This window comes from Ovis aries, chromosome 3 (genome assembly GCF_016772045.2).
Source record: "Ovis aries strain OAR_USU_Benz2616 breed Rambouillet chromosome 3, ARS-UI_Ramb_v3.0, whole genome shotgun sequence".
In the NCBI taxonomy this organism is placed as follows: domain Eukaryota; kingdom Metazoa; phylum Chordata; class Mammalia; order Artiodactyla; family Bovidae; genus Ovis; species Ovis aries.
In genome coordinates, this window is record NC_056056.1 from 225,860,856 (window position 1) to 225,998,683 (window position 137,828).

The following is a 137,828-nucleotide window of genomic DNA, read 5'->3' on the forward strand; positions in this document are numbered from 1 at the left end:
AGCAGCTCCCTGCAGGCCCCCAGCCCCCGCCTGCCTCTGCAAGTCCACCAGCGCCTGCAAGGAGAGCAGTCTTGGCAGAAACCTGAGCAAGCCGCTCGCCCTCCTAATCCTGTGGCCGCAATTCTGGCGGCTCCCAGCTGACCCTCCACCTGCCCTGTTGCTGCCCTCCAGCCCCTCTTCCCTCCACCCCACTTCCGCCCTTGGAAGCAGCTTCCTGTGGGCATCTGCTGTCCTCTGCGTGTGCCTGGGCGATCTCCTACCATCCTGGATGCGGGAGCCCCGGCTCTGGGCCCTGTCCCTCCCCTGGCAGACGATGCCAACCGAGAGTCTAAGAGCATGTGTGTGTGCCAGGTCGCTTCAGGCGTGCCCGACTCTGCGACCCCATGGACTGTAGCCCGCCAGGCTCCTCTGTCCATGGGATTCTCCAGGCAAGAATACTGGAGTGGGTTGCCCTGACCTCCTCCAGGGGACCTTCCCGACCCAGGGATCAAACCCACGTCTCTTATGTCTCCTGCGTTGGCAGGCAGGTTCCTTACCACTAGCACCACCCGGGAAGCCAGAGAGCAGGACATGGCTAATGCTCCCTGTCCTCCCAGAGCCTGGTGCAGCGCCTGGCACACCTGCTGGGGGCCCTTCGGAGCCGGAGTGGGGAATGAGTCAGCCCCCTGTGCCGGGACTCTGCCTTCTGGAAGCCCAGCCAAGGGCAATGCCCTGCACTCTGCCTTCTGGAAGCCCAGCCAAGGGCAATGCCCTGCACGAAAAGCTTTACACACGTTCCTGTTTGAGATGTTGGAAGCAGGGACTTCCCTGGTGGCCCAGCGGTTAAGAATCCGCCTGCCGATGTAGGGGACACAGGTCTGATTCTTGGTCCAGGAAGACCCCATGTGCTGTGGAGCAGTTAAGCCCGTGCGCCACAGCTCCCGCAGCCACAGGCTCCAGGGTCCATGCTCACAGCAGGAGAGGCCAGCCTGAGATGACTGCGCAGCCAGGCGGGAGCCCTGCTCCCCACAGCTCAGAAAGCCGGCACGCAGCAACCAAGACCTTGTGAGGCCAGAAATAAGTGAGTAAAAAAAGTTGAAAGCATTAAAACAATCTAAATATTGACCAATAGGGTTAACTGATTTAGATTAGAAATAAATAATTGGAATATTGGGCTGATTTGAAAAAAAGTGTGCTTACAAATAACAATCATACAGAAAATGTTTGTTATGTTGTTAAGGAAAAATAAATATGCAGAGTCTATGCTCAAAACTACACTGGAAAGGACTGAAAGGAGACAAAGACTGCAGTCGCCACCGGAGCCGAGGAGGACGGCTCCTTCCTCTTTCCCTGCAGTGAACACGTCCTAACTGTTTATTAGGGACCCCCAAAGGCAAACAGAAACACTGACAGAAAAGCTAAAAATAAAAAAGATAAACTCTAACATGAAAAGCTATTTTGGCCACGATGAAAGTACCCATCTCAGAGGATTCGGTGTGCTCAGCCAGGAGGCTGAGAGCGGCAGTCGTATGTGAGTTTTATTTGAGGCTAGAAGGAGATTGAGAGAATCAAGGTATAATTTAAGGCAAAAAAAAATTAAGGCAGAGTAGCCAAGATCATTATAAAGTGAAGAATGGTGGTCTCAGCTCAGTCTAGTTATGAAATATTGACTAAGAAGTTCATGATTCAAAGTGTTAAGGAGAAAAACATAATCAGATCTAAAAATACAATCTATAAGGCAAAGAAAAAAATACATGTACAACTGGGACTTTATATTCTTCATGTCACTAGCAACATTCTTTTCGGATGTTAATGGGAATATTTCAACAGGGGGTTAGGTGCGATGCAAGTACTGAGCTCTAAGAGAAGACCCCAGGAAGACAGTCTAGTAAGCCACGGCACTCCTTGCGCCACAGGGGGTCTGGAGGCTGGCATGGAGGGCATCAGGCTCCTCTCGGTCCTGGTCCCTGTGTGTGCTCTCAGTCCTCATGGCTCCCCGAGGCTGCTGGGTCTCTGCGCACTGTGCTCGGTTCCAGGCAGGAGGACATGAAAGGGCAGAGGGCAGGCAGCTGGTTTGGTAAAGGCCCCACTGTGTGCTGTACTGAGGAGTGGGCAAGAGCGAGGCAGAGGGACCAAAAGCCGCATAAGGCCCATCCTTAGGCTGGGTGCCCTTCCCTGATGCACCTCCCAAAGGTGGGGAGCCAGAACATTTACCTGCTGGCTCCCAGCCCTAGCTGGTTGAGGGCCACCCCAGGAGGGCTCACCCCTTGCCCTTCAGAGCGTCTCACACGAGGGCTGAGAGTGGAGTGAAGAAGCAAGTCCCCTCGGGACCACCCAGCCGGCCACAGCCAAGCTCAGGACCCCTGCACTGGCTTCTGATCCTTCACAGCTGAGTAGCCATCGTGGCATTCTCAAAAGAAGCACTGAGGGCAAAACCCCCTGAGGGGCCTCCAGGCACCAGCCTGCCCCAGGCTGAGGGTGGCTGAGAGGCAAATGGCGCCCCTAAAGGCAGGCCATCGGGGCCATGGCCTTGGTGCTGAGCACAGCAGTGGTACCGGGACCCCGTTCCTGAGACAATGCCCTGAGCTGGCCTCACCTGGTATGCAGGTGTGAGGTGCGTGTGAACCGGGAGCTGCTGCCCAGCGTAGGTCTCCCCTCCGATGCGTCCCCGCTCCGGCCTGGGCCTCGTGTTCTGGAATTAGCACAGGACCTGGCACACAGGCCCGTCTCCGGCCCTGGCTCTGCCTTGTGGCAGCATCCGGAGTCCACAGTCAGCGGCACCGAGTCCCACGCCCTCTCGCCGCGAGTGAAGTGCAGCTTTGCAGGGAGGAGGACAGAACAGTTCAGCCCTAAAAGCTACCTCGGCAATCTCTGGGGTTGATGACAAGACAACTTTGATTTTGTTTATTTCCTTTGCGCAAATTTAGAGCAGACAAGAGGGGCCAGTTCCCAGCATCCGCCTGGCAGGAAGGGGCCTGGCTCCCACCCTGTGTAGACTCCCACCCTGTGTAGACAACCCCCTCGGCGGAAGCAGCTCACCACACTCACGCTCCACCGCCCGCAGAGAACCCAAACCCCGGGAGCAGGAGCCCCTGTGCTCCCCGTGCCTGCCCCGGGCTGGCTCTGCTGGTGGTGAGCTGACCCCTTCCCTTGCTCCCTAGGCCCCAACCACCTGGAGATCCACTTCTGGGCAAGACAGGAGGCTGGACTGAGGGTCCCTCCAGGCTGGAGGGGGCTGTGGTCCCCAGAGACCCAGGTGCCCCCTTGGGAAGGTGGGCTCTGGACACCCAGCTGATGAGGCTGCTCACGCCACAGTGTTGTAGGGTCTGCAAGACGGGGGGAGTTTGCACCCTTGCCGAGGGACCTGGGCCCAGGTAGAGACTGCCCCCCGGGGCCCTGCCATCTCGGACCCTCCCCAGCCCCGGGTCCCTCTGCCTCTGCTCCCCCTCCCTGGGTCTGCTCCTCTGGGCAGAGGGGCTCTGCTCGTCCTCCTGGCGGGGTGGGGGTGGGGTGGCGGGGCAGGCTTGCCTTGGCCCCCGGGGCTGTGACCACCTGAGGCGGGGCGTCTCCACGCAAAGGAGCCCAGGAGGCTGGGGGCACAAATGCGTGCCTCCCCGCTCTGCTACTGCCGCCCCTTTGGCAGGCCAGGGGTCGGGGGACTGGTGGGACTCTCCAGACGTCCCGGGTGGTGTGCAGGTATGACGAAGGTCAGGGTCAGATGCAGGAGTCACGGTGAGTACAGACCCCGGTGGGGGGCAGGCACACCCACCTGGTCGTCAGGCCCCCCTCAGAGTGAGCTGCAGGCCCTGCCTGGGTACCCTAACCAGGACGCATGACTTCTGGGACAACAGTCAGAGAAGAGGCGGAATTCATTCTATTCCATGGAGATGCCCCCTTTTGCCACCCCTTCTGGCCATTTGGGGGACAAGCAAGCACCTGAGCAAAGAGGGACAATGGGAAGGCGAGGGGAGGGTGGTCTCCCTGTGGTCGCGGTCAAGGTCACGGGGTGGGGGAGGGGGAGGTGGAATCGGGACCCCTCCTTTCCTTCCCACCGCCTGAGGGGAAACCGCGGCACCCACTGCCTGCTGTTCTGTTCATCCCAACACAAGCAGCTCCTGGCAGAGGGGCCTGGGCTCCCTGAGGAAGCCGCTTAGGGGCGTGGATGGTCTTAGGCTCACAGGGAAGGGCTGCTGCATTTTGCTTGCTCCTGACCGTGCGGAGGCTGCGTTGCTCTGCCGGCTTCTCTCTGGTCGTGGCGAGGCGGCTCCTCCGTTGCTGCGTCGCCCGGTTTCCCGCTGCTGCAGCTTCTCCTGCAGAGCGCACGCGGCAGGGCGCGGGCTCAGGAGCCGTGGCTCAGCTGCCCCGTGGCAAGTGGGATCTTTCCGGACCAGGGATCGAACCCACGTCTCCTGCATTGCCTGGTGAATTCTTTACCATTGAGCCACCAAGGAAGCCCAGAGCTGCTTTTCCAATCAACAGCAGCAGAGCGGGGGCATTTTGGACAGCATCTGGGGCCATTAAATGGGTGTATAGCGTGCGAGTGTGCGTCTGGGTCGGGTGTGCATACCGGTGCCTGAATGAAGAGGGGGCATCGCACTAACACAGCTACAATGATGAGAAACAAGCTTTGCTGCTCTCAAAGCATCACAGCAAGCCCTGCATGGAGGGGAGGGGAGGGGAGACCTCACGCACACGCGTGAGTGCCCTGCCTCAGGTCTCGGCAGACAGGGAGGCAGCCCTGACTGCTTCAGCTACTACCTCAGCCCACAGCTATGCTTCCGCGGGACCAAGGACTCTTCCTTTGTGGCATTTATAACGGGTAAATTTTTTAATGATATAACTGACACAGTCATGATTAAGTTTTCATTTCCATTGAACTATAAAATCTTTTGTTTTGTTCAGTTGCTCAGTTATGTCTGACTCTGCAGCCCCATGGACTGCAGCACACCAGGCTTCCCTGCCCATCACTGACTCCCAGAACTTGCTCAAACTCATGTCCATTGAGTTGGTGATGCCATCCAACCATCTCATCCTCTGTTGTCCCCTTCTCCTGCCTTCAATCTTTCCCAGCATCAGGGTCTTTTCTGATGGGTCAGTTCTTTGCATCAGGTGGCCAAAGTATCGGAGCTTTAGCCTCAGCGTCGGTCCTTCCAACGAACACCCAGGACTTCCTTTAGGATGGACTGATTTCCTTTAGGATGGACTGATTTCCTTTAGGATGGACTGGTTGGATCTCCTTGCAGTCCAAGGGACTCTCAAGAATCTTCTCCACCACCACAGTTTAAAAGCATCAGTTCTTTGGCCCTCAGCCTTCTTTATAGTCCAACTCTCATATCCATACACGACTACTGGAAAAACCACAGCTTTGACTAGATGGACCTTTGTCAGTAAAGTAATGTCTATAGTCTTTAATATGCTGTCTAGCTTGGATCATGGGATTCCCTGGTGGCTTAGATGGTAAAGTGTCTGCCTGAAATGCGGGAGACTCGGGTTTGATCCTTGGGTTGGGAAGATGCCCTGGAGAAGGAGATTGCAACCCACTCCAGTATTCTTGCCTAGAAAATCCCATGGATGGAGGAGCCTCATGGGCTACAGTCCATGGGGTCGCAAAGAGTTGGACACGACTGAGCGACTTCACTTTCACTTTCTCTAGGTTGGTCATAGCTGTTATTCCACGGAGAAAGCGTCGTTTAATTTCACGGCTGCAGTCACCATCTGCAGTGATTTTGGAACCCAAGAAAGTAAAGTCTGTCCGTTTCCATCGTTTCCCCATCTCTTTGCCATGAAGTGATGGGACTGGACTCCACGGTCTTCGTTTTTTTGAGTGTTTTAAGCTGGCTTTTCTGCCCTCCTCTTTCACTGTCACCAGGAGGCTCTCTAGTTCCTCTCCGCTTTCTGCTGTAAGGTGTGTCCTGAGCACACAAGTCTCAAGCGTGCAGCTTCAGCGCTTCATGCACGCGTGCACACACCTCAGCCCTTAGTCAAGGGGGGAGCTGCAGCAGCACCTGACGGTTCTCTCCTGTTGCACCCAGGCAGTTCCCACACCCCGAAACCTGGGCAGTCTAGGTGTCTTTGCACTGAACTCCACTCTGTCTGTGTGCTCAGGCCGGGTGCTCACCTCCTTTGCTAGTCACTAAACACCACAAGAGCAGGGCTTCCCTGGTGACCCAGCGGCCAAGCCTTCACTCTCCCAGCGCAAGGGTCCTGGGTTCAAGCCTTGGTGCAGGAACTAGATCTGCGTGGTAAAACTAAGAGTTCAAATGACATAAAGATCCCTCGCACAGTGAAGATCCTGTGTGCTGCGACTACGATCCAGTGCAACCAAATAAAAGTATGTTTAATAATAAGACACCCACAGGAGCAGGGCTGAGTCCCCTCTTTTGATCCGCACCCCAGCCCTATGCCAGTGAAGGTCTGTGGAACTAATGAGGTGATGCTCACAACCCAGCTGGGCAACAAGGTGCCCGCAGGTTGTGCCCGAGTGTTGGCATCCGTTCACTCTCGCTGGAGTTTGGATGTGATACAGAGATCGCGCACCTGCTCCCACTCCTCTCTGTCCTCGTCCTGAAACCAAGGCACCCTGAGGTGCCTGCAGGCCCCCTGGAGGAGAGGGTGCAGGCGGCACGGGGTGGGCACACCCAGAGCACGTGTGCACGTGGCTCCTCTCTAGGCAGCCTCAGAGGGACAGTTCCAGGATGCAGTGGGATTTGGACATGGCCAGTGCAGCGCCCAAGCCAGACAAGAAGTGACGGGTCACATGGAGAACACAGAAGGGGCCCCTGCACCTAGACACATGCCCTCCACACGTCCCGTCCACACGCCCAACCAGTGAGACTGCCTCTGGCTGCAAGTAACACACAAGCCAGTAGCCGTGGTTTCGGAGGCTGGTCTGTCTTCTCACACCATGAGCTCCGGAGGGACACAGCTGGGGACGCTGATTAGCATCCAGTGTCTGCTCAGGGCCAGCGTTGACACAGCATCGTCCTCACCATCTCCAAGGGTGATGCTGAACAAGACCCTGGGCTCCAGCACATGCCCTGAGCTTTCTCTGACAAGGATCCTTGGTTAGACACCCTTCTCAGGCCAATCACTGGATCGTGAGTGGCTAAGACTGGCTACTACTCTCCTGGGACTAGGAGAGGCTGCACCTGAGAGGTCAAGGAGTCTCAGCCCACCAAGGAAAGGGTGGATTCCATCGGCAGAAAGAGGATGGCTGTCTGGTCTACCATGAAGACAGCACACCCACTTCAGGGTCCTGAGCACAGCACTCTTCTCACTCAACCATGAGGGAGCAGGGGCCCTGACATCAGTACACACACAGGTGACCCCTGAGGGCTACACGCCGTTGTGCAGATGCATGCAGTGGGCAGTCAGGGGGCGCTTTCTTCAGAGAAGGTGCCAGACAGCGTCAAGGATGGGCATCTTGGCCAGCTGCCAGGGCTAAGGGACGAGGGCATGGGGGAGGCATGGCAGGCCACTCGAGGAGTCTGGGTTCTGAGCACAACAGGAAGCCTGCAGTTCTGAGCAGACAGAGCCAAACCGGCACGTCGCTTAAGAGATTGCTTTGGTGGAGAATGGCTCCTGTGCGGGCAGAGGTGAAGCCGGGAGACCGCAAAGGTGCGTGCAGGCAGGCAGCTCGGAGCTTTGCAGGAGGCACTGGGGGCCGAGGGCAGGTCTCTGGAGCTGCTGCTGTGCCCTCCGAGTGCGGGGCCCCCGGCCCACGTCACCACGCCAGCTGACCGCTCCACCACGTAAGATGTGCAGCTCCTCACCCAACTTCAGACAGGCTTCTCACAGCCAGGCAGGTCTGGTTCCTGTGCTTATCTACCGGGGAAAACCTGGCTCTCCCGGGCGCTGTGTTCTCAGGGTCTGCTCTCCGCCACCCTCTCGCCCCCTTCCCACCCTCCCTGGCACACAGAAGCCCCTAGTGCTGCTCTGGTGAACGCTGTGCCCACACTTGCCACCACGCTTGTCTGCACTGACGCAAGCAATCACCAGGGGGAGGAAGGCGGCTATCTCTCGGGCTGGGCGACCTCAGGGAAGTCACTGGACTCTCCATGCCTCAGGTTCCTCATGTGTCACAGGGAGAAAAACACCTAGCTCAGGGCTCTCACAAGGATCACATGAATTCTCACACAAGTGTCAGCTGGTGTTATTAGAGTTCTCGGGTACAAACCACCTCCACACCCCACAGCACAGCCAGGAACCCCCGACGGCCTCCGTCTGCGCCCTCAGGGCTGGGACTCGGGGCAGTAGCAGCAGGCCGGCCGGGGGGTGCAGCTGGGCTGGCAGCAGACCTGCAGGGAGGGGTCCTCGCCCCGCGCCATCTGGCTGGGCCCGAAGGTCATGGCAGCATCGAACTGGGCCTTGAGCAGCTCAAGTTGCTTCATTGCCTGCAGCGCCTCTGGGGCGACCGCATCCACACCCTCCAGAAGGTTGTAGTTCTCACCAGGGTCCTCAGACAGGTCAAAGAGCAGCGGGGGCTCATGGGCAGTCAGAGGACTAGAGGCGTGGCAGGCAGGGTCCGCAGTGGTGTCGCTGTGGACAGAGCCTGGGGAGGGGTGCACATCTGTGCACAGGGCAGGGGTGCTGGGCTCTGGGGCCGGGCGGGGCGGGCAGGGCTGGGGGAGAGGAGGTTACCCTGGGTAAAGAAGTGCGCCTTGTACTTCCCGCTCCGCACAGCAAAGACCCCTCGGACCTCGTCCGGGTAAGCCGAGTAGAAGAAGAGGGTGTGCCGGGGGCTCTGGGGGCAGAGTCGGGGGGTCTGCGCGCGCCCTGCACCGTCTGCGCGTGCCCTGCACCGTCTGCGCGTGCCCAGCACTGTCTGCTCCGTGCTGGGCCCTGGGCGTGCAGTCGCTCCCTGCCCACCCAGAAGCCCCCGGCCGGCACCACCAGGGTGCAGCTCGACAGAGGGTCCGCCTGGCCCCAGGGACTTCAGGGGCTGCCCACACTCACTTCTGGGGAGGGTGAGTGGCTGGTGGGGGCGGGGGAAGGGAGGTCAGGCTGGGGGTCGGGGGAGCTGTGGCTATGTGCTCATGGGCCCTACCTTGCCTGTGCCCAACAGCAGGGGGCTGAGGTCAACGCCATCCAAGGTGATATTGGGCACTTGGGCCCCCGCCAGGGCTGCCAGGGTGGGCAGCAGGTCCAGGGAGCTGGCTAGCTCATGGGTCACACCTGGGAATAGAGGGCTGTACAGTCACTCCATTTGTGATCAGGGCTGGGAAGATGGGACCAAGAGTCCAGGATCAGAAGGCCTGAAAACTGACCAGGAGCGATGTGACCGGGCCAGAAGGCCAAGGCGGGCTCTCGGACGCCCCCTTCGAAAGTGGTTCCCTTTCCGCATCGCAGGAGGCCAGAGCAGCCACCGTGGGACATCCGCATCGTCTCAGGTCTAGGACACACAGGGAGGACGTCAGCTATGAGGAGCCCAGGGTTTCCAGGTGGCCTCAGGGACCCCAGCCCCAGACCGATGTAAGTCACACATTTTGCGCAGGAATGGCCAGCACATGTCTGTCCACTCACTCCCTGTCCTCCCAAGCCCAGCACCTCCATGTGCTCACAGCTGCCAGCCTCCCACATGCATCTGGGTGTCACCATATATGGCCAACAACTCCCGAGACCCCCTTAGCCCACTAGGTTCTTGGCCAGCGTCAACATCGGAAGACCCAGGGCCCTGTGTGGGGTTGACCAGCAGCCCCCTGCCCCTGCCAAGTACCCGTTGTCCGCAGTGAAGAAGACGAGTGTCTCTCCGAGCAGCCCCAGATCCCCCACAGCTGTCATCAGGGCCCCCACAGCCGCATCCAGCTCCATCAGGGAGTCCCCAAACGGCCCTCGGCCCGAGTGCCCTGGAAAGCTCTGCCCACTGAACTGGGGGTAGTGGGTGTGCTGAGGATGGAGACTGGAGTTAGCACCAAGTGGGCATCACGGGGAGCCCGGGCGGAGGGGCCACGGTCACTCACATGGGAGGCATAGTACAGGAAGAACGGGCGGCCTTGGCGTTGGGCATCAGTCATGAGGTCACGGGCGAAAGCCACGTAGCGGGCCTCGAGTCCAGGCAGCCAAGGGGGCTGTGCCTCCACCGACAGGTTGGCCAGCAGGGGGATAGGGACCAGCCCCTGGTCACAGATGCCTTCGCAGGGGGTGGCCGGCGGAAAGCAGGTCAGATTCTGGCAAGGGCCCTGAGGGAGCAGCTCCTTCAGTGGTCTAGACTGTGGGGTGGGGCTCTGGGGTCAAGGGGGAGGACCCTGGTGGTTCCTACCTGGTCATGGGAGTACGGGATGCCCAGGAATCGATGGAAGCCATGGTGGGGGGGCAGAAAGGCCCCCTCAGGCCCCACCCCAAGGTGCCACTTGCCAGCTATCCCTGTGAGGTAGCCTTGGGCAGCCAGGACCTCAGCCAAGGTCACCTCCTCCAGGGGCAGGCCCCCTCGGGAGCTGGGCTCCAGAACTCCAGGGTACAAGCCCATCCGAACTGGGAGTCGGCCGGTCAGGAGGGCAGCCCTACAGGGCAAGTCAGAGTCCACGACAGAGCGAAGCCAAGATGCACACAAGGAGGGGAGAGAGGAGAGAAACAGAGAGGTGTGAATTTCTCCATAGAGACAGAGGCCCTGCTCCGCCCTCTGCACTCCAGAGTGAATCTGGGAGGAACCAAACCATCAGGGGTGAGGGCTCCCGGTTTCCTTCCTCACCGGGAGGGTGTGCACAGAGACACAGGCACATAGAAGTCTGTGAACCGAAGACCCCCTGCGGCCAACTGGTCCAGATTGGGGGTGGTGGAGCTGGGGTGCCCATAGGAGCCCAGGTCCCCGTAGCCCAGGTCATCGGCAAAGATCAGCAGGATGTTAGGTGGGCTGGCAGCAGCCAGGCCTGTGGCCAAGGTCAGGGTGAGGGTCCACGGAGCCGCCATGGCTCACCGCACAGACAGGCCTGTAACAGAGACCCTTGGGAGAGAAGGCAAGCTGGCTCCCGCAAGCTCTAACCCGGAGACCCCAAATTTGAGCGCTACCCACTCCCCAAACCGGGACATTAACCTCCCCCAAGAACCCAGGCTCAGGAACTACCCTCCGCTGAAACCCCAGACCCAAATACTCCCCCGACGGAGACAACTCCTTTCCAGCTGCCTCGGCACCCGGAGACCCTCGACCCCAACAAAACCCAGGAGCCTGTGGCCCGGGATCTAACTCCCTGGAGACCCTAAAGGGCCAGGACACCTTCAGACTCTCAGGCGGAGATCTGACCCTCTTCTGCTAAAGGTCCCGCCTAGGCTCGTGGTCAGGGGGCAGAAGTCCCAGAACACTGACCCGAGGGGGCCCACGAAGCGGGACAAAAGCAGTTCAGGGCCGAGGAGGGGGCAAGTGCGGGACACCGGGAAGCCGGGCCCTCCTCGGGCGCTTCCGCCTCGGCCCGGCCTGGCCCCGCCCCGGCCCCTGACCCGTGACTCCCGCGCGGCCCGCCCCGGGGCGGGGCACGGCGCTAAGAGGGCGGAGCACGGCGCTGAGGGGCGGGGCACGGCACTGGAAGGGCAGGGCACGGGGCTGAGGGGCGGGGCACGGCGCTAAGAGGGCGGGGCACGGCGCTGAGGGGCGGGGCACGGCACTGGAAGGGCAGGGCACGGTGCTGAGGGGCGGGGCACGGTGCTGAGGGGCGGGGCACGGCGCTAAGAGGGCGGGGCACGGCGCTGGGAGGGGCGGGGTCTCGGCAGGGTTGCGGGCGGCGGGTGCGCCCGGGTTTGCGCCCGGAGGCCTTCGGCGCTGGAGGCGGGCGGCGCATGAGGTGCGGGCAGGACGGTTCCTAGTGTTGGCGCTCGGCGCCCTAGTGTTCCTTTAAGGCCCTGAGCCTGGAGAGTGTGGAATGAGCAAATCGAACCGGAAACCGTGGAGTCCGCGGGCTGCTGGCTTTTCCTACAATGCCATGTTTGGTGTTTTCTTGAAACAGATCAAAAATTCTTTCCAGCCTTTCCCCCTCCGTTCGTGTGTGTGGGTGTGGTGGGCCGTGTGTGTGTCTGTGTGTGTGGTGTATTTGTGGGCTGTGTGTGTGTGGTGGGGGTGTGATGGGGCGTTTCTGTGTGTCGGGAAGGGGCTGGTGGGGCATCTGGAGGGCGGTGTCTTCTCTGCATCCGGGTCACACCAATGGGAAGGGCTCATCCAAAGAGATGACGGCCCTGGCTCCATCACTGGACAGCCTTGTTCGAATGACTTCACGGTTTTGCTCCCCAGATTGTTTAGCTGTTTCCAAGTAAGAGAGCGCCCCACGAGGCGGTTAGGCGGGTATCTTACTAAGTGCAACTAAACACCCCAAGGTCAGTGCCTCCCGGAGAGTGCCTCCCCACAGCAGCTCCCCTAGGACATCTCTTCCCTGGAACCAACCTTCCCCACCCCACCCCCCCGCCCCGGCCCCCGGGGGTAGCTCTCTGGCCTCAGGCTCCCCAACAGGGTCGGCCCTCAGGACCAGCAGCATGGGCTGCTGTTGAGGAGGGTTTCTCATAGTTCCTGCCCCTGGAGCCAGCGGGAGCATGGACAGGGTCCTTGAAAGGCCGCTGGTCCCTTGGGGTGGGGCCAAGACACAGCTTCCACTGAAGCCCAGCTGTGGAGCTGGCATTTTCCTGGTGAAAGATGAAAGCTAAGACTAGCGGCAGTACGGAGGAGCAAAATTTGAGGGGCAGGGATCTCCCTGAGACAGGGCTGGCCTCCAGGCTGCTGCTGGCCTCGTTGGCAATGGGAGGGGCTCCTGTGAACCTTCCCCTTGGTGTCACACTCCAGGATGGGTTCTGTGCCTGTGCGTGGGAGCAGGATGGGGTGGGTGGCCAGGACAGAAAGTTTTTCCATGGCCCAGAAATCTTTGAACCTGTAATTGGAACTATCACAGCTGGTTGGTGCTGTGAATTGGAGTTTAAAAGGAATCAGCCAAAGGCCCTTTCTTCCCTTTCTGCTGCAAGCTGGGAAGTACCCTTATTCTCCAGGAGAGCCGGCCTGCGGCTGTAATGTTATGCAAATGGCCGGCACTTTCCCCTGCAGACTCTGGAGGTTGCTCAGGCATGTGCCCACGGCAGGCAGCCCTGACCTCTGGGTGGGGAGAGGGCGCGTGTGCCTCCATCTGTGTCTGTTCAAAGCTGAGCTCTGTGGGCATCCGAGTCTTTCCGCGATTGTGGGCCTTCCTTGGCATTGCTGTGGGAGCCGGCAGGAGGGTCAGTTTGGGACAGAGCCCCAGTGGGAGGCAGCCTGCCAGGGTGCGGGAAGTGGCTCTGGACACTGTTAATTTGGAACTAACACCCACAGTTAAGAGAGGGGCCTTTTGAGCGGTGCCGGTCTGGTCTTTCTACACCTCGAACAAGGGAGGGGCCTCCATTTCCTGGGCCTGCTGGGGGCTGCTGCAGCGCTTGGCCCATTTGAAGGTATTCTGTGGTGATCCCTGGGAATGGCTGATGTCAGGGATCCAGGACACCAAGGGCCCTGTGTGCAGGCCTCCACTTACCCCCTTGGGTCCCTCCTCTTTGGCCTCAACAACCATTATTCCTAACCCCAGGATACTGGAGGCAAAAGACCCTAAATCAGTCAGGTCTAACAGGGAGCAGGTTCTGGATTCAGATCCAGGGGCTCGGATGATGCTGACTGTGCTCTGGTTTTTAAGCCAGGGTTCACGACAGCACATGTGAATGAAGCCAAGCTGCCGGAAACCTCTTTGGTTTAATAGAGAAAAAGGCGCCCAGAGACAGAGAGAGAAAGAAGTGTATTGTGTGTGACCTGGTCAGGTGTCCCCAGCTGTCCTGGGTGAGGGTCTGGAGGACTCCCTCTCTGAGACAGCGAGCTGCACTCCGGAGTCGAGAGGGGAGCAGCGGCGCGCTTTAGACTCCGGGGAGCTGCGTACTAGCAGAGGCCGCAGCGCCAGGCGGAATGGCTTGGCCTCAGAGATTTTTGGCTCCCTGGCCATGGAGTCATCCTCCAGGACAAAAACAGAGGGTAGTGGCAGCGGGGGTGGTGGTGGAAAGACCCTAGGTTTCGGGAATGTGGCCCAGACTTGACTCACAATGCAGCTCCTCTTCCAATTCCTGGACATGAGTCACTCACGGACCTGGAGCTGCCAGAGGGAAAGACCTGGCGGAAACACCCAAGGCTGTACTAAGTCTTCTCCCTGGCCTCCCTTGAGGGAGGCATGGCCTTCAGCCAGGACGGCCATGCTCTAGGGGATGGGACAGTCAGGTTCTCAGGGGCTGTTGGCCACTAATTCTGAGTGAATACCACTGCCCAGACATTCTGATGCCCCCAGAGTCCACGGATCAGAGAGGGCTTTGGAGGTCACACAAGACAAGCGTATGGGGCCACAGTCCATCTCACCATGGATGCAGTGATTCTGTGAATTTATTTTGTCTTAATTTCCCTGGTTCTTAAGCATATCATTCTAGTAGATGTATGGAGCAGCAGGCCAGTGCAACACTGCCTGCTGATCTAGACAGGGACTCAGGGTAGGAAGCCCAAAGCGAGGCCCCTGGGGTTCCCCTCCTATAACAGTTGAAGGAACACTAGCTACCTTAACGGATAAACCCCCAAATCTCAGTGACTTAACACAACAGATATTTACTTCTTGCTCATAGAAAATCCAGTTTGCAACATAAGCAGAAATAGGGGTGGGTGAGTCTCTGCTCCATGTAGGCATTTAGGGACCCATAGAAGAGGAAGTAGAGGCTTCCCTGGTAGCTGAGGAAGTGCTACCATTTTTGACTCATGGATTTAAGACCATCCTGGATGCAGCAGGCTGAATAGAGAGCAGGCAGGATAAAAAGGAGGTATTTACTGATTACCTCCTAGGCCTAGGAGTGGCCGCGATTCCAGAACTCTTGACTTGGCCCTACCTAGATGCAAAAGGGGCTGGAAAATACAGACTCAGAGGGGTGGTCTGTTGGAGTCAGCAGGTGGGATGTCAGCTTTCGGACATCTCAGTTTGCTGAATGTGGCAAAAAGCAAATCCCTGGGGACTAGTTCCGTGGCGCTGCTGAGGGAGAGTGTATCTCCAGGAGCTGAGGCTGGATGCTTCTTTCAGTGCTTCCGATGACTTTGCAGGCAACAGCTCCATGTGCCAAATCCCTTTCAGCTCAAAGCAGTCGTACATGGGTCCATACTCTATACCTAAACCCTGACTTTTACAGTTAGGGGGGTGAGAGGTCGAGGAACTGGGAGGCCAGAGAGTGAGGGATCCCTTGGAGAGACAGGGATGATGTCAGAACGCGGGTCGAGCAGACAGCCTGTCGCCACAGTTCCCAGTGAGGGGAGGACACGGTCGGCCAAGAGGGGCTGTTTGACCACTGCTCTACGCCTAGTGCCTCATCCTCATACTTTGCTGAGTATATTTGTGAGTAAAACACATTTTAAATGCAGGATGTCCTTTGGTTCATTTATTCGTTAATTAATATCTGTCCAACCATCATTAAGCATTTCTGTGTGCTGACTACTGTGACCGAATACGAAAAGCAGGTTTCCAAAGACACAGTCGGAAACGCCTCTGTTGTGAAACATTCGGAAATGCTGCTGCTGCTGTTCAGCCGCTCAGTGTGCCCCACTCTCTGCGACCCCCTGGACTGCAGCACGCCAGGCCTCCCTGTCGTTCACTGTCTCCCAGAGCTTGCTCAAACTCATGTCCATTGAGTTGGTGATGCATCCAACCATCTCATCCTCTGACTCCTCCTTCTCCTCCTGCCCGCAATCTTTCCCAGCATCAGGGTCTTCTCCAGTGAGTCAGCTCTATGCATTAGGTGGCCAAAATATTGGAGCTTCACCTTCAGCATCAGTCCTTCCAATGAGTACTCAGGGTTGATTTCCTTTCGGATTCACTGGTTTGATCTTGCTGTCCAAGGGACTCTCTTCTCCAGCACCACAGTTCGAAAACATCTATTCTTTGGTGCTCAGCCTTCATTATGGTCCAACTCTCACACCTGTACACTGGAAAAACCATAGCTCTGACTATATGGACCTTTGTCAGCAAAGGGATGTCTCTGGTTTTTTTTTTTAGGCTTCCCCCAGTGGTTCAGACAGTAAAGAATCTGCCTGCAACGCAGGAGACCCTGGTTTGATCCATGGGTGGGGAAGATCCCCTGGAGAAGGAAACGGCAGGTCACTTGAGTATTCTTGCTTGAAGAATTCCATGGACAGAGAAGCCTGGCAGGCTACAGTTCATGGTGTTGCAAAGAGTTGGACATGACTGAGTGACTAATACTCTCACTTTCACCACTTTTTAATACTCTGTCTGGGTTTGGCATAGCTTTTTTCCCAAAGAGCAAGCATCTTTAATTTCATGGCTGCAGTCACCATCTGACATGACTTTGGAGCCCAACAAAATAAAATCTGTCACTGTTTCCATTTTTTTCCCCATCTATTTGTCATGAAGTGATGGAAAGGGATGCCATGATCTTAGTGTTTTGAATGTTGAATATCAAGCCAGCTTTTTCACTCTTCTCTTTCACCTTCATCAAGAGGCTCTTTAGAGTCTCTGCTTTCTGCCATTAGGGTGGTATTATTTGCATATCTGAGGTTGTTGATATTTCTCCCGGCAATCTTGATGCCAGCTTGTGGCTCATCCAGCCGGGCATTTCGCATGATGTACTCTACATAGACGTTAAATAAGCAGGGTGACAATATACAGCCTTGACATACTCTTTTCCCAGTTTGGAACCAGACTGTTGTTCCATGTCTGGTTCTGTTGCTTCTTGACCGGCACACAGGTTTCTCAGAAGGTAGGTCAGGTGGTCTGGGATTCCCAGCTCTTTCAGAATTTTCCAGTTTGTCGCGATCTACACACTCAAAGGCTCTAGCATAGTCAATGAAGCAGAAGTAGATGTTTTTCTGGAATTCTCTTGGTTTTTGTATGATCCAATGGAGGTTGTCAATTTGATCTCTGGTTCCTCTGCCTTCTCTAAATCCAGCGTGTGCACTGGAAGTTCTTGATTCACATACTGTTGAAGCCTAGCTTGCAGGATTTTGAGTATTACCTTGCTAGCATGTGAAATTGCAACGAGGAGTTCGTGACCTGAGCCACAGTCAGCTCCAGGTCTTGTTTATGCTGACTGTATAGAGCTTCTCCATCTTTGGCCGCAAAGAATATAAACCATCTGATCTCGGTGTTGGCCACCTGGGGACGGCCATGTGTCCAGTCCTCTCTTGTGTCGCTGGAAGAGCAGCGTGCTATGTCCACTGCATTCTCTTGGCAAAACTGTTAGCCTTTGCCCCGTTTCGTTTTGTGCTCAAAGGCCACACTTGCCTGTTATTCCAGGTATCTCTTTTTTTAATTTTCAAAATTATCTTTTATTCAAGTATAATTAATTTGCAATGTTTTGGGTGTACAGCAGATTGATTCAGCTGTAACACACACAGACACATATAAACGCTTGTATGTTGTTATGTGGTCATTCAGTCATATCCAGCTCTTCTGTGATTCCGTGGACTGAAGCCCACCGGGCTCCTCTGTCCATTTCCCAGGCAAGAATACGGGAGTGCATTGCCGTGCCCTCCTCCACCAGGTATCTCTTGACACCCTACTTCTGCATTCCCATACCCTGTGATGATTTTTGGTGTTGGTTCTAGACGGTCTTGGAGGTCTTCACACAACTAGCTTTCTGGTTCTATTAGAATGTGTTCGCTAGGCACCAGGTACACGGTGAGCATGGCACACCCACGCGCTCTCCTAACCTCCACCAGGGCCCAGGGGGAGCTCGAGCCACCTCGCCAGCCCCAAAGCAGGAGCCTGGCATGTGGCCTGAATGAGGGAGGGGATGCAGCACGTCCTACCATTGTCCCTAACATACCAGAGCTCACAGGCAGGCAGAGGGAAGCCAGGAAGTTTTCTCAGCCACCAGGGTATCTGGTGGCTGAGCCGGGATGCCAGCTCAGGCCCTGCCCTGAGGCCGGCCCTTCCACCTCTCCTGCGGCCACGCTCCCTTTTAGAGAGGCCTTTCCCTCCTCCTTCGTGTGGACTTTCAGGTACCCTTGGCTCTTGAAGCCAAAAGAAAGAAAAGCAGATTTCAGGGACCAAGTCTGGAGACGCAAAGCCTCTTCAGAGCCCTCCTCGTCCCCACGTCTATTTTCCTCGCAGGGTTGCTTTTCCCAAGGCTGTGACCTTGGTCACTAGTGTCTGTCGAGCTTCATTTCCCCCATGTGTCCCAGGCGTGGAGAAAGGGTTTCTCCCCTCAGTTATGACCCTTAGCCTCCAGAATAGGCTTCTCATCGGCCTTGTTTGGGTCACACACCCACTATGGTGTTCCAGGCCCTGGCTTCTCCACTGACTCGCCACGTGCGACTTTGGACAAGGTGAGTTGCTTCTAATTTGCTCTGTCTCCTCATCCGTTACGTGAGGACAGTAATGGGCTGGCTCAGTGATGTAGTGATGACTGAATGAGTCTGTACATGTCATACACCTGGGATGCCATACAGCACTCAGAAGTCTGGGGCGTAATCTATCTTCATAATTATCACTATATATTTCTCTTTTATTTGAGCAATTTTCATAAAGCTCTGTGGGGGTCTCTCTGTGAAGAAGTCTCCATATTAAGTTGTAGCCGCTGTTGGTCCCCCAAGTTTGGAGTCTAAATTATATTACCCTTTGTCGTCCCCGGGACCACCAAGCCAAGAAATTAACATGACACAATTCCTGGGCTAGTTATACTCCTCTGAGGAACACATCTAGGCTTCCCAGGCCCAGTTGAGTTCATAACCCCAAGTCACAAAACTGTCACAGAAAGAACCTACGGTCCCCCTGCAGTGAGTGAGTTGGGAGATACTACAAACGGGATTAGACCACCAAAAATTCACATATGTTTTAAAAATAATTAAAGACAAAAGAAATCTAAAAATTGCATTAAATAAAAAGTAAATGTTTTAAAAATAATTAAAGACAAAAGAAATCTAAAAATTGCATTAAATTAAAAGAAAAAGTCAATATAAAGAAAGAAGAAGCAGATTTGATAATGTACCAAATACAGCTTGCAGAAATAAAATTTATGGCCACTGAAATTTAAAATTCTATGGAGGGGAAATTAAACCTATGGATAAGATCAATAACAGATTAAACTCAAACAAAATCAGTGAGGTGGAAACCAGAAGTAGAAAAATTACCCAGAATACAGCACACAGAGAGAAAAATCTTCCAAGTATTGAGAAAAAGATATTTTGTCAATTTAGCATCCTACACTGGCTAAATTATCACTCAAAATAAGGGTGAAATAAGACACTTCAAAGTCACTACTTTGTCACTGCTTTCAGGAAGAAGAGAATTCAAGTCAGAAGGAAAGTGAGTGAAGAGTAGGTTGACAGGTGACTCCAGGAGCAACCACAACAGCTTCGCTGGAGGCAGAACAATGTGGACAATGGCCCGAGGCTGAGGCTGAGCCCCCTCTAGTGCAGGGAAGGGGGAGGGGGACAGCCCTTACTTTGGGCTTTGTTAATCCCCCGTGTTACAAATCTCAGTGTCTCTATGCAAATGATAGAAAGAATGTATAACTCCAAAAACAAAGGGAGTTGAGGGAAAGAGGAATAAAGGTGATCAATCAAAGGAAGAGCCCAAAGGGAGGAGAGAGCAGCACAGACAGGAGAGCAAAAGATATTGGCTGACGACACGAAATGAAGGCAAGAGTCGGTGAGACATGCCCACAGGCGTCGCGAGACCCCATTAACCGTTAGGTTAGAAAAGGGCTGCACACACTATTTACCAGAAGCACGCCTAAGGATATGAAAGGTAGAGAGAACAGAAGGAGAATGAGGGGAAAAGATATATGAGGCCAATACTCACAAAATAGTGCTATGCCTAGACTAGATATTGAAAAAAACTAAGGCAAAAAGCATCATTAAGAATAAATAAGGCACCATGTAATGATAAAAGGAATAACTTATCAGAAAGCTATACTAATTCTGAATCTGTTAGCATTAAAAGAAAGCCTGAAAAGACATATAAATCCCAAATTGGCAAAATTTCATGGAGAGGCTGCTAAAGTGGGATTTTATCCCACTTCTTTTAGTAATTTATAAATCAAGCAAAGGGAACATTAGAAAAGACACAGCATATTTGAATAATACAATTAACAAACGATACAGTGGAGGTATGATTTTATGTGTGTGTATATTGTTGGAGATACACACACACACACACACACATCTTGCATCCAACAATTCCTATTGAACCACATACATGGCAACAAAAGAGTCTTTGTAAAATTAGTATTATTCAAATATACTCAAACATATTTATATTTGTATTTTTTATATTATTTTTTATTTTTTACAAATAAATCATATTTGTATCTGTACTCAAGTATACTCAAAGATCAGCATTCTGCAGGTCATCCTCTCTGACCGTAGTACAATAAAAAAGGAAATCAGTAGCTAAGGGCGAGTCCCTCCTCAAAAAGAAATGAATAAATAAAAAGAAAGAAACCTAGTATACATTTGGAAGCTTGAAGTAGCATACTTTCCAGTAATCCCTATGGCAAACAAATCAGCCCTGGGATTTCTTTGGAAGGAATGATGCCAAAGCTGAAGCTCCAGTACTTTGGCCACCTCATGAGAAGAGTGGACTCACTGGAAAAGACCCTGATGCTGGGAGGGATTGGGGGCAGGAGGAGAAGGGGACGACGGAGGATGAGATGGCTGGATGGCATCACGGACTCGATGGACGTGAGTCTGAGTGAACTCCAGGAGTTGGTGATGGACAGGGAGGCCTGGCGTGCTGCGATTCATGGGGTGGCAAAGAGTCGCACACGACTGAGCGACTGAACTGAACTGAACTGAACTGAAAGGCAAACAATACAATGGATATTAGAAAATCAACAAGGTGAAATTAAAAATACTACTTATTAAGACTTAATGGAGGACTTCCCTGGTGGTCCATTGGCCAAGACTCCGAGTTCCCAGTGCAGGGGCCTGGGTTCAACCCCTTCAGGGAACTAGATCCCACATGCCAGAACTAAGACCCGACCTAATGGACATAACTAAAGTGGAACTTGGAAATTTATAACCTTAAACACTGATTGTCAGAGAAAAGAAAGACTAAAAATTGAATTTGGTACCCAGCTGAAGAAATTAGAAGAAGGATCCTAACAACAATCAAAGCAGTAGAAAGAAACAGAAGACCAAATAGAAACAGATCAGCAGAATGGAAAGTTGGTTCTTCCGAAGAAGATCTGTCTTTCTAGAAGAATAAAACTTATCAGACTTAGGATGAACTCGAACCTAAATATACTGATAGATGCTAAATAACTTGAAGCAAACAAAACAAACACCTGTCCAGAAACAGTGCGCCAGGTCCAGACAGTCGGAATACTCAGGTGTTCTGCCCTACAAGCTGCTCTGAGTCTGGAGAGGGTCTGCCCTGAACAGACAAAGTTGGGTGTGAACAGTTTGAAGATAAATGTTCAGCAGTGTCCACTGAGCAGGGACTAAGCCCGGGGCCTCGGACACAGCAGTGAACCAGATCCGGAAAGCTCCCACCCCACGGGAGCCTGCATCTGGGGGAAAGACAGGTCCTAGACCATAAGCAACGAGTGATTTCAGGGCAGGCAGACACTAGGGTGCTGTGAGTTGTGGGAGAGGCAGAGGAGGAGCACAGGCGGGGAGAGGGCCCCGGGGGAGGGCCAGACAGCAGGACGCCCCCACCCCCGCCCCGCACAGAACGGTGTGAGGCAGCAGGAGACACAGCAGGCCTGTGGGGTTTGCAGCAAGAGGAGGCTGTGGGCCAGGCCTCTGTAGGCGACTGCGAGGGAGGGAAAGGCTGGGATTTGGGTGAGGAAGTGGCCCAGGAGTGTGGAAGGAGGGCATGGGGAGGGAGGGGACGCAGCCTCACCTGGAAGGGCCGACAGGACGCCGCAGGCGGGGGTGCTCTGCCCACGCAGCGGGACGAGGGGTGCTTAGGCCCTTGAGGGTGCGGGCACAGACGGCCTCTGCAGTGGCTGGGGGCCTGGGGGGCCACGGAGTGGTGGGCAGTGTTCCACAGGAGGGGTCTAACCCTGTGCCAGGCACGTTCCGGACGCTTTGCCCACATGCGCTTCCACAGGCCCTGGGCTTCCGAACCTGTGTTGGGAGGAAGCGGGGATGGGAGAACCATGGGTCTCTCTGGAATCAGCCCTGATGGAAGGGCCATGGGGTCTGGGGGCTCCTTGCCTTCAAGGACTAAGACAGGAGGGCGGAGAGGCAGGGCTGGGCTGGGAGGTACTGAGGAGCCTGGGGTCTCTTATTCTCAACCAAATAGCTTGTCCCTGGGCTTCCTGCTCCGTCAACCCACCAGGCTGCAGGGCCAGGAGGACATTCTGTGGGAAAGGTGCTTCTGGGGGTTGGGATTTTTGCCGTTTGCCAGGGTGGCAGTGGGCTGGGGAGTGGTTCCAGCTTGGAATTTGTTCATCATGTGCCCATTCTTTGGGCCAGGTGCTCTGTGGACCTGGCCCTGGCAGGGCAGGCCCAGTTGAGCCTGGAGACCAGGGATGTGTTGGTTGCTTCTGAGATGTGAGGCTTTCTCCTGAAAGTGCCGCATTCACGGTGCTGCGTGTATCAAGCACAGTGGTCCCCATGAGGGCGTCTCGGTGGACAGGTGGGTGTCTGGCCACCCAGGTCAAGGGCAGGGTTGCAGGGAGAGCCCGGAGGCCTGGGGCTGCTCTGAGACTGGTTGTGGGGAGATGCAGCCTCCTTCCTCAGTCCCATCACGACTCTGGTGGACGTGGCCGTGGCCAAACAGCTGCCACAGCGGGAGGGGGAGGGGCACGGGAAGGGGCAGCTCTGGGTGACTCAGGGAGGGGAGGCCAGGGGCAGGAAGACGGTGGAGACAGGGGGGCTGGGAAGCACTCGTTTCCTCTCCCAGGGCTGGGCCACATGCTTCCCAAGGTGCTTCCTGCAGATAAGTGGGCTTCTGGCAGCCCCTTCCTGCTCCCCCCTTTCCCCTACCCCTCCCATCCGCCCCAGCCTCTGGGGACCCTCAGCTCCCCCACTCAGGCTAGGCCAGTGGCCTTGGAAGAGCCTGAACATCCTGGGGTCATACTCCCAGGCAAGGAGGGTCCGCCCAGGCCTGGGAAGAAAGCCGCAGCAGGCTGCAGACAGCGCTGGACACACGCTCGGTGGGGTCAGTGGAGTCCTAGGAGGCAGAGATTTTTCCTGGACGGGTGGTGGCTGGGGAGGGAGAGAGCCAGGTTTCCCTCAGGGGTCAGGGCTGGTCCTGGGGAAGTGGGCCTTGCTCTGGGGTGACCCGAGGCTGTTCCAGGGGCAGAGCGGTGGGCACTGCGGGGCTCTTTGGGGTGGGGACTTCTCCCCCAACAGGGTCTCAAGAACTGGTCTGTGTGGGGGTAGGTGCTTCCAGGACGTCGCGGAAGGGTAGGGAGGTTTTCTCTCTCTGTGTGTGTGTGTGTGTGTGTGTGTGTGGAGGGGCGGGGGGGCGGTTCATTCAAGTTTATTCCTGGGAGGCTCAGGGGATCCAGGGCTGCTCTTGGAGAAGGTGAGTGAGACTGGGGTATTTTCTACCAGGACCAGAAGTTGTCCCCAGGCTGGGTTGTTCTGTGAAGGTTAGCAAGTGTGCCTTGTGAGAAGGGGAGCGGCCCTGCGGGTCAGAGCCTGTTCTCTGGGGAGGAGTCCAGCACGGTGGGGGAGCTTTGTGGGAGTCAGAAGCTGTTTCTCGGGAAATCAGGGCTATTTCAACGTGAAGGGGCGGCTGCTCTTTGCTTTTAAGAACCGTGAGGGCTCGGGTTTCCCAGCTCTGGGGTAGTTCTGTGAGGCTGACGAGTATTGGGGGGGGGGGAGCTGGCGCGCTCCAATGGGGCGGTGGTGCCTGAGCTAGGTTCTTTATTGCGCTCCCCTCTCCTCCGCCTACTCATCACCCCCTCCCGCGTTGCCACGACAACGCGTAAAACTAAAATTCACTTCCCGGGTGCAGGTGGAGACTAGTAGCGCCCCCTCCCCTAAGCCCTTCCTCTTAGGTCGCGGCCCCATCCTGTTGTCGCTAAGGTGACCGGGATGGGGTGACCCGCGTCGGAGCTAGGCGAACCAGGGGACCTGGGGAGGGGGCTGGAGGAGCGGCGGGCCTGAGTCCGGAGCGAACTCCCCAAACTCGGCTAGGGATGCGGGAGCCGCCAGCCGCGCTGAACACAGTTCGGCGAGGTCCTAAGGGTTAAGTTGGAGGGTTAAATGGTTCTGGCGGTGGGAGAGACCACAGGGCTCTGAGGTCCCTGCCGTCCCACCCCCAGGACTGGGACCGGGCTGGTCCCTGTCATCCCCGGGTCTTGAGCAGGGTGGGGAGAGGGGGTCGGTAGAGTGGGGAGAAGCCGCCACCCCCGGATATTAATTCTCCAGTTTTTCTCTCCCCTTCCTGCCCTCTCTCTGGTCCCAGTGCCCAAAGCGGCCCCCATCCCAGCTCCAAGACCCCCTCCTCGCCGCATCTTCCCCGGTGGTCCACGGATGCTCTTCCGCAGCCGAAGGGCGGCGCGGTCCTCGCTGCTCAGCCACTCCCCCCACACCGAGGCCTAGGAGTCCCCACACCCCCAGCACAGCCCCCAGGGTCCCCACCCTGCTGCACGGACTTCGCACGGACCCCCCCCCCTCCCCACCCCGGGACCCCAGACAGTCCCCTTCGCCCTCGCCGGCCCTGAGCGTCCCGGCCCCCGCCTCCGGCTCAGCCCCCTGCCACCCCCGCTTCCCTCCCGGCTCAGGCCCCCTCCCCCCGCCGCCCCCGCCCCCGGGGAAGGCAGGCGCCGAGCGGAGCCGGGGCCGATGCAGCTGAGCCGCGCCGCCGCCGCCGCCGCCGCCGCCGCTGCCGCCCCTGCGGAGCCCTCGGAGCCGCTGTCCCCGGCGCCGGCCCCGGCCCCGGCTCCCCCCGGCCCCCTCCCGCGCAGCGCGGCCGACGGGGCTCCGGTGGGGGGCCGGGGGGGGCCGGGGCGCGGCGAGGAGCCCCGGGGCGCCCAGCTCCCGGCCGCTAGCGGCCCCGGCCCGGGCGCGGGGATGGACGGCCCCGGGGCCAGCGCCGTGATCGTGCGCGTCGGCATCCCAGACCTGCAGCAAACGGTGAGCCTCGCCGCCCGGGTCCCGGCGGCACCCTCGCCCCGCTCTCGCGGCCCCCCACCCGCGCTCCGCGAGCCGTGCGCCGGAGACCCCGGCCCCGGCCACTCGCCCCTCCCCCGCCGCCTCCACCCGGACCCTCCCCGCGGCCGGGCGGGGGCGGGGCCCGGGGAAGCACCGCCCCCGGGGCGAGGCCTCGCGAGCGGGGCGCGGAGGCGGGGGTCCGCGGCCTCCGCTCCCGCGCCGGGACGCGGGCGGCGCCCCGGGCCTGCGTGCCCCGCGCTGGCCGGGCGGCCGGATCGGCTCACGACCGCGCTCCGCTGCAGAAGTGCCTGCGCCTGGACCCGGCCGCGCCCGTTTGGGCCGCCAAGCAGCGCGTGCTCTGCGCCCTCAACCACAGCCTCCAGGACGCGCTCAACTACGGGCTCTTCCAGCCGCCCTCCCGGGGCCGCGCCGGCAAGTTCCTGGACGAGGAGCGGCTTCTGCAGGAATACCCGCCCAACCTGGACACGCCCCTGCCCTACCTGGAGGTGAGCAGCGGCCGGGGACGGGCAGAGCCCCTGAGCTCCAGAGGGCGCGGCAGCGAGGGGCACGAACGCGGGGAGTTAGTGCGTACGGGGCGAGTGAGGAGTGAGCCGCGTGCAGGCGCGCGGTCAGCAGCACGTGCGGCGGGGTGTGAGCGGGCGTGACTGCCCAGAGCGCCGCGTGGAGTACGCCCGCCGCGGGCTGTGTGCACATGTGTGTCTCGCCTTCCTGCCGCCGCCCGTGCAGCTGTCCTAAGGACAGACTAAGCCTTCCTCGTTTGCTTACCTGTTCATGATGTAAAGGCTGTTGAGCACCCTGTGAGCAAGGGGACCACATCCAGTTTGGAGGTGGGGGTGGCAAGTGCAATGGGCTTTGGAACAAGCATCATGTCGCTGAGCTCAGCTGACTGGGCCTCCCTGGTGGCACAGGCAGGTAGGCACAGTTCTGTCCAGAGAGGGGCGTCTAGGAAAGTAGGCCTGGAACCTGGTCTTGGAAGAGGACTGAGGTTTCCAGGGAATCCTGGGAGTGGGGGTGAGACAGGAAGGGCACAGCAGGCAGGGGGACTGCTGGGCGTGCAGCACACCTGCCCTCGGTGCAGGTCGTGTCCATGGTGTGTGCATGGGCTGGTGAGGCCAGCGGCAGGAGCTTTGTTATGCGGCGATGAGCAGTGGGGCCCTGGCCACACAGCAGTGGGCAGTATGGGGGCGATGAGCAGTGGGGCCCTGGCCACACAGCAGTGGGCAGGACTCCATTCCGTGCCTGCTTGCACTTACTCAGTCCAGGTGGGTGCCTTTTTCTGCCTTGTCTTTACCTGAGCAGTTTCGATACAAGAGGCGAGTTTATGCCCAGAACCTCATTGATGATAAGCAGTTTGCAAAGCTTCACACAAAGGTAAGGAGGCAGCCACAGCGAGGGTGCTCGAAGGTGATCTTCTGCACTCCCTCCAGTCCCCTCCCTGCCATGGCCCATGCTCCCCTAGCTCAGCCTTAGCCGGATTTTGTGATGTCAGAAATGTCCTTAAAAAATTCCCTTCTTGAGGCCTTCCCCCTGTCCCCAGAACGGCCACCCCAGCCTGGTTGGGCTGGCCAGCTTTGGCTCAGTCTGCTTTCTCCTGTCATCAGGGACCCGGAGTGGGTGTTGGGGGCGACTAGAGGGCCGGATGCAGACTCCAGGCACCATGACTTTGGGGTGGTCGGTCTGGTGATGGGCTCCACTCAGGTCAGACTCTCGCTGACCCCTCTGGTGGGCCCCTGGCTACCGGGTGGAGTGCAGTAGGGTGCAGTGTCTTTGCGGGGGCGACGTGAGCAGATGTGGTTGTTGAGGGGAGCTGGGTTGGGGTGGGGAGAACAGGACATCTGGGACTTAGTGGTCATCCAGTGCGAGGCACTTGAAATTAGGCATCTCATTATTTTTTTTTCCTGGGAGGAACTATTATTATCCCATTTCATAGATGAAGATACTGAGTCCCAGAGAATTTAAGTGACTTGCTTACACCTCTGCATCCAGAGATGTTGGGGTTGAGCCCAGATCTTCCGACTCTGGGGCCCTATTCCTAGGCCTACCTGTGGGGTATTTACTCCTGGGTACTGTTGCTAGGAGGGTCTGACCCCACATGCTCTTTGGGGGTCACCTCCCTGCCTCCTCTGAATGTAGGAGGGGCAGGGTAGGTACCCTGGCCCTTTCCATAGGCAGACTCCCTGAGTTCCCACCCCCGGCTCCCGTGGGCATTTGCTTGCTGGACACTTCATTGACAGTCTCTGGGGCCTACGAGAGGGATCTGCACATTCACCCCTGTGCCCCAGTGACCCCCTTGTGACCCCGGAGTCTCCGGCCAGACCCCTCTGCTGCCTTGGTTCCGTCGCTGGGCAGAGACTCCCTCACTGGTCTTGGCATAACCCTTTACCCTGGACTCCTCCCAGAGTTACCTCTCCTCTAAAGCTGACCTCAGTGACCCGCAGGACACCAATGACTCTTGACCTTCAGTGAGTCTCACTTGAGTTTAGGATGAGTTTCAACTCCGTGCCGCAGCCCCGTGTTTCCTGCCTGGTCTCTGGCCGGCCCCCAGCTCCACACTAAGCCTCCCGCCCCTCATGCCGGTGGGGCCGAGGTCTTTCCGCTCTGAGCATCCTTCCTCCCATCCCGTCGTCCTAACCCCCCAGAGGGTGTGCCCTCTCGTGGAGCTGTCCCCACGGCACCTGTCCTCTTTCTGAGCGTTTTGTCTCTGGAGGGGCCTCAGGCTGGGGCACCTTGCCTGCTGCAGGCAGCACTGTAGCAGCAGTGGGAGCTTAGTGAGGCTTTGCTGAGTGCACTGGGGCGCGACTGGGTGAGTGAAGGAACAGCAGTCAGAATCACCCTGCAGGAGGGGCAGCTGGCAATAGAGGAGGGCCCTGGAGCTGGGCCCTGTTGCGGGGTGAGCTCGCGAGGAAGACGCACCGGAGAAGGAGCACGCTACCCTGGGAGCGGGGTGCGCGCTGCCCCTGGCCGGCTCCTGCCCACGTGGCTTCAGGCTTTTCCAGGCTGGACAGCTTGGGGCATCAGGGCCAGGGAGAGAGGCCAGGGCAGAGGCTGAGGCTGAGGGAGGGCCTCACTTAGCTGGGCTGGGAGGGCGGGGAAGGGCCCAGTGGAGCTGGGACTGGGGCCGCAGTGGAAGTGCATGGTCAGGGTACCGCGGGAAAGGGAGAAGGTTGTGGTGTAGGCTGGCGGGTCCGACTGAGGGGCGCGGCAGTTCCCTGGGTGACGTGGGTGATGGCCAGAGGATCGTCGTCAAGTGTGGGCTGATCAGGATGGCTGGCTGTTCCAGGCGAACCTGAAGAAGTTTATGGAATACGTCCAGCTGCACAGCACGGACAAGGTGGCCCGCCTGCTGGACAAGGGGCTGGACCCCAATTTCCACGATCCTGACTCAGGAGGTGAGAAGCAGAAGAGGGAGGGGCACGGTCTGGGAATGGCCAGGACTGTGACCTCCGCTTGTCCCTTGAACCCAGAGTGTCCGCTGAGCCTGGCCGCCCAGCTGGACGATGCCACCGACCTGCTGAAGGTGCTGAAGAACGGCGGCGCTCACCTGGACTTCCGCACGCGAGACGGGCTCACGGCTGTGCACTGCGCCACGCGCCAGCGGAACGCGGCCGCCTTGACGGTCAGTGCAGGCCCGGCCCTCGCCGGAGTGTCGTGTGACCCGGGAGCGGAGAGAGGCTGGCCTGGCATGAATACTGAGGTTCTTGCCCTCAGACCCTGCTGGACCTGGGCGCCTCACCGGACTACAAGGATAGCCGTGGTCTGACGCCCTTGTACCACAGCGCCCTGGGTGGGGGGGACGCCCTCTGCTGCGAGCTGCTCCTGCATGACCATGCTCAGCTGGGGACCACCGACGAGAACGGCTGGCAGGAAGTCCACCAGGTAGGCGGGGGCGCAGGGGCAGGGCCCCGGGGTCGGCCTGTGGGTCCGGGCTCCAGCAGCAACGCCCCTCCCCCAGGCCTGCCGCTTCGGGCACGTGCAGCACCTGGAGCACCTCCTGTTCTACGGAGCTGACATGGGGGCTCAGAACGCCTCTGGGAACACAGCCTTGCACATCTGTGCTCTCTACAACCAGGTCGGTCTGCATGTCTGCACACAGGTGAAGTTGCGAGTGACTACGTGTGTGCGCATGTCTGACCCTGTGGGTCCCACCACAGTTGCGTGCTCCGCCTCCTGCGGTGAGCCAGATGGCCTTGTGGTCTGCGTGTGCCGTCGTTCCCCTGAACACGTGTGTCACGCGTGTGCACTATGTGCCCCTGGGCCTGCTGAGCCAGGACCTGCACACTTACGCCTGACCTGCTCGTGTGCATGCTACACGTGTGTGTGGTGCACGCGTCGCCGTGGGCCCCGTGTGTGCATGTGTTGCCCCAGCCGTGACCCCTCCTCCAATCTTCCTGCAGGAGAGCTGCGCCCGTGTCCTGCTTTTCCGTGGAGCCAACAAGGATATCCGCAATTACAACAGCCAGACGGCCTTCCAGGTGCGTGACTGTCTGCAGGAGCTCGGGCTCCCTGGGGCGCGCCTCTCCGTCTCTGTGTGGCTCGGGCTTCCTGGGCCTTGCTCTGCTCCCTGTAAAGCAGTGAGGGGGCTCTGGGCCCAGGGCCGTCCCAGGGTAAGGTGGAGGAAGGGAGCGAGCCAGGTCAGTGCCCAGCTCCTGTGAGGGGTGCTCACTGAGGACAGTTCCCTCGGTCCCGCTTCCAGGGAGAGGAGAGGAGGGTCAGAAGGCTCTGGGGCCAGGGGAGAACAGCTGTGGGCTGTGACTGTCCTGTCAGGGGCCTTCACAGGTCACGTGGGGGAACAGGCCTGGCCCGTGACTGTCCATTCAGGGGCCTTCACAGGTCACGTGGGGGAACAGGCCTGGCCCGTGACTGTCCATTCAGGGGCCTTCACAGGTGATGTGGGGAGAGCAGGCATGTGGAGGGGCAATTCCGAGAATGGGCAGGGTGGCCAGTGTGTTCCAGCTTTAGCTCTGAAATTCTTGTGTCCCAGGAGACCCCTCAGTCCCACACAGACTGGGGTGGTGGGTCAGACAGGGGCCAAGGTCTGAGCCTGGGGCCCCCCGCCGAGGACGAGCCTGCTTGGGGTTCAGGGAGCCCCAAGGCTGAGGGGAGGCGAGTCTGTGCTGCTGAGCCTCCCTCCCCCCGCCCCCACGCCCCCAGGTGGCCATCATAGCCGGGAACTTTGAGCTCGCGGAGGTCATCAAGACCCACAAAGATTCGGACGTCGGTGAGTTCTGCCCACCAAGGGCCCTGCCAGTGTGGATCTGTGGGGGTTGTCGGGGCCCAACAGGGCAAGAGGGAGTGGGGTTGTTGCAAAGGAGCGCTGACCCCGAGCATCTCTTCCAGCTCTCCCAGTGGCCCCGCGAGTGGGCCCTGCAGGGGTAGGGGGTGTGCTGAGGGCAGGGCCTCTGCAGGGGACAGAGGAGCAGCTGAGGGTCACGGTTAGGTGAAGGCTGTGGATTGCGGTTAGTCAGGCCAGCGTTAAGGGTATGGTTGTAATTGTTCAGTTCAGCTCAGTTGCTCAATCGTGTCCGACCCCTTGTGACCCCGCGGACCGCAGCACGCCAGGCCTCCCTGTCCATCACCAACTCCCGGAGTTTACCCAAACTCGCGTCCATTGAGTTGGTGGTGCCATCCAGCCATCTCATCCTCTGCCGTCCCCCTCCCCTCCTGCCCTCAATCGTAATCATTACCCCTCAGGAGGTAGGGGTCAGCTTAGATTGGAAGCGGGGTTGGAGTTAGGTAAGGTGTTTTCCTGTGAGGTCATGTGGAGGGCCAGCGGGGGACACGTGGTAGAGGAGCGCCCCCGCAGACGCTCGGTGCTTCACGTCAGCCGGAAACATAAGGCACTTTGAGTGGCCCGCGGCAGCCTTCCTACACCACAGGACCACCTGTATGCCTGTGTGAAGGAGTCAGAGCGCAGTGGTCGGGATGCGTGTGGGGAAGGTGGCAGCCGTCTCGGGACAAGGGGCTCTGAGCGCTCAGCAGCCAGTGCTTGGGGGGGCCCAGCACGTGCCCCCAACGGGAACCCAGGAGCTGCTGTCTAGTCTGAACCTCAGGCCTCAGGGGCCACCCTCTCCCAGGGCAGCGTTGCCTGTGGGGCTGGCCGGGAAGCTGTCCTGCAAATCCTGAGGCTCCCCTCCCTATGTGGAGTGGCTGGGGGTGGGCCTCTCCTCCCGAAAAGAGTATTTTCTGGCCAGAGGCTGCCCCTTCCAGCCATGTGGCTGCAGAGCGATCCCTGTCTCTGCTCCCTCTGTCCTGGGTGGACAAGGCTTTCTGCCCACGGCTCTCCTGGGAGCATAGACTCTCAGGCTTCCCTCTCTGTTGGGACTGCAGAATCTGATGCCTCCATTTTCACAAAGTTTGCAGTGAGAGTGGACAGCAAAGGGCTAAGGCTGGTCCCAGGGTCTGAGTCCTTGTTGGTTCTCATGTAAGGTTATGGGAGGTTATGGTTAGGACAAGGTCAAGTTCATGTTTAAGGAGTCTTTGGATATAGGCTCCCCTGAACAGGCCTGCCGGCAGTGAGGCTTGGTTGTGAGCCCCTCGTTTCCAAGCAGGGTCAGCGGTCTGTGACAGTGGGCAGACCCTGTGCCCTCCAGCAGTGGCAGCCGACACATGTTGAGCATGTGACTGAACCGATGAAATGGTGCCGACTTGCAGTCCGGGTTCTGCTTGGGAGAGAACCGTGGTGAAGCCTGGGGTCTGAACTGGGCTGAGAGGCAGAGCAGGGGCTCCAGTGATGGTCTGGCTGGGGCTGCTGCTTGTTTCGGAGGAGGTCGCCAGCCTGGGACCAGCTCGGTTTCTGGATGTGTGGGGCTCTATCTGCTGCTTGTGATGCCACCTTGGGAAAGCGGCTTGGGACTTCTGTGCCTCAGTTTCCTTAGGTAAAATAAGTCTTTTACGGTTCTTTACTCCTTCCCTCCTGACCTTATGCAGTGTTCAATTCCATGGGTCTGGACTCTGGCAGGTAGCCTTGGTGCAGCTGCTTGGAGGGAGGGTGGGGGCTTGTCTGTGGTCCAGGCTGGGAGTCAGGAAGGCCTCCGCTGCCCCTCATCTTTGGACAGAGATGCTGGGGCCCCTGTGGTCGCCATTATCAGCTTCTGTCTTTCTGATCCAGGGTGCGCTCACCTGGCTGGGGTCAGGCATTTGTGGCTGAGCTGAGAGGCCACATCAGTTAGGCCCACTGTTGGCATCGGCTCTGCTCCCCACGCGCCCTTACCTGCTCAGATGTCACACATACACTCAGATGACAGCCAGCTGCGCCTGAGTTACAGGGGAGTACATTCTGAGCATTTATGAGAACCCTCTCAACGAGCCCCCAGTGAGTGAGTGCTGTTAGTCCACTTTTACAGAGGAGGAAGCCGCAGGCACAGAGGCAGAGCCTGTCTTCAGACCGGAGCGACCCAGAGAGCCACCCTCATTCCCTGCCCCTCCCCTCGGCACACGCTCCCTCTGGGAGTCAGAGGTTGTGTCTCACCTCAGCTTGGGGACCCAGGTGGGACCTGCACACACAGGAGGAGCAGCAGGGAGGCTCTGCCCAGCCAGCCCTCCTTTCCCTCCAGCACGAAGCCGCCTGGAGGGATCGTGTAGGCTGAGCCCTGTCGTCACTCTTCAGGGGACAGGCCACCTGGAAGCCTCTTGGCAGCCCCCCCTGCCCCCCTCAGACTGACCCGCAAGAAGCAGGGGCTCTGTCGCTCCCTGCTGCCTTGGGCTGCCTCTGGGTCCTCAGGCCCTCCCCCCAGCTCTGGTGTACACACTCTGAAGCACACTGCTCACTGACTTGTCCCAGACTGCTTTTGAAGAGTGCCCTAGGAAAGTGCGTCTCACTTTGCGGTGTACATTTGAGTCACTCAGGGATCTAGTTAAATGTAGATTCTGACTCAGAGGGTCTGGGTGGAGCCCGAGATTTCCTAAGGAGCTGGAGGTGAGGCTGCTGGTCTGCATAACCAGAGTCTAGAATAGGGCTTGGCAAACAATGTGCCCAGGCCAAATCCAGCCTTCTGTCTGTTATTTTAATCGAGGCTTTAAAATCAACATTTAAATTCCAGTTAAATTCATGTAACATAAAATTAACTATTTTAAATTGAATAATTTAGTGGTAGTGAAGACAATCACAACCAACTCTATTGAATTCCATAACATTTTCATCATCGCAGATGGAGACTCTGTGTATATTAAGCAATTATCCCACGCTACCCTCTCCCTCAGCCCCTGTCAACATTAACCTGCTTTCTGCCTATATAGATTTACCTACTCTGGATATTCCATGTAAGTGGAATGACGCTTGGTGTTTGGCTTCCTTCAACAAACTGAAGCATGCTTTCCAACTTAGTCCATATTGTAGGAGGGATCGCTACTTCAGTAGTTTTTATGGCTGAATAATATTCCACTGCTTGTGACATCTTGTGTATCCACTCACCCTTCGGTAAACACTTGAGTGGTTTCCACCCTTTGGCTATTGTGAGTATTGTATATGGACGTGTGTGACATGTATTTGTTTGAACACTACTTTCAGTTATGTGGGGTGCATACTTAGAGTAGAATTGCTGTCATGTGATGGTTCTATATTTAATGTTTTGAGGATCTGCTAAATTGCTTTTCACCGTTTTACATTCCACCAGAAATGCATGATGCTTCTAAATCCTTCAGATCCTCACCGATACTTGTTATTACCTTAAAAAAATATATATATATTTATATATATATATAGCCATTCTAGTCCAAGTGAAGAGGTATCTCATTGAGGTTTTGACTTGCATTTTCTTAACAGCTATTGGTGCATCTTTTCATATGCTTATTGGATGTTTGTATATCTTCTTTGGAGAAATGTCAAGTTCTTTGATCATTTTAAAAATTGCCCATAGACTACATTAGAAAGTGTTCCTTCCTCTTCTGTTTTTTTGGGAAGAATTTCAGAAGGATTTTGCTAATTCCTCTTTAAATGTTTGGTTTAGAATTCATCAGTGATGCCATCTGATGCTGGACTTTGCTTTGTTGGGAGATTTGTGATTACTGATCCCATCTCCTTGCTTTTTATAGGTCTGTTTAGATTTTCTGTTTCTTCTTGAGACAGTTTTGGTGATTTGCGTTTTCCTAAAAATTTGTCCATCTTATCCAGTTCATCTAATTTATTGGCATGCAATTATTCGTAGTATCCGCTTGTATTCCTTTTTACTTGTATAACGTCAGGTAGCGACATTCCCATCTTCACTTCTGCTTTCTGTTGTCTGTGTCTCCCTTCTCTAGTTTTCCCCTTAGTCTAGGTACACGTCTGTCAGCTTCATTGGTGTTTTTGAAGAAACAGATTTTGGTGCCATCGACCCCTCTGTGCTTCTAGTCTCTGTTTTGTTCATCTCATGCCATCTCTGCTGTTTCCTTCCTTTGGGTTTGGTTCGCTTCTCTTTTTCTAGTTCCTTAAATAGGTTATTGATTTGAGACCCCCCTCTTTTATTTTTGAGACATCCCTTTTTAATGTAGGCGTTGCAGCTATAAATTTCCCTTTTAGTACCACTTTTGCTGCATCTCATAAGTTTTGGTATGTCGTATTTTTGTTTTTATTTTCTCAAAGTGTTTTCAATTTTTCTTACGATTTCTGTTTTGACATATTGGTTGGTTAAGCGTGTTGTTTAAGTTTTCACACATTTGGGCATTTTCCAGGTTTTTTCCCCCTGCTCTTTATTTTGAGCTTCATTCCATTGTCTCTGCAGAGGACACTTTCTATAATCTCAGTCTTTTTAAATTTATTGAGACTTTTTTGGTGACCTCACAAATGATCTGTCCTGGAGAATGTTTCACATGCGCTTGAGAGTGATGTGTATTCTGTTTTTGTTTTGTGGAGTGTCCTGGATATACCTGATAGGTCTAAGTGGTTCAAGTCTTCTGTGTCCTAACTGGTCTTCTCTCTAGATGCTCTATCCAGTATTGAAAGCAGGGTGTTGAGGTCCTAAATATTACTGTAGAACTGTCTATTTCTCCAAATATATCAATGTTTGTTTCTATATATTCTGATGCCTTGTTATGTTACATATATGTTAATAATTGTTAATCTAGTTGACAGTTGACACTTTTATCAAATATAATGTCCTCTTTCTCTCTTAATACTTTTAAAGTCTATTTTGTCTGATATTAATGTAGCTACTTAGATCTCTTTTGGTTACTATTTACATGCAATATTTTCTTTTATCCTTTTATTTTAAGCCTACTTGTGTCTTTGGATCTAAAGTGACTCTTTTGTAAAAGCATATAGTTGGATCATGTTTTAATCACCATCTGCTATTTAAATAAAGTTTTATTGGAACTCAGCCACACCCATTTGCTCATACATATTATTTGAGGCTGTTTTCACACTGCAGTGGCTGGGCTGAGTCCTTGCAACAGAGACTGAATGGCTTGCAAAGCCTCAAATGTTTACTGTCGGATTCTTTACAGATGTTTGCCAACCCCTGGTCTAGAATATCTCTTTCACAGTTTCTCTGGTGATAGTCAGCTGCAAATAGTTCCATATAGCGGTAGTCTGCTGAGGCTTGTCACATGTGGCCGGTCTGTTGTCTCTCTGGAAGCCTGTGAGATGGGCAGTTCCAAGAGCAGATCTAAGCAGTCCCGAGACCTCATCTGGCTGACAGGAAGGGCAGGCTTTTACCTCTGAAGCTAGAGTTAGAGGCAGCTTGGTATGTGACCCTGCCCTCTCCCACCCATCCCAGCTTCAGTCATAGGGTGATCAACTGACCTGTTCTGCCTGGGACTGAGGCAGTCCCTGGGACAGAGGATTTTACTTTTGAAATCTGGAGATACCAGGCAAACCAGGAGAAGCTGGTTCCCTAATCTGGCCGCCCGGAGTCTCACCTGTTCCCCCTCCCCCCACCCCAGTGCCATTCAGGGAAACCCCCAGCTACGCGAAGCGGCGGCGGCTGGCTGGCCCCAGCGCCCTGGCCTCGCCTCGGCCCCTGCAGCGCTCAGCCAGTGACATCAACCTGAAGGGCGAGGTGCAGCCGGCAGCTTCTCCTGGGCCTTCGCTGCGAAGCCTCCCCCACCAGCTGCTGCTCCAGCGACTGCAGGAGAGAGACCGGGACAGGGATGGGGACCAGCAGGACAGCGGCGGCCCTGCCACAGGCAGGGGCAGCCAGAGCAAGATCAGGTAGGAGGAGGCGGGCCTGAGCCAGGAGGGGCTGGCCTGGGGTGGGCGAGTGGCAGGGAGAGGCCTGCTCTCTGCAGAGGCCGGGCTCTGCAGGGATGAACTGAGGTTTGGGTGGGGGCCACCCAGGGTGGGGAAGGGACGATGGTGAGTTCCCCGGGCCTGGGGCAGGCTCCCCCACACTGAGCTTTATTTGCAGTCAGACTTGTGCTGAGGGCAGTGGGCAGCTGCAGGAGGGTGCTGGGAAGAGAGGGTCTGGTCAGACCTGTGGTTTAGAAAACTTCATGCCAGGGAGGAGGACGAGGGCTAGGATGAGCCAGGGCTGGTTGAGCTGTGCTAAGAGGTTAGGGACTGGTGCGTCCTCTCCATGCGGGCTCCAAATCCATAGGTGGACCCCAACCCTGTTCCCAGGGGAGAGTTTTGGTGTTTCCCCAACCCTTCTGGCCTCCACGGTTCTCCTCTTTACCCTCACCATGAGTGCTGGGATCCTGAGAACCAAGGACTTGTCGTTCCCAGAACTCACAGCAAAAAGCCTGGGCTCGAGCCCCACTAGACTCTGGGGCTGGAAGCCCACTGAGCCGAGCAGTGGGAGTGAAAGGTGGTTACTGGCTCCACAGACAGACGGTCGGAGTCCAGCGCACTCCTTGCACCCGCTGCCCGTGTGGCCTTGGGCACATGAGCGAGCCACTCTGTGCCTGGGTTTCTCATCAGTTAGGTGTGACTGATCCTACCCCAAACGTTGCCTTTGGGAAGCCTTCTGGAGCCTGGTAGTGAAGGCTCCCTACTTGGACCCCTGGCCCACAGCACAAGCCGGCGCTGCTGCTGAAGGCCTCTCCCCGCTCCACACCTCCTGGGAAGGAGCTGCAGTTGCCCCGGAGCCGGTCACAGAGAAGGTGCTCCGGAGACCTGTCGGATGAGAGGGTTACATAAATAGCACTTTGTTTCCTCAGTGACAGCTGGGCTGAGCAGCATAGTGTGTATCCTCTCACTTAACCTTGACCTTGTATGAGGCTGTGCTCTATTTCACAGATGAGGGTCCTCACACTCAGGTCGGGTAAGACCACAGAGCTGGGGAGCAGCTTAACTTGCCCCCAGGTAGACCTGATTCCCAGACTTGCTGAGTGTGAGCGTTCAGCGGAGGCCTTGCGGTGCAACAGGAGCTTATAAAAGCCATTTCTTCCTCTGCTGCTGTCCCTGCTCATACAGCCTTGACCTGTGATGTCTTCTGTCTTGCTGTGTGCCTACCCAGACTGCAAGGCTATCTGTCCTGCCCCAAGGCACTTCAGTTCTGCATAGCCCCGTGGCTAAAAGAACAAGCTTTGGGATGGTTCAGTTCTACAGAGGCTGCTCCTGAGTTGGAGCTGTGTGGAAGCCCTGCTTTCATTTGGTTTTTATATATTCACTCATCCTTTTAGCAAACACAAACTAAGACTTGCTCTGGGTGGGGCTGCAGCTGACTGCTCTGTGGGGAGAATAGGATTTTTATTACTCTTTTTTCAACAGACATTTAGTAGGTGCCTAGGGTGCCAACTGTGGTGGGGGCTAATAGCAGGGAGTTCTAAAAGTCTCAGGACACTGACAGCTGGGGCCCAGGGCGCAGAAGCAATTAAGTGGGGAGTGATCCAGGTAAGGGGGCCTCCCAGTGAGCGGCTGAGACGGGGCTGAGGAAGCTGGGCGCACTCCGGAGGGAGAGGGCCTCAGTGGGAGATCACCTTTGGTTGCAGGAGAGGAAGTGTCTTGAGTCTGAGCTGCTGTCGGTGGGGGTGGCACAGAGGTGGGGGAGGTGGCGCCCCCTCTTGGCAGAGCCTGGCCTGCAATGTCAGAGTCCCCACCAGCATCACAGAGCAGGGCAGAGAAGGCTGTGTTCGAAGCTGAGCGGTAACTTCACAGTTGGCTAGACGAGCAGGAGTGGGATAGTTGAGGTGCTGGGAACCGCCAGGACAGAGAAAGGAAGGCACCAGTCCTATAACTGAAGTGCAGCTAACTCTCGCCTCCGGGAGTCTGGCTACTGGCGAAGACTGTGGACGTGGTCCGCCCGGGTGCTAGGGAGCCGGTGCAGGCCTCTGAGCAGGCGAAGGCTGAGGGCTGAGGCCTCGGGCTTGGTGCCCAGGCGGTCAGCGTGGAGAGGGCATGAGCATCCGAGGCGGATGTCCGGGAGGAGAGGACCCAGGTCCAGAGGGGGATTCGGGCGCCCGGCACTCGCGGCGGCCCCGGTGTGAGGTGGCCGAGGCCCTAGCTGGAGGGGGGCCGCGGGCCCGCCGGGGGAGCCCCTCCTGGAGGCGAGGCGAGCCCTGAGCCGGTTCTGAGACGCTCTTCTCCAGTCCGAAGCCCCTTCGGACTTCCTCTCCGGGCCGGCCTCGCCTCCCGGTGTCCCCGAGCTTCCTCCGTCGGACCGACCCCTCCCCAGCCTTCCCCTCCGCGCACCGCCGTCCTCCTCGGCCCGGCGGCCTCTCCCGCGTCCGGGCCGCGGCCACCGGGCCGCAGGGGGAGAGGAGGGAGCCCGGCCCGCCGCCCGCAGAGGGAGGAGCCGGGCCGCGGAGGAGGCGGGGCGCGCGGAGCGGCCGCGGCATGGAGCGAGCCCGGCGCGCCCGGGAGCGCAGCCCCGCGGCCCCGGAGCCCTGAGCGGGCGCGGCTCGTGCGCTGGCGGGAGCGGGCCGGGCGCGGCGGCGCGGCCCATGGAGCGGCCCCGGGCCGGGCCCCCGGCGGGCGGGCGGGCGGCGGCGGCGGGCGGCGGGCGGCGGGCGCTGCGGCGGCGGCTGCGGTGAGGCCGGCGGCGGGGCCGGGCCGCGCGCCATGGAGGCCCCGGGCGCCGGCTTCGCGTGCCCGCTGCCCCCCGGCATCGCGTCCGTCACCTACGTGTTCGTCTACAGCCCGAGCGGGCCCGGCGGCCCCGGCGGCCCCGGCCCCGCGCCCGGCCCCGGCCCGGCGCCCCCCGCGCCCCCCGCGCCGCCGCCCCGGGGCCCGAAGCGGAAACTTTACAGCGCAGTCCCCGGCCGCAAGTTCATCGCCGTGAAGGCGCACAGCCCGCAGGGCGAGGGCGAGATCCCGCTGCACCGCGGCGAGGCCGTGAAGGGTGAGGGGGCGCGGGGGGCGGGGTCGCGGGGGGCGCGGCGCCGGGCCTCCCGGGGCGCGGGGCGTTCTCGCGGCCGCGAGGGCCTGTGCTCAGGGGTGTCCCCGGGAACTCTGAGCCGCCGCGGTCATTCTGGGCTGCTGTGCCGCTGGGGATCCCTTGTGTCGCTGTGCAGGGAGGGCTGTTTGTCTTCTCGGAGCTCCTGTCATGGGGGCTCCTCTCCGTCCTCCGCCGTCTTGGGCTCCCCAAAATGTCACCACAGGGCTCCTCTCCTCACCGGGGTGTTTCTGGGTCGTTCTGGGGGCTGGCGGTGTCGGGGCGCTCATGTCCGTAGGACCCTATCCTGTTACAGAGCTTCCTTGAATTATGGGGTTCCTGTGTCACTTCTGGGACTTTCTTCATTGGAAACGCTTGTGATATGTGGAATCCTCTGCCCGTTCTGTGGGTGTCTGTAATGAGGGGATCCTGTGCCGTGACAAGCTCCTCCCATTATGGGGTCTCTGTTATCACTGGGGTCCACCCCTCATGAGTGCCCTCTGTCCAGGGAGCCTGAGGAAGCAGCAGTCGTGTTGGTCAGCTCTCCATGGCCCATCATGGGGCCCAATCCCCTGGCCACAGCACAGTGACCCTTAGCTCTTGGCAGTGACCCCTGGGATGGGCACCAGAGCAAGGATGAGAGTTGGTCAAGAGCAGGGAGGAGAGCGGGCAGGAGCAGGACTGTGGCCCCTGCCTCTGCCTCCTGTCCCCCCTCGAGTGTGTCCATCTGTGCATCTCTTTGTCCCCCACATGCCCATCCTGTGCTGTGCCCATCTGTTCTTTTCTCTCTTCCGTGTGGATCCCAAAATCTTCCCAGGGAAAAAGCCAGGAGGATGAAGGGAGGGAAGGGAAGAGAAGGAGAGAGACGGGAAGGTTGGGTGGTGATGGTGGAGATGGTGGTCGGGGGCGGAGGGCGGCCGGGTGGGCTCCGGCTGCGGCCCTCTGCCCTGACAGCCTGTCTGGCTTCTGTCCCCCCAGTGCTCAGCATTGGGGAGGGCGGTTTTTGGGAGGGGACCGTGAAAGGCCGCACGGGCTGGTTCCCGGCTGACTGCGTGGAGGAGGTGCAGATGAGGCAGTATGACGCCCGGCACGGTGAGTGACCCCTGCTTCCCTGGATGGCTCCTGAGGGTCCCTCCTCTTCCAGCTCCCCGTTGCTCTTGCTTGGAGGCAAATCCAGATTATATTCACAGAGAAAAGACTAGAACAAATTCACACACACAGAAGTAGATGCAAACTCGTGTACATGACAGACGTGCCACATAGCCCACACTCGCCAACACACTCGTGCACATCGGGACCCCGAGCAGCTGTGGAGACACTTGTGGCATGCCCGCAGCATGCACTCGTGTGATTGTGCACCAGCCTGGGATCCCCCATGCGGCCCTCGTGACCACAGTCCTCCCCAGACAAGGTTCTCCCGTCAACGCTGGGTACTTGGAGTGTGTGACTGCTGTGTGGCTGGCAAGCAAGTAAAGAGGTCAGTGTGAGAAAAGAGGCGTCATTCCAAAGTGGACAGATTGTCCAAGTGGGCAGTGCAGGGAGGCCTGGGCCAGCCAAGAGGAAACGAGGCCAGCTGGGCCCAGAGGGGCTGTCGTGGGTGCCCCGGGGCCTGGATGGTCTAAAGGCAGCAGGTGGGGGACAACTACATCCTTAGCCGGCAGGGAGGACGTGGGGGCAAAGGTTGTGGCTCCTGGGGCTGGTTAGCAGCCTCCGTGTGACCCAGCTGGTCACCTGCACCTCCAGGAAGGAGCCCTCTGGGTGCTGGGATCTGAGGCGATCTTGCCAGTAGAAAGGAGAGAACTGGTCCTTTCAAACCCCAGCCAGAGCTGACTGCAAGCCCTGGAGGCCTCTCTACCCACAGGTATCTCTGGCCCCAAGAGCTAGTGGGACAGGGGAGCCCCCTCCTGAGTGGTGGCTCGTGGTGGTCACTAATGGTGTGTCTGGACCCAGGGTGCACACATCTGTCTTTCTGCACACGAGGGGCTCAGACCCAGCGTTGCCATGCTTCCTTATCCTGGGTTGAGAATTTCCCCAGGGCAGCCCACCCCGTGTGGCCTGGGCCTCTGCCCTGGGTGGAACGTGGCTGCTGATCCACTGCTGGGCGGGATTCTTTACTCTTATCCTTGGCTGTTCACCACCTTGCTCTGATGGCTCTCCTTGTGGCTAGGAGCCTGGAAGGGACATGACCCCCTCTAGTCAGCCCAGGGTGGGCAGGTGGGGTGGTGTGTTGAGGTGGAAAATGATTTCAGCAGTTTGGGCGCTGGTGCCAACTGTGGATAAGAGAGGCGGGAGGAAGCCTCCAGACCTGCCTAGGGAGGAGCCCTCTGCTCCCCCGTAGGGTGGAGAATGAAGGTTCTGGTTGGAGAGCTGTGTGGGTCCAGGGGCAGCTGGAGCTGAGTCTGAAGCTGGGGAGGAAGGGAGAGAGGTCTGGACTGAACTCAGAATTTGAGAACAGCTAGCATTTCTTAGGTGCTTGGCATGTGCTCGATGCTGTGCTGGGAGCTGGGGTCACAGGGGCTGGCTCTGTGCCGAGCGAGGAGCAGGTGCGTGCCTCGCCCCAGCAGGCATGTTGTGGTGTGACTGTGATGGCGTGAGCCCAGGGAGGCTCCCTGAGTTGGTGGAAGGAGTCAGAGAGGGCTTTTAAGCAGAGGGGTTGTTGGGACTGAGCCTTGGAGGGTGGCTGGGGCCCGCCAGGGGGTCAGCTGACGGGGTGAGGCAGAGCCTGTTGGCCAGAGTGTGGCGTGGCCCGCTGCATCTGCACGCGCTGGCCCCCAGCATGCTCCGAGCAGCGTCAGGATGCCTGGCGCGGTTTTTCGCTCTTTTACATCTAAGAGTTCTCCAGTCCATGCCAGCAGGCCTGGGAGGTGGAGACAGTCGTTAGTCCATCTCTGGGAGGGTGGGTTCCACAGTTCCAGGAGCAGAGTCTTGTTTGCAGTGCAGGCAGTGGGCTGCAGGGTCTGCTGTACCCGCCACACTGCACGGGCTCTGGTGTGAGTGAGCCTGAATGGGGCAGGGGCGGAGCTGGAGGCAGGGGTCCTGGGAGGTCATAGGTGTCATAGGAGGCGGAGTCTGGGGGAGGGGGTTGCTGTCCTGATTGCGCCTTTCATTTAGGATTCATTTAGGAGATGGAGCGGGGTGGGGGGGTGGGGCAGGGCTGGGCCTGGGTTCTGGAGAAGGGAGAGGTCACAGAATAGCCTGCTGAGGGGGCTGTAGGCCTCTGGGCAATGGTGCGGCCCCTGGATGAGGGCTGGGGCTCTGGCCTGTGCAATCAGAAGGTGCCAGAAGGTACTGGGTAGGTGGGAGCGTTTCATAGGTTTGCGGGGAGACAGGCCTGCCAGGCTGCCCGTTGGCGGGTGGGAATCACCTCTGTCCTCACCTGCAGGCCTGGCCCAGCTGCTCTGGACAGAGTCTCTGGTCTGGGACCCAAGGGCTGAGTTCTGCCAGAGGTGAGAGGGCGGCCCAGGAACACAAACCTGCTTCCAACAGGCCCAGATCCAAAGAAGGATCTGTTTCTGAGACTGGAGCAGGGACTTCGAGGCCAAGGAGGGGACACTGCCAACACGTGTGGGCCAGGCGACACCCGTGGTCTGCAGAGCGCGGCTCCCACGGTGCCCGTCTGGGTGGAGGGAGCAGGTGCAGGCAGGGAGGGTGAGCTGCTGGGGCAGGGCGGGGCGGCCCTGGGTCTTCTGGCGGCTGGTGTGGGGCCCCGGGCTGTGGCTCTGCTGGCCCCCCCGCCTCCTCTTTTCCTTCCAGTCCTTGGGCGACCATGCTGTGTGTTTTCATTTTAGCTGGCTTTTACGTGTCTGATTAATAAAACTGGAAAATGAATTTGCGTTATGTAATAAATATACTGTGTTTGGTCGATAAATATAAAAATAGGAGGCCAGTGATCTGCAGAGGTTCTTTTTTTGGGGGGGTGGGGGCGGTCCTTCTGCAGGCAGGCACTGTGACCGTTTCCAGAGTTGGGTCAGTGTGGAGATGCGTGCGGTGGAGGGCAGAGCGGTCTGGGCCCCCCGGAGCTGGGCGAGGCCTGGCTTCGGGGTCAGCAGGGTGGTGGAAGCAAGTGTGCTGCAGAGGGGAGAGGCTCGAGCACTTGGGAGGGAGCCCGTGAGATGAAGCTACAGGCCGCCAGAGCCGAGCGGGCCTTCACGGTGAATCGCCCCGCTCTGCGAGGAGGGCCGAGAGGGACTATTGACGTGCAGAGTCACACAAGTTAGCAGTAGGGCGCTGAAACCCAGACCAGTGCTTTTCCCGACGTCTGTGGGTGCTGAAACCCAGACCAGTGCTTTTCCCGACGTCTGTCTTCTGACGGTAACACGAGCACGTCTTCCTGTCCCGCCGCTCCTCCTTCTGTCGTTTGACTCAGCCACCCATCCTGCCGTCCAGCTGCTCATCCAGGAGCCCCCCAGCAAGCCCCTACCCTGCGCTCTCCCTCCATCCACTCATATATGCGTTTACCGTTTGACCGGGCCTGTCTGTCCCTTGTGCCATCCAGCCGTCCACCAGCCAGCCAGTCAGCTGTCTACCGCTTTGCCCGCCCAGTTAGCACTCGGAACGCATGATATGGACCGCAGAAATAAACGCGGCACAGCTCCTGCCTGCAGGGAGCTCACAGTCAGTGGATGAGACTGGCCATCAGAACCGTGGTTCCCTCTCGGCTCTCCTTCCCCACTGCTGTCTGTTACTGCTCTGCCCCAGCTGTCCAGGCTGCTTACTGTTCCTTGAAAACCCCAAGCTGGCACCCGGCATGTGACTGTGCCCTGAACACCCCCACCCCTGGATGGCCCTTTACCCACATAAAGAGATGCTCCCTTATGCCCTCTTTGCTTTGTTCAACTCTCCCTTCATGGTGAGGCCTTCACGTGACCACCTGGAGCTGCCGTGTCCCCATCTACTTACTTTTTCTCTCTGCTTGCCAGCACTCAACATGTTCTGTGTGTGCCTGGTCCTTGACTCCTCTGTCTCTTCAGCTGTATAGTTTAGACTGTACACTGCGCAGCGCAGAGGCTTCTTTCTGTTCTTTGCTGTATTTGCAGAGTCTGGTGCATAGTAGGGGCTCAGGACATACTTCTTTAACGAATAAGTTAATCTTGAGAAATGCTACGCTGGTAGAGAAGCAGGGAGGAGCTGAGGGATGAAATCTGAGGTGGCGGGGCTGCAGAGCTGGAGCAGAGGTCCTGGGAAGCCGGAAGCAGGAGTGGGTGCAAGGGTACTGGGGAGTCCAGCGCGCAGGCCGCGGGAGAAGTCAGTCTGGAGCAGAGCGGTTGTGGCTAGAGGTGTGGCCTGGGACCTGCTGGCTTGCAGGACATCAGCAAGGTGGAGCTGGGGCAGCAGGTAGCTGGCCAGCTCTGCAGGGAGAGCACAATGGGGTAAAGCTCTGTGGGAGGCAGTGAGAGCAGGCAGGGGGACCCGTCCCCCAAACCCGGACCCCTCCCTGCCCACTCAGAGAAACGGTCCCGAGCAGAAGCCCCATGAGAGTGAGCATCCCTGTGGTGAGGGACACACTGACGACACAAGGCTGCCTCCAGGCCAGAGCATAAGAGTATGTCGCGTGACACCCGCGCTTGCACACACAGACCTGCACACGCACCGCCACGTGTGTGAGCACAACAGCTGCACGTGACCGCAGGTCACACAGACATGCGCCTGTTTGAACACAGCGCTTGGACATGGCTCCAGGCCACTCCCGTGTGCGTGCTCACCTTCCCTGCCCTGAGTTTCCGGCTTGTCGGCTCTCCCTGTGGTTGCCCTCCCGTGTGCGTGCTCACCTTCCCTGCCCTGAGTTTCGGGGCTTGTCCGCTCTCCCTGTGGTTGCCCTGGCCGTGTTTGGTCTGCTCTGTGCAGCCACTCAGGAGAAGGGTGAGCCACAGCCCCTGCCCATTCTGGACCCTGGACCCTTTCCTGCATGGTCCCCTCAGCCTTCTTACCTCAGGACTGCTGGGCCCAGTACCCCAGGCTGTGGACCCCTGTCCCCATGTGGGCACAGCCAGGCCAGGGGCATGTGTGTGGGCAGAGGCTGGTGGCCCGCACAGGTGAGGGGCTCAGGCCAGCTGGAGTGTCAGACCCCCGTCAGCTGCTCAACCTCCCCTCAGAAACCCGGGAGGACCGGACCAAGCGGCTTTTCCGCCACTACACAGTGGGCTCCTACGACAGCCTCTCCGCACACAGGTACGGAAGGGGCAGGCGGGCCGGCGCGCAACGGGGCCAGACGGGGGGAGGCCCGGGGGAAGCAGTCAGTGGGGCGGGGTGGTGCCCAGCCTGCGCGTCTGCTGCCTCCCCGGTCAGTCCAGGGACGACTCCCAGGGCGGGCGCTGCCCATGGACCCCGTCTGGGGCACCTGGGGGGTATTCTTCTCACCTCTCCATTTTCCTTCATCAGTGACTATGTCATTGACGACAAGGTGGCTGTCCTGCAGAAACGGGACCACGAAGGCTTTGGTTTTGTGCTCCGGGGGGCCAAAGGTAATGACCAGGGGGTGTCCCGCTGGCGATGCTCGCCTCCTGCCTGGCCTCTGCCCTCTTCCTCCCCCACGGCCCGCTCCCTTCCTCTCTCCCCGCCGTGACTCTCTGTTCTGGGTTTGGGATGTTGGTAGGAGGACCCAGTTCTGTTCCCTCCCTGATTTTCGGGGCCTCTGCTGAGGGTGTCTAATGGAGTAGGGGCCTTTCTGGTGGGGTGTGGGGTGGGCCTCTCAGAGGGGTGCGTTCCGGATTGCTGGGCCGGCTCTTCTTGCCCTGGGCAGCCCTGTGTGCGGCCGTCCAGCCCAGGCCGGGCACTGGAGGACTGCCCTGGCGGCGCCCGCGTTGACCGCCCCCGCCCCGCCCCGCAGCAGAGACTCCCATCGAGGAGTTCACGCCCACGCCGGCCTTCCCTGCGCTCCAATACCTCGAGTCGGTGGATGTGGAGGGCGTGGCCTGGAGGGCAGGGCTGCGCACGGGAGACTTCCTCATCGAGGTGAGGCTGGGCCCTCCCCGTGCGCCCGTGGGTGCCGGCCTCCAAGCCCGGGAGGCCTCACTGGACCCCCACCCCGGCCCCGGCCGTCGCAGGTGAACGGCGTGGACGTGGTGAAAGTCGGCCACAAGCAGGTCGTGGCTCTGATCCGCCAGGGCGGGAACCGCCTCGTCATGAAGGTGGTGTCCGTGACCAGGAAGCCGGAAGACGAGGGGGCTCGACGCAGAGGTGAGTGTCGGGTTCCCCTTCTGTCCCCTGACCTTAGACCTTTGACCCCGGGCCCACGCGCCTCTCCTCGCCGCAGCCCAGACTGCTGACCTCAGGGGCCTGAACCTAGGCGAACACCCACGTGCGTGGCCTGGGTACCCATCCCTGAGGTCAGCCAGCCAGCCCTGCCCCAGCTTCTGACCCCTGACCCCAGGTTGCCCTCCTAAGATTCCTGCCCCGTCCTTCCCGGTGCCCCCCAGCCCCTGGCATGGAAGAGCCCTCCTTCCCAACGCTGCCAGCAGCTGCCTGGAGGCCGGGGTTGCCATGGCAACTGTGAGGTTGACGCTGCCGCCGCCGCCGCCGCTTATTGTCGGAGGGAAGGGGGAGGCGGCACCTGCGGGAACAGGAAAAGCGTCTTCTCCCCGCGCCGGCGCCGCCCGGGCTGTGCCGCCCGCCGCCCCTGCCCAGGCCCCGGCCTGGCTGCCCACACCCCGGCCCCCAGAGGGGCAGTGGCCTCCGGGGCCTGGGGGAGCCCTGGAGCGGCAGGAGCCCGGCTCGCGGGAAACCCCTCCCAGCCCCCACCCCATGGCTCTGGGGTCCCCCGCTCAGCCCTTGAAACTGCAGCCTGGGTCCCGGGCCGGGGCCGGCTGGCCTGTGAGCTCCCTGGGGCCCTGACTGCCTCCTGAGGCCCCAGCGGCCCTGGCCCAGCCTGACCTTCAGCCCCGCCGAGCTCCCAGCACCATGAAGAAGTTTGCATCCAGCCGCAGCCTCAACAAGATCCTGGCTCAGTGTGACTCGTCCTCCCGGGAGTACGAGGAGATCCAGGCGGTGGAGCGCAGGTGGCACCTACACCTGGCCACGCCGCGCTGCCTGCTGCTAGACAGGAGGTCCAAGGCCTCCCTCTTCTTTGCAGCCCCGCCGCCCCCTAAGAGAGCCCCCAGCACGACCCTGACCCTGCGCTCCAAGTCCATGACAGCAGAGCTTGAGGAGCTTGGTGAGCGGCGGGGCAGGTGGGGGGCAGACAGCCCGGGGTGGGGGGCCGGGTGGGGGAGCTGGCCAGACTCAGGCAGAGACAGAAGGGAGGACGGATGGACAGACGGATGTATGGATAGGTCAGAGGTAAATGCGTGGGTGCTGGAGCGGGGGGAACTGGGCTGAAGAGGGAGGCGGTGTGTGGCTGGACTGGGGGCTGAGCGGCAGGGTGACAGGGCTGGAGACGGACCTGGGGTGCCCAGGTCTGGGGTGGGGGAGCAGGGCCTGCCGCCTGTGTGCTTGCCTGCATGTGCGCGTGCTGCCCCCGGCCCCCCACGCCTCCCGTGTGACTTTGCTCCTTCATTTCATCCAAGTGAGGAGAGGGGCCCTGAGCTTTGCTCCAGGCGCTAACTGTGTGGTCTGGGCCTCCCTAACCCTCTTAGCACCTGCTTATGCATCCGCTAAGCAGGGTAGTTACAGTGAGCTGCTGACCTCACAGGGCCGTGGGAACATTGCTGGTACAGTGATGGACCAGGCCCTCGAGTGGCTGGAGGCAAAGAAGAGTGTGTTGGGGCTTTGATGGGCGTGTGGGGGCCACAGTCCCAGGATGGCTAGCAGTAGCCTCACCATTGGTGTGTTCAGATCTACATGACCACGTCCTGACCTATGGACAGTTAATGGTGGTCATGCCCTAACTTGTATGACCGTGAATGTCTTCACCATGGCATGTTCTAACATACATAACTGCTAACATGCTCCATCCCTCTATAATCTGGACTCAGTCCTAGTCTGGTTCCAGCCATAGGAGGACCCTGACTCTGGTCCTAAGATGAGCTGTGACCCAGTGCTGGGCACAGGAAGGGCCTTGATCATGGTTCTAGACTGAGCCCCAGCCCTGGTCTCAGGCTTGGTTCTGCCCCAGCCGTAGAAAGAGCCCTTACCTGTCCCCTAAAATTATTTCCCACTTTCCTCATGGACTGACCCCTGACCCAGTCCTTTGCTGAGCCACCCCCTTCCGAGCAGGTGCTCTTGACTGCAGTTTGGTTCAGTGGAGAGGACAGCCACCAAGACAGATTGAGCTGACGTGGCCAGGACCGTCTTCCCCATAAATATTCTGAATAGAGAAAACTTTAAAAAATACACAGCCAACTCAAAATGAAGGGAGAGGAATTTCCCAGTTCTCAAAAATGAAGAGAGAAATCAGAGCCAAGAGTGTGAGAGGAAGCTGATGCTTCCATAATCCATGAGGTCCTGGGACAGATACAGATCCTGAGGGCAAGGGATCAGGGCTCTGATGCCGCTACAAAGCCCGAGAGATGTGGAGAAGCTAAAGCCAAGCCCCAAACTGGACTTAGCCTCAGAAGAGCTAGGGATCATAGAAAAATGTGAGAGAGACAAGTCACGGTGTTTAAACACCAAGTTTGACAGAACTCATAAGGCAAGAACAGGACAGTGAGAAAAATAAGCAGATTTTGAGGGGATTCCTAAAGAACTGTTACTGAAACAAAGTTTAGCCACTGAGATTTAAAAAATCCATGCCTGGGGAACAGTATACTGACCTACCCGAAGGAAGGAACTATGAATTGAATGATAAATCTGAGATTGCCCAAAATTCAGCACAGAAAGGTAAGGAGATGGGAATCATCAAAGAGAAGGGAAGGGACATGGGGGACAACCCGGCAGCCTGAATAAGGTCCCAGAGGGAAGGGCAGCAAAATTGAGGAAGAGGCACTATTCGGAGAGTAGATGACTGAGAGCTTTCTGAGATCGAACAAGGACATGAGAACCCAGTTTGCAGGAGCCTAAGTCTGAAGCAGTGAAGTGGAAACAGAGCTGCCTCTGGTAGTAAGAGTTCACAGCACCACAGATGAGAGGGAGAATCTTAACTGCCAGAGCACGATGGCTTGGAGAGGAACAGGGGTCAGGCTGACAGCAGAGGCATCGTCAGCAGCAGCAGGTTCTGGAAGACGATGGACAGTAACTTCAAAGTCTAGAGTCAGAATGCTTTTCCACCTGGAATTCTGTGTCCAGTAAACTCCTCAGTCAAGAGTAAGGGAGAGAGGTAGGTGGAGTCTGGGCCCCAGGGTCACAGGGGTCTGAGACTAGTCACGGGGAGCTGATCCATCACACTGATTGAGGCTCCAAACGGATCGATAGACCGATGCCAGTCAGCAGTGGATGTCGCTAGACCCCACACTAGGCTCTGCTGGGTGGTTCCCAGAAGTCTCCTGCCAGAGGCCCTGTTCAGCTGCACGTTCAGAAGGGATCCTTCCCGCTTTGCACAAAGAGGTGCTTGGACAGCCTGCCATCCAGGGACTCAGGCACTCTGGCCTGCAGAAACAGAACTGCCTTTTGCTTTCTGGGTTGCCTCCGTCTGCAGAGACCAGTGCGTGGGAGAAGAGCCTCCTTCCTCTCTGGTCTGGATGTTTCCTCTGCTGCCTTCTGACAGGGCTGCTCCGCAGACCCGTCTTCCAGAGGGAAGGGACCCACTCTTGCGGTCTGAGGTCAGATCCTTCCACCAGCTTTTCCTGAACAGAGTGTGGGGAAGGGGAAGGGACAGCTTCGCGCAGAGCCTCCGTGCACACTGCTGAGTGAGGGGTCGCAGTCTTAGCTGAACTGGACCGAAGCTCTTCCTGTGGCCCTGTTGTGAGAAGGGCCTGGGTGGCCAGGAGCACAGGAAGACCACTCCTGCCCCCAGAGACAGTTGTTCTGGGGAGCCAGCCCACTTGCTGACCTTCTCCTGACACATATGGTTTGAGAAAGCCAGGCTGGCATCAGGGTCTTCTCAGGTGCCTAAGCAATCATCCCATGATTCACTGTGCCTTTAAAAGGTAGAAATAAGACCCATGGGTTCCTTGCCAGCATAAACACATTACGTTTGTGTCATAACATCAAGGGCGGATAGGGCCCTTAGGTGTCCTGCAATCTATCGAGACGAGGACCTGAACATGTGGGAAAAAATGAAAATATGAGGCCACAGAAGCAGCAGGTGGCCAGGGTGGGGCTCAGGCCAGGTGGCGCCTTGCTGTTCAGAGGGTCCTCAGGAGGAAGAGGAAGGGAGGTGTGTCCTAGGGGTGGTGTCCCAGCAGAGGGGGCTGAGGAGGCTGGCGGCAGTTGGGCTAAGAGGAAGGGGGTGGGTAGGGACTCTCCTGTGAGAAGAAGCGAGCAGGGGGAGGTGGGGGCCGGGCAGGACCTCTCAGTCACCGCGTGCTCAGCGCGTAGCTCCGGCCACGGGCATCCTGGGGCAGTAGAGGCCAGAGGGGCCCCGAGGGGCCAGAGCACCTCCGGTTCATCCTCTTTCTCATAAGAAGCCTGGAACTGCTGGGCTCCTTTCTCTTTTGGGATGAGACTGTCAGGGCAGCTGCCGTGCCGGGGGTGCTTCCTGACTGGCCATGGTCCGGCAGGCACACTGACCTGCCTGTTTTGGAAACATACTTCAGCAATGCTCATGGGCGACCCTTGCACCACTGATGGTCTCTGAAGTGGGCTTCTGTGAGGCTCGGCCTCTTCTCTGCACGAACGTCTGCTCCAGCCCAGCGCGACTGAGCCGTGCGTCCACGTGCGCACGCCTGCGTGTGTGTGGATGTGCACGAGCGTGTGTGAGCGTGTGTGCATGCGCACGGCACTGTCCCTGCTTGTGTTCCCACCTTGAGTTTCCTGTGCCAGCGCGGCATTGGGGGGGAAGTGCCACTCACACCTGACGGGGGTACAGCCTCGGGCGGGGGAGGAGGGTGGCAGTCGGGGGTGGAGCCCGGGTGCCGAGGGACAAAGTCTGCCTCTCACCCCATTTACTCTGTTTCTTGATTCCAAGCCTCCATTCGGAGAAGAAAAGGGGGTGAGTCATCTGCTGTGCCCCAGACCCAGCTTTGCCTGACCCCTGGTGAGGGAAGGTGTGTCGAGTCAGGGGGTCTGGAGGCCTGTGCTGTACCCTCCTGTTTAGGGGCACAGTAGAAAGACCTGGGAAGGGTCAGATGGGCTGGGCTGGGCTGGTGAGTGTAGCCACAGGCCCTGGGGGCTCGGGCGGGCTGGGCGGCGGTGTGAGGGCGTGGGAGTCTGAGATAGGGCTAGAAGAGCCCCCCAGGGGAAGCCACAGGCTGTGCCAGGCCTGGAGCGGAGGAGGGGCTCCAGGGGGGCCAGCTGAGGAGCTCTCTGGGGCACAGAGTGGCTGGGCCGGTGGGGGCGGGGGCCTGGGTTCTTTTCTGGGACTCCTGTGGCTGGTGCGTGGGTTCTGTTTCTGCCCTGGCCTGTTGTGGGGTTCAGGCGAGTGCTGACATCCTTTCAGGGCAGGGATCTGGGCCCCGCGGCTGGGTGGCCTGCAGCACCCCGTTCTTCCCGTCAGGCTGCCCCCCCCATCCTTTGAGCTTCCTTCCTGCACACCCATGCGTCTGGCCTGGCTGCCCCGGGCACAGCATCCATGGGCGGAGAGAGGCTGGGCCTGGGTGCTGAGTTCCCACGTCTGCCGGCCCCACCTGTCAGGCGGCCGTGGGCCTGTCTGCTGCGCGGCCGTGCACGCTGGATGGGAGCCTGCGAGGGCTTGGCTGTGTGTGTCCCGACTCGTTTGTGCCTGGTCCCCCCCATTCCTGGGTCTGCTGGGCGTTCCCTGTGCTTGGGGCACACTCCTGCCTCAGCCCAGGTTCCCCGTGTGACCAGCGAGCTTGCCTCTGAACTTTCCCAGTCCTTGCCCAGTCCCAGGTGAATTGCTTTCCTCAGGGTCTTTTCAGGTAGAAAGCAGATGACTTGGTCTCCTCTGGGGACACTTTTCTTCGCACCTTTGAGGCAGATGCTCTGCTGGGAATGCTTTGGTTCTGCCCTCAGCTCATTAGCGGGGCTTCCAGGGTGCTCTGCGGCGGCCCGTGTGCTGCTTCCGGTTGTAGGGGACGTGGTGGCAATTCGTCGCCCCTGAAGGCCCCTCATCCCCTCTCGTTTTCTGGTCCAGAGAGATGCGTCCCCAGCTGCGTCCCTGCCGTGTCTGGTCCCCACACCCGGTGTGGCTGCGGGCAGTGGGACTGAGCAGTTCCAGGGCCCCAGGCCTGCTTCCTGATGGCCTTCGTTTCTTCTTTCTTTAAGACTCTAAAGTAATTTACTTAAGAATATATTTTTTTCTCGTTTTGTTGGGGATTGTGGTCAACCTCACCAGCTTGTAGTTTGCAGAATTCTTGGTTCTTTTCCTTTTGAAAATAAGTCTTGTCTGGCCTCAGGCCCCCTTGCTGGTGGCCAGTGGTGATTTTGCTTTGCTAACTTGCTTTGTGTCTCTGGAACTGAGTTCTTCTGGACCTAGAGATGCAGCCCGTAGATCCCAGCTCAGGTGAGCCTGCGCCCTGTGTGGCACATGGAAGCATTTTCTCTCTGGTCATGTCGTTCTGCCTGCGGTTTCTGGATAATCTGGTTGTGAAGTCTGGTCTCTTATTGGCTCTGTGATTTGGGGCAGCTCCTCTCCCCAGAGCTTCAGATTCTTGCTGGTGAAGTGGAGACAGTAGCTGTATCCTCTGCCTGTGGCTGCTGCAGGATGAGAGGAATCATGTACTCTCTTCTCATGCTGGAAGTCACCAAGTGAAAAGTGAAAGTAAAAGTTGTTCAGTCATGTCCAACTCTTTGCGACCCATGGACTATACAGTCCATGGGATTCTCCAGGCCAGAATACTGGAGTGGGTAGCCGTTCGCTTGTCCAGAGGATCTTCCCAACCCAGGGATCGAACCCAGGTCTCCCACATTGCAGCTGGATTCTTTACCAGCTGAGCCACAAGTGACTTAGCAAATGGTGGTGATGGGGATTCAGCTTCCAAAGGGAAATCACTCATCTCATTCTAGAAGCAAAAGGAAGGCCCCTCTGATCCCCACTGCCCCTGGGGTTGCTGAGAGCTGTGCACAGGCCAAGTGGCCTGGTCTGTAGATAAAAGTGTGTTTTGCTGGTGACTCCAGCATTTGTTGAACTGCCGTGTATTGGGGGCCTAGGTTGGATGCTCAGGACATGCAGGCACGGATGGCTGTTTGCTCTCTTCTCCCCATGGGCTGTCTGGGGAGGTGAGGTGCAGAGACAAGAAGGGTTGTAGAAAGTGTGTCCTTAGTGCTTGCCTTGAGCCAGACACAGCTGCAGCCCTTTGGCCGAGTGTGCTGATTCTCACAGCAGACGCTGAAGCGGGCACCTTTTTATGTCTGTTTTATCAGATCAGGAAATCAAGTCACAAAGAGACTAGGTCAGGACAGTCAGTATACAGGATGGAGCTGGACATCTCCGAGGAGTTTATTTCCGCCCCTGTGGCAGTTGCTGAGCGGTGCTGGGAGGAGGTGTCGTGGCTGACCACCGGCGCTCCCGCTGGGGCACTGTGGGCATCAGGGGACTAGGCGTAACCAGATGTGTGCTCCTGTATGGGGCGTGGGGCTCGGGGGGTTTGGTGGCTGAGTGACAGGTGGGTTGCAGTGGGGCTACGGACAGCCAGGCCAGGGGGCAGCCGGGCAGACAGTGGGGCTGCCTTCCCGTCTGCTGTGTCCCGCGTGCTGGCCCTAAGTGGACCCTCTCCTGTCATCCAGACACACTTGTTTAACAGAATCTCCAAGTCATGTTGTTCATCAAAACTACTGCTTTCCAAAATATTAAATAGCTTTAAGAGACACGAGCAAGCAAAGGTTTTCTTTCAGAACAGACTTGAAAAGAATGCCTCCCGAGGACATCTGGTTTAGGCCTCAGCCCCAGGCTGGTCCTTCTCCCTCCTAGCTTCTGGGGCAGCTTTCTGAGGGGCTGCTGGAAGCCCCTCAGCATTGCCTCTCCCAGTAGCCTCTTCTTAGCACCTCCCACCCTAGATGGCGCTGCCTTTTCCAGCTTTAAGGAGGTTCTGGGGCCTCCTTATCTGCTACAGCTCTGCTTCAGGTCTCTAGCCTGGGGCAGTGAACCACTCCCTACCCCCACCCTGGCTTTGGTTTATGCATATTCTTTATGGACGCTGGCTATGCACCAGGGTCTGTTCTGGAGCTGCTGCCTGCCTCGGTGCAGTGAGGGTACAGACGGGAACAACGAAAGGGCAGCGGGAAACTGGGAAGCTCAGGAAGTCTCTGCCCCTGAACAGTCTTGCCCCTGCCGTGGGTCTCCCCCTCATGGCCAGCCAGGCTTTCCTGGAGCCGTGTTCATGGGGTCACCTGGAGCCTCCCTGAGGGGAGAGGCCAGGCTGGAGTGGGGGCTGGTTCTGGCATGTGCGGGGCTTGGGTGGGACATGAGTCTCAAGCCTCCTGTCTTGGATCAGGAACGCATGCCTTGGGGAGTGAGGGCTGGGCCGGGCTGGACGGCCTCTGTCAGCAGCCCCGGGGGGACCAGCTTTGCGGGAGGCTGGGTCTGGGGCTGCAGGGGGCTGTCGCAGGCTCAGGGGCCCTGTGGCTGAGGCGGCACCTCTCTGGCTGTGCAGAGAGGCCAGACGAGATCCTGGCGGCTGCCGCGGAGCCGGCACTGAGGCCCGACATCGCGGACGCGGACTCAAGGGCGGCCACCGTCAAGCAGCGGCCCACCAGCCGGAGGATCACCCCCGCTGAGATCAGCGTGAGCCTGCCTGGCAGCAGGGGGCAGGGGCGTGGGCGGGCACGGGGCCTGCATCCCCTCCCCACCGCTTGTGCATGTGGAGCGTGAGGGTCCCTCATTTGGACTCCACTCTTCAGGGGTGGGGGTGAAGGACCCCAAAGCCTCTTCCGAAGACACTGGGGGCCATCTGAGCCCCCAGAACAGCCACAGTTCAACGCGTGCTGAGTGCTCACTCGATGCCTCCTGCCTTTGGCAGGCTCTGTGCCCCCTGGAGCAAAGACCCGAGCCCAGCTGAGGTCACAGCATGGTGTGCCTCTGTTCCCCACCGCCCACTTCTGGGCTGTTGCCCCCCACCCCGCCAGCCTCACCGAGGCCCCCTGCCTGCCTGCTCTGTCCCCGTCTGGAAGAACCCTGCCCAGGGCTGCCTGGGTCCCACAGCTCTGCCCCTGCTCCTTGGAGGCAGGGCCTGGGTCTGGCTTCTGTCAGCCACTGTGGGCACCAGGGCTGCTGGAATTAGCACATGGAGGGTCTGATCTCAGGCTTAGGAGGAGGATGGGTGGGGCTGGATGGGGAAGTAGGGGCCCTGGTGCTCTGGAGCCTCCACACACCCCTGCCCCTCCAACTCTCACAGTCACTGTTTGAGCGCCAGGGCCTCCCAGGCCCGGAGAAGCTGCCAGGCTCCCTGCGGAAGGGGATTCCACGGACCAAGTCTGTAGGTACGGCTGGGCTGGGGGCTGCATGGGGCTGGAGTACTGGGTTGGGGGTGGAGTGGGTGCCGGGCTGGAGGCCCCTGTCTCTCCCCACCCTTCAACTGAGGTCGGTGGTTTCTCTCTGAGTCCTGCCCCTCCCTGGCGGCAGCCCAGGAATCTCATTTGTTTGTGGATGCATATGGGGGCGAGGGGATGTCAGTCTTTCACCCAAGAGATACTTAGCTGAAAGATCCCCCTGAGGCTTCTCCCCGTCCCTCCCCGCCGGCGGGCACCCCGGTCCTGCCCTCTCACAGATGCCGGCGTCCCCGCCCCTGGCTCTCCCGTGCCCTGCCTGGCTGTGCCCTGCAGCCCAGCACGCCACACTTCTGATGCTAACGCTGCTCTGCCCTTGAACCTGCCCCCTCCCCTCTCCAGCACTCCAGCTACGTCTCTGCGCCCCTCCTCTCCTTCACAGGCAGTTTTCTGCAGAAGTCCCCCTACTTGCTGTCTCCTCACCTACCTCTTGGCCTGGGGCAGGCCAGCTTTGTCCATATTTAAAACTGAAATTGTTCCCACCAGGGGATTCCTCCCAGGGGACACACTTGACTTTCCTGCTCCCTCCTCCTTGAAGCTTTCCCCTCTAGGACTTCGAGGACAGTTGCCGTTTCCCCCTCGGTTCTCAGTCTCCATCTCTCCCCTGCGGGACGTGGATCTTTCTCGAGGCTGTGTCAGCCTCTTTGCCTTCGGCACCTAAACCCGTGGGTCCTCATTTCCCATCACCCTTGGCCACCTCCTCTCCTGACCCCGGGCTGGATCATCTAAGAAGCCCTCCCTACCATCCCTCCCTCTCGGCATCTGGGCCCCCTAACCTCCCCACCTGTCCGTCCGTCCACCCACAGACACGTCCAGTTTTCTGTCCATCTGTTCACCCGCTGACCTTTCTGCCTGTCCATGCCTTTCTTCCTGTGTGCCCGATGCCCCGCAGAGGAAATGCCTCATCAGTGCTTGCTCCAGCATGTGCTTACATGCGCGGTCCATTTAACACTTAGAGTAGCTTTCCTGAGATAACACCATCAGCACCTCTGGATTGCAGATGAGGAAACTGAGGCAAAGGGGAAGAATGACCTGGCCCAGGTCACACAGCTGCCTTGCCTGCCTTCTGTTCACTCATCTGGCCAATCAGCTGCAGACTGATTGCAAACCCAATCCCTTATTCACCCCAAGGCCCTGCTGATTAGTACACGCTCTGTGCTGATTCTGGGCAGGGCCTGGGGACTCGGCTGGGGGAGGGGGCCTGTCTGCAGACAGCTCAGCTCAGCAGTTGCATGGTGGGTATGCGGGCATATCTGCTGGGGGGACCAGCCATGCTTGGGTGACAGGAAGGCTGGGGAGTGTGTGTGGGGGCTCAGACATGCAGGACACCTGGGGGTTTCCGGGAGATGATGGGGTGAGTTGCTGACAGCAGTGGTCCTTCAGAGACTGCTACGGTCATTTCTCTAGGTGGAAGGCTGGGGAAGGGGGCACAGGTGACTGCAGCTATTTTGGAGCCAAGAAGCATGTCCCCCTCACCTCCCTGGCCTAAGCCCTGGGCATTCTTATTTCCTCCTTATGCGCTGGCTGCCCCACCAAATTAGGAGTGGTGTGCTTCCTCACACACCTTGCAGCCCTACCTGGCCAGGCCTCACTGTCCTGTGCCTCAGTCTCTGAAGCCCCAGCTTGGGTCTCCCTGTGACCGCCTGCCCCACCTTCACCCTCTGTTTACCCTCTAGTCCGCCTCTCTCACCAGAGGGGCCTTTCTGCAGCTCAGAGGTCACCCTGCATCCCTGGAGTTGCTCCTCTGTGGGCTCTGCGGGGCCGCGGGGCCCTGGGCCATCCTCTGCTGCTTCATCTGGGGATGTTTGTCTCTGTCCCCTTCTGACTTGGCTCCACACGCACTGCTAGCCACCCGCCACCACTCTCTCTGGATGGCCTGTCCCTCAGCCCCGCCCAGTCCCAGCACTGACCCCCGCGGGTCCAGGCCTAAGCGCCTGTCCTCAGGCTGTGAGCCGCTCAGGGGAGGTTGCCAGTGTTTCCCTTCCCGGACACTCCTGGGCTCCGTCCACAGGGAGCGTGCCTTTCGTCCTCCATGCCCTAGCCTGCCACCTGTCAGTCACTTGAATGCTGATCGAGGTGTCAAGACTCTGGGGCTCCTCACCCCTTGTCCTGTCTGTGTAACCCTTGCCACACATCTCAGTCCTTGAAATGCTGGGACCTGACCCGTAAACATGAGGACCATCTAGTACCTACCTCCTAAGGCCACCCTGAGGTTCACCCAGCGGGCTGCAGTCACATGCTGATAGTAGCTGTAGGTCCCGCATCTTGAGGCTGGTGCATAGAAAGTGCTGGAGAAATGCCCTCGGTTATTTTTTGGGCAGAGGGCCCCACCTGCTCTGCATCAGAACAGAGTCCCATTTTCACCCCAAGGCAAGTGGCTTGTCTTCACCCTGCCTTGGAGCGCGGTGTGCCAAGCCTCCTGCATCCTCCAGGAGCACGCGCTTGTCCCGCGTGGTTCCAGCTCGCGCACAAGCTGGTGGGTGTTGAGCTGCGTTTATATGCCGCGCAGGAAATGTGGCGGGGAGGAGACCCAGGCCAAACCTGGCCCAGAATCTGTGTCCAGCAGTGGGGGTGGAAGGCAGACCTAAAAATGATGATGCCGATGACGACCATAGCTGCCTTCCTCGGGTGCTTCTGGGTGCTCAGCCCTGTGCTAAAAGCTTGAAACGGCTCCACGTCACACTTCCGTGGGAGGGGACAGGGCTCCGGAGGTGAGGACACTGAGGTGTCAGGAGGTGAAGAGACATCCGACAGTAACTGGCAGGAGTGGGATTCAAGTCTTATCGCACCAGAGGCCCCCAGCCCCACCACGGGCCCCGGGCTGTGCTGCTCCGCAGACACAGGCGGGCAGCGCTGTGTGGGTGGACTGGTAGCGCCATGGCGGCAGAGGGGGCGGTGGGTGGGGACAGGCGGTCCGCATGGGAACGCGGCCGAGCCCTGAGCCAGGCCAGGTGTAGATCCGCAGGCAGTCTTCCCAGAGCCCTGTGCGTCGGCTCTAAGGAGCCCTCGTCTGCTCTCCTTGGCCTGGGCTGTTTGTCGCCTGCGGCCTAACGGAGCGCGCCTGTGGCCCAGCTGTCCACACTGCACCCGGGAGGCCCCGCCAGGTTCTAGCGAGGCGGCAGGACAGGGGCAGCCCTGCGTGCTCCAGCCCTGCTCTTGCACAGACCCTAATGACACCAGAGTGAGGCAGGAGGTAGGGTTCATTTTAACTCTGTGCTGTCCACGAGAGAACTGGGGCATCGAGGGGCTCAGGGCCTGGCGTAGGCTTACACAGCCAGTCAGGAGCCAGGCTGAAACGCGGGTCACGTGCTCAGCCTGCCATCCCTCCTCTGCCCAGCCTTCCTGAATTTCTGCCACTAGGGCTACGGCAGTTCATGGGGTCACAGAGAGCTAGACACGACGTAGTGACTGGGCAACAACAAGGGCTATGGCATGACCTCCTGGCAGCCTCCCCCAGCCCAGTGCCCATCAGTTGCTAGGATGGAGCCTCTCTGGACCTGTCTCTTCCCAGAGCACCACTCACCCGGGCCTCAGCTCTCTCTTCCTGGCCACAGTCCTGCTGCCCCCTTGCCTACAGTGAATCACTCCTGCTTGGGAGAGTTCCCCCTTATATCTGACCGTCTCCCTTCCTTCAACCCCGGTTGCCACCAGGGCCTCCCAGTGACACCTGCTTATTCCGCTGCTGGTGGCTCACGAGGAGGCCTTGCTCAATCTTGGGCGCTAAGGCTGCTCCAACCACCCTCCGCCCTTCTCCACATTCTCCACAGTTCCGTCCCCACTGCTGGGGTGGGGGGGGGGGGTTGCTGTCTTTGGGCCTCTCCATGGGTCAGGGTTGCAGTCTTCTCTCAGAGCCTCTGCTGCTGGGCCCTCCTCTCCCCTGTATTTGAACCCATCCCTCTCGCCATTCCTCAGGAGCCCTACCAACCTGACGCCTGGCTTGAGGTGCAGAGCCTGGCATTCCGGGACCAGTCCAGCCTGAGGACCTTGCTCAGACTCCCGTGCCCTGGGCTCTCCACGTCTCCCCGTGTCTCCCTCTGCTCTGTAACCCTAGTGCCCTCACCCACCCTGACTCCAGCCTCTGGCGGGCAGGCCAGCAGCTCTAGCAGATTTGGAAGATGCCTTTGCGCCTGGGACCTGGGCTGCCCCCGGGGGTTGGGGGAGGGCAGGCGCCCGGGTCCAGAGGGGCCTCCTCGCAGGCCCTGGCCCTCAGTGCCAGGGCTGGGCTCACCAGAGCCTCTGTCTGCAGGGGAGGACGAGAAGCTGGCGTCCCTGCTGGAGGGGCGCTTCCCGAGGAGCACGTCGATGCAGGACACTGTGCGCGAGGGCCGTGGCATCCCGCCCCCTCCGCAGACCGCGCCGCCGCCCCCTCCCGCCCCCTACTACTTCGACTCTGGGCCGCCCCCCACCTTCTCTCCACCGCCGCCGCCTCCGGGCCGCGCCTACGACACCGTGCGCTCCAGCTTCAAACCCGGCCTGGAGGCGCGCCTGGGCGCGGGCGCCCCGGGCCTGTATGACTCCGGCGCGGGCCTGGGCCCGCTGCCTTACCCGGAGCGGCAGAAGCGCGCGCGCTCCATGATCATCCTCCAGGACTCGGCGCCCGAGGCGGCCGACGCCGCTCGGCCCCCGCCAGCGGCCACCCCACCGGAGCGACCCAAGCGGCGGCCCCGGCCGCCGGGCCCCGACAGCCCCTACGCCAACCTGGGCGCCTTCAGCGCCAGCCTCTTCGCGCCGTCCAAACCTCAGCGCCGCAAGAGCCCGCTGGTGAAGCAGCTGCAGGTGGAGGACGCGCAGGAGCGCGCGGCCTTGGCCGTGGGCAGCCCCGGCCCGGTCGTCGGCAGCTTCGCCAGGGAGCCCTCCCCGACGCACCGCGGGCCTCGGCCCGGCGGCCTCGACTACGGCCCCGGAGACGGCCCCGGGCTGGCGTTTGGGGGCCCGGCCCCGAGCAAGGACCGGCGGCTGGAGGAGCGGCGGCGCTCCAGCGTTTTCCTGTCCGTGGGCGCCATCGAGGGCAGCCCTCCGAGCGCGGACATGCCGTCCCTGCAGCCCTCGCGCTCCATCGACGAGCGCCTTCTGGGAACTGGCGCCACCACCACCGGCCGCGACCTGCTGCTGCCCTCCCCAGTCTCTGCTCTGAAGCCATTGGTCAGCGGCCCGAGCCTTGGGCCTTCCGGCTCCACTTTCATCCACCCGCTCACCGGGAAACCCCTGGACCCCAGCTCGCCCTTGGCCCTGGCCCTGGCGGCTCGCGAGCGGGCTCTGGCTTCCCAGGTGCCCTCCCGGTCCCCTACACCTGTGCACAGTCCCGACACCGACCGGCCCGGGCCCTTGTTTGTGGATGTGCAGGCCCGGGACTCGGAGCGAGGGCCTCTGGCCTCGCCAGCCTTCTCCCCCAGGAGCCCAGCCTGGGTTCCCGTGCCTGCGCGGAGGGAGCCCGAGAAGGCGCCCCGGGAGGAGCGCAAGTCTCCGGAGGATAAGAAGTCCATGATCCTCAGCGTCCTGGACACGTCCCTGCAGCGGCCCGCTGGCCTCATCGTCGTGCACGCCACCAGCAATGGGCACGAGCCCAGTGGGCTGGGGGCCGAAGAGCAGCGCCCTGGCACCCCGGAGCTGGCCCCGGCCCCCACTCAGTCAGCTGTGGTCGCAGAGCCCCTGCCGAGCCCCCGGGCCCAGCCCCCCGGCAGTGCCCCCGCCGACTCCGGGCCTGGCCAGGGCAGCTCCGAGGAGGAGCCGGAGCTGGTATTCGCTGTGAACCTGCCGCCAGCCCAGCTGTCCTCCAGCGATGAGGAGACCAGAGAGGAGCTGGCGCGCATCGGGCTTGTGCCGCCTCCCGAAGAGTTTGCCAACGGGGTCCTGCTGGCCACGCCACTCGCCGGCCCCGGCCCCTCACCCACCACGGTGCCAGGCCCGGCCTCAGGGAAGCCGAGCAGCGAGCCGCCGCCCGCGCCGGAGTCCGCAGCAGATTCAGGGGTGGAGGAGGCCGACACGCGCAGCTCCAGCGACCCCCACCTGGAGACCACAAGCACCATCTCCACCGTGTCCAGCATGTCCACCCTGAGCTCAGAGAGCGGGGAACTCACGGACACCCACACCTCCTTCGCTGACGGACATACTTTTCTACTCGAGAAGCCACCAGTGCCTCCCAAGCCCAAGCTCAAGTCCCCGCTGGGGAAGGGGCCGGTGACCTTCAGGGACCCGCTGCTGAAGCAGTCCTCCGACAGTGAGCTCATGGCCCAGCAGCACCACGCCGCCACCGCCGGGCTGGCCTCTGCTGCCGGGCCTGCTCGCCCTCGCTACCTCTTCCAGAGAAGGTCCAAGCTGTGGGGGGACCCCGTCGAGAGCCGGGGGCTCCCTGGGCCTGAAGACGACAAGCCGACTGTGATCACCGAGCTCAGCTCCCGCCTGCAGCAGCTGAACAAAGACACCCGCTCCCTGGGGGAGGAGCCGGCCGGCGGCCTGGGCGGCCTGCTGGACCCTGCCAAGAAGTCTCCCATCGCGGCAGCTCGGTGAGCAGGGCAGTGGGGAGGGTCGGGTCCTGTCCACCCCGCCCCGGGCTCCTCCTGTCCTTCCGTGGCTCCGCCCCTCGCCGCCCACCCCGTCCCCTCTGTCACCTGTCCATGCCACCCCACCCTGCGCTCTCCTGTCCAAGCCTCTGTCCTTTACCTGGCCTCGTCTGTCTGAGACCCAAGGCTCTTTCAGGGGCCTGAGATGTCAGAGGCGTTCTTCTCTGCATCCCTGTTGGTGCTGGCGGTGAAGGCTGGGCGTGAGCACCTCCGCACTGAGGCTCTGTGCCCCCGGGGATCCCCAAGGACTCTTTCTCTCTCTCTCTCTCGACCATAGGTGCCTCTACCATTAAGGGTCCTTCTGTGGTCCACTCTAAAGTTGCTGCTGCCCCCCACCCCCAACTGTTGGACTTCTCGGTGCCCTGTGCAAACCGCTACCCACCGCCCCATCCTCTTTGTGGGTGTGGCTGTCCCATGCGGTTGGTACCATCTTTCCTCACTTCCTTTGGAAACTTAGAGTACACTGGATCCTTTTCCTCCTAATACCCACCACCAATTTCCTGTTTTTTGCCCCAGAAACATTTCTGTCTCTCAGCACTGCCTCAGAGTCCCTCAAATACTGATTCCTGTTCGTGATTTTCACAGTGCATTAAGAAGCCATTAGGTGGAAAGCATCCTCTCTCTCTGCACCTCCATCTGCTTCTTCCCCCTACCTTACCCGTTCCTCTGGCCTCCCCGCCCACCCCCTACACAAGGTGGGGACCTAGGCCATGTGGTGCTCTGGACGTGGGCGAGGGGCTGGGGGGCTGCTGTGGCTCAGAGTCAGCTGCCACAGCCTCCGGGCTCATCCAGCTCCTCCCTTGAGGACCTCATTCCCAGGAGCCTGCCCCGGAGAGGACCTGCTTGGGCCTGTGGGCTCCATGGGTGCTGGTGGGAGAGCTGGCCCGAGTCAGCGCTGGTCGCCCCCGGTCAGTCCTTGTCCGCTTTTGCCTTCTGCACCCTGGCGGCTCGCCCCCACGTGTAGCTTTGTGGTGTCACATGGGGCACCACCTCCTGACTCCTCCTCTTCACCGTGTGACCAACCGAGTGAGTCTCTCCTGCCAGCCTTAGAAGGCAGAGTTCACAAAGCAGCGAGGGGATCCAGGTCTCACTCACAAGGGCTTGTCCAGTCTGCTCTTTTCCCAGCTAAGGACTCAGAAGATAGGTGGGGGCTTGGGAAACTAGTGATGCTTCTCCTAAGTGGTTTGGGGAGCTACCCCCCAGCTCCTGTCATCCCGGGCTGGCTCTTGGGCCCTCCCCACTTTTCACCTCTTCCAACTCCCAGTTGCATGTGAAAGCCTTATTCCTACCAGGACAATGTTTAAAGTGCCCTTAGAGAGGGTGTTAGGGGTGTGGCCGGGGGTGTCCAGTTGGAGTGAGCAGCCCAGACCTCTCAGGAACAGACCCTTGAAGGCGGGGGTTCCCTGACGCAGCCTGGACCAGCCCCCTGCTTTGCGCTCTGCTTCTCCTGCCTCCACCAGCCCCTGCACTCCCTTGTGCCCCTCCTGATGAAAATCAAGGCTGTTGACAGTGGGTAGCACCACGCCTGGCACAGAGCAGGCCTGATAGAGCATCTGCCGGATGCCAGTGCTGCCCTTTGTGACCTGAGGCCTAGGCAGGTAGCTGAGGACAGATGCCGCAGAAGGCGGACGCTGGCTTGAGGTTTGCTGGCTGCTGGGACCCAGAGCCGTGCTCAGGCAGCCCAGGCCCCGCCTTCGCTCCGTGGCCTGCCGTGGGGCTGAAGCGGGTGCTCTCAGGAGCCTCCTGCCACGCCTCCTGTTCGCGTCTCCAGCATCTCGCCTTTGCCATGGCAAGGCTCTCTCGTCCGGTGGCCCCGGGTTGCATCAGGACCTGCGTGTGCTTCCTTTCCTGGATGTGGGGCTCAGGGCGAAGCCAGCAGTTCCAGCTGTTATATTCCATCTGCTCTGCAGGCCATGGCAGAGTGCGTCTCTTTCCCTCAGGAGTTCCTGCAAAATCCCAGGCTCTGATCGGCTTCATCTGGGTCCCCTGTGTCCCCTGAAATGGTCACTTGAGTCAGGGAGGTGCAGGGCTGCTGTTGGCCAGGCCTGCGTAATATGCTGTCTTAGGGGTCGGGGCTTGTGGTCAGCCCAGCTACTGGACAGGTTCTAAAGTGGGGGTGGGGGTGGTATCCAAAGGGGACTCGGGGGATATGCCCAGAGGCACCGGTGCCGGCGAGCCTGAAACAGGAGACTGCTTCGTGCCGTGGTGTTCGTCAGCGGCAGCAACTCACCTTGTTCCCTGACGCTGGCCGGGTCGGATGGCCCTGGATACCGACCCTCAGCAGGCTGCATCTGAGTTTGTAGTCTTGGACAAACCACTTCGCGTCAGTGAACTTCAGTCTCTCGCTTGTGAAATAGTGAGGGTGGCCAGGTGCTCTGCCAGGGCAGCAGGGGGACTCAGCGTCCTTATGGGAAATGAGCGCGCTCCGCACGGATGAGGCCGAGTCACGTCCCTTCGTCTGCACCGCCTTTCTGTTGGATGGATACTAATGTAAGCTCCACTTTTCAGACAGTACAGCTGAGGTTCTGAGGAGGGCCATTCCAGCCAGTGAATGGTGGCATCTGACCTCAAGCCCTGCTCTTTGTCCTCTGCGATCTGGAGTCTCTGTCAGGAAACCCCTTCTGGTGACACCCACAGGGTTGACGTGCAGTAATTCCCCTCACATTCCCGGATGTCTGACTCTAGGTGAGGGACCACATAATCGTGGTTATCTGGGTCACCAAGACCTTTTTTGTACAGTTCTTTGTATTCTTGCTTTGTCATCTAGAACCAGATATCCTGGAGTGTGAAGTCAAGTAGGCCTTAGGAAGCATTAGTATAAACAGTGATGGACTTCCAGCTGAGCTGTTTCAAATCCTGAAATACTGTGAAAGTGCTGCACTCAATATGCCAGCAAATTTGGAAAACTCAGCAGTGGCTACCAGACTGGAAGAGGTCAGTTTTCATTCCAATCCCAAAGAAAGGCAATGCCAAGGAATCTTCAAACTACGGTACAGTTGCACGCATTTCACATGCTGGCAAGCTAATGCTCAAAATCATCCGAGCTAGGCTTCAACAGTACGTGAACCAAGAACTTCAAACTGGATTTAGAAAAAGCAGAGGAACCAGAGATCAAATTGCAAGCATCCGCTGGATCATAGAGAAAGCAAAGAACTCCAGAAAGCCATCTCCTTCTGCTTCATTGTCTACGCTAGAGCCTTTGACCGTGTGGATCAAAACAAACCATGGTAAATTCTTAAAAGAGATGGGAATACCAGATTACCTTACTTGTCTCCTGAGAAACCTGTATGCAGGTCAAGAAGCAACAGTTAGAACCAGACATGGAACAACAGACTGGTTCCAGGTTGGGAAAGGAGTAAGTCAAGGCTGTATATTGTCATCCTGCTTATTTAACTTATATGCAGAGTACATCATGTGAAATGCCCGCTGGAGTCAAGCTGGAATCAAGATTGCTGGGAGAACTATCAACAACCTCAGATATGCAGATGACACCACCCTAATGACAGAAAGCGAAGAGGCGATAAAGAGCCTGTTGATGAAAGTGAAAGGAGAGTGAAAAAGCTGGCTTAAAACGCAACATTCAAAAAATGGAGGTCATGGCATCCAGTCCCATCACTTCATGGCAAATAGATGCAGAAAAATGGAAACAGTGATAGATTTCTTTCCTTAGGCTTCAGAATCACTGCGGACCATGACTGCAGCCATGAAATTAACAGACACTTGCTCCTTGGAAGGAGCACTGTGACCAGCCTAGATAGGGTGTTAAAAAGCAGAAACATCACTTGGCCGACAAAGGTCCATATAATCAAAGCCGTGGTTTTTCCAGTGGTCATCTATGGATGCGAGAGTTGGGTCACAAGGAAGGCCGAGCACCAAAGAATTGATGCTTTCAAACTGTGTCGCTGGAGATTCTTGAGAGTCCCTTGGACAGCAAGGAGATCAAACCAGTTACTCCTAAAGGAAATCAACCCTGAATATTCATTGCAAGGGCTGATGCTGAAGCTCCAATACTTTGGCCACCAGATGTGAAGAACCAACTCACTGGAAAGACTCTGATGCTGGGAAAGATTGAGGACAGGAGAATAAGGGGGTGAGAGAGAATGAGATGGTTGGATTGCATCACAAACTCAATGGACATGAGTCTGAGCCAACTCCAGGATGGTGGAGGATAGGGAAGCCTGGCGTGCTGCAGTCCACGGGGTCACAGCTGAACAATGATTCCCCTCACGCAAAAATGCCTCTGTGTTCATTCTGTAGACCAGCACCTACGTTTATCAGCCGGTGTATAACAAACAGCACGTGGATTCTGAAGTCACTACAGTTGAGCCCAGTCAGTGCCCCCGGCAGGCCCAGCGGCCTTAAGCCTCGTGTGCCCTTCCCTTCCTCAGCCACTCCCCTCTGCGTTCCCTTCTGCTCCTGCTCACACTTCGTCCTTCCTCCTCCTTGCCCTCAGCCCTGGGGGAGACCACAGGCAGTCAGCCCCCCGTGCAGTCAGCCCCCCATGTGGCTGCGTGTGTTGCCGGTCGGGGCTGCTGGGCAGCTCTTTGCAGCCAGCAGTGGCTAGAGTGTGGCCCTCACTTCTCACGTCATGACAGAGCTGCTGCTGACACTGTCTGTTGGAGACAGGTCCCAAATGTAGGAAGTTCTGGTGTCCAGGTGGGGCTGTCTCCTTCCGGGACTGATCCCAGCTGAAGCTCGAGGGCAGTTGCCACGGCCATTCGGTGGGTCACACCCCGAGCCTTGTCGCCTGGCCCCAGGCCTGCCTTCTCCTCACCACAGAGACCCCACAAGGGAAGCAGTTACTCACTCCGCCCACCTTCTCCACTGATAGCTCAGTCCAGGCTCTATGTCCCTTTAGCTGCAAGACACTCTGTGGCCTGGAGATCTGAAAAGATCTCAGAAGGGGAAGGAGAGGTCACCCCTTATGTCAAGGACTTGAAGCTTGGTAACTTGTGGAAATGCATCCGGAAGGCCCATGGACTTGGCTGCTGGAAACTCTGGTCCCAGACCAGCTCGCTCTCTGTGCTTCTAGCTTTCAGTCTAGCCTGACAAGCAGAGCGTCTTCTCAGAGCCGCACGCCCGCTCTAAACTCCCTCCGTCTTCCAGACCCCGTGTTGGATCTGAGTCCCACGTGTGGCCTGAGGGCTGCCCGTCTCTGAGCCCCACAGCGACACTCGGTTCTGCTCTGGCTCTCAGCTTTATTCCTGTCTGAGCCTGCACATCTGATTTTACCTAAAAAGATTCTTGGACACAAAGTTGGCAAGGTTTCTTCTCAGTGGTGCGTCTCAGAACTTCTGATGTGTGGCGTGCTGTGGTCTGACCGTCTCCTTAGGGGGTCACTAGTTATCATCCCACAGAAGACGCACATTTCCGCGGTGATGGAGAGCCCAGCCCGGGGGACCCGCTGTGGGCCCTGTCCTGCTCGCATCCGGGAGTCTGGCCGGAGCCTGACGTGACTGCAGTGCCTCAAGGCCCACAGGAGTTGCTCTTTGGAAACTGGACCTCTCGTGTGCCGGCCAGGGCAGGACACAGGGGCCGGGATGTGCTCCTTCCTTGAGGAGGTCCTCGCAGGTCGGGGACCTGTGAGGTGTGTTTGCAGGAGCCGTGATCAGGGCCTCAAGAGCCGTGAACTCCGCTGGAGGCGTGGGGAGGGGTCACGGCGGGGGCCCAGGGGCGTCTGGAGTGTTGGAGGTTGGAGCTGTGAGCTGGTGCGGGCAGTGAGAAGGCAGGGCCGGGGTGAGATGCTGATGCCTGAGAGGGGGCCTCGTGGTGCTCCCAGCCTGAATCGTTTGAGCCCCTCTTGAGGGCTGCCTCCCTCGTGAGCCTTTCAAGTTGCAGGCGGCCGCAGGCTCAGACCTGCCCTGCACGAGTGTGGTGGCAGAAAGTTCCAGGCAGAGGCCGGGGCCAGGCCTGGCTGCTTCTCGCCTGTTGGCGCCGCTGGGTTGACAGGCAGTCCAGCCTGAGAGTGACACGTCTCGTTGCTCTTGCCTTACAGCATCCCCCCCCCCCCCCCCCGCCCCATGAATATTGTGTTTCTGGCTTTAAGCTAGGTACCAGGCGTCAAGGCTAACAATTAGGAAGCCAGGCAAGAGGTCCTGAGTGAGGCCATGAACGGTGTGGGATCAGAGGTAGCTGGGGGATGAGGAGAAAGGCCTGCGTTCCTGAGCCGTGTGGGTGAGGAGACGGGGCAGCTGACAGGGGCTCCAAGGCCTCTGGTGTAAGAGGGACTGGGGAGGAGAGCATGTGTGGGGATCCCAGCAGAGGTCTGGGGCTCAGGAGAGCCTGGCTTGGCCTGACCTACGGCATTTGTGGACACACTGGTTATAGCAAAGGGTGGAAGTGGATGACACGGCCTGGGAGAAAGTGTGGACTAATCGGGGGACCCATCTAGAAAGGAAGTGGAAGGGCACCTAAGAGGGAAGCTGGTGGACAGGTCAGCGAGGGGATTCTGCTGACATCCTTGGCAACTGCAGGGCTGGGCAAGGGGAGGGGAGGCGCGATAGCAGACCTCACTGGTCCAGGCGTCAGGAGTGAGCCAGATAGTACAAGACTCAGACGCCGCTGGGAAGGGTGCCGAGGACTGTGGAGCCTGGCTAAGCTGTTTGGAGAAAGACCAGGAGGCGTCCAGGGGTGCAGGTGCCTAGTGAGGTACCCGTGTTAGAGACTGTTCCCGGAAGCCCTCTGGGAGGCTGGCGGGGCTGTGACCGGGCCGTGCCCTGGTCAGGGCCTGGCGGAGAGGCCATCGGAGCGCGGAGAGTGGTGGTGGACAGCGGCGGCTGTGCAGAGGTGGTGTGGAAACGTGGGCCCGACCACGGACGCCCGGGGTCCTGGCCCAGGACAATGTGGGCAGTTCCCTGTTCCTGAGGGGGAGGGGAGGAGGAGCAGAGCCCCGGCAGCGGCATCCCTGGACACTTCCTGCCGGGCCCTGGGGCCTCAGGGGACAGCTGGATCGTGACGAGCCCTCTCCCCGCGAGGCCCCAGGGGATCATGGCCCTTCAGCCCCTCCCTCACACGGCTCCTGGCACCAGCCCCAGCCTCCACACCCAGGATCTCTCCTTGGCAGGGTCTCCCTGGCGCTGCTGAGGCAGTGCGCCCTCATCCTTGGCCTCAGTTCACCTGCCAGGGCTCCTGACCCCGCTCCAGGAGACGCCTGGGGTGGGCACACAGGACTCCATCCTGAGACGCAGGTCCCCGGGCCCAGGTGGGATGTGTGGGGGCCTGGGCGTGGGGACGGGAGCGCTGTCCCCAGCTCCGTCCCCTGCCCTACCTAGTAATCTCTACTGCTTGGGCTCCCTCCAGCCCCTGGGGGTCTACCCCACTCGCCACTGCCGCCCTACTTTGCCCCGAAATCCAGGTGGTACCACGAAGGCCAGATGTGGGGGAGAAGAGGGTTTCTTCTAATGATTGGTGCCTGTTCCCTGAGCCATCACCCAGGTGCTCTTGGAGGCCCTCTCTGCCGGGGTGGGGAGAGCACCGTCTGGCCTCTTCAAGAAGCTCTGCTCTGGATCTGAGCAACTGGGCGAGGCAGCGGGGACAGAGGCTGAGGAGAGGGAGCCAGGCAGCGGAAACCAGGTCGAGTAGGACAGAGCTGGGTCTCCTGGGAGATGCTGGCCCTGCACTGGTGAGGGAGGAGCAGACAGGCCTGCTTTCAGGGGCGAGTGATGCTCAGGACGCCCTCCGAGATGTGGGGCAGGTGCCAGGCAGCCAGGCAGGATGGCACCAAAGTGGGGGAGCCCAGGGGCGGGGTCCTTAGCCCAGTTCAGGCAAGGGCAGAGACAGGCAGGCGGGCCAGCAGCTGGAGGGAAGCCCTTGGGCCAGCGGCAGCACAAGGCCACAAGCACCCCCAGGGCCGGGTGTCTGCGGAGCATCTGGCACACAGGGCTCCGAGTGAAGCCTGTGGACGAGGGCCACAAAGCGGAGAACAGGGCACAGGCGGGCCAGCAGCCCACCCAGAGCCGCCTCGTCTGGCCTGCACTTCCCCTCGCCCTGCAGCTCCGGCGTGCTCCCTCCCATGGCAGCGGCCCACTGCCTCCGAGCCTCCTCCTGGGTGTCTGGCCAGCAGGCCCCCCACCTGGCTGTGCACTGTGGTCCTGCCGGGGCCTTGCTCGCTCAGGGCTGGCGCTAACTCTCTCTCTCATTGCTCTCTCCTGCCCATCTGCATGTGGCTGCTCTGTCTAGCTGCGCGGTGGTCCCGAGCGCCGGCTGTGTAAGTGAGCATGCCCATCCCATGCCTCTCACCGTCCGTGCGCTGCCCGCCTGGATCTCTGCTGTGCTTGGCCTCGTGGGGCTCCGGTGCCACGGCCCCCAGGGCTCCGCTTGGCCACAGCAGGGGCGTAGGGAGAGACTGGGCGGGGGCGATGTGGGATACAGGCGTGGCTCTCCTCTGGAGGAGCCTCCCTGTCGGGCCTCCCACCGAGGCCATGCTGGGGGGTACAGGGGCTGAAGGCCGGTCCTGTCAGCTGACGCTGGGGAGTGAAGACCATCTGCGTGCGCGTGTGTGTGAGTGTGTGCTGCTTCTGCACACGTGCTGCTTGTCACTGTCGTGGGCAGGCCACTGCCGCTCCTGCCGCCGCCGCTGCGTGTAGGGAACGTCCGTGGCTGCCGCTGCTGTTGCCACTGCGTGTATGTAACATGTGGCTGCCGCTGCTGCGTGTATGTAACATATGTGGCTGCTGCGTGTACGTAACGTGTGGCCGCTGCCGCTGCGTGTATGTAACATATGTGGCTGCCGCTGCCCTTGCTGCTTTGTGTATGTAACATGTGGCCGCCGCCGCTGCGTGTATGTGACACATGTGGCCGCCGCCACTGCATGTATGTGACACGCGGCTGCCGCCGCTGCGTGCTTGCCTGCACATGCTGCTGCTCCGTGTGGGTGTGAACGCCGCCTGCTGTCTGTCTCAGGCCTCATGGACAGTCCAGTCTTGCGCCGCCACCAGCCTTTATCAGGGCCCAGCCAGGCCTGCAGCCGGCCCAGGTCTCTCTGGGCCTCATGATAACAGCGGGAAGTGCTGAGGGGTATTGCCAGCCCTACTCTCTGTGGTATGGGTGGATGGGCCGGCGTCCAGAGCCGGTGTCGCAGGCTGTCAGGAACCGGGGTCAGCCCTTTGCCCCAGAGGCTGTCCCTGCTCAGGCAGCCTGCTCTCGGAGCCCCGGGGGAGGAGGGGGGCCCGGGCGGCTCGCACTCCATGCGGCCGAGGGCTCCCCATCCCCCAGCAGGGCACTGACTGACTCTGGGGGCCAGGCCAGAGGAGCCCCAGGGTCCTACCCTCCTTTCTCCCTCTGGCCCTAAGGCTACCCGCCCCCGCCCCGTCCCCGCCCCCAGCGTCCTCCTGGCCGCTGGCCCCGCGCCCCTCCGCCCGGCCCCACCTTGCCTGGTACCCCTCACCTGGCCTTGACCCCCTCTCCCTCCGCAGGCTCTTCAGCAGCCTCGGTGAGCTGAGCACCATCTCAGCGCAGCAGCGCAGCCCTGGGGGCCCGGGCGGCGGGGCCTCCTACCCGGTGCGGCCCGGCGGCCGCTACCCTGTGGCGCGGCGCGCCCCGAGCCCGGTGAAGCCCGCGTCGCTGGAGCGGGTGGAGGGGCTGGGGGCGGGGGCGGGCGGCGTGGGGCGGCCCTTCGGCCTCGCGCCCCCCACCATCCTCAAGTCGTCCAGCCTCTCCATCCCGCATGAGCCGAAGGAGGTGCGGTTTGTGGTGCGCAGCGTGAGCGCGCGCAGCCGCTCGCCCTCGCCTTCGCCGCTGCCCTCGCCCGCGCCCGGCCCGGGCTCCGGGGCCCCCAGCCCCCGCCGGCCCTTCCAGCAAAAGCCCCTGCAACTCTGGAGCAAGTTCGACGTGGGCGACTGGCTGGAGAGCATCCACTTGGGTGAGCACCGCGACCGCTTCGAGGACCACGAGATCGAGGGCGCGCACCTGCCGGCGCTCACCAAGGACGACTTCGTGGAGCTGGGCGTCACGCGCGTGGGCCACCGCATGAACATCGAGCGCGCGCTCAGGCAGCTGGACGGCAGCTGACGCCCCCCGCCCCCTCCCCACGCCCCGGCCGCGCCCTGCGGGCAGGGCCCCCCTCCGCCCCGGGCTGCGGGCTCGGCCCACTCCCCAGCCCCCACCCTACCGGCGCCCGGGCCAGGAATGTTGCATGAATCGTCCTGTTCGCTGTCGCTCGGAGACTTGCCCTGTACATTGCTTAGCGCCCTCCCAGGCCGTCGAGCCCCACCCAGCACACGGTCAGGAAGGGCGCGGGCCGTGGGGGGGCTGGAGCGGGAGGGGGTCGGGGGCGGGGTGCTCCAGCCTGACCATCTCCCGCTGAGCTCCTGGTGGCTACTTTCCCAGAGGGGGTAACCTAGTCCAGCATGCGAGGTCAAGACACACCTTGGTGACTGGGGGGAGGGGGGAAGACATTGGGGTTCTCGGTTGGGGGCCAAGGAGCCCCCTGTTTTGCATATTTTAATCCACTCTATATTTGGAACAAGAAAAGGAACAAATATCTCTGTCCTTAATAGCTTCCCTTCCCCTCCCCTCCAGCCCCCGGTTCCGCTGCGGCTGCCCAGTCTTCCATCTCTGGCCCCTCAACTGCCACTGCCGCCCCACATGGGGCAGGGGACGCTCCAGCTGGTCTGGGGTTGGCCAGGGTCCTCGTACCCGCCCCGGGGCCCCGCTGGGCCCCCTCCCCTCGCTGAGCTATGGTGTTCCCCACCGACCCTTCAGGTGCTGCGTGGAGGAGGGGCGGCAGGCGGCGACTCCTGTGGGCCCTCGCTCGGTCACGCGGCCTGGGAGCGCCGCCCGGGGCGGGTGTGGGCGCAGGGCCCTGGCCCCTGCCCCCGGCCGACTCCCTCACAGGGTCCCCCCCCAGCAGGGGTCTAGCCTCCTCTCCGCGCTGCTGGGCGACTACAGCAGAGAAGCCTCCCTGCCTCAGACCTGAAGTCGCCAGTTCCGCCCTGTGTGTGTGTGCGCACATGTGCGAGTGTGTGAAACTCGGGGTGCGACTGAGTGCGTTGGAGCCCCTTGTGTGCCTGACTGGAGGGTGGCCCCAGGGGACCACTCTGGACTAGTGTGGGGGCTTCGGAAGCTTGCACAGGGTGCGTGCATGGGTGTGTGCTGTGGAAGCGCCCCGTCTCCACTTCCAAAGAGAGTCAGAGGTCGTCTTGCACCCTGGGACCTGCTGTTGGCGGAGCCTGTCCCTCCAGAGCCTCGCGGAGCCTGAGTGGGCCTTCTTGGTGAAGCCTTGCTGCTTGGGAGAGGCCCCCAAGGGCCCTTGGAGGCAGTGCTCCGCCCCCGCTGGGCTTCTAGGGGGGGTCATAGGGGCACCCCTAGAGTCAGGCCCCTGCGAGCCTTGGGGAGAGGCAAAGACCCCAGTGGGCGCCCCAGCCCCCCTTACTGTGACTCCTCACACTCAGCAATGACCTGTGGGGTGGGGGGCCCGGGACGTTTTTAAACCTAGGGTTTGGAGTCTGGACTAAGCTCCATCCACGTCACTCACGAGTTTCTGTTTATATTTCTAGCTTTTTTTAATAAAAATTAAAAAACCCAGAAAACAGAAGTTTTCACAGCCCAGGGGCTTGGCACGCCGGTCTGTGCCCACCCGCCCCGCCCCGGCCCACCGGCCCCATGCCCTGGGCAGATTCACACCCAGTAACCCTTTCACCAACAGACCAGGTCACACCCACGCAGCAGTCACCGTAACAGGCTGCCGCATACACACTCGTCTCACTCACCTGTGGGTTTTGGTTCCGTTCAGTTTGGGTTTTTAACTTTACAGGGTCAGCTCCGCTTCGCCCCTCCTTTTGTACGGAGCTCCACCTGGGGGGTTTCTGCCCCTGCTCCAGCCCCGAGGCCTCCTGACCCTGATGTTGTGATACACCCCACAGAGATCTATGTTTCTTATATTATTATTATTGATAATAATTATAATATTATTATGTAATAAATTTATAAGAAATGAAACCATTTCTCAGTTGCCTACTTGAGGAGATACTGGAAGCGCAGACTCTGCCCTCCTATGGAGAGGTCACACAAACCTCCCTGGCCCTCAGCAGGCATTTGGCCGCCTACACTGATGACCTACGGATCCTGTCTCTGACCCGGTCTCTTTGCTGACCTCCGTGTCCGCGTGCCTGGCTTCTTTGTGGCTCGCCCTCTCTGAGTTGTGCTGGCCCTGAGCCCGTGCTTCCTGAGCTGGAAGCTTCTCTTTCTGCTCACCAGCCTAGTGAATGACCCCTCCTGAGCTAGAAGTCTGGGTATCCTCCGTGGCCTCTGTCCACTCTTCCCGGTAGTGTCCAGCTGCCCCTAGATTCTGCTGCTCCTGTCTTTGAGCCCTCTCCTGTCCGCCTGTGTCCTCCTGCCCCAACAGCTCCTGCCTAAGTTCAGATCTCCCCTTGAGCCGGCTGCCACCAGCCACTAATGGGGCCAAGCCTGTATGGGACCTGGTGGGGAGGGTGGTAGCTCCCAGGACGGGCAGGGGCACCTCAAAGAGTGAAGGGGGCGGTGTAGTCAGGCGGGTGGACAAAAGAGACCCAGAGGGAGCCGTGGGAGGTGGAGGCTGCGTCGCTGAGGCCTGACGGCCGGAAGCCGCGGACGCGGGCCATCAGACCAGCTGGGCACCCGGCGGGGTTCTAGGAGGGCAGTGTGTGCAGAGCCACGCCATGCTGAGGTCAAGGTGGGGCGTGGGCATCACACATGGCAAATGTAGACCTCCACTCAGGATGGGGCCTAGTGATGCCTCCAGGGAAGTGAGACAAATGCCGGGAAGGATAAGAATGGTGGATGGAGTGAAGCCTCGTGTGCAGAAAGGGAGTGAACTCAGGTGTCTTTACCCGGGGTGGGCAGGAGGGCAGAGCAGCTCTGAGAAGCAGGTGGATGTCTGGAAGGCCTGCTCGGGAAGGCAAAGGCCCTTTTGAGGCTGAGATGGTGACCACTGGCAGTGGGATCTTGAGAGAGGCTTGCCCTCTGTCTAGAAAGCCCCACAATTTCTAAGTTTCATATTTTCACATTTTTGGCTTCATTTTCAAGTTGGAAACTGTGGTCGTCCCACAGAAGTGGCCTAGAAGGAAGTGGGGACCTGGGAGGGTCTGAATGTGGAGGCACAGGGGGGTCTCTGAGTCCCCTGAGCTCAAGCGCTGCGGCAGCTGTGGGTTGGCCTCCTCTTAGCCGCGTGTGGGACCCTGCGTCCAGCTGGAACCGGGCCCGGACCTGGGGGCCAGTCCAGCAGGCACGGCAGTGGGATCATGGCGTGGAAATGGCATTGCCGTACTGACCCTGGGTCCTGGGGAGAAGACGGATATCCCACGGGTCAGAAGACACCTCAGTGCCTCAGAAAGTGAGTGAGTCAGAACCTTCAAGAGCGGGACTTGGCGAGAGAAGCCTTGGTCAGAGGAGCAGGTGGTGGGATGGCAGAGGGTCGTGGCGCTGAGTGAGCCGCCGCCTCCCGGCGCCTCTGGGCAGACACTTTCTCACTCAGGATGGTGCACTCCCTGCCTCCTCCTGCCCCCTCACGGCCTCAGAACGTCCCAGCTTTATCCCCTCAGGGGCCCTGAGCATCTCACCAGCACGCTGTCTGCAGCATGGAGCAGGGAGCGCTTGGCGGGTGGCCGTCGCCGCTGACCGCCCTGCAGGTCCTGTGGGCAGCTCTGGGCACTGAGGCTGAGCACACGAGGAAGGTCCTGCTCTGCAGGGAGCACCGTGTGCTGGAGAATGACCGGGTGGGTGGGAGTTAGCAGGCTGGGAAAAGTGAGGCGGGAGCCTGCTGGGGCTGGGCCGGGGGTGGGCACAGGACGGTCCAGGTCGGGGCATGCAGAGGGAGCCAGCGGGGGAAGGAGGCTGGGGAAGCGAGAGGGGCTCGCAAGCGGGGAGGAGGAGCCTCAGGAGGGGGGACCCCTTGTTCTGCCCCCCGTGCTGGGAGCTCCACCTTGGCCTGAGCGAACCACCAGGAGCCATGGAGACCCCGTCCTGTGTTCCCAGAAGCCTCACTGTCCTGTGCCTTCCTGTCTCTCCTTTGCTCTTCAGGACAGTGTGGAGCAGGCAGACGAAGTCACTCTCCCGTTAGGTTTAATGACACAGCTAAACCTGCTGGTCGGGTGTGTGACCCTCAGCGTATAACTGTGTCTGCGAGCAGGGGCTGGAACCTGTTTGAGCGTCAGGAGTGGCTGCTGCTCTGCAGAGTCACACAGCAGCTTTCTTCTAAAATCTAGACACCGGATCTTCAAACTTTGTTATTCCATAAGCCCTAAATGTTTTGAAAATCCGGGTACCCCTTTCTGTTTTAAAGCTTTTATTTTACATTTTCATCTCATATTTTAAAAAGCTTGTAAACAAGCTTGCAAACATGACTTCCAGAAAATTGTACATGTTAACATTTAAAATCAATGGTTACATCATTCTGTTACATGATTCACAGGAATCTAAATTCCATTTCAATTTTATGCCCATCAGAATCTTGTAAAAACACCTGGATAATCTTTAACAGTCGAAACTGTAACATCACTTATTGAATTCCTGCTGCCATTTCTTGAACGATATTTTCAAAGTCTTTTCTGATTACTTTATTAGGCACAATCTGTTACCGAGTTAAAATAAGCAAGTTCTCAGGTAGGTGAAATAGGACCTTGCAGGCCTTCAGATAGAGGAGGTGAGGCCACCTGCCATGAGAGAGAGACAGAAAGACACCTTGGAAACTTATGTATGGGAGAGGAGTCCTCCTGAAACTCAACTAGAAACAAGTCTCGTGACACTCAGGCATGGGAAGTTAGAGACCCCCAGCAGACACGGTGCCCAAGAGCGAGGCCGGTGGAGGGGGCAAATCCCCCCACACTCAGGGTGCGGAGGAGGAGGCCTCGACACGCAGCGGCAGGGATAAAGCCCTTGTGCCACTCAGATAGCTGGTGCTCCTGAGACCCGACTGCATTCTTCTCAGGGAAATAAAACCTCTTGCCTGACAGGAAGGGAAATAATGAAGACTGAACTCAAGTAAGGAAATTAAACCACCCTGCTTCTCACCAGGGGGATAAGTCCTTGTCACTTCCTAGTAAATAAAGATGAAAGGCGTGCTCTGGCTTTGTAATAAGAGAGACAAGACCTTCTGGCCTGCAGGGAGAGTAGATTTAGGGACAGTCATGTAGAGAAAGTGGTAACTTCCTGACAACGAAATGCATGAGAGGGTGTCTCTGGACTCTGGAGAGGAAATGAGATGTCCTGACGATTAGATAGGAGAGACGGAGATGCCTGATGCCCAGGGATGAGGGGGGCTCACAGAGGGAAGAGGAGGTGTGCTTGTGCTACAGCAGGAGAGGGGAGACCCCTTGGTCACTCAGAGAGAAGAGGCAGGGCCTCCAGATGCAGAGCAGAAGAGATGAGGCGTGTCAGGTGGAGACAAGACCCCCCGACACTCAGGGCCTGTAAGACCTGCTTGTGCTCAAATGGGAGATACGAGATTTCATGGCCCTCAGATAGTGGAGATGAGACCTCAAGACACTCAGGAAGGGCAGGAAAGACTTCAGACGCGGTGGAGTTGGGAGATTCGGATGCTTACGTAGAAGAGAGGAGACCTCGAGGTGCTCAGGTGGGGAATATGGAAGCTTAGGATTCCGACAGGGGGACCAGGACCTCCTCCAGCAGGAGCCTGGGGACGGCCTGGCAGTCAGGTGGGGACACGGGAGCCCCAGCACCTCAGTGTGTCAGTTGAAGGTGCAGAGCACTCACAGAGGTGAGACGCAGCCTCCTGACACTCCGCGGCCGCGAGACCTTTCGGTTCTTAGGTAGAGAAGATGGGACAAAGTCACTCTCCCGTCTGAGGTCTTTGGTCCTGAGCTGGAAGAAAAGAGAGATCCCCACAGTCAGGGGGAGGAGATGATAGCTTCCATCAGCAGGTAAGATATGAGCGACCTACTGGGCGTTCAGTTAAGGGGGATGTGACATGAAGGTCACATGAGATGAGAAATTCAGTTAGTTCAGTCGCTCAGTCGTGTCTGACTCTTCGCGACCCCGTGGACTCCCCAGCACACCTGGTCTCCCTGTCCATCACCAACTCCCGGAGCTTGTTCAAACTCATGTCCATCAAGTTGGTGATGCCATCCCCCCACCTCGCAAGCAGAACATTCAGTTAGAGAAGATGCTCAGGGAGGAGAAGTGGGGTCGTCTGAATATCTGAAGCGCTTCGCACCTGGAAAGAGGACAGGAGGTGTCCTGACACTTGGGCCGGAGAGGTAGGTGGTGCCTCGTGACCGTCACGTAAGTGAGGAGTGACTCCTGGCCATTCGGACAGGCCAGCTGAGACCTTGTGCCCAGGCACAGGTGCCGAGGCTGCTCCTGCAGCAGGTAGAGATGTGACCTTAGCACGCGCTGGCAGGGGAGGTAGGACTTTTCACCATCCAGGTAGGTGAGCGGAGCGTTTTTCTGTTCCGGGACACGAGATGCTGTCTCCTGACAAGCAGAAGCAGCATTATTTCATGACATTCAGGTATCTGTGCTGAGAATTCCTGCCACTCAGGTACAGAAGACAACTTTCTGCGTTGCGTTTCTCCCGGAAAGGAGACCTGGAGACATCCGGGCAGAAGATGCGAGACTTTGTGGACCGAAAAGTGGGCTTCATAGTTCTAAGCTGCTGCTGCTGCTAAGTCGCTTCAGTCGTGTCCGACTCTGTGCGACCCCAGAGACGGCAGCCCACCAGACTCCCCCGCCCCTGGGATTCTCCAGGCAAGAACACAGGAGTGGGTTGCCATTTCCTTCTCCAATGCATGAAAGGGAAAAGTGAAAGTGAAGTCGCTCAGTCGTGTCCGACTCTTCGCAACCCCATGCACTGCAGCCCACCAGGCTCCTCCGTCCATCGGATTTTCCAGGCAAGAGCACTGGTGTGGGTGCCATCACTTTCTCCGAGTTCTAACCTAGGGAAAGTCAGAATGGTCTTTAGAAAGGGTGCTGAGAGCACGCCCTTGGAAGAGGGAAAGGGTTCGCCTTCTGCAGGGTTATGGTCTGTCAGTCTGTGGAGCCTGACTCCCTTGAGCTGCTGACGCGCTGGACCGTCTTCTCACAGAGGGGCTGACCGTGGGTACAGTTTGCGCGAGGGCTGGGGGAGGCTGTGCAAGACGTCGGGAAGTCGCTGCAGCATGAACCGCCTGGCCTGGTTTCTGGAGGGTGGGGGTGGGACGTCACCCTGCTGATTGGTCGGAAGGCCGTGAAGCTTTGTGAGGTCACTGGGCTTCCAGGCCTGGCCGGGGCAGGCGTTTGGCAGAGATGCTGCCAACTGCCGTTCTGCTGGTCTTGGCAGTATCTGTGGTCGCCAGAGATAACACCACGTGTGAGTAAGTGTCAGACAACTTGGGGAGGGGGAGGGTGTCTTGAGTAACAGACCCCGTGCAGACTCCCTCTGTCTGGGGCTCTGCAGAAAGCCAAGCTGGGGCCTTAGCATTCCCCTGGGTCTCACGGTGCTTGTGCCCCACATCGCCAATGCGGACCTTCCCTCCTCCCGCCATCCTCAGCCCAGAGCCCCCAGAGCCCCTGGCATCTAGAGTTTCCTCCCGAGAGGAACTCGGGGGCTTCTGCAGAGCACAGGCCGGTCTCCACTGCCCCCCGTCCCCACCAGTGACCGGCTTCACTGCCTCTTGAGCATCGAGTCCTGGAGCCTGGGAAACACCTCCCCCCGGCCCTGCGCTTTCCCCAGAGATCCCAGGGCCTCCTCATGCAGCACCTCGGGGACCCCCACTCCATGTGTAGACTCCCAAGCCCCCTAGGTACCCTGCAGTCCCAGAAACTCCCTCCTTCTCGCCAGCGACACAGAGCCCTGGGCGTCCGCCTCCGCCCCGGCCCGCACGCCTCCCCCCGGGTCACCTCCGCCTGCGCCGCTCTCCTTCTGCTGCCGCCCAGCCCAGCCCTGCAGCCCCGAGCCCCTCGGGCTCCTTCCTGAGCCTCCAGCAGGGTCACCCGCTTCACGCCCACGCTGGCTCCCTCTCCTGCCCAGCCATCTCCCGTTCTGCTAGGGCCCTTGGTCTGTCCTGGCTGCCTGCGGCCCCTCTAAGACCCGAGAAAGCCCCCCGGCTGAGCATTTCCCGGAGGCCCTGGCCGCCTGTCCCGGCACGGCCCCCAGCACCGCTGCTCAGCCGTGCCCCCCTGGACTCCCACCCTGGGGCTGCCCTGCTGGCCCGGGACCCCTCGGAGGCTCCCCCTGTGACCGGCCTCAGGCCCCTCTCCCCTCGCTGCAGAGGCGCCGGGCTGGCCTCGACCTGACCCGCGCCCGTGGTCTCTCCTCAGTGGCCCCTGCGGGGTCCGGTTCAGGCAGAACCGGCAGGGGGGCGTACGGATCATCGGTGGGCAAGACGCCGCCCACGGGGCCTGGCCCTGGATGGTCAGCCTCCAGATCTTCACGTACCACAACAACCGGCGGTACCACGTGTGCGGGGGCTCCCTGCTGAACTCCCAGTGGCTGCTCACGGCCGCTCACTGCTTCAGGATCAAAAAGTACGTGCGGGAACTCGCTGAAGGGGTCTGCGGAAGGGCTCTTCTCAGAACCGGGCCTTCTCCAAGGGTCTCAGTGCCAAGGGTCCCTGAGGCTTCGGGCCTAGTGGCAACCAGACCGTGGGGCTGGCCCGGACCTGCTGGGGATGGGGCTGTCCGAGGGTCACGGCCATCAGCTAGTCTGCAGCCAGCGTGACCTGGCCTACCTCTGTGCCCACAGAAAAGTGACCGACTGGAGGCTGATCTTCGGAGCTAAGGAAGTTGAGTGGGGGACCAATAAGCCAGTGAAGCCGCCTCTGCAGGAGAGATATGTTGAGAAAATCATCATTCATGAGAAATACTCCGCGAGCTCAGAGGCCAACGACATTGCTCTCATGAAGATCACCCCTCCTGTTACCTGTGGGCACTTCATTGGACCAGGATGCCTGCCTCACTTTAGGGCAGGCCCACCCAGAGTTCCCCAGACATGCTGGGTGGCTGGCTGGGGATTCTTACAAGAGAATGGTGAGTACGGCTGGGCAAACCCCGTCGACGTGGTCTTAGGTGAAGGGGGAATACGGTGTTGCGTGCCTGAGCCCTACCCAGTCCCTAGCCCTGCGCTGTGAGTGGATCCTGTCGCTGTCCCCTTTCACAGCCGGAGAAACTGAGAGTGAAGCTCCGTGTCCAGGGCCCCTCGCCAGTGGCTGCTGTGGCCACCAGGGATGGCTGGGCGGCACGCATGGAAGAGCCCCTCGGCATCTTTGGAATGGGGTCAAGGCTGGGCCTGGAGCTCCAGGGCTGCCTCTGGAGGTGGGGGTCATGCCTTGAGGCAGGCAGCATGTGGTGAAGGGCCATGGATGGGATTTCCCTCTCCGAGCCTCGGCTTCCCCATCTGTAAATGGAAGGGCCAGGTCACATGGTCTCCAAGCTCTGCGACTCCTGCCCGTGGCCCCTCCTGGCCATCTCTGCCCCCGACCCTTGGCCGTCGGTCCCACCCAGCTGTTACTGTGTGTCCTCTGTAGACCACGAAAGGGGCTGCTGCTGGGCGGGACTTTGTGCGGGTCAGCAACCTGGGCAGCGTGTTTCTGGCAGTGGGGCAAGACCGAGTAGAACAGGCCTCTGTATGTGAGCTGCACTTTCAGCTTCCCGTAGGCGGGCACGTGAATTTTCACCAGCCATGTCAGGGGTGTGAACGCATGATTGAAATGGACTTGGCGCTCAGTCTCCTTTCTGTTCACTGATGGAAAATCTGGGCCTCCTGGGGTTTAAACCTCAGTGTTTTTTGCGTCTTCTACTCTTCTCCTCTCTCAAAGCTGGTTTTGGTTTTCGGCAGGACTGCTGCCTGTGCCGCCCTGGGGGAAGGGTGTCTCACAGCCCCTGCCCTGGCCTGGGGTGTCAGCCTCTGTCTGGCTGCTGGCGTCTGTGGCTCTGCCGCGGCTCCCAGAGCAAGCGCACACTTTCTTCTTGCTCCACCCCCAGCCCTGCTCTGTCCACCTCTCCAAACTTGTCCTCAGCTTTCGGGGGGTTCTTGCAGTCCCTGGGAGGCTGATCTCAGGGTTTCCACCCCTCAACCCTCTGCTATCCTTTTGCTCAGGAGAATTGTAGGCTCCCATCTATATCCTGGATGTCACACAAGGCCTCTCTGTTCTAGAATCACCTTGAATTTAATTCAGTTTCTATCCCTTTCTGTTTGTTTTTGCAAACCCATCCCCTAAACAGTGAAAGTGTTTAGCTGCTCAGTCGTGTCTCACTCTTTGGGGCCCCCTGGACTGTAGCCCGCCAGGCTCCTCTGTCCCTGGAATTCTCCAGGCAAGAATACTGGAGCGAGTAGTCACTCCCTTCTCCAGGGGATCTTCCCAACGCAGCAATTGAACCTGGGCCTCCCGGGCCAAGTCTTGAAGAAACCCCCAGGCTCCTGTGATACTCCTTCTGACCTTTCTTTATCTGGACCTACCGCTTCCTTGAACTCAGATGCTTTGGGGCTGGAAGAGTACTTTTGGGGATCAGTCTCTTTTTCCATCAGACTTTTAGTGTCTGCAGGCTTTTGGGCATTTGATATTTAAAGCCAAGGTGCTGAGATTGAGAAAGCTCTTATTGTGTCTCAGGACACCTGTCTCTTAGTGAATTGCATGGCTTCCGAGGCTGTGGGCTCTGCCATAGATTTAAAGGGTCACTTTAATGGCCAGCAAGCCAGGCTTGTGCTTGTTAGCTCCATGTCACCTGTACCTAAAGGGCAGGGAATGCATGAGCCCCTCCCTGCTTAGGTGGGAAGGAAAAGTGGGGGCTAAGGAGGCTGGGGACATGACCGAAGCCTCGCAGACATGCATTCAGCAGCCATCCACCGGATGCTTACGGGAGCCCTCCCCAGCCACAGTGCTCTGTGGCTTCCCTGCTGGCCGTGCGCCCCGAGTCTGCCCCTTCCCGCCCGTACTGCACACGGTGTTCAAACCCTCTGGGCGGTGGCTGGGCTGTGGGTGCTGCTGTGGCAGGGCTGTTGGCATTCTCCCGTCTGTGGGACCACATCATTCAGAGGGTACAGTCGCCTTGGCTCTTGGGCTCCAGTTCAGTTCAGTTCAGTTGCTCAGCTGTGTCCAACTCTTTGCGACCCCATGGACTGCAGCACGCCAGGCCTCCCCGTCCATCACCAACTTCCAGAGATTGCTCAAACTCATGTCGATCGAGTCAGTGATGCCATCCAACCACCTTATCCTCTGTCGTCCCCTTCTCCTCCTGCCTTCAATCTTTCTCAGCATCAGGGTCTTTTCCAGTGAGTCAGCTCTTCGCATCAGGTGGCCAAAGTATTGGAGTTTCAGCTTCAGCATCAGTCCTTCCAATGAATAGTCAGGACTGATTTTCTTTAGGATGGACTGGTTGGATCCCCTTGCAGTCCAAGGGACTCTCAAGAGTCTTCCCCAACACCACAGTTCAAAAGCATCAATTCCTTGGCACTCAGCTTTCCTTATGGTCCACCTCTCACGTCCATACGTGACTACTGGAAAAACCATGGCTTTGACTAGATGGAGCTTTGTTGGCCAAGCAACGTCTCTGCTTTTTAATATGCTGTCTAGGTTGGTCATAGCTTTTCTTCCAAGGAGTAAGCGTCTTTTAATTTCATGGCTGCAGTCACCATCTGCAGTGATTTTGGAGCCCAGAAAATAGTCTGTCACTGTTTCCACTGTTTGCCCATCTATTTGCCATGAAGTGATGGGACCAGATGCCATGATCTTCTTTTTTTGAATCTTGACTTTCAAGCCAACTTTATCACTCCCATCAAGAGGCTCTTTAGTTCCTCTTCACTTTCTGCTATAAGGGTGGTGTCATCTGCATATCTGAGGTTACTGATATTTCTCCTGGCAATCTTAATTCCAGCTTGTGCTTCATCCAGCCTGGCATTTCTCATGATGTACTCTGCATAGAAGTTAAATAAGCAGGGTGACAATATACAGCCTTAACACACTCCTTTCCCAATTTGGAGCCAGTCTGTTGTTCCATGTCCAGTTTTAACTGTTGCTTCTTGACCTGAATATCTTGACCTTAATTTCTCAGGAGGCAAGTCAGGTGGTCTGGTATTCCCATCTCTTGAAGAATTTTCCATAGTTTGTTGTGATCCACAAAGTCAACAGCTTTGGCATGGTCAATAAAACAGAAGTAGATGTTTTTCCAGAACTCTCTTGCTTTTTTGTATGATCCAACAGATGTTGGCAATTTGATCTCTGGTTCCTCTGCCTTTTCTAAATCCGACTTGAACATCTGAAAGTTCACGGTTCATGTACTGTTGAAGCCTGGCTTGGAGAATTTTGAGCATTACTTTGCTAGCATGTGAGACGACGGCAATTGTGCAATAGTTTGAACATTCTTTGGCATTGTCTTTCTTTGGGATTGGGATGAGAACTGACCATTTCCAGTCCTGTGGCCACTGCTGAGTTTTCCGACTTTGCTGGCATATTGAGTGCAGCACTTTCACAGCATCATCTCTCAGCACCTGGCCTTGGGCTTGGGCTCCAGGCCAGATGCAATGTCAGTTGCTCCAGCCACAGTGCAGGCTGGGGCTTTCTTAACCCCTGGTCATGGCCAAGCATCTGAGGCTATAAAGGGAGTTCTGACCTGGCCTCAGTGGTCATTTCAACCACCTGTGCCCTGACAGGCCTGCTGTGTGTGGAGGCATCACCGCAGGTCTGTTGCCTCCATATCTGAATAAAGATATGAGGCCCATGGGAGGGACTCATCAGCCCAAGTCCTGCGGGTCCCGTCCACAGCTGGATGGAGGCTAGAATGCAGAGGATGACCTATAGCCAGAATGAAAGGTGTGTCCTGGACTCGAGTCTAGAGAGGAAAACCCTTGGTGTGAGTCCAAGGTTCCCTACTGTGACCTAGGGAAGTGGTCTTCCAATCTCCTGATTGGAGAAAAGGGGAATAACTGTTTCTAACTCATGAAGTGCCTGTGAGGAGTGAATGAGATGAAGCCTGTGGGACTCAAAGTAAGTGCTCAGCATGTCCTTGTTATAATTGTCAATATCATGGCAAACTTCCATAGGCCAGCATGCACCCTTAACGTGTGCGGCCCTTCAGCTGCCTCCGCCGCCCTCCGTCTGTCGTCGGTCCGCAGTCCCCTCCTTCCTCTGTCCCGCAGTCCCACCTCTCAGGTCTCGTGTGCTCCTCCAGCGGTGCTTCCTTCCCTGCAGGGGTGGGTAAGGAGAGGCTGGAAGGAGGATGAGGAGAAGCCATAGGCCTCCGCGGCTCTTAGGTTCAAGCGGAGCATTTGAGGCCGTTGGGGGCTCAGTGGTGGGAGGAAGGCAGGGCTTTTCCAGACGTCTTGTGTGCTTACTGACCACTGAGTTGCCTGGCTGTAGCCCGCAGGACATCCCCTATGCTGCAGGAGGCGCGCGTGGACCTCATCGACCTCGGCTTGTGTAACTCGACCAGATGGTACAACGGGCGCATTCGTTCAACCAACGTGTGCGCAGGGTACCCTGAAGGCAAGATTGACACCTGCCAGGTAACTCTCCGCCGGCGCGCTCGTGGACGTTTCCTTTCTGGATCCCTGAGCAAACCTCCCTGGTCTCCCACTGTCTGTAGTCACTACGCGCTTGGGTGGTGACACGCATATGCTGCCCAACAACGACTCAACCACCACAGTTAGAGCTTTCTCCCACCCTCACACAGAGAGCATGTCCCCCGAACACTGCCCGGGAGAGAACGCTTACCTCTTCACCAGAATGCAGAAGGGCCAACCCACTTGTACACACACGCTCCTGCGCCCACGTAGAACCATACACAGAGACACATGGGCTTGTGTTTCCTCCCATCAGTGCAAGAAAACCCATGGAAATCCCTACCCTTCTCACAGCCCCAAAGAAGTTGTTGGCACCACCTCAAACTCTGCCATAACTGCCCGTGTTCACGGCAGCAGGAGGCCGCGTGACTGCAGAAACTGCCCAGAGGCCTCGGCCCTTCTGGGCAGGGAACGTGGCTCGGGCAGAGCGTGACTTCTGTATCCTTCTGGGCAGGGGGACAGCGGCGGGCCTCTCATGTGCAAAGACAGCGTGGAAAACAGCTATGTGGTCGTGGGAATCACAAGCTGGGGGGTAGGCTGTGCCCGAGCTAAGCGCCCCGGAGTCTACACGTCTACCTGGTCCTATCTGAACTGGATCGCCTCCAAGATAGGCTCTACCGCCGTGCACATGATTCAGTTGCCCACCGCCTCCCCCGCTTCTACTCCAGGGGCCCAAGCGAGCCCTGGCTCCGTCCAGCCTTCCGTTCGCCCACCTTGGTTCTTCCAACACGTTCCTCGACCACCTCCCTCTCAGCAAGCTATTGCCGTGGCCCAACCCCTAGATCCCTCAAACCTCCGACCCTCCATCCCATCTGCCACCCCCTCCCGACGACCACCCCCACCGCAGCCGTCCACTAGGCCTCCCCAGGCGCTCTCCTTTGCCAAGCGACTGCAGCAGCTCATAGAGGTCTTGAAGGGAAAGGCCTTTCTGAACGAAAAGAGCAGTTATGAAATGGAAACCACAGACCTTCCAGGACGACACGCCTCCTGATCTGAGCCCATTCTCGGCGGACCCAGCGAAGCCCTCACTCCTGAGGGAAAAAAGACGCAATAAATGGATATAAATACAAATATAAATATATATGCACTAAGAGACGCTTTCTGGACTTCTTCCTATATGCCCTCCCCAACTTAATCCCTCATCAGATCTACCCTGCCTCCATTCACCCTTGTATTGTATTAATGATGTTGACTTAAAAAAAAAAATGCACAACGTGAGTTGTGAGTTAAGTTTTATTTGGGGTAAAATGAAGGACTCGAGCATGAGAAACGGCACTTCAGACAGCTCTGAGAAACCGCTCCAAAGAGGCAGTGGGGGAAGGTCAGTACATGTGAGATTTCTGGTGAAGGGGGAATACACGCAATCAAGCACACTTTTGTTTTTAGAGGTTTCTGCTGGTCTCCTGAAGATCCCTGCTGGTCATGAGGAGCAGACAGCATCCCGAAGGATTTTAGTGCTTTTCTAGATATGAGGAGATTGAAGACTTGGGGTCGTAAAGCTAGCTCCTGAAAATACCTAACTGTCTGAAGACCTGTCCTGTCGGTTTTCCTGGAGCGCCAAGAGCCTCCTGTCTGTCCGCTTTTCACCCTGAACTCTTCTCAGAGGGTGTGGAAAGTCAGCAGCTGGAGCGGCACCTGATTTCATTCTTGTAGAGGTGGATGGCAACTGCCAGTTTGTAGCTGACCAAGTCAGTTGTGTTTTTTAACGAGAACAAGATGACCTGGGGTCATATTCCAGGTAATTATTAAGTGCTGGTGTCTCTGCATATTAAATCAAGGGGCCGGGCAGCTCCCTCGAGGTGAGCTGACTGAAAATGAAGGGTGTGCGTCCAAGTCTGCTGGAGGCCACGCTCTCCTGGTGCAGAGAGACAGACCCACGAGAGGAATCTGTTTTTAGTTGTTTCTTCTCTCCTCCTTGAGGTGGAGAATTTTCCCGTGGGCCTGTGATCTGCAGGTGACACTTGGGTCTCCTTCCTGGAGAGACAGGGCTGAGCTCAAGCAACACTGATGGGAGCCGGCAGAGAGCAGGCAGTGGGCTCTGGTGTGCCTTCTGCAAGCTTCTCACGCACGTGAATAGAACCTGATCCCCTTCTTCGATTTCCCTTGCTCCTGCTACTCCTTGGCTTCCGTTTCCACTTATCAAATGCAGGCATTTCAGTATCAGCACGCGCGCAGCCCTGCCTCTCCCTGCGCTCCACAATAGGGGCATTTACGAGGCCGTGGTGTCCCGGAAGGGGCCTGCCAGTCTTTCAACACACTTCCCCACCTCTAAGCCAACACTGGTTCACAGCAAATTCATTGATCCTTGCCGACCCAATTGATGCCTACATTTTCATTTTAAAAATTATGAATGAAGCTGTTTGTACGCTTACATTTTCATTTTAAAAATTATGAATGAAGCTGTTTGTGCGTGGAGTGAGACTCTCATCTGCCTTCATGTTCCCGTGGACACCCTGGCCCTGAGAATGGCTCGCAGATCCTGGAGCAGACACCTCTGCACAGGGGCAGGAGGAGCAGGGAGGGAATGGGCCAGCTGTGTGTGTGCAGAACCACCAAAAGGGTTCGGGCACTTGAGGAACATGCTTACTTCCTTAGGGATTGTTAGGCATGACCAATATTCTCAAAAGTTAGAATTCGTAATGAAACGTATTGCTAGGAAGAATAGCAGAAAATGATTCCACGATGGCTAAACCTACACATGGTAAAACTCAGACACTGGAAAGCCGGGCATGTTGGGAATAACATGTAAAGGGGCAGAAGTTCTCGCTGTGAATTTGACTGGTACATGAAACCTAGTATTCACAAAGAAAAAGCTGGACGAACCAGTGAATATGATTGCAGTACATTTTAAATGGAAGTGTAAAACATGGAGGTAGTTCATCCTTAATATGATCAAGAAACAGAAGCTAGCTTATTGATGTTTTCTGAAGAAACTGCATTCTTGCTAAAGAATCATCACTGACCCCCCTCTCTGGTTACAGATGAGTCTTTGCGTGGAGACGTGCTTTCAGAGTGGAATGGCTGGGCGGTACGATAGGTGTAAGCTTTGCTCTATGACTACACCCCAAAGGTGTCAGTGCAATCAACGTAGTGAGCATATCCACCACTCCCCCAAAGTTTCCTTGTGGGACCTTGTAATCCCACCAGCCCTTTCCTCCCTGGCTCCAGACAGTCTCCAATTTGCTTTTTCTCATTGTGTGTTAAGCTGGATTTCTAAAGATTCTATACAAATGGAATCACACACCAAGTAGTTCTTTCTGTCTAGCTCCACTCCGCAGAGTCGTGCTGAGCCCCCTCTGTATGGCAGTGTGTGCAGCAGCTCGCCCCTTCTCATCGCTGGCCTGTTCATCGTGCAGCTGTAGCGCAGCTGTCCGCTCACTGTCGCTGGGTCTTTGGTCCTGTTAAATGAAGCAGCAACGCGCGTTTGGGTGTGGACACGCGCTTTCATATCTCTGCTGAGTGTGTGTGGAACGGCTGCATCTTATGGTAGGTGTATGGTTAGCAGTTTTTAAAACTGCCAAAGTGTCTTTTTTTTTTTTTTTAAATGGTTTAAACGTTTCACTTTCCACCAGCAGTGGGAGAGCGTTTCAGTTCTTGAGCTCCTCACCAACACCTGGTCTTGACAGCTTAGTGGTGAATGGTGAACGGTGTCACCGGATTTGTGGTCTCTGAAAGAGAAGATTTAACTCTGGGACCAAAGACATTCTCAGTCACTCAGAGGTTTTTTTTTGTAGATTTTATTTAAAGTGAAAGTGACATGGAGAAGGAAATGGCAACCCACTCCAGTGTTCTTGCCTGGAGAATCCCAGGGATGGGGGAGCCTGGTGGGCTGCCATCTCTGGGGTCGCACAGAGTCGGACACGACTGAACTGACTTAGCAGCATAGAAATGAGCATTGTGTAGAGTATATTTAAGTATGGTCTATTTAAAATCTAACAAAAAATTGTGTTATTTTGAACAAAAATCAATTTTAATATGCTCATAAGACCATGGTGACTAAAACAAGTTTATATTTTTTGTTAAAATGTTAGCAAGTATGTGAAGTGATCTTTAAATTCTAAACACCTTTCAAAAAATCTAAAAAGTGAACTGCTTATGTGTATATATATATATATATATATATATATATATGAAGACAAAGCATTCTAAATGAGCTCAGTATCAAAGGAAAAACGTTGGTTTGGAATATACACATTAAAAATAGATGTTTCAAAAAATCCATATGTTAAGCCAAAAAATATTTTTTCCTGAACCTTTTCTGAGGGCCAACAATTTCCAGGCATTGTGTATAATCTATTGGCTTTGGTCCTGTGGACTGGTTGCATGTATTTTACACTGGACTGAATGAAGTTGTACTTCATTTCTAGAGAAAAATACTCAGGTTTTCAATTGAGATAATGTCTTAACTTGACTGAGAATGGTATTGTACCTCTGGCACAGATGTGTGGAGTTCCTAAAGGCATTTGGCTATCCAAAGGCAGCATATCTTATCTCTGGTTTTCTTCTTAAATATAATCAGAAATGAGGTCTCTATCTACTTCTGAAGAAATGGCATTAGTGATCAGATCAAATTGGCTGACTAAAAGCATCCTTCTTTCCTTCTACCCGCACTGCATGTTAGAATTTCAGTGAGTTATAGTGGCCTGTGATGTTTCAGTAGTCTTTGATGCTCATGAGTTATACTGTCTTTAATTGATAGGGAACAGATTTCTCACCTAGTTGGGTACAGCATAACCAGGATTGTAATGTTATCTCATTACAATTTACAGTAATACTTTTCTATAATGGCAACAAGTCATAGTTCTAAAGACTGAATGTGATAGTCTTGCAGAAAATGGATGAATACCTCTGTTCAATAGAGGAAATATGCACTGCTCTCTTTTTTTAAGTCAAAGGAAATACCAAAGTTATACTTTAAAGGCTAGAGTTTTGTAAGATCTTGGGTCCATTTGTGGCTATATAAGACCACAGTCTATTTGACTTGTTTCCCAAGCACACTCTAGTAATTTCGTCTCCTTATGCATCTTGTGAATAGTAAACATAATTTTAATTCTATATTTTCAGTAGAAATTCTACTTGAAATTAAAGCTTTTGTTATGTTTTTAACCTATAGGATAAGATTCTACTATTGTATATGAATTTCAACAAGTGAAAAAGTCAAATCATGTACATACGGAAATATTTGCACATATTTTTTATGAAAAATAATGTTACCTTTTAAACTACTCTGATGTGTCCCTTCTGAATGAAACTATTAAATATAATAAAAATGCTAAATTAAAAAAAAATAAAGTGAAAGTGACAGAAAAAGCTTTTGACATAGACATCAGAAGGGGGCAGGAGAGTCCCCGCCTCACTAGTTCAAGCGGTTTATACTTCTCAACTAGTTGCTGAGAATAGAGGAAAAATATTTCAAGGCTGTGAGCATGTTGTTCCACCCCTTTCCTGTAACATACATCCTGGGAAGACATCAGCATGAGATTAGTCAGAAGGAACAGGTAAAGCCCGAGCTCAAGGCTGTGGAAGTTTTTACCCAGAGCTTTCCCCATAACATATATAAAGTTCAAAAAAAGGCATGCCTTTGGGCAAGAGATACTGTTGCCTACAAGGCCTACCTGTCTAAGGCAAAGAATGTGAAAAAGAAAGAATGTTTGCCTCCTCCTTAAAGGGGCCTTAGGCTTGGACTCCTTATTAACCTGCCTAAGTTAACTCTCTCAGTATGATCAGTTCTTCTAATTGTAGGTGTTCTGAGAGATGTGTAGTAATATCTCATCTGGGGAGTTTTCCCCACAAACAAATGTAGTCTATCAATAAGTTTAAAGCATTCTAAATGAACACAGCTAAGATTTGTGATAGGGCAATAACTCTTGATGCTAGAGCAAAATATGGAAGGACTCCTCGGGAAAGAGGTGGGTAGAGAAAGGCATAAAGTAAACATATCCAAGCAGAATTTGGATTTTTCAAGCATCACAAACATCAGTGGAAGACTGAGAGAAATAATGATAGGAACAGTTCATAGTACAACACTCATTTCAGAAGCAACCTGCTTAAGAAATGAGAGATCCGTCTCTTATAAAGAAAGATATTCCAAAATATCCAGCTTCTTGGAACCTCTGTCTGCTGATGTTACTACATCCAAATAACACTTTGTATTTAAAACTACATCCTCAGGTGTCCTTTTAATGCTCCACATTTTTCAAGGTGAACAAAACGGTGTTCACGTCTCACTTTGCCAGCTTAGATTAAAAACAACATCCAAGCAGGCCTTACTTCATTGCACTCATGCACCTACTACGCAAAATACACAAAACTCACTTTGTGGGTTAATTCTTCTAGATGTGGAGCTAAAAGTTTATTAACACATGCAGCGCTCTTTAAAACAGCATCTTTGTTCCCACATGGGTTTTTAAAACAGCAAGAGTTGAAAGGAACCTTCGAAAGTCATTCAGTATGTTTCTTAAGTTTTAAATGTTTTATTTGCTTTTTAAAAACGTTTTTCATTTGTTTTTGGCTCCACCCGTTCTTGGTTGTGCTGTGTGGGCTCAGTAGTTATAGCAGGCAGGCTTAGTTGCCCTGTGGCCTGTGGGATCTCAGTTTCCCAGCCAGGGATTGAACCTGTGTCCTCTGCATTGGAAGGCAGATTCCTAACCACTGGACAACCAGGAAGGTTCTTAATTTGTTTATTGTCTTTAAAATAAAAAAGACTTCAAATAGAAGACTTCGTGACAATTCCCGCTTAAGTTAAATCTCAAATTTTCACGCTTTTTTTCTCCCCTCCGTAAAATAGATCCGGGTTCCCTCATTTTCTGTCCTCACTGGCGATAGCGCACAGCTTATCTTATTATTTCTTACTTTGAGTCCTTTACTAGAAGTCTCAATAACAAGGCATGAAACCGAATCTACAGCTTTTTCCTCTCCGGAACAAAATGGTCTTAACTTCTTGATCTTTTTTCTCAGAGATCTTATTTTACAATCTATATTTCATTCCTTTTGATTTCTCCTAAATCTCCTTCCGAGTTCCTATAGGACCCTAAGCCACGGTCAACATGCCAGCAGGGACTGGATTCATAATTTACGACCTCCCAGAGGAGACCCACCCTGAATAGTCATTGGAAGGACCGTTGCTGATGCTGAAGGTCCATTAATTTGACCGCATGATCCAAAGAGCTGACACACTAGGAAAGACCCTGGGAAAGATTGGGGGCAGGAGGAGAAGGGGACGACAGAGAAAGAGATGGCTGGACGGCATCACCGACTCAGTGGGAACTCTGGGAGATGGTGAAGGACAGGGAAGCCTGGTGTGCTGCGGTCCACGGGGTTGCCAAGAGTCGGACACGACCACACGACTGAACTACAAAAAACCCACCTCTTAAAGCTAGGTCTCTCTCTGACGATTGCTAATGAAGGACAACAATCGACGCACTACCTGCTCTTACAACAGCAAAGCACGAGTCAACAGCTTGCCCGCAGTCCGCCTGCCCCCTGCGCTTGGGTGGGCGGTAGGTTCAGCCTTCTCAAGAAGCACGTCCTGTGTGGCCTTGCTAACCTTTGTCTTGTCGGTTTTCACTGTTATCTTCTAATATATGCTTTGATCTTGCCCCAGTCATCATTCCTTTTCCCCAAATTCCAGAAGGCTGTGCTCTGACATGCACAGTCAGGGAGAACATAGTCATTCCCATGGTGCTATTCCTAGAGGAAAACAGAAACAAAACAAGGCCGGGACTTGCTGGCTACAGCGTGTCTCTCCTGGCTGGCCTGGGCACTGAGCTTGTCCTGTGAGCCAAGCGTTGAGCACTATGTCAGCTCAGTTCAGTCCAGTCGCTCAGTCGTGTTCAACTCTCTGTGACCCCATGGACTGCTGCACGCCAGGCCTCCCTGTCCATCACCAACTCCCAGCGTTTGCTCAAACTCATGTTCATCGAGTCAGTGATGCCATCCAACCAACTCATCCTGTGGACCCTTTCTCTTCCTGCCTTCAATCTTTCCCAGCATCAGGGTCTTTTCCAATGAGTCAGTTCTTCGCATCAGGTGGCCAAAGTATTGGAGCTTCAGGTTTAGCGTCAGTCCTTCTGATGACTATTCAGGACTGATTTCCTTTAGAATGGACTGGTTGGATCTCCTTGCAGTCGAAGGGACTCTTAAGAGTCTTCTCCAACACCACAGTTCAAAGGCATCGATTCTTCAGCCCTCAGCTTTCTTTATAGTCCAACTCTCACATCCATACATGACCACTGGAAAAACCATAGCCTTGACTAGACAGACCTTTGTCAGCAAAGTAATGTCTCTGCTTTTTAATGTGCTGTCTAGGTTTGTCATAGCTTTTCTTCCAGGGAGCAAGCATCTTAATTTCATGGCTGCTCTCACCATCTGTAGTCATTTTGGAACCCCCCAAAATAGAGTTTGTCACTGTTTCCATTGTTTCTCCATCTATTTGCCATGAAGTGATGGAGCAGGATGCCATGATCTTCGTTTTCTGAATGTTGAGCTTTAAGCCAACTTTTTCCACTCTCCTCTTTCGCTTTCATCGGGAGGCTCCTCAGTTCCTCTTCACTTTCTGCCATAAGGGTGGTGTCATCTGCATATCTGAGGTGATTGATATTTCTCCCGGCAATCTTGATTCCAGCTTGTGCTTCCTCCAGCCCGGCGTTTCTCATGATGTGCTCTGCATGTAAGTTAGATAAGCAGGGGGGCAGTCTACAGCCTTGTATTGCGTGGTGCTGAAACCACATGGAGAAATGCTAAATGCTCTACTGTGGATACTCTCATTTGTAAATAGCTACCTGTGATGTAACATTAACGCCTTTCCACAGTGACCTGGGAACATGCTATTTTCTTGCTGGTCAGTTCAGTCGCTCAGTCCTGTCCAATTCTCTGTGACCCCATGGACTGCAGCATGCCAGGCTTTCCTGTCCACCACCAGTTCCTGGAGCTTGCTCTAAGTCATGCCCAACGAGTTGGTGATGCCATCCTACCATCTCATCCTCTGTCGTCCCCTTCTCCTCTTGCCTTCAGTCTTTCCCAGTATCAGGATTTTTTCCAATGAGTCAGTTCTTCACATCAGGTGGCCAAAGTTTTGGTGCTTCAGCTTTAGCATCAAGTCCTTCCAATGAATATTCCTGACTGATTTCCTTTAGGATGGACTGCTTTGATCTCCTTGCAGTCCAAGGGACTCTCAAGAGTCTTCTCCAACACCACAGTTCAAAAGCATCAGTTGCTAATTGGACTAATTTCCTTAACTCACTCTGCAGTTACACATAACACATACCTCTTTTAAAGTGTGCTATACACAGTTACAAGACTGAAACTAAACTTAATCATACTTTAATTAGTAAACTCCCTTTTGTATTGTTATGTTTTCATTAAAGGAAGAACACACGCTGTTATGATACTTCAAATGCAGTGACTTCTGGTCAAGATCATGAAGAGTTTAAGTAATTTCCCTTCAGATCGTTTCATGTCAAATTTACACAGTTTGTTTAGTTAGTTGACCAAAACCGAATAAAATAACGTGAGAAGAGACCGTCGGGGAGATGAGGTAGAGACAGACGCTGAGCGAGGCCCAGGCGCCTCCGCGGCTCTGCCCGCTGTGCCAGTGGCAGCAGCGACTAACTGGCTCACACCCGAAAGGGGTGCCAGGCTGGTTTCTTCTTCCTGGGCTCAATAAAGCTTTAACCAGAGTGATGAAATAAAGTTCACGTTTTGTTGTAAGACAAGAAAAAGATGAAAATTTCTCCCAACCTGGGCATCTTCCTCCCCTTCAGTGTGTGCTCTGTGTCTGCATCAAGTGGACCTCCTTAGGTGAGAAGCGTCTTCCTTCATCTTGTAAACAGCAACGGTGACCCACCACTGCCTGCTACAGGCAGATCCGGACTGTGTAAGCTATGAACATGTCACCCGATATATGACCCTTGGTCTCAAAAATGTACGTAACTCTTCTTTGGCCTCTAGTGGGCAGAACAGTTTTCAAAGCTTTCTGAAAGGCTCTCTCCTGGGTTATAATCCTGAAACTGGCTCAAGTAAAATTGTCCCTTTCTTTCTTAGATCAACTATTGATTACTTGATTAACTGGAGAGCCTCAGTGAGTTTCTCCAACCCTTCTCTCAGTAAGGCAGCGTCACTCTGGTTGCGTGACGTGCGCGTCTCTGCAGAGACCGTTGGTTTTGTCCTGCTTTGTCTGAAGACGTCTGAAAAGCAAATGCGAAAGCGGCTCTTTTGCCCGTTTCTGCTCCCCTCTAACCTGTAAAGAACTCAGTCGCCCTGTTTATTCTTTTCCTAGATAAAGAGAAGCAAGAGTAAAGAATTAAGCAGTTAAAGAATGACTAACTCTCTGCCTCCAAAAGCTCCGATAGCAATCCTGCAGGTAGGTCAGGTAGGCAAGACAAGAGCTGAGGGGAGTCAGGCAGTCGGCACACAGTACTGCGGAGCCCAGCCTCCTGCCTCAGTGAATCACTGAGAGTGTCTCCCCTTCCGGAAAGATTATCCTTTCCCTGTAGAAGCTGTCATAGCCAAGTAGAATCTTCGGATTTGGTCTTGGGACATGAGTCTACTCCGCAGATCTCCTCCGCAATTGCTGGCTTTTCCAATTAAAACACCTTTCTTGTCTGCTGACACTTGCTTCTTGATTACTGTCTTTTGAACACTGAACGGCTGAACCTGAGTTTGGTAACAAATGGAATCATTTGGTTACTTTTATTCCCAGGCAGCACAGATTTCTTATTAGGCTGTCTGCTGTCATATTAAGAAATAATGTCCCATGTACGCAATAGAGTAGATATTCTTTTGGAGAATCAATATTGTGAAGACTTTCAAATATACTTTTGTTGGTAGTCAAGGCATAACACAAGAAATATGAAGTTTTGGAAATATGACTGTCTTTCACAAACCTTAATGGGTTACTGGCTCAATGTTACGGTTATGGTTTCCAGTTAATATAACATCTCAGCAACAACAACAGCTGCACTCACCCCATTTTTATTGAGAACTGAAGTTCCACACAGAAAACCAAAAGACTCTTAAAGTTCGAAAATGATTTCTTTCCCATTTTCTAGGTCATTTATCCTACTTCTAATCCATTTAAAATCTGGTAATGTTTTTTCAAAATAAATTTTTTAAAAAGTGCAATTGATTCAAAAGTTTGGAGGCGACTGTGGTGGCAAATATATAATTATTCACATCAGAATTTCTTGATTGATTTTTCCTCCAGCAACCAAATATTCACCCCTCCCTTCAAAGAAAGTTGCTAACTCATTTCCTGTGGAAACTTTCCATCGACTGTCCTCCCGAAGTTCTGCCTGTGCCGGCCCGTCTGCATCAGAAGCTGTGGATAGCTTATCTGAGCATTTTCTTTCTCTGCCAGTCTCAGAGAAATTCCCAGCACAGATTCTCCTTCTTCCTATTTGGGCAGTAAGTGGCGGAAAATTTGGAATCAGGATGTTTCGTTCTGGCCATGGAACTGGAGACTTTGAACCAAACACTTGCAAAGTCAACTTGCACACAGTCATGTCTCGCTGATGAAATGATATGTGACCAAACTTCAAGGTGGCCTTTGAGTTTGATTCCCTGTGAAAATCATTGTGTTTTCAGATCTCCGATTTGTCTCTTACAAATGTCTTGTAGAGGGTCTCTCTCCAGTAAGCTGGCATCCACTAAATTATCATTCCAGGAACCATTCCAGGGCTCCACACAACCCCCTCTACATTTTGGATTTTCTTTATCATGAGGTGGAAAAGGGAATGGCCACCCACTCCAGTATTCTTGCCTGGAAACATCCATGGATGGAGGAGACTGGCGGGCTACAGTCCACGGGGTCCAGAGAGCCGGACACGACTGGGCACACACGCGTTACCATGAGATGTGATCTAAACACCAGTTTCCCAGCACCCTTTGTCTACTGTCTTCCTTGCCGTTGCGAAAGGCAATAATCATCACACCTCCAGCTGCTTTGAGGTCCTGGCCTGCATCCGGTACTTAAGAGGTGCAGGAAGTTATTTTGGAAAAAGGTACACGGGGACATCTTTAGCAAGAGAGGCTGCAGCGGCGGGGTCAGGAAGTCTCGGACTGCTGCAACCGCTAGTTACTTGACTCCAACAGTCAAACCCAAGACAAAGTTCCTCAGCATCTCTCAAGGTACTTGTGCGTCTTCTGTGTTGATTGTTTTACTGTAAGCTCATTTTCTTCAGATCTCTTCAATAAAATTAAGAGATACAAGGGAACATTTCATGGAAAGCTGGGCTCAATAAAGGACACAAATGGTATGGACCCAACAGAAGCAGAAGATACTAAGAAGAGGTGGCAAGAATACGCAGAAGAACTCTACAAAAAAGATCCTCATGACCCAGATAATCACGATGGTGTGATCACTCACCTAGAGCCAGGCATCCTGGAATGCAAAGTCAAGTGGGCCTTAGGAAGTATCACTACGAACAAAGCTAGTGGAGGTGATGGAATTCCCGTTGAGATATTTCAGGTCCTGAAAGATGATGCTGTGAAAGTGCTGCACTCAATATGCCAGCAAATCTGGAAAACTCAGCAGTGGCCACAGGACTGGAAAAGGTCACTTTTCATTCTAATCCCAAAGAAAGTCAGTGCCAAAGAATGTTCAAACTACTACACAATTGCACTCATCTCACACACTAGCAAAGTAATGCTCAAAATTCTCCAAGCCAGGCTTCAACAGTATGTGAACTGTGAAATTCCAGATGATTGAGCTGGATTTAGAAAGGCAGAAGAATGAGAGAGAAAATTGCCAATATCCGTTGCATCACTGAAAAAGCAAGAGAGTTCCAGAAAAACATCTATTTCTGTTTTATTGACTATGCCAAAGCCTCTGACTATGTGCATCACAACAAACTGTGGAAAATTCAAGAGATGGAATACCAGACCACCTGACCTACCTCTTGAGAAACGTGTATGCAGGTCAGGAAGCAAGTTAGAGCTGGACATGGGACAACAGACTGATTTCAAATAGGAAAAGGAGCACGTCAAGTCTGTATATTGTCGCCCTGCTTATTTAACTTATATGCAGAGTACATCATGAGAAATGCTGGACTGGAAGAAACACAAGCTGAAATCAAGATTGCCAGGAGAAATATCAATGACCTCAGATACGCAGATGATACCACCCTTATGGCAGAAAGCAAAGAACTAAAGAGCCTCTTGATGAAAGTGAAAGAGGAGAGGGAAAAAGTTGGCTTAAAGCTCAACATTCAGAAAACTAAGATCATGGCATCTGGTTCCATCACTTCATGGCAAATAGATGGGGAAACAGTGGAAACAGTGACAGACTTTATTTTTTGGGGGGCTCCAAAATCACTACAGATGGTGACTACAGCCATGAATTTAAAAGATGCTTACTCCTTAGAAGAAAAGTTATGACCAACCTAGACAGCATATTAAAAATCAGAGCCATTACTTTGCCAACAAAGGTCCATCTAGTCAAGGCTATGGTTTTTCCAGTGGTCATGTATGGATGTGAGAGGTGGACCATAAAGAAAGCTGAGCCCCGAAGAATTGATGATTTTGAACTGTGGTGTTGGAGAAGACTCTTGAGAGTCCCTTGAACTGCAAGGAGATCCAACCAGTCCATTCTGAAGGAAATTAGTCCTGAATATTCATTGAAGGACTGATGTTGAAGCTGAAACTCCAGTACTTTGGCTACCTGATGCAAAGAACTGACTTAGTGGAAAAGACCCTGATGCTGAGAAAGATTGAGGGCAGGAGGAGAAGGGGATGACAGAGGATGAGATGGTGGGATGGCATCACTGTCTCAAGGGACATGAGTTTGAGTGAACTCTGGGAGTGGGTGATGGACAGAGAGGCCTGGCATGCTGCAGTCCATGGTGTCACACAGAGTTGGACATGACTGAGCAACTGAACTGAACTGATTGGAGAAACCATAGCTTTGACTGCATGGACCTTTGTAGGCAAAGCAATGTCTCTGCTTTTTAATACACTGTCTACGTTTGTCATAGCTTTTCTTCCAAGCAGCAAGAGTTTTTTTTAATTTCATGGCTGCAGTCACCATCTGCAGTGCTTTTGGAGCCCAAGACAATAAAGTCTGTCACTGTTTCCACTGTTTCCCCATCTATTTGCCATGAAGTGATGGGACCAGATGCCATGATCTTCCTTTTCTGAATACTGAGTTTTAATCCAGCTTTTTCCCTCTCCTCTTTCACTTCCATCAAGAGACTTTTTAGTTCCTCTTCACTTTCTGCCATAAGGGTGGTGTCATCTGCGTATCTGAGGTTATTGATATTTCTCCCTGCAATCTCAATTCCGGTTTGTGCTTCACCCAGCCCACCATTTCGCATGATGTGCTCTGCCTAGCATTTAAATAAGCAGGGTGATGATATACAGACTCGCCATACTGCTTTCCTGATTTGAACCAGGCTGTTGTTCCGTGTCCAGCTGTAACTGTTGCTTCCTGACTGCATACAGCTTTTTTAGGAGGCAGGTGAGATGGTCTGGTATTCCCATGTCTCTAAGAATTTTCCTCAGTTTGTTGTGATCTACACAATCAAAGGCTTTAGTGTAGTCAGTGAGGCAGAAGTAGATATTTTTCTTGTATTCTCTAGCTTTTTCTATGGTCCAGTTGATCAAATTGGCAATTTGATCATTGATTCATCTGCCTTTTCTAAATCCAGCCTGTACATCTGAGAGTTCCCTGGTCACATACTGCTGAAGCCTAGCTTGAAGGATTTTGAGCATTACTTTTCTAGCATTAGCAGTGCTTAGGGGAGGACAGAATGGGGAACAATTGTTTAATGGTTAGAGTTTCTATTTGGGATCTCAAAAAATTCTGGAATTGACAGTGGTCATGGGAAATAGATGGGGAAACAGTGGAAACAGGGTCAGACTTTATTTTGGGGGGCTCCAAAATCACTGCAGATGGTGACTGCAGCCATGAAATTAAAAGACACTTACTCCTTGGAAGGAAAGCTATCATCAACCTAGACAGCATATTCAAAAGCAGGGACATTACTTTGCTGACTACGGTCCGTCTAGCCAAGGCTATGGTTTTTCCAGTAGTCATGTATGGATGTGAGAGTTGGACTGTGAAGAAGGCTGAGCACCGAAGAATTGATGCTTTTGAACTGTGGTGTTGGCAAAGACTCTTGAGAGTCCCTTGGACTGCAAGGAGATCCAACCAGTCCATTCTGAAGGAGATCAGCCCTGGGATTTCTTTGGAAGGAATGATGCTAAAGCTGAAGCTCCAGTACTTTGGCCACTTCATGCGAAGAGTTGACTCATTGGAAAAGACTCTGATGCTGGGAGGGATTGGGGGCAGGAGGAGAAGGGGACGACAGAGGATGAGATGGCTGGATGGCATCACCGACTCGATGGACATGAGTCTGAGTGAACTCCGGGAGATGGTGATGGACCGGGAGGCCTGGCGTGCTGCGATTCATGGGGTCGCGAAGAGTCGGACACGACTGAGCGACTGAACTGAACTGAAGGTTACATATGAATGTTCTTACTGTCACTGAAGTGTACACTTAGAAATGAGTTAAAATGGTTAATTTTGTTTTATACATTTTAACATTTAAAAAGTGAAAAAAGTTATAGTACCAAAAAATCAACTAAATCCAAAAGAATGCAGGATGGAGAAAAGCAGGGGCAGAAAAGTACCAGATCGGCTTGTTGCCCGCGCTGCTGGCTTGGTTTTGTGGACAAGCTCCGCATGGTGTGTCCCCGGGGTTGGCTGGAGCGTTGGGCAGGGCCACAGCGCTGAGCGGGAGGTGTTCTGAGGCACCTGCCGTATTTCTGCCATGGCTACGTAGTGCGGGACTTTGGTTGCAGCCCCAAGTAGTTAGGCATCTCCACAGGTAACTTTCCTGAGCAAGCAGCATTCTTTCTGTTTATGTATCCACTGACATTGGTTAGCATTGGGCCAGTGTGGGAAGTGGAGATGTCCATTAGACAGTGGTGAGCATAGGTTGGAACTCACACTACAAGCATATAAAATGCCCGTGGAAACTGACTTCAGGCGTACCTGATAGTCTATCGAGCTTCCCTGGTGGCTCAGAGGGTAAAGCGTCTGCGTTCAATGCAGGTAGACCTGGGTTCGATCCCTGGGTCAGGAAGATCCTCTGGAGAAGGAAATGGCAACCCACTCCAGTACCTTTGCCCAGAAAATCCCATCGACGGAGGAGCCCAGTAGGCTACGGTCCATGGGGTCGCAAAGAGTCGGACACGACTGAGCGATTTCACTTCCCTTTCCCTTTCCCTGACAGTCTATCAAGGTAGACTTCTGTGGGGAAATCCTCAGTATGTTCATCTTTGGCTGTCTCAGACAGGAAAAAACCTTTGGCTCTTTAGATTCGCTTATTTCAGCAATTCAAGGTTATACCGAGTAAGCTAAGAAATGCCAGATTTACCAGATTTACCAGGCTAGATGTGAAACCACGAAGACAATTTCTTCTAGGCTTCTGAAAGCAAAATAATGAATGACCACTGGTGAGGGATAATTTTATATTTTCAGTTACCGTTTCCTAGTATTTTACTGCTCATAACTATGCAATCTCACCTGGTTATATTTAATTTCATTTTCAGCTTAGTTATATTTTTAGAATCAAACATTTTCCTAAATCTGTGAATTAAACAGTGTAACATAGTTACCACATCATGCTTCAACTGTCAAGTTAAATTCATCATGAGATATTATTAAAAAGACTTTATCTTTAAAAATAAAAAAATATTTTAGTGTATTATGTTAAAATCACTTTCAACATTTTCTAAAATATACCACTAGAAAGGCCATTTTTAGAGTGCCTTATATGGAAATAAAATAAATACAAGCATAGCTGTAAAGGCAAGTCCGTAATTTGAGATGAGCCCCACAATTCTCACGGTAAAACCAAGAATGTATGTACTTGCATAGACTGTGCTGCTGAACAGAGAAGGCTCGCAGAAGAGGAAGCACCAGGCCGTGCGGTCCCTGTTTGGTTTCTGTATCTATTCTGTCTCCCACGGTGACTGCACCAACTGCATCCCCACCTACGGGCACAAGAGCTCCCTTTTCTCCACATTCTCACCAACGTTTGTCATTCGTGTTCTTTTTGATGACGGTTGTTCTGATTTGTGCGCGGGGATTTCTCACTCTGGTTTTGATTCGCATTTCCCTCATGATTAGTGATGCTGAACATCTTTTTACATGCCTGATGGCGTTTTTTTTTAACGTGCGTTTTGTCCTTGGAGAAATGTCTATTGAGTTCTTCTGCCGACTTTTCAATTGCTCTTTTTTGGTAAATGTATGTTTTAAACGTTTTAAATTATGAACGTATGGTAACTCATTTACAGGAGACTTGGAAAATACAGAACAAAGTTACACACAATTCCACTGTATATTAAAATTATTTTTTAAAAGTAGATAATTAGTTGGAGTTTCAATACCAAACTCTCAAAATTTAACAGAATGCATGGACAGAAAATAGAAGGATACAGTAGACCTGAAAAGCGCTATGAACCAATTCAACATAATTAGGATTTATAGGTCCAGTGGTAAGACTCGTTGCTTTCAATGCAGGGTGCCTGGGTTCAATCCTCGGTCAGGGAACTAGATCCCACATGATGCAATTAAAAGTCTTTGCTGCAACTAAAGATTCCGCGTGCTGTATCTAAGACCTGATGCAACCAGACAGAGAAATTTTCAGGCTTCCCACGTGGTGCCAGTGGTAAAGAATCCGTCTACCAATGCAGGCGTTTGATCCCTGGGTCAGGAAGATCCTTTGGAGGAGGGCATGGCAACCCACTCCAAGATTCTTGCCTGGAGAATCCCATGGACAGAGGAGCCTGCCGGACTACAGTCCACAGAGGTGCAAAGAGTTGGACACGACTGAAGCGACTTAGCATGCATGCATACAACAGCAGGTTACAAACTCTATTCAAGTTCCCAAAGACCATAAACCAGGAGACACTGGAATGTACAGGGACATAAAGTTGGATGCAAAAATTTCATGGTTTAAAGGTATTGAAATCATACAAAGTCTGTTCTATTATCATTGTGCAATTATGTTAGAAATTAATGTCAAAAGATATTTGAAAACAACCCACATATTTTCAAGTGCAAGGTGACATTTACCAAGAGAGATCTTTGACTCAGCCATTGAAAGTCTCAATGAAGTTAAAAGACTGAAAAAACACAGAGAGTGACCACAGAGAAGAAAGCAGTTAAATGAGAAACATACAGCAAAATGAGAAATCAATGTCAAAGATACTTTAAACACATGTATTTGGGAATTAAATGTGCACTGGTAAATGATGGGTGTATCTAAGATGCCACACAAGGAAAATTAGAAAATATTTGTAACAGAATAAAAATGAAAAAAGAATTTATCAGAACTTGTTGCATGCAGCTGATGCTACTCAATGCAACTAAATACGATATGGAATCTTGAATAAGATATGAAAACAAATTATGGACATTGGCATGACATTTTGTGAAATTTGGGCAAAATATGTACTTTCAGCCCGTTAGACTGAGCCGTCCTAGCATCTTTGGTCGGTATGAATGCACTTAGGTTTCTGTCCTTTTGCTATAAAATTGAGACAAATGACTAGATAGAATTGCAGCACATTGGGGGGTTACGCTTGGAATGATTGGACTTGAAATAGGCTAGACTAGTGCACATGAGTATGTATAGGCTGATACATGCTTAAGTAGGTATCAACAAATCTCTACAGTATATTTTCGAAAACAAAGATGATACATGTTTTTCTCACTACCTGATCCAGAATTTGGATTCTCCAGTTGGCTCTCCTGTGGACTTGATGGTTTATTTCGACCAGATGACAACTAGTGATCTGTATCATTTATTTTGCCCATTTTATAAGATTGTCGCTTGCATTATCCATTGTACAATCAGTCCTCTGTGTATACATATGGATATAGAGATTCTAGGGTTGTTCAGGGCTTCCCTGATAACTCAGTTGGTAAAAAGTCCTCCTGCAACGCCGAAGACTCTGTTCTTAACCTCAGCCGCCTACCAGGGGCCAACGCCCGGCCCCCGCGCCGCGCCCCAGGCCCCGCCCCGCGCCCCAGGCCCCGCCCCGCGCCTCAGGCCCCGCGCCGCGCCCCAGGCCCCGCCCCGCGCCCCAGGCCCCGCCCCGCGCCTCAGGCCCCGCCCCGCGCCCCAGGCCCCGCCCCGCGCCTCAGGCCCCGCCCCGCGCCTCAGGCCCACTTCCCTAGACTCCGGACTCCCGCTTTCCAGTCACTTCCCGAGACCTAAAGCCGCCCGGATCCTGGCTCAGTCTCCAGGTGAAGCCCACCCAGACTCTGGCAGTTGGAAACCCCAGACCGGCCTGATCCGGATGCTCGTTCACCGGCGGTACTCCGGCCCGGCATCGCACGAGCCAGCCTCCCGGGGTCCTTCAGGCCTTCGGCCGGGCAGCCCTCCTGCAGTCCTGGAGCGGTTGCGTAGCAGCTGCGGGGACGCGGGCAGAGCTGGACGCCGAGTGAGGGCCGGTGGGCCTTGGGCTGACTGTCAGGGTCCGACACTGGAGGGAATCCGGGACGGGCGGGTTCCGAGGGCGGCTGGGGGCCCTGAGGGCGGCTGGCCACGGGCGGACAGACCTGCGGCGCCGCTAGTCTCGTCCTCGCTCGGGAACAGCCGAGATGAAACCGCGCGAGTGGCGGCCTCGCCTGTGGGAAGCGCCCCTTCAAGGCCGTCCTCGGGCCCTCAGCTGGACGGAGGGCCCGGTGGGGGGAAAGAACGTGGCAGTGGTTCTGGCAACGGTGGGAGGAGGGAGGCGAAGGGAGCCCATTCTGGCCAAGAGGTTGAGGTGCTCGAAAACTGCTTGAGTGAAAGAGAGCTTATCCAGCGGGTCGCGAGAATATCGACAAGCATTGAAGGTCTTCGACAAAAGATTTGGCTGTGTTTGGCTCCAGCTGCAGGGTGGAGGTGGAAGGGGCAGCCCCTTACTATGCTTATTAAGCGTCTGCCACTTGCCAGTCCCTGCTCTTGAGGTTGAGGGTGCCTCGGTGAACAAGGCTGACTCCCGACCTGAGGGTCCCTGTTGGTATTTTCCGCCCTTGTGTGCACCTCGGTCATAGCTCTCGCCACGGTAGAGTTTGACTTCGTGTCTTGTGCAAGATCTGCCCGTATGTAAGGCTGAGTGTGGGCGCTGCTGCTGCATTGTTGCATCGTTGAGCTCAGAGTGTGGACTGTGGCACATTCTCAGTAATGTTTGTAAAGTTATGAATATATTTGGGCGTGATGACCTGGGGATAGTGGAATAGAGCTAGAGATTACGGCACACATCGGTGCTGGCATTGGTTGTCTGGTGATGTACAGACAGGAATGTGAAGAGTGAGTTTGGGGTGGGCGGGGCTTAGGTTTCACAGGTCATTTTTGCCTGTGTGCAGTAGTTTGCTAGTCAAAACCTGGTAGGCAACTGCATCCTTGAGTCTGGCACTGAGGGGCACGCGGTCTCTGTGGAGATGCAGATTTGGCATCATCAGCATTTAGGAGATCCTTGAAACTAATAGAGGTTGAAACAACCCTAGAGAAGAGGGCCTGGGAATGCCAGGTTTGGGAAAGGGAAAAACAGCTACCGATTTCAGGAGGATGGAGAATGAGGTGGAGGTGAGAAGCATGAGGTAGAGGATCCGGAGAGACGCCTCTGGCTGTGTGGTCTGTCATTTGCGATGATCAGTCAGGCCCACACAATGTCTCAGATTGATTATGTGATGTAGGCATTGATTTTTGCTCCTGCTTCACAAGTGAGCAAATGCTTGTACATAAAACTTATAAAACTTCAACGTGGTTCTAGAACAGTCTCTCCAGGTGGGAGTGGGAGCTGCGATCCTGAGCACAGGTGTAGTAAGAGATGAAGCAGGGGATCTTGTTGGGGACAAGATCACAGCGCCATGGTTCAGCAAGTGCTAGCCAGGTTGGTAGTGAATAGAATAGAATAGTGCTTCCTGGGGCTCCTCTCTCATCAGGTCATTGTCTCCCCTGTCCAGGAAGAGGAAAGGGATTTGGTTGAGGGGACTTCTCATCTCTTTACCAACAGCCTCTTCTTGATCTTTCCAGTGACAAGATCCCCCTCCCCTGAGCTGATGCCCTTTCTACAGCCAGGAGCCGATGGCTAGGGACAAAGCCAAACCCTGTGAGCTGGACCAGGAGAAATATGATGCTGATGACAATGTGAAAATCATCTGCCTCGGAGACAGCGCTGTGGGCAAGTCCAAGTATGTTGGAGCATTCGGGGAGCAAAGCCAGGCCCAGAACAGATCTGGGTTCTTAGAGGCAGAACCTGTGCCTCGGTGCCTCCAGAGGCACAGAGGAGCTTGGCTTCTGTGAGTGTGGTGAGGGAGCCCAGGCATGGGGGAACAAGGGAGCCTCCCATCAGCAGCTGTGTGTGTCTGGGGAGGAGGCTGGAGAGGGCTGAGTCAGAACTGAGAGAGGTGAGCTTTACCCTGAGTCCTGGCAGAGACTGCTGGAGAAGTTCAGGTGAGAGCTGGGCTTTTCCTGTATGTGGTGTGGGGGCTGAGAGATTTCAAGGTGCAGACGGTGGGAACGGGGAGAGCAAGGTGTGAGAAGCGTGACTGGCATAACCAGCAGCAGGCTGAAGAAAGGTGGTGAGGAAAGTTTCTTGAAAGAACTCACGGAGAAGAGTGGATGGAAATGGTGACTGACTGTAATCAGCATAGAGATGGGCTCGCTCGTAGCTCCAGTGCGTCTGTGCACAGTGGGGCTCGCCCGAGACTCTGAGCGCGGCTCTGCAGTGCAGCAGCCTGTCTCCCCAGGGGGTGAGCCTGTTGGTCGGTGTCTGGGGCTGTGGGGCACACACCCATTTCTGCCCCTGACCAGATACCTTGTTTAGTCTTACATCCCAGGAGCCCCAGCTCCACCTTGTCTTCCACTTTCATCTGTTATTAACATATTCTTGGAATCAGGGAGCTGTGAATAATTCCCTAGGGGCTTTGCTGATGGGCATGCTGGTAATGCAACTTTTCTCAACCTCAACTCTGTTTATTTGAAAAGATGCCTCGGGAAAAGCAAAACAGGAACTTGTAGCAGGAGTCCTCAACTTAAGCCCTCTTCGCAACGCCCAGACTTCGGGTGGGAGCAGGGCTGACACTGTAACATGCCTAGGATGGAACTCGCACTGACGATTTTCTTATCACAGGGCTCTGGCTGGAACTCTCAGTGCTCTGTTGAGTAGACGTGGCAAAAGCAGGCATCCTCTTATTTCTCACTTTGAGGGGAAGCTTTTAGTGTTTCACAACTGAGTGTGGTGCTAATTCTGGGGTTTTCATCAGTTCAGTTCAGTTCAATCACTCAGTCATGTCCGACTTTTTGCGACCCCACGGACTGCAGCACGCCAGGCTTCCTTGTCCATCACCAACTCCCGGAGCTTGCTCAAACTCATGGCCATCGAGTCGGTGGTGCCATCCAACCATCTCATCCTCTGTCGTTCCCTTCTCCTCCTGCCTTCAATCTTTCTCAGCATCAGGGTCTTTTCCATTGAGTCACTTCTTTACATCATATGGCCAAAGTATTGGAGTTTCAGCTTCAGCATCCGTCCTTCCAATGAATATTCAGGACTGATTTCCTTTAGGATGGACTGGTTTGATCTCCTTGCAGTCGAAGGGACGCTCAAGAGTCTTCTCCAACACACAGTTCAAAAGCACCAATTCTTTGGCGTTCAGCCTTCTTTATGTTCCAACTAGCTTTGACCAGATGGACCTTTGTCAGCAAAGTAATGTTTCTCTTGTTTTTAACATGCTGTCTAGATTGGTCATAGCTTTTCTTCCAAGGAGCAAGCATCTTTTAATTTCATGGCTGCAGTCACCATCTGCAGTGATTTTGGAGCCCAAGAAAATAAAGTCTCACTGTTTCCATTGTTTCCCCATCTATTTGCCATGAAGTGATGGGACCAGATGCCATGATCTTAGTTTTCTGAATGTTGAGCTTTAAGCCAACATTTTCACTTTCCTCTTTCATTTTCATCAAGAGGCTCTTTAGTTCCTCTTCACTTTCTGCCATAAGGGTGTGTTATCTGCAGATCTGGGATTATTGATATTTCTTCAAGCAGTCTTGATTCCAGCTTGTGCTTCATCCAGCTCAGCATTTCGCATGACGTACTCTGCGTAGAAGTTAGATAATCAGGGTGACAATATACAACCTTGACGTACTCCTTTCCCAATTTGGAACCAGTCTGTTCCATGTCTGGTTCTAACTGTTGCTACTTGACCTGCATACAGGTGTCTCAGGAGACAGGTCAGGTGGTCTGGTATTCCCATCTCTTTCAGAATTTTCCACAGTTTGTTGTGATCCACACAGTCAGAGGCTTTGGCATAGTCAATAAAGCAGAAATAGATGTTTTTCTGGAACTCTCTTGCTTTCTCAGTGATCCAGTGGACATTGGCAATTTGATCTCTGGTTCCTCTGCCTTTTCTAAATCCAGCTTGAACATCTGTAAGTTCACGGTTCATGTACTGCTGAAGCCTGGCTTGGGAAATTTTGAGCATTACTTTGCTAGTGTGTGAGATGAGTGCAATTGTGTGATAGTGTGAACATTTTGGCATTGCCTCTCTTTGGGATTGGAATGAAAACGGACCTTTTCCAGTCCTGTGGCCACTGCTGAGTTTTCCAAATTTGCTGGCATATTGAGTGCAGCACTTTCACAGCATCATCTTTTAGTATTTGAAATATCTCAACAGGAATTCCATCACCTCCACTAGCTTTGTTCGTAGTGATGCTTCCTAAGGCCCACTTGACTTCACATTCCAGGACGTCTCGCTCTAGGTGAGTGGTCATGCCATCGTGGTTATCTGGGTCATGGAGATCTTTTTTGTGTAGTTCTTCTGTGTATTCTTGCCTCCTCTTCTTAATATCTTCTGTTAGGTCCGTACCAGTTCTGTACTTTATTGTGCCCATCTTTGCATGAAATGTTCCTGTGGAATCTCCGATTTTCTTGAAGAGATCTCTAGTCTTTCCCTTGGTTTCCTCTATTTCTTTGTATCAATCACTGAGGAAAGCTTTCTTGTCTCTTCTTGCTGTTCTTTAGAACTCTCTATTCAAATGGGCATATCCTTTTCTCCTTTGACTGTAGTTTCTCTTCCCTCTCAGCTATTTGAAAGGCTTCGTCAGACAACCGTTTGCCTTTTTGCATTTCTTTTTCTTGGGGATGGTCTTGATCAGTGCCTTCTGTACGATGTCATGGACCTCCGGCCATAGTTCTTCAGGCCTCTGTCTATCAGCTCTAATCCCTTGAATCTATTTGTCACTTCCACTGTATAATTGTAAGGGATTTGATTTAGGTCAGACCTTAATGGTCTAGTGGTTTTCCCTACTTTCTTCAATTTAAGTCTGAATTTGACAGTAAGGAGTTCATGATCTGAGCCACAGTCAGCTACTGTATAGAGCTTCTCCATTTTTGGCTGCAAAGAATGTAATCAATCTGATTTCGATATTGACCATCTGGTGATGTCCATGTGTAGAGTCATCTTTTGTGTTTTTGGAAGAGGGCGTTTGCTATGACCAGTGTGTTCTCTTGGCAAAACTCTGTTAGCCTTTGCCCTGCTTCATTTTTGTACTCCAAGGCCAAACTTGCCTGTTACTCCAGGTATCTCTTGACTTCCTACTTTGGCATTCCAGTCCCCTGTGATGAAAAGGACTTCTTTTTTTGGTGTTAGTTCTAGAAGGACTTGTAGGCCTTCACAGAGCCATTCAGCCTCAGCTTTTTTGGCGTTACTGGCTGCGGCATAGACGTGGATTACTGTGATAGTGGTTTGCCTTGGAAGCAAGCAGAGATCTTTTTGTTGGTTTTGCAATTGCACCCGAGTACTGCATCTTGGACTCTTGTTGACTGTGATGGCTACGCCATCTCTTCTAAGGGATTTTGCCCACAGTAGTAGCTATAATGGTCATCTGAATTAAATTCGCCCATTCCAGTCCATTTTAATCCACTGATTCCTAAAATGTCGACGTTCACTCTTGCCATCTCCTGTTTGGCCACTTCCAGTTTACCTTGATTCATGGACCTGACGTTCCATGTTTCTATGCGATATTGTTCTTTGCAGCATTGGGGTTTTCTTGTGTGGCCTTTTATCCTAGAGGTGATTGCCTTCTCTTCCTAGTTTATAGAGTTTTCGTCATGAGATGGTGTTTGGTTTTTGTCAGTTGCTTTGTTTGCATTTATTGAGATGAATATGTGGAGTTTTCTCTTCATCCTGTTTATATATGCTTGCTTAATTTTCTTACGTTGTACCACCTTTATATTCTGAGAATAGATCTCCCTTGGTGATGACGTAGAATCCCTTTAATATGATTTGCTGATGACGTATAATCCCTTTAATATGATTTGGTCTGCTAGTGGCTTTTTTTGCGCTGTTCTGGGCCTTGGTTGCTGTGCGTGGGCTTTCTCTGGTGCAGCGAGCAGGGGCTGCTCTCTGGCTGAGCTGTGCGGGCTTCTGCTCGTGGTGGCTCCTCTTGTCGCGCAGCGTGAGGTCTAGAGTGCAGGCTCACCGTGGCGCATGGCTTAGTTGTCCCACAGCACGTGGAATCTTCCCGGACCAGGGATCAAGCCTGCGTTCTCTGCGTGGCAGGTGGGTTCTGAACCTTTGGACCACCAGGGAAGTCTGCTGGTGGATTTTGAGGGGATTTTTACAACTAAAGTCATGAGGAATATTGGCCTGTAGTTTTTTCTAATAGTGTCATCTAGTCTTGGAATCAGGGTACCACTGGCCTCATAGAAAGAATTATAAAGTGTTCCCTCCTCAGTTTTGGGGAAAAGTTTGAGAAGAACTGGTGTTTGTTCATGAAACGGTGGGTAGAATTCACTAGGGAAGTAATTCAGTCCTGGACCTTTAGTTACGGGGAGTGTTTGAGTGCTGATGTACTCTCCTTACTTGGTGTAGGTCTACTCAGATTTTCTATTTCATTTTAAACCTGGAAGTTCATGTGGTTCTCGGAATTTGTGCACTTCCTCTAGGTTATCCAGCTTATCGGTATGCAGTAGTTCGTGGTGTTCACTTGTAATCTTTTTGTTTCTGTGAGACTGATGTTACTCTCCCAGCTTTCAGTTCTGATTTTGATCATTTGTGTCCTCTCTCTTTTCTTAGTCTGCCTAAAGGTTTGTTGATGTTGATCTCTTCAAAGAGCTAATTTCCAGTTACCCTGACGCTCTCTGTTGTCTGTCTGGTCAGTACTCTGCGACTCTCCGCTCTGATCTGTGTTACTTCTTTCCTGCTAGCTCTGAGCTTAGTTTGGTCTTTCATATCTACGACCTTGAAATGTAGAGTTATGCTGCTGATTTAATTTGCGCTGTTTTGTGAATTGTCTGGTTTTCCTTCTGTTTTCCTAGTTGTGTTCCATTTTATTTGTAAAGATAGTTTGTGTAATCTCAGTCTTTTCATTGACATTTTTGTAGCCTAAGCTGAGTTCACTTGAGGAGAATCTGTGTTCCACTGCTGTTAGATCGGGCATGCTGTGTGTGCAGGTCTGCTTGGTTTACAGTGCAGTTCAAGGCCTCTGCTTCACTGTCCCGTTCACCACTGGCAGTGGGGCGTTGGGACCTTAATGTTTTATTGAGCAGCCGTTTATGTCTTCCCTTGGTTGTGTCAGTGTTGACTCCATCTGCTTTGGAACAGTTCTGTTGCTCTTTACGTATATGTCTAGAACTTTCCTGTTTTCTTGGCAGGTTGACTTTTTCCTTGCTATATAACGTCCTTCATCCTTGTAACATCTGTCACTTAAAAGTGCGCTTTGTCTGGCTGGAGTACAGCCGCCCTAGTTCTCTCTTGAGTACTGTTTGCAGGGAATATCTTTTATCATCCTTTTTTTTCAGCCTCTTTTTGACCTTTTATCTAAAGCAAGTGTCTTCCAGTGAGCACATACTTGGTACATATTTTCAAAATATACTCTGCCAGTCTCTCACTTTTAATTGGAGAGTTTTATCTATTCCCATTTACAACAACAGTAATTAAAGTTATTACTGATGAAGAAGAATTTACTTCTGCCATTTAACTATTTGTTTTACATGTCTTCTGTTTTATCTCTCAATTACTCCATGACACTTTTTTTTAAGTTGATTTTTGGTAGGATACTGTTTTAAGTCTCTTTCTTTCATGTATAATTTTTAAAATTTTTTGTTAACAGTTACCTTGAAGATTATAATTAATATCTAAAATTTATAACAGTATATTTGAATATCAATTTAATTATAATAGTTTACAAACACTTTGTCCCTTCCCTTTATATTGTTTTGTCACATATGACATCTTTATACATTAATTGTTCATTAACATAGATTTATAACTGTAATTTTATGTATTTGTCTTCTAAATCATATAGGAGAAAAAAAGAGTTATAAACCGAAAGTATGAGAGTCCTGTTTTTATATTTGCTATGTAGCTACCTTTACTGAAGATCTTTATTTCTTTATAGGGCTTCAAATTACTGTTTAGTCCTTTCATTTCAACCTGGAGGACTCATTGTACTGTTTCTTCTAAGACATATTTACTGCTTATGAGCCACGTCAGCTTATATTTATCTGGGAGTTGTCCCGATTTTGCTTTCATTCTGGAAGGATAGTTTGCTGTGCATAGAATTCTTTGTTGACAGTTTTTTCCCCCCCTCAGGACTTCAGTTATGTTTCCACTGCCTTCTGGTCTCAGTGGCATCTGATGAGAAATTTATTTTATTGACGATCTTGTCTTTCAGTTCCTACAGTTTGCGTGAAATGTGGAGCAGCGTGAGTTTATCCTGCCTGGAGTGTGTTCCGCTCCCTAGGTGTGCATATCCATGTCTTGTATCAGGTTCAGGAAGGTTTAGCCGTTATTACTTCAGATACCTTCTCTGCCCCCTCCTGTCCTCTGTCTGTGACGCCTGTCAGGACCCCCTCCTGTCCTCTGTCTGTGATGCCTGTCAGGACCCCTCCTGTCCTCTGTCTGTGATGCCTGTCAGGACCCCTCCTGTCCTCTGTCTGTGACGCCTGTCAGGACCCCCTCCTGTCCTCTGTCTGTGACGCCTGTCAGGACCCCTCCTGTCCTCTGTCTGTGATGCCTGTCAGGACCCCCTCCTGTCCTCTGTCTGTGATGCCTGTCAGGACCCCTCCTGTCCTCTGTGTGTGACGCCTGTCAGGACCCCCTCCTGTCCTCTGTCTGTGACGCCTGTCAGGACCCCCTCCTGTCTTCTGTCTGTGATGCCTGTCAGGACCCCTCCTGTCCTCTATCTGTGATGCCTGTCAGGCCCCCTCCTGTCCTCTATCTGTGATGCCTATCAGGACCCCCTCCTGTCTTCTGTCTGTGATGCCTGTCAGGACCCCTCCTGTCCTCTGTCTGTGATGCCTGTCAGGACCCCTCCTGTCCTCTGTGTGTGATGCCTGTCAGGACCCCCTCCTGTCCTCTGTCTGTGGTGCCTGTCAGGACCCCTTCCTGTCCTCTGTCTGTGGTGCCTGTCAGGACCCCCTCCTGTCCTCTATCTGTGATGCCTGTCAGGAACCCCTCCTGTCCTCTGTCTGTGGTGCCTGTCAGGCCCCCCTCCTGTCCTCTGTGGTGCCTGTCAGGCCCCCTCCTGTCCTCTATCTGTGATGCCTGTCAGGACCCCTCCTGTCCTCTGTCTGTGGTGCCTGTCAGGACCCCTTCCTGTCCTCTGTCTGTGGTGCCTGTCAGGCCCCCTCCTGTCCTCTGTCTGTGATGCCTGTCAGGACCCCCTCCTGTCCTCTGTCTGTGGTGCCTGTCAGGACCCCTTCCTGTCCTCTGTCTGTGGTGCCTGTCAGGCCCCCTCCTGTCCTCTGTCTGTGACGCCTGTCAGGCCCCCTCCTGTCCTCTATCTGTGATGCCTGTCAGGACCCCCTCCTGTCCTCTGTCTGTGGTGCCTGTCAGGACCCCTCCTGTCCTCTATCTGTGATGCCTGTCAGGAACCCCTCCTGTCTTCTGTCTGTGGTGCCTGTCAGGCCCCTCCTGTCCTCTATCTGTGATGCCTGTCAGGACCCCTCCTGTCCTCTGTCTGTGGTGCCTGTCAGGACCCCCTCCTGTCCTCTGTCTGTGGTGCCTGTCAGGCCCCCTCCTGTCCTCTGTCTGTGACGCCTGTCAGGCCCCCTCCTGTCCTCTGTCTGTGATGCCTGTCAGGCCCCCTCCTGTCCTCTGTCTGTGATGCCTGTCAGGCCCCCTCCTGTCCTCTGTCTGTGGTGCCTGTCAGGACCCCCTCCTGTCCTCTGTCTGTGACGCCTGTCAGGACCCCTTCCTGTCCTTTTATCTGTGATGCCTGTCAGGACCTCCTCCTGTCCTCTGTCTGTGACGCCTGTCAGGGCCCCTCCTGTCTTCTGTCTGTGGTGCCTGTCAGGGCCCCTCCTGTCCTCTGTCTGTGATGCCTGTCAGGACCCCCTCCTGTCCTCTGTCTGTGATGCCTGTCAGGACCCCTCCTGTCCTCTGTCTGTGGTGCCTGTCAGGACCCCCTCCTGTCCTCTGTCTGTGATGCCTGTCAGGACCCCCTCCTGTCCTCTGTGGTGCCTGTCAGGACCCCTTCCTGTCCTCTGTCTGTGACGCCTGTCAGGCCCCCTCCTGTCCTCTGACTGTGACGCCTGTCAGGACCCCTCCTGTCCTCTGACTGTGACGCCTGTCAGGGTGACTCATGATGCCTCGCGATCCTTAGGCACTGGTCATCTTCACTTGCTTTCTTTCTGCTTCTCACACGTGATGATTTTCGTTGCCTTTCCTTCAAGTTTGCTGAAGATGAACTGTTTTTTGCCTTCTCAAGTGGTACTGGAACCCTCTAGTGAGTTTTTCACCTAAATTATTGTACCCTTCAGTTCCAGGATATTGGTTTCTTTTCATACTTCCTGTCTCTTTACTGATACTCTCATTCTGTTCGTGTGCTGCTTTCCAGTTTCCTTCAGCTCTTTGTCCATGGCTTCCCTTGGCTTTTCGAGCATATTTAAGATGATTGATCTAGCATCTTTGACTAGTCGAGTATCTGGACTCTTCAGGTGTTGTTTCTGTCAAATCTTCTTTACCATGGGCATAGGCCATGCCTGCCTGTCTGTGCGCTCTGTGGTCTTCCGGTTTAGAATTAGGCGTTCTGAGTGTTTCACCGTGGTGACTGTGTGTGTGTTAGTCGCTCAGTCGTGTCCGACTCTTTGCAGCCCCATGGACTGTAGCCCTCCAGGCTCTTCTGTCTGTGGGGTTCTCCAGGCAAGAATACTGGAGTGGGTTGCCATTCCCTTCTCCAGTGGTGACTTTGGAACTCAGATATTCCCATTCCTTGGGTATGGCTGGTTTCTGCTTGTTTAGGGCTCAAGTGTCTACTTGTAACTTTTCCATACTTTTTACAAAGTGTTTATTCCTTCTTGTGTGTGGTCATTGATATTTCTGTTCCATTATCTGTGCTCAGACAGTGACCTGATAAAAACTTCCTTAAATATTTGGCTCCAAAATGGGAAAGGAAAAACGGGATAGTCCTATCCTGTTAAATTTCCAGTACTTGCAGGGGAAGCCTCTGAAGCCTGAGAGAGCTCAGGTCTGGCTCCTTGGGCATCTGCCAGCTGATGACAGCACGCGCGGCAGGCTTTCTGAGGACAGAGTCCCCACTGCCAGCCAGGCGCGTGGCGCACTGGGCACTGCGCGCCTGGGCGGGCCTGTGGTGTGCGCAGCTGCTGCTGGCCCGTGCGTGCCGTTCTGCACGAGGCCAGCCCTCGCCTTGCATCTAGCGCGCTCCTGGCTATTGAGTCCAGTCGGGTTCCAGAGCTCTGAGATGGTTGGTTCCGGCCATTGTTTCATTTCTAGTTGAGGGAGTGACCCCTTGAACTTCCTGCCGCCCCACTTTGTGTAGTGTCCTCAAGGCTCACGTTTCGGTGCACAGGTGTTCAGCGGTCCCCGCAGCATCTACTGCTGAGGTGCCCTCTGTGCGTGCGTGTGCTCAGGCACCCAGTCACGCCCGACTCTGCAGCTCCAGGGACTGTAGCTCACCAGGCTCCTCTGTCCGTGGAGTTACCCAGACGGGAATGCTGGAGTGCGTTGCCATTTCCCTCTCCAAAAACAATCCTTTGCCCCACCAAATTGCAGTAATGCTTTTGTTCTAAATCCATTGACCACAGACATGGCCATACATATTTTAAGAGTGTGTTTATTGTCTGTCTGTCTTCCCTACTAGAATGTAAGTTTCACAGAGACAGGAATTTTCATCTGTTTTGTTCAGCGTTGTATCCTGGTGCCTAGCCTAGCATCCAGTGTATGGCAGGCACTCAGGAATTTTTTTTTTTTACTTTTTTGTACTAAACTGTATCTGTCTGTTCTGTTGAAGAGGAGTTATGAAAAATTATCATTTTTATGATATTAGATACAGTACTGCAGTGAATATTTTACGCCTATCATCTTGGGCACAAATTCTATTACAGCTGGGGTGAAACTGCCCAGTTTTAGCATTAGCTCACATTTTGAGTTATCCCATTTTCTCTCCAAAGTAGTGTGGTAGATTCTCACTCCTGCAGCACAGTATAGGAATTTCTGCTGCTTCACGAAATCCCCAACTTTGTGGCTGTCATGTGACTTTTTCAGTTTTGTTACTCTTAACGGATGAGTGTGCTACTTCACTGTCTTTAATTTGCATAAAATCATTAGAAGATCGGGCACCTTTTCATGTGTCTGTCAGCTGCTCATCTGAATTGCCTGTTCATAGTCTTAGGGCCAGGTGTAAGTGTGTCCTCTTATGCATCAGAGCTGTTCATGATTCCTGTGTACTGATTCTCTATCAGTGATTGGCACTGCATGTGTCTCTCCAAGTCTGTGAGGGGATTTGTTTCTTTGTTTTTTCTTTACCTTTTCATTCTGAAATAACAGATTCACAGGACATTACAAAGAGAACCCAGAGAGGGCCTGTGTGTCCCTCACCTGCCGTCCCCACTGGTTAGCTCTTACATAACCAGAGTATAAGGCCAAGTGCAGGAAGTCAGCCCTCACCCGATGCCTGTGTATAATTCGGTGTCATTTCATCACGCGTAGATCTGTGTAGCGTCACTGGAGTCGAGAGACCCAGCTACCCTAGCACAGTGGAGGCCGCGGTCCTGCTGCGCGTTCGCACCGCGCCCACCCCACTTCACCCTCTCCCAGCCCCGCCCTGCCTCCGCTGACATACGCCATCTCTGCAGTGACGTCATCTTGGCAACATTGTATAAAAGGAGTCATATGACATGTGGCCTTTTTCACTCGGCGTGACACCCTTATGATTCGTTTAAATTGTTGGGTGGATCAGTAATTTGTTCCCTTTTATTGCTAAGTGGTAGTCCCTGTTGTAGATGTACCACAGTTTGTTTATTCCCTAAAAGGAGTAAACTGGGGTCCCTGCTCACAGGAAAAGCACCTGTGGGTGCTGGTCAGTGTTACAGCCAAAGGGTGTCAAGAACTGAGCCCGAGTCAGGAAGAGGGTGGATGGGTGGTCCCTGGGCATTGTCCTTGACAGGGAGCTTGTAGCCGAGGAAGGAACTGGGGGGAGCCACAGCTGGCTTCCAAGCGTCCCGCCCCTGGGTGGTGCAGCAGCGTGAGGAGGAGGCAGGAGCACGGAGGGATGCGGCTGACCACCTTGCACGTTCTCCCTACAGACTCATGGAGAGGTTCCTCATGGATGGATTGTATCCTTCAAGTTTGAAATGCTCCTTGTGGCCCTTTCCGCTCCCGCGCCGACTCAGCCCGCCTGCGCCCCTGCCCCTGCTCTGTTCTAGGGGTCCAGGGAGGGGCAGGTGAGCACGTGCAGACGGTTCATTCATGCTGGTCTCTCACCAGCTGACCTGCATGGCGCGCTGCAGTCTATTCTGAAGTTTACTCACATCTGGGTTTGCTTTATATTAGGAAGGCAGTGGAATGGCTAACCGTACCTCGTCCGATGCCTGGACTGACACCCCACCCCCTCCTCAGTAGCTCTGGCAGTGGCTAAGTCACTTAACATCTCTGACCTCAGAGCTTGAGCTCTCTACGATTTAAAAATTCTCTGGTGTGAATCAACTTTCTGTAGAAGGATCTGCCAGCCCACCCTCCTTTCCTGAACTGCCGTTCTTATGCAAGTTTGGAATGAGACAACTGAGATGATTTGTAAAAGTCGTCCCAAGTGAGTCCACTGAGAACTATGGGTAAGAAGAGCCCTGGGCCTCAGCCTCCCAGGGCAGAGTCTGAGTCTGTCTCACTTCGCCTTCTCCTCAGTTCTATGCACTCACCCACCCGTGTTGCCCCAACGCTGACGGTTAAGCCACGCAGCGTCTTGCACCTTGAGAAGCTCGCATTCCCCGTGCTTTCGATAGGGCTTCATACACAAACAGCAGCTCATAAGCGGCTTGTCAGTTGGCTGTCTGGCCTGAGGAGGAGGCTGGTTTTCCCTGGAACTGTTACGTTGCTTCTTATGGCTGGGTTTGCTCTCTGCCTGCAAGAGCCCCATCCAAAAGAGCTGGGGCATCCACAGTGGCATTTGCAACTACAGGTGCCGCTTGGGACAGCTGCTCTGTAAGAGCCCATTCCGTGCACTCCCTTGTTCCCAGGTGGCCAGGACACAACCCCAGCCTCCCCTGCCCCTCACTTTTCATGGGGATTGTGCCCGTGGTGTGTGAGGTTCAGGTTGGCCCTCTGTCTGCAACACTCAGTTTAAAATCTGAGTAACTTTCTAAAAAAGGAGAGGGAGCCTCCATTCTGTCATGCCAGCAACCACCCCAGCACCTTTCTCATGTCTCTTTTTATTGTCTTCCTTAACCTAAACGCAGTCAGCCCCAGCAGCTGTCCACATACGCCCTGACCCTGTACAAGCACACGGCCACGGTGGACGGCAAGACCGTCCTTGTGGGTGAGCAGCGCGACGCTGAGCCGCCGCGGCTCCCAGGAGGGAGGGCCGGAGGCGGAGAGTCAGGCGGCGGGACCGAGGCCCCGGGCTCAGAGGAGGGGCGCTCGGCGCGAGGGGAGGCGGAAAGCAGCCCACGGGGCTCTGTGCCGGTGCTCTTCAGTCAGGAAGGTGACAGGTGTTGCCGAGTGTCGCCTTCCACGGAGGTCTGCCTTCCGGCGGGGCTACAGCCTCCCCCTTGGCCAGGCCGCGCGTCTGCCTCTGGTGGGCGCTCCTGGGAACTGGGCCTAGTTTTGCCCGTGGAGGGCCCTGCGTCTTCCCGGGCGGGGGAGGGCGGGCGCCGAGCCCGCCCCTCGTGGGGTCTCCCGTCTGCGTCCTCCTTCCTCCTGGCCCCCGTCTCCCTCGGCCGCCCGATGCCCCGCCGTGAGCGGAGCGCTCGCCTGCCCTCCCCGCCGCTGCGGAGGTGCCCCGCGCCCGGCTCTGCGCGTCCCCGCCCCGGGCAGTCAGAGCTGTGTTCCTGTTGCAGACTTCTGGGACACGGCGGGCCAGGAGCGGTTCCAGCGCATGCACGCCTCCTACTACCACAAGGCCCACGCCTGCATCCTGGTACGAGGCCTGCTGCGGGCGGGGCTCGGCCGGCCGGGCGGGGGGAGGGGGGAGGGGGGGCGGGGGGAGGGCCGGAGCCCCCCTCCCCAGGGCTGGGTGCCGGGAGGAGGGTCAGGGCGGGCTTCGGACCGCAGAGGTTCTGGGTGAGAGCCTGCCTGGGCCAGCGTCTTGTCTGCGGTGAGGGCGAAGGGGGTGTGTGGAGCGACCCTTCCACCAGGAGGAGCAGGTTCAGGGCGTCATCAGGTTCCTGCCGGGCTACAGTCGGTGGGGTGGCAGAGGAGTCAGACATGATTTCCTGACTAAACAGCAACGACCTGTGCAGGGACAGAACGGAAGGAGCAGGCGAGGGTGAGGCACACGGGGGCAGGCCGGGCCGGCAGGCGTGGGCTCTTGCCCGAGACACGCGTCTCTCAGCCCCTGTGGCCGGCTTCTGGCCTGCCAGCCTGCCTGCGTGCCTGTGTCTGCCCGTGCCTCTCACAGCCCCAGCCTGCTGGAGGGGCCTTGGCCACGTGGGGACCTGATCGCCCCAGAGGGAGGTGGGGTTCTGCCCGTCATTTTGAAACAGCGAAGGCTGTGCTGCTCGGCCTAACCAGCGCCTCCTCAGCTCAAAACGAGGAAAGGAAGCTCAGGAAACTAGACCTGGGCAAAAGGTCTGACGGTGCTCATGGCCGGAGTGAGGCGGATCCCAGGGTTTCACTACAGGCGTATTGTAGAAGGCGTCTTTTTTGGGAATTCAATAAAACATGATCTTTGTTGAAGCTGGGCCTGGGGGTACCACACAGGAGCCTCTCAGGCCTGCTACTGCCTCAGGCGGCCAGCTGCTGTCTGGAGCCCCCGCCGTGCAGGGGGGCGCCCGGCCCCAGGCATGGCTGCTTCCGCGAAGGGCTGTGTCGGCTGGAAGTAAGACTTGCCGCTCCAGCAGGGTACAGGGCTGTCCCTCTCAACCCATGATTTGTGCTGAGGCAGTTTGGACCTGCTAGTCTGTTCTGGGAGATGGCTTGGCGGCAGGCAGCTGACCTTTGGGGAGTTCCTCTGAGGACCCGGCAGGATCCTTGTAGTGGCCACTTGAAGCATCTTAGGATTTCTGGCCTCCTTGCCCTTAGAGCTAGTCAGTGTTCATGCTTCTTGCTGATATTTTAAAATAGGTAAACAGTATAAATTATAAACAGTTCATAAAATGATTAGCTGTAAAATAATAAAAGTTACTTTATAAAAGTTTAAAATATAAAAAGTTTATAATTAAAGGTGAAACAACTGAAAGGCACTCTGCAGACATTTGAGAGTATCATAAAAGAGCTTTTAAAGAATGGCCAGGCAGTAATTAGACCAAGAGAAAAACAACAAACTTCAGTGTTCACAGACTTATCAATGGTACGATAAGTAAAATGACACTCTTTGGTTGAAATAGGTAAATTAGGTGACAAGCTGAAGGTTCTGGAGGGATTCTCTGAGAAGTGTGGGTAACTCCTGTGGCTAGAGCGGCCACATTCAGAATGGTCTGTGGTCTGAGTTCCCAAGCCCGTGTTTGCCGGCTTGTGTGTGTGTCAGCTGGGGGGATGTGCAGAGACATCCATGCACCTGGGCTGACTTCCTTCCTCTGCTGATTCAGGTGTTTGATGTGCAGAGGAAAATCACGTACAGGAATCTCAGCACCTGGTATACAGAGCTGCGGGAGTTCAGGCCGGAGATTCCGTGCATTGTGGTGGCCAATAAAATCGATGGTGAGGCCACCCCTACATGTGGGTGCCAGCAATTCATGGGGGAGTCCACCATCACACGTTTCGTCCTCCTTTCCTGGGCCCTCAAACCACCAGTGATCTGTTCCTCCCAAAATGGATCCCTTGGCGGCCTGCCATCACTCCCCTTCCAGTAATATCCATGTGAGCCAACCTGCCTCCTTGAGACACAGATCCCAGTTGAGTGAGCTCTTTATATGACGTGTCTGCTGACTGTCCCTGCTTGTCCCACTTCCTGGAATGGGGACCTCCAGTGACCTACCTTCAAAACTCCTTTTCCCTTGGTAGACAGGCCAGTGTCCTACCTTCTCTCTACAGCAGACAGGAAGATGACCCAAAAAAGTTTCAATTTTGCCAAGAAGTTCTCCTTGCCCCTGTACTTTGTCTCGGCTGCTGACGGTACCAACGTTGTGAAGGTAGTGGGAGGCTGCAGGGACAGTCTGCGGAGGTGGGAGGCCTGGCGTTTCCGGGGATGTGCTGGGGAGAAGGGCTGGCTTCAGGGCTCTAGGCAAGGATGGCATTGCTGGGGGCCCTGGAAGCGACAGGAAGGGGTTGTCGTGAGTGTCAACAGAAGGGGAGGTTGGTGAAGAAAAGGCGTATTGACCAGCATGGGGTCAGGGGACGGGGAAAAGGTGCTGACTTCAGGGTGGAGTATTGTGTGGACGCCTGATGACGCTGGGCCAGTGGGCGCAGGGCGGGCAGAGCCCCGGCCAGTGGCGCCCACGGCCCCATTTCCCCTCCCACCACCCCAGCTCTTCAGTGATGCGATTCGACTAGCCGTGTCTTACAAACAGAACTCCCGGGACTTCATGGACGAGGTTTTGCAGGAGCTGGAGGTAGGTCCGGCACAAGTGTCAGGTGGCATCGAGAGAACAGCTTCTCCCTGTAGGGGTGCAGAGCCAGCCCCGCAGACCCGGCTTGGCAAGCAGCACATTCTCGTGGGCATGGCCCTGGAGGTGTCAGAGCCTCACCTGGGCACACGCAAGGCCAGACCTCACCTGCTGCTTGTTCACAGAACATCGACTTGAAGCGGGAGGAGGAGGAGGAGGAGGAGGAGGAGGAGATGCCGGACAAAGCGCAGCTGGGCCGCCACCAGAGCCCGACTCCCTCGTGACCACAGGGACCCTCTCCACGGCCCACCTCCCCCGGCAGCGCCTCAGCTCTCAGGGGAGGCACTCTCCCAGGCCGCCCCTGCCGCCCCGCCTACAAACCCAGCTGTCCCATTTGCAGCCCCCACCCTGACTTCCGTGGCCCGGGAAAGCTGACCCTGCAGTACTTGCCACTAACAGGCGTAAGGCCCATAGCAAACCCTGAAGCCCAAGGAGGGACGGACCCTCCAGGGCAGGGACAGTAAAGAGAATCGGAATATTCTGTGTGTCTCATCAAGGATATTTAGGGGTCTTCCCCCGCCCCCTCCCCAAGAGCTGATGTCAGGGCCTATTCATTGCATTTCCACCAAGAGGATGATTTCTAATTCCTGACTTTTCTCCTCTTTAGGCTCCCAACTAAGCCAGTCATCTTAAGAATGATTTTGAGCAGAGAGCTGTTCTGTAGGTTTTCTAGAGCTCTCCTGGGGGCGGCCAGCACTGTGATGAGCGCGAGGCCGAGGGCACAGGCCCAGGCTTGCCGTCAGCATCAGATGACAGCAGGTGGCTGGCTTGGCCGCAGACTGGCCCGCAGGCATTGCTGCTGCGAGCACCAGGGGCCAGTGCAGCCACACGCAGGGCGTGCGGGGCAGGCGAGGGGCGTCAGGGAGCTGCTTTTAAACCCATGTTTCAACAGAGGCTTGTTGCCATTTTTCTGAGGACTGATGTGGAGCCTCCCTGGGTGGCGAGGGCTGCTGAGAACCGTCCTGCATCCTTTTCCATTTATCTCAGGGCTTGTCGCTCACTAGAATGCTTTTATGATCATCTTGTACATCATTTCCGTTAAAAAATTTTTTTACAATAAAGAGTGAATTACGTAAACACTGAGTCGATCGCCTGCTTTGTGGGGGTGGATTTCTTTTAGGCAAAAAGTCACAGAAGAATGGGTGGACCAACAGCCGCGTTAACGGAGAGACAGCTGCGACTGTCGAGCAGGGGCTCTTACCGTCACAGATCATTTCAGTGGAATTTAGAGTTTAAAAGAACGGGTGTTTGTTTGGGAATCAAGAACAAACAATTTTACCTTTTAAATTATTGGTGCTTACCGTTTCAACTTAAGAAATGTAAACTGAATTCAGCGTTACCCTGCTGAGATGGGCTTTTAAAAACAAGAACAACAACAAAAAACCTTTATTATAAATGAATAATGTGTTTAGAAAAGAACTGCTTCGTTGAGATATGATTCGAATACCATAAAATTCACCATGAGTATTGGGCTCTCATAACCATTTTGCATCAGTCCTCACAGAAGCGAAGCCTGAGAAGACGACAAGCCTTGGTTGGGTGAATTCTTGGGGCAGCTCTCTGTCTCTGCCGGGGACCAGCTTCAGCCTGCCTCTCCCTAAGGGAGCTCTGGAGGGCAGACTGTCCCGCAGGGGTGATCCCACTTTGAGACCAGGGGGATTTTTGTGCCAGTTAGCAAAGTGTGTGAAGAGGCAGAGGCGGAAGGGGAGGCATGTCGCGTCTAGCCCAAGATGGCTCCTGTTTCAGCAGGAGGTCTCTGGGGAAAAGGCAGCTATGAGTTCAACACTCGAAGCAGGTAGGGGAGAAGTGTCCAGGTGGGGTGCCAGCAACATCCACGGCCACGTAGCCCGACATTGCTCAGACCCACCTGCTTCTGGAAGGTCGTTTCATCATGACGCGCACGAACACCATCCTTGAATCTTCTTTAATATGTTACTGGCGTGGCGCTTACATAACAGAGTTATCCACGTTAAGGTGCACAAGGCTGTGCCCTTTAGGACACTTACATTGATGGGCAGCCATCGCTTCTCTCTAGTCCTAGAACATTCCCATCACGGAAGCAAAACACCTTCCTCACTAAGTGGTTTCTTTCCAATATTCCCCCCCTCAGCCCCTCGCAGATACGGATCCACATTCTGTCTCTATGGATTTTATCTATTCTGGATATTTTATATAAAGGGAATAAAGCTTGTGACCTTCTGTATCTGTCTTACTCGTCCACTCCTTTTTATGGCGGAATAACGTTCCGTTGTGTTATATGACAAGAGCTGTTTGTCCGTTTGTCCGTTGACGGACATTTGTGGTGTCCATCTTTCAGCTGTCGGGCATGATGCTGCTGTGAACGTGCTCATACACGTGTGTGCATGCTCCCTGGTGCTTACGTGAGCAGTTTCCAATTCTTTTGCCGTCAGAGGCTGTTGAGGCGGCTGCAGCAAAAGACCATTGCCTGCGCGGCCTGTTCAGTTGCTCGGTCGTGTCTGCCTCTTTGTGACCCACGGCCTGCAGCACGCCAGGCCTCCCTGCCCCTCGCCAACTCCCAGAGCTTACCCAAACCCATGTCCATTGAGTCAGTGATGCCACCCAACCATCTCACCCTCTGTCGTCCCCTTCTGCCCTCAATCTTTCCCAGCATCAGGGCCTTTTCCAATGACTCAGTTCTTTGCATCAGGTGGCCAAAGTATTGGAGTTTCAGCTTCAGCATCAGCCCTTCCAATGAATATTCAGGACTAATTTCCTTTAGGATGGACTGGTTGGATCTCCTTGCAGTCCAAGGGACTCTCAAGTCTTCTCCAACACCACAGTTCAAATGCATCAGTTCTTTGGCGCTCAGCTTTCTTTATGGTCCACCTCTCACATCCATACATGACCACAGGAAAAACCATAGCCTTGACTAGATGGACCTTTGTTGGCCAAGTAATGTCTCTGATTTTTAATATGCTATCTAGGTTGGTCATAGTTTTTCTTCCAAGGAGTAAGCGTCTTTTAATTTCATGCCTGCAGTAATTATGGAGCCACCAAAAATAAAGTCTGAAACTGTTTCTACTGTTTCCGCATCTATTTGCCATGAAGTGATGGGACCGGATTCCATGATCTTCGTTTTCTGAATGTTGAGCTTTAAGCCAACTTTTTCACTCTTCTCTTTCACTTTCATCAGGAGGCTCTTTAGTTCCTCTTCACTTTCTACCATAAGGTGGTGTCATCTGCATATCTGAGGTGATTGATATTTCTCCCAGTAAACTTGATTTCAGCTTGTGCGTCTTCCAGTCCAGCATTTCTCATGATGTACTCTGCATAGAAGTTAAATAAGCAGGGTGACAATATACACCCTTGACGTACTCCTTTTCCTATTTGGAACCAGTCTGTTGTTCCATGTCCAGTTCTAACTGTTGCTTCCTGACCTGCATACACGTTTCTCAACAGGCAGGTCAGGTGGTCTGGTATTCCCATCTCTTTCAGAATTTCCCACAGTTCATTGTGGTCCACACAGTCAAAGAGTTTGGCATAGTCAATAAAGCAGAAATAGATGTTTCTCTGGACCTCTCTTGCATTTTCAATGATCCAGCGGATGTTGGCAATTTGATCTCTGGTTTCTCTGCCTTTTCTAAATCCAGCTTGAACATCTGGAAGTTCATGGTTCACGTATTGCTGAAGCCTGATTTGGATAATTTTGAGCATCACTTTGCTAGCCTGTGAGATGAGTGCAATTGTACGGTAGTTTGAGCATTCTTTGGCATTGCCTTTCTTTGGAATTGGAATGAAAACGGACCTTTTCCAGTCCTGTGGCCACTGCTGAGTTTTCCAAATTTGCTGACATAGTGAGTGCAGCACTTTCACAGCATCATCTTTCAGGATTTGAAATTGCTCAACTGGAATTCCATCACCTCCACTAGCTTTGTTCGTAGTGATGCTTTCTAAGGCCCACTAGACTTCGCATTCCAGGATGTCTGGCTCTAGGTGAGTGATCACACCATCATGATTATCCGGGTCGTGAAGATCTTTTTTGTACAGTTCTTCTGTGTATTCTTGCCACCTCTTCTTAATATCTTCTGCTTCTGTTAGGTGCAGACCATTTCTGTCCTTTATTGAGCCCATCTTTGCATGAAATGTTCCTTTGGTATCTCTAATTTTCTTGAAGAGATCTCTAGTCTTTCCCATTCTATTGTTTTTCTCTATTTCTTTTCACTGATCACTGAGGAAGGCTTTCTTATCTCTTCTTGCTATTCTTTGGAACTCTGCATTCAGATGCTTATATCTTTCCTTTTCTCGTTTGCTCTTGGCTTCTCTTCTTTTCGCAGCTATTTGTAAGGCCTCCTCAGACAGCCATTTTTCCTTTTTGCATTTCTTTTTCTTGGGGATGGTCTGTCTCCTATACAATGTTACAAACCTCATTCCATAGTTCATCAGCCACTCTGTCTATCAGATCTAGTCCCTTAAATCTATTTCTCACTTCCACTGTATAATCATAAGGGTTTTGATTTAGGTCATACCTGAATGGTCTAGTGGTTTTCCCTACTTTCTTCAATTTGAGTCTGAATTTGGCAATAAGGAGTTTATGATTTGAGCCACAGTCAGCCCCCAGTCTTGTTTTTGCTGACTGTATAGAGCTTCTCCATCTTTGGCTGCAAAGAATATAATCAGTCTGATTTCGGTGTTGACCATCTGGTGATGTCCATGTGTAGAGTCTTCTCTTGTGTTTTTGGAAGAGGGTGTTTGCCAAGACCAGTGTGTTCTCTTAGCAAAACTCTGTTAGACTTTGCCCTGCTTTATTCCGCATTCCAAGGCCAAATTTGCCTGTTACTCCAGGTGTTTCTTGACTTCCTACTTTTGCATTCCAGTCCCCTATAATGAAAAGGACCTTTTTTGGGTGTTAGTTCTAAAAGGTCTTGTAGGTCTTCATAAAACCGTTCAACTTCAGTTTCTTCAGCGTTACTGGTTGGGGCATAGACTTGGATAACTGATATTGAATGGTTCGCCTTGGAAACGAATGGAGATCATTCTGTCATTTTTGAGATTGCATCCAAGTACTGCATTTCAGACTCTTTTGTTGACCATGATGGCTACTCCATTTCTTCTGAGGGATTCCTGCCTGCAGTAGTAGATGTAATGGTCATCTGAGTTAAATTCACCCATTCCAGTCCATTTTAGTTCACTGATTCCTAGAATGTCGACGTTCACTCTTGCCATCTCCTGTTTGACCACTTCCAATTTCCTTGATTCATGGACCTGACATTCCAGGTTCCTGTGCAGTGCTGCTCTTTACAGCATTAGACTTTGCTTCTATCACCAGTCACATCCACATGTGGTTGTTGTTTTTGCTTTGGCTCCATCCCTTGATTCTTTCTGGAGTTACTCCTCCACTGATCTCCAGTAGCATATTGGGCAGCTGCTGACCTGGGGAGTTCCTCTTTCGGTATCCTATCATTTTGCCTTTTCATACTGTTCATGGGGTTCTCAAGGCAAGAATACTGAAGTGGCTTGCCATTCCTTTCTCCAGTGGACCACGTTCTGTCAGCCCTCTCCAGCATGCCGGCCCATCTTGGGTCTGCTCTCTAGACTGCAGACACTGCCTCAGGTGACCCCTGAGGAAAGGAAGCTCAGGATGTGAAAACAGGATGGTGGCCCCAGACAGGTGAGGTGCCTATGGAAGGAGTGAGCCCAGACTCCTGCATCTTCCCAGATACGCAAACGCACCAAATCCCTTGACTCAGGATGTCTGGTTTTCTTTAACAAGTCTTTTAATGTTCAGACTACCTGCCCTTTGTTGCAGAGTTCTTTGTAACCTGTCTTCTCCCTTCATCTCCTGGGAGCAGTTCCCTCAGGGTTACTTGAGACGGTGTCTCCTGGGCTTGAAGCCCTAAAAACTCCCACTGAATAAAAGGCAACTCTCAACTTGCAGGTTGTGCATCTTTTTTGAGTCGACAGGAATATCGCACTCTTGTTCTCGTTTTCACTGTTTAAGGAACTTCCACACTGTCTCCATGGGTGTCCCACGTGACACTAATGGTACCCTACCTGCCAACACAGGTGACGTAAGACAGGCGGGTTCCTGATCCCTGGGTCAGGAAGACCCCCTGGAGGAGGGCATGGCAACCCACCCCAGTGTTCTTGCCAGGAGACTCCCATGGACAGAGGAGCCTGGCAGGTTACAGTCCATGGGGTCGAAAAGAGTCAGATATGACTGAAGTGACTTAGCATGCATGCTGTCTCCATAGAGGCTGTTCCCAGTCGACATTGCAGCTTTGATGGAGGACGGTTCTCATTTCTCCCCACCTGCTCCAGCCTTGGTTCTTTGTCGAGTGTTTGACAGTGGCCATTCTGACCGGTGTGAGGTGATACCTCATTGAAGTTTTGATTTGGATTTCTCTAGTATTTAGTCCTTGGAAGGAAAGTTATGACCAACCTAGACAGCATATTGAAGAGCAGAGACATTACTTTGCCAACAAAGGTCCGTCTAGTCAAGGCTATGGTTTTCCAGTAGTCATGTATGGATGTGAGAGTTGGACTGTGAAGAAAGCTGAGCACCGAAGAATTGATGCTTTTGAACTGTGGTGTTGGAGAAGACTCTTGAGAGTCTCTTGGACTGCGAGGAGATCCAACCAGTCCATCCTAAAGGAGATCAGTCCTGGGTGTCCTTTGGAAGGACTGATGCTGAAGCTGAAACTCCAATACTTTGGCCACCTCATGCAAAGAGTTGACTCATTGGAAAAGACCCTGATGCTGGGAGGGATTGGGGGTGGGAAGAGAAGGGGACAACCGAGGATGAGATGGCTGGATGGCATCACCCACTCGATGGACATGAGTCTGAGTGAACTCCAGGAGTTGGTGATGGACAGGGAGGCCTGGAGTGCTGTGGTTCATGGGGTCGCAAAGAGTTGGACACGACTGAGTGACTGAACTGAGTGGCTGACTATTTAGTAAGACTGACATCATTTCCTGTGACTTTTTTAAAGGGCATGAGTGAAACCCCTTGCAATTGACTCTTGAACGTCGGCCCTGTGTTTTGATAAACACTCCTAGAACATTCCTTGAAGGCGGCTGTTGTTTAGTCACAACCCCATGGGCCTTCTGCATACTAAGTGTCCATCAGCGCAGCTTTCGACGTTGATGTTGTTGTTATGGAAAATGGCCACAAGGTGGCAGCATTTTTCATGCCCATTTTTTCTTTCCTTTCTGTGCAATTTCACTTTGATCTTACACTGGGATAGAGGTGATCTCCAATGCTGTGTTTGTCTAAGGTGTACAGGAACTTAATTCAGCCATGCATAAATGCATATCTATTCTTTTCCAGGTTTTTCTTCCCATATACAGAAGATCCTAAGAAGTAGTGAGAAGCAAGAGTTAGAGAAGGGAATTAAAATGCAGCAGGAGGTGGTGGAGGTGTTGGAAACAAGTGGAAAATCCAAGAAATGTAATCCTGTAGAAGCAGGGCTCTACAAATTTAAAGCACAGGAACTGGATTCTGGAATTCTTTACAGTGGACACATTTTCCTTAAGAAACTGCCAGAGAAGACATGCACCGTGCCTACTGGCTTTGATTTTGAAATGGAGAAAAGAATCAAGCAAAGAGCGTATTGTAGGATGAGCAGCTTAAATTTAAGCAGAGCCTTGCCCTTCTCGCATCTTGTTAGATGCTGTGCGTGTTCCCGATAAAAAGAAATTCCACTCACTGTCCCCAGGACTCCTGCCTTGGTTTGGAAGAAGAGAACCCAAACCAACCCATGAGGACGAGGACAAGAAGCAGGCAGCAGTGATAAGAACCCAACAATGGCCCCACGATGGAGGACCTTTTGAGCCCAAATCCTGGTGAGAAATGTGGAAATATGCCCTTTCTCTTTTGATTCGAAAAAGTCACTTAAAGAAGGAGAAGAAAAAAAAAACAACTGCAAAAAGAGGAGGTGCCCAGCTTCTAGGCACTTCCTTCGCCTCATTTTATCACCATTAACCTGCAGGAGAAGAACGTGAGGAACACAGCTCAGGCTGAGCCTTCTGCGTGGAGCCTGGCAGAAGAGGCGCCTGAAGGCACAGACTTGGGTTCTCTCCACTCCCAGCGACAAAGAAGGCTCCTCCCGGTGTGATGGACAGGGCAGCTGCCGCAGAGTCTGGGGGTGGAGTCGACTGGAGCGCTCGGGTGGTACCCACACAGTCAAGGGCCGCTCACTCACTAGTTTGTGTGGCTTCCATCCTCCTCCTCCGTCAGAATATACAGTTGATTTGGTTTGTAATTTATTCACTTAAAGTATAGTTTTTACTGCTTTTATCCTTCACTTTTTGTATTTATATTTAAAAATAAAGATACTCGATTTAGTTTGCAGTTTATGTCTGATTCTTTTCTCTTCTCTGGCAAGGTGAATTTGGAGTTAAGAGCCCTTTGCTGTGAGGGGGGAGCCTCATTAACCGCCCGATGAGGCAGAGACCTGACTGTGTGTCCCTCACTGAGGCTGTCTGCCTCTTCGGGTGGAGCTGCTGTTCAGCACCTTCTTCCCTTGCTGGTGCTGATGATGAGGGAGTGCTGAGCAGGGCATATTTTAAGTCCTCTTGTGACCTGGGCTGGGATCAATATGTTTGTCTTACTAAAAATTAACAAAGGCAGTTCCATACTCCTCTCCACAGTGATCCTCAGCGTCTACATCTCATCAGCACCAAGAGTGTTGTCTTTTCCTCTGCGTCTTCTCCACCGTTTTCCTTTGTAGACTGAGGATGGCCTTTCAAGCAGCGGCAGTGTTCTCTCGCTGCGGTCTTGGTCTGCACGTCTCTAACAGGTCCTGGTTTGCAGCACATCTTCATGGCTTTGATTTTAACTAGTGTGTATGAAAATGACTGCGAATTTTCTTCTTCACAGTCTGCCCAGTTTTTATTTATTTTCAGTTACCGAAATTTTTAAAGTGCCCGTATCATTTAGAGCCCAGCAGTCCTTGTGAATGTCAAGTGTTTATGAGTGTTACAGTGAAATGAGGAAGTTTTTCCTCTTTTGCCTTTGAGTCCTTCTCTACTTTAACTGATCCTGATCTACGGCCTGCGTTGATGATTGTTTCCTTCTTTTCGGGAGACTAGCCTGTTCTGTGAGCTATATCCTGCACCTGTGTGCGTGTGTGCGTGTGTGAGTCCCTCAGTCGTGTCTGACTCTGTGATTGCACGGACTGTAGCTCATCAGGCTCCTCTGTCTATGAGATTCTCCTGGCCAGAATACTGGAGTGGGCTGCCATGTCCTTCTCCAGGCATTTCCTATGCCTGTCGCCCTCTAGCTCTGCATGAGCCATAGTTCGCATCTATTGTCTTTTAATTTTATGCTAGTCACGTTCTGATGCTTAACTTTATGGTGCTCTCTGCAAATCTCCCCTTATGGTTTGTTTCTCTCTTTTTGCATTACAGGAAGAAAGCCACAGTGCAATCTGCGAGAGACAATGGCCCCAGCTCCTGTGACTGCCTGCCGGACCCAAGTTACTGGGCTCCCTGATGCCAGCCTATTGACTGTTTTGAAACAAAGCAAAAAGAAAGCATGTAGGATCTTTTCATGTTTTCTCTTTATCTCTAACCTCTGACCACGAGCCCCAACTGTGTGGTCCCCTTGATTCCCCATCAGGGGAGACACAGTTCTTGAGGCACAAGCCTACTGTGTTCTCTCCTCTGCCAGCTTGGGGGTTAAAGCCATCTGTCTATTTCCCCCCAAAAGATTTATTTCCGCAAGGGTATAAGGTTCCTATGTTCTTGTTCCGTTTTGCATTGTTTCAAAACAGTCAGTAGGTTAATCTTCTGAAAAGAAGGAAACAGTTATCAGTGCAGACGGTAGATAAGGAACAGCTAAAGTAGAGAACGAACCAAAAGGCCAAAGAGAAGCTTTTTCCTTATTTCACTGCAGCCCAGGCACTAGCTTTGAAGTTTCTGTTGCAGGAGATGGCCACAAGGGGGCAGGCTTTCTCCATGCCCCACTCCCGTTACTACAGTAACCACAGCCTCAGGGTGACGCCTAGCCCGGGATTCTTCTGGCACTTGCCAGAAGCCTGTGGCTCATTAACCCTTGTTTTTCTTTTTTAAGATTAGTGTTTACTTCCTTTGGAGGATAGCTGACTTACAGGGTTGTGTTTGTTTGGAGAGATTCCTCATCAGTTATCCCCATACACATTCTGATTCATCTTTGTTTTTTTCACATACACCTTATTATAGAGTGCGTAGTACACCACCCTTTCTACAGTAGTGCTGGGGTCCAGCCCTGGTGGATCCAGGGAATATGAAGGGTGGACAGAGTCGGCGAGGAGATTTATTTAATTAGAAATACAAGATTAGATTAGGAGAGAATAGTGTAGTAGGAAAATTAGTGAGAAAAGAGGCTGAATAACTTGGTTTACGTGGAGAACTAATAAAACCTCGAGACAAGAGGTTTGCACCATCTACGTTAGGCCACCAGCGCCCGTTTGAATAGTGGAGGGTGCCCCGCCTTGGGCTCCCTCTCTCGTGGGTCTTAGAAGCCAGGGCAAGTAAGTAGACATGGCGAGCCTCCGTGCCCCAGATGGAAATTCAACCAGAAAATAGAGTAAAGAAGACACGGGGAGACCAAGCTGCTTCAGTGAGCGAGGCCCCAGTAACTTTGTTTTTAAAAGGACTTTTATACCTTTCCCACAAATGATGTTGTGTGCATTATCTTCTGGACTTGGAGGCCTGTGAAACATTTTAAAACCCTCTTTTGATGAAGGCTGCTCAACCAGAAAACTCATTTTCCCTTGAAGTGTTTTTCCTTATGTTTCTAATCTATGTCAGCCTCAGAAAGTGTCAAACAGAGTTACATTTTCATGAAGCAAAGGCGCATCGAGTTACAACAAAGAAAGAACCAATCAGCTCAAAAGCCTGATGTGGTTAGTTTCAAGGCTACACTTGCTTTTCTTACATTCTAACTATGTTAACAAATGTGCTCCCAGGTGCACAGTGGATAAGAGATATGGGAACTTAGCAACAAGCATTGGCCCAATAATGAGATCCTTCCAGCACTACTCTAATAACTTTTAACTCTTTGAAAGGCTCTTTGTTTTAGGCTTCCTGTGCCTCTCACAGTTGGGGGGCTGTAAACAATCACAACTTGTAGAAGTCTCTAACTGTCAGGCAAGTTAGAGAGCCATCAGAGGGGTCTGAGCTGAGACACTCCTTTTATATGCAGGAGACTGTTAACTGGAGCTCTAAGTTAATTCCTTTTAGAGGAAGGTGATCGGGGATGGCCCCCTGTTATGTTAGAAGAGTGGAAAGCACAGTACAATAAGGCAGGCAGACTCTCTTTTTTTGGGGGGTAGATGTTCGAGAAAATTCAGTGAGGCTCCCTTAAGGCCCGACTCGCCTTTGCCTGTTGGACCCCTTAACCTCATGACCTTTGCCACGGGCGGGACTCCTCATGCTGGCTCCCAGCACAGTAGGTCCGTGTGGATTCTATATGCTATATGTATTTGTGAGGATGGATGAATCCCAACCTCCTAATTTATCCCTCCCACCCAGCACTCTCCTTGTGTAACCATGCTTGTTTCCTGACTGTGCGCGTATTTCACTTTTACAAAATAGCTCACTAGTCCCAGTTTCTCCTTCTGAAGCACTCCACTTACCGTAATTGTCCCAGTTCTGGATCACCCCTGCACATGGCATTTTCTCATGGCTGAACCATAATCCCTTCTGTGCACATATGATTTCTTCATCTGTCTGTCCGTGCTCATTCTGGTTACCTCCATGTCTCGGCTGTTGTGAATGCTGCTGCAGGTCATGCTTGTGTGTGGTGGTGTTCAGTCGCTACTTCTACCTTGCAAAACCCAGACAGTCCCCGCGAGACACTCAGTCCCCATTCCCCTCCCTCAGCCCCTGGCACCCACCATCCTGCTTTCTGCGTCTATGGAGCCGATTGCTCTTAGGGGCCTTGTATGAGTGGACTCAGACATCATTTGTTCTTCTGTGTCTGCCTTATGCCACTGAGCATAATGTCTTCAGGGTCCATCCATGCTGTAGCCTGTGTCAGAACTGCCTTCCTTTCAGGCTGGACAACATTCGTTGTGTGGATGGACCATGTTCTGCTTGTCCATTCTTCTTTCAAGGGACACAGGGAATATCTACATTCATCTCTCAGGTCTTGTACTATTTGTGGAATAACGTCAGAAAGCCCCATGATCTGAGAGTCATTCACCATTAGCTACTTTATAAACGTTTTTAGTTTGGAAACCGTCAGAGCTCAGAAGAAGGGGAGAACGCACGTGAGCGTCACTTGTGTTCAGGAGCGAGCACTTAGGGTGTTCATTTTATTCCCTGTGTGTGCGCTGTGCGTGTGTGCCCTGTGCGTGTGTGTGCGCTGTGCGTGTGCGTGTGTGTGTGTGCCCTGTGTGTGTGCGCTGTGCGTGTGTGTGCGCCTGTTGGTGGACACGCGCTGTTTGTGTTGCACGGTGTAGGAGCACAGCGCATATGTGTGCGGCGTGGGAGTATGTGTGTGTGTGTGGTAATGGGTCATGGGGTGGGGGCTTGGGGCCCGAGGTGGGCAGGCGGGCGCAGGTGGGAGCTCCCGCAGGCGCTCTGCTCTGATGGCGTCTGTGCTCCGCATCTGCCCGCATTCTCCGCTTGGATGCAGCACGGTGCCCTGTGGGCGTCAGCCCCGGCACGAAGTCACCTGACCGGAAGCCTAGGAGGTGTCAGGCCCATCTCCCACCCTGTAGGGAAGCAGGACCTGAGCGCACTCCACCCCTAACTGACCATCAGGATGGACGGACCCGCTCTCCCCGTGGACCCTGCAGGACTGTCCTGCCTGGGTGACGCGGGCAGCGCCTCCCGCTGGGAGCCCGGAACGCTGCCGCCGGGCCACTTCCGGTCAGTCCCCAGGACCCTGGGCGGCGCTCCACCAGGTTCCTGGCTCTCCCCGGGCCCTGACCACCACGTGGCTGCAGAACCTGGTCACAGTTTTGTTTTGCCTGGGGAAATGTTTAGTGACAAAGCTTGTGTTCCGTTTCCTGATGTGGGTGAAGTGTGCAGCCAGTGATGATTTCTTCTTCAAGGAAGGTAGGTCCTCGTTCTCACGCGTGGCTGAGCCCCCGTCCAAGATGAGAGATCCTGGGGGAGTGACCTGTGCCTCCCGGGAGCGCAGCCCTCAGCTGCTTTGAACCTGGCCAGGTTCTGTCTGTGTGGTGGACTCAGACCTCTCCATCCTGTCTACGCTGACTATGTTTAGGTGAGCCCCTGTGCTTCTGCAGTGAGCACGTTCACGCCTGGCCAGGTTCTCTGTGCAGCAGGACACGGAGACCTGGGCAGAGGCCTGGCCTCACCTCGGTCCTGGAAAACTCCGTGCCTGTGTCTGAAGCCCATGCTCAGATATCTGGGGTCTGAAGCTGAGGTGGGGTCCATGGCCCTCCCAGGGGTCAGTGCTGAGGCAGGGCTCTTGGTCTCTCCCTGTGGCGCGTTCACCTCCCCTGGGGCTCACCAAGACGCCTCAGGGGCGTTACCTGTGTGCTGTCAGTCAGGCTCCAAGTCGTGTCCAGCTATCTGTGACCACATGGACTGCAGCGCGCCAAGCTCCCCTGTCCTCCATTATCTCCTGGTGTTTGCCAAAGTCACGGCCATTGAGTCGGTGATGCCATTCAGCCATCTCATCCTCTGTTGTCCACTTCTCCTCCTGCCTTCAATCTTTCCCAGCATCAGGGCTTTTTCCAATGAGTCAGCTTTTCCCATCAGGTGGCCAAAGTATTGGAGCTTCAGCTTTAGCGTCAGTCCAGCCAATGAACCCTCACAGTTGATCTCCTTTAGGATGGACTGGTTTGATCTCCTAGCTGTGCAAGGGACTCTCGAGAGTCTTCTCCAGCACCACAGTTCAAAAGCATCAGTTCTTCGGTGCTCAGCCTTCTTTACGGCCCAGCTCTCACATCCATACATGCCTACTGGACAAACCACAGCTCTGACCATATGGACCTGGCTTGTTTACACATTGGGGGCCTGCTGACCCCAGCCATGGTGTCCTGACCAAGGGAATGTGTCACCCCAGGTGGGGGTCTGGGGCCTGTGTGAGTCTCACCCCATCTGCCTGGGCCAGAATCGTGTACAGAGGGAGACCATACACTCAAAGCAAAGAAAAAGGGGAGAGTACGTGTGGGCTTCCCCGGACTTGCGTTTAGAAGTCATTGCTTTACAGTATCATTTTATACAGGCCTGGGCTTATTCCCTCTTTACTCCTGATCAGTTCCCCAGCCTTTAGGCTCCTGCAGACTCCTCAGGTGAGCTGCCTGGTAACTATTCCAATTCACCAGCAGGAGCGTAGCGAGGAGGGAGCAGGTTTACCTGGACAGTTGATTGCAGGGTGCATGGGCCAGGCGAAAAGCCGATGAGCAGCAGGTGAGGTTGCCGCTGTGATCTCCTTCTTGCAGACCGTCCGTACTCAGCAGAGACCAGGCCTGCCCTCCCCCTCCAGCCCAGCATCTGGTGTGTTTTCGCAGAACCTCTGTGGGATAACAAAAGACCGAGACCGCCAGCACCAAGGCCGTGTGTTCAACATTACTATGCAGCTGTAAAAACAGTCAATACCACACAGAGCTGAAGGGAATGTGGGAGAGCAGGAGGGGGAGCCTAGGCCCCCAGTCAGGCCCTCTCAGCGAGGCTGGGCCTGGGTCGGGCTTGGAGGGTGTGACAGTTTGCTGGACAGGACGCCGCATTCAGAGCAGTGTAGGTTTCAGAGCTACATAGCAACTAAGTGCAGAGCATGGCGGCTGAGCTGGTGGCTCTGGATCCTGTAGGCTGAACGCTGAACCCTGAACACTGGAAGTTTGTCAGGAATCACAGGACATGCTCACTGTCTTTGCTGAGATGACCACAGGGGGGACCCAGGTTCCCCCTCCTGCTCTCTAGCAGCCATCAGACTACAACCACACCCCACAGTGAGCCCTGAGGAAACTCGGGAAGGAGAATACCTGCCCTCTAGCAGCCATCGGAGTGCAGCCACTCCCCACTGTGAGCCCCGAGGAAACTCAGGAAAGAGAAGACAGGATACTGGCCCCGAATGGTGAGGTATGTATCAGAAGGAATAATTTCAATGAGATGACTCTCGTATCTTCCCATACATAGAAAAGTGCTAAATTCCTTACTTTTAGATGGTGCCTCCGGTTTTGAAGTCCTTTTAGATTCTCGCTGAATAAAACTTAACTCTC

General features: G+C 54.8%; 4 protein-coding genes, 1 long non-coding RNA gene and 1 pseudogene across 15 annotated transcripts; 3 read left to right on the forward strand and 3 right to left on the reverse strand.

Annotated features, from left to right (window-relative positions):
* Positions 1–8,107: 8,107 nt before the first annotated feature.
* Positions 8,108–11,388, reverse strand: ARSA (arylsulfatase A). 2 transcript variants are annotated; one of them, XM_004007057.5, is made up of 9 exons: positions 11,279–11,388; positions 10,667–10,904; positions 10,238–10,478; positions 9,939–10,157; positions 9,695–9,864; positions 9,246–9,370; positions 9,026–9,153; positions 8,620–8,722; positions 8,108–8,530 (listed from the first exon to the last, which is right to left on the reverse strand). In XM_004007057.5, the coding sequence occupies exons 2-9, from the start codon at positions 10,882–10,884 to the stop codon at positions 8,211–8,213; spliced, it is 1,524 nt and encodes a 507-aa protein (XP_004007106.1). In that variant the 5' UTR covers positions 10,885–10,904; positions 11,279–11,388; the 3' UTR covers positions 8,108–8,210. The 2 variants fall into 2 exon arrangements, with proteins under 2 accessions (XP_004007106.1, XP_012031198.1); XM_012175808.4 differs by having other exon boundaries at positions 10,667–10,918.
* A 3,960-nt stretch (positions 11,389–15,348) lies between these two features.
* LOC121819252 (uncharacterized) lies at positions 15,349–25,089 on the reverse strand. The gene is made up of 3 exons (XR_006059523.2): positions 24,974–25,089; positions 21,792–22,018; positions 15,349–20,741 (listed from the first exon to the last, which is right to left on the reverse strand). It is a non-coding gene; the product is annotated as an uncharacterized LOC121819252 (long non-coding RNA).
* Positions 23,028–74,162, forward strand: SHANK3 (SH3 and multiple ankyrin repeat domains 3). 5 transcript variants are annotated; one of them, XM_042247966.1, is made up of 23 exons: positions 23,028–23,305; positions 24,315–24,985; positions 25,306–25,509; positions 26,324–26,395; positions 28,305–28,413; positions 28,489–28,640; positions 28,733–28,900; positions 28,977–29,093; positions 29,419–29,496; positions 30,176–30,242; positions 35,882–36,149; positions 39,017–39,219; positions 40,231–40,344; positions 45,345–45,420; positions 45,631–45,713; positions 46,079–46,203; positions 46,296–46,428; positions 47,321–47,401; positions 51,191–51,214; positions 54,774–54,904; positions 55,515–55,599; positions 59,912–62,168; positions 71,639–74,162. In XM_042247966.1, the coding sequence occupies exons 2-23, from the start codon at positions 24,695–24,697 to the stop codon at positions 72,231–72,233; spliced, it is 5,433 nt and encodes a 1,810-aa protein (XP_042103900.1). In that variant the 5' UTR covers positions 23,028–23,305; positions 24,315–24,694; the 3' UTR covers positions 72,234–74,162. The 5 variants fall into 5 exon arrangements, with proteins under 5 accessions (XP_042103900.1, XP_027824092.2, XP_042103902.1 ...); XM_027968291.2 differs by having other exon boundaries at positions 23,028–23,057; XM_042247967.1 differs by lacking the exon at positions 23,028–23,305 and adding an exon at positions 23,378–23,426.
* A 113-nt stretch (positions 74,163–74,275) lies between these two features.
* ACR (acrosin) lies at positions 74,276–86,790 on the forward strand. The gene is made up of 5 exons (XM_004007058.6): positions 74,276–79,510; positions 80,457–80,663; positions 80,881–81,164; positions 85,490–85,635; positions 86,147–86,790. The coding sequence occupies exons 1-5, from the start codon at positions 79,443–79,445 to the stop codon at positions 86,681–86,683; spliced, it is 1,242 nt and encodes a 413-aa protein (XP_004007107.2). The 5' UTR covers positions 74,276–79,442; the 3' UTR covers positions 86,684–86,790.
* Positions 86,791–96,314: 9,524 nt separating this feature from the next.
* Positions 96,315–105,825, reverse strand: LOC105606338 (glucose 1,6-bisphosphate synthase-like; annotated as a pseudogene).
* RABL2B (RAB, member of RAS oncogene family like 2B) lies at positions 104,877–123,765 on the forward strand. Of its 6 annotated transcripts, none has more exons than XM_027965713.2 (9): positions 104,877–104,947; positions 106,725–106,882; positions 118,237–118,266; positions 119,383–119,462; positions 119,983–120,062; positions 121,672–121,783; positions 122,117–122,214; positions 122,551–122,634; positions 122,814–123,765. In XM_027965713.2, exons 2-9 carry the CDS (start codon positions 106,776–106,778, stop codon positions 122,910–122,912), a joined length of 690 nt encoding a protein of 229 aa, XP_027821514.2. In that variant the 5' UTR covers positions 104,877–104,947; positions 106,725–106,775; the 3' UTR covers positions 122,913–123,765.
* The last annotated feature ends 14,063 nt before the right edge of the window (positions 123,766–137,828 follow it).

Excerpts from the sequence above, each read along its gene's own strand:
- ARSA (XM_004007057.5), bottom strand. The coding sequence starts at position 10,884 with ATGGCGGCTCCGTGGACCCTCACCCTGACCTTGGCCACAGGCCTGGCT. Across the intron at positions 9,154-9,245 it reads GCCCGGTCACATCGCTCCTG|GTGTGACCCATGAGCTAGCC; the intron begins GTCAGTTTTCAG and ends CTCTATTCCCAG. Across the intron at positions 8,531-8,619 it reads GGCGCACTTCTTTACCCAGG|GCTCTGTCCACAGCGACACC; the intron begins GTAACCTCCTCT and ends ACCCCTCCCCAG.
- SHANK3 (XM_042247966.1), top strand. The coding sequence starts at position 24,695 with ATGCAGCTGAGCCGCGCCGCCGCCGCCGCCGCCGCCGCCGCTGCCGCC. Across the intron at positions 40,345-45,344 it reads GCAGTATGACGCCCGGCACG|AAACCCGGGAGGACCGGACC; the intron begins GTGAGTGACCCC and ends ACCTCCCCTCAG. Across the intron at positions 46,204-46,295 it reads CGGGAGACTTCCTCATCGAG|GTGAACGGCGTGGACGTGGT; the intron begins GTGAGGCTGGGC and ends CGGCCGTCGCAG.
- ACR (XM_004007058.6), top strand. The coding sequence starts at position 79,443 with ATGCTGCCAACTGCCGTTCTGCTGGTCTTGGCAGTATCTGTGGTCGCC. Across the intron at positions 79,511-80,456 it reads AGAGATAACACCACGTGTGA|TGGCCCCTGCGGGGTCCGGT; the intron begins GTAAGTGTCAGA and ends GTCTCTCCTCAG. Across the intron at positions 81,165-85,489 it reads GGGATTCTTACAAGAGAATG|CCCGCAGGACATCCCCTATG; the intron begins GTGAGTACGGCT and ends GCCTGGCTGTAG.
- RABL2B (XM_027965713.2), top strand. The coding sequence starts at position 106,776 with ATGGCTAGGGACAAAGCCAAACCCTGTGAGCTGGACCAGGAGAAATAT. Across the intron at positions 106,883-118,236 it reads AGCGCTGTGGGCAAGTCCAA|ACTCATGGAGAGGTTCCTCA; the intron begins GTATGTTGGAGC and ends TTCTCCCTACAG. Across the intron at positions 122,215-122,550 it reads ACGGTACCAACGTTGTGAAG|CTCTTCAGTGATGCGATTCG; the intron begins GTAGTGGGAGGC and ends CCACCACCCCAG.